The following is a 144,179-nucleotide window of genomic DNA, read 5'->3' as shown; positions in this document are numbered from 1 at the left end:
CACATATATACTTATCATAAATGTAGCTATTCTCAAAGCCAGTCTTATTGATAAGGATGATCTATTCTGAGAGACTTCTGCTTGGCTTTTGGGAAATGGAGGTAGAGTTGTAAATTATTGTATCGAATGCTTGGGTTTTAGGTCCATTTATTGAAAGTGTAGGGGTGGCTAAGGCAGTCATTTTAGCTTTAAAACCAGAATGACTTTAAATGAACAAGGGCTTTAAAACCAGAAATCAATCAAACCTTGAGCTGAACTAAACCTTTAAATTCACAATGCCTTTATTGAATGTTGGAAAAATTTTTAAACTTCCAGAGAAGAGTCAAACCCTAAATAAATCCAAAGCCTGAGCTACTTTGTCCAATTTGAGATAGCCAATTAATCATTGAATGGGGAACATTTTCAAGCTTGTGTACAAACTTCATGTAACCAGGACATTCCTAAGTTGCCTCTGGGGCAAGTCTTTCTTTATTTAGTGGTCTTCTACCGAGTGGACATTTTGTGACTAGGGAAAAAAATAGATCTAATCTACTTATCAAGAATGATCTTGTCTTTTTTATTGGCAACACTGGGTTGAACATTTAGCAATTTTTTTTCTGAGGCTACTTTGGAAAAGCAGACAGACTCATACTACCTTAGGAAAGAACCAGATCACTCCAAGTATTTATATCTTACAAGCATTTTTTTATTTGGTCATTATTTTATAAGTTTTTCTCTGCCTCCATTGAGCAAGTGTCTAGAATAGTGTAAAAGACTAAGACTAAGACTTAGCCGCCTTAAGACTAAGGTGGCTCTTTTCAACATCAAATAGACTGAAGATCAAAATAAGCAGCTGAAATGAGATGCTTTCAGTAAAATAGGTTTGAATAGATTTGAGAATTATTTGGCTCCCTGTTTTGGTCAGACAGACGAAGAGAAGAAGAGTGTATCTTGACTCCACTTGTCGCCATGTAGCTAGGGTTCAGTGACATTCATCCCTAAAAATTTTCCTAGGCTTTGACAAATTTAAGTATGCTATTTTTCTTAGGATGGATGTGACAACTGGTCACACTTTGAAGATCACATTAGGAAGACTAAAATTCCTGGCAAAAACCTATGAATTGCTAAGAGGCATCATAGCCACAGGCAAAAGTAAGTCATTATAAGTTTTCTGCAGATATTTCATTATTTGAAAATACGCACCCTATGGTTCTTAGGACAGACTCACAGTAAATTTCACTAAGTTTCTTAAAAGATATCATGTTGTATAAAGTTGATAAAATAATGACATTCTCAGTCTCATTATACTGAGATTCCATTTCATTTTCTTTTCTAATATGCCATGTCAAGAAGAGAGGGAATAAAATAATATCAAGCATCTCATCGGCTGGATAGTGAAATTAATCTTATAATGGTGCCTCACTCACAGCTATGTCATTAGGATTTTTTAATGGACTAATTTTAAGGAATCTCAAGGGAATATCAGTCTCACAATATTTTTACCCAGAGAAATAGATGGACTTAAGAAAAAAATCCTCACAACTGTATTTTATCAATTCTTGCACTTTTGGCACTGGGTAGACTTAGAATTTAATTTCTTGTTTAAAAAAGTCCTCCCTTGTGAAGCATGAGGACAAGGAGAATGCCAGTGGTCAAAGTCTGGCTGAAATTAATCTTAAAATCCTATAATTCTATATGAAGACTAATGTTATGTCTCTGAATTTATAACAACTTCCCTGGAGATAATGCTTAAGAGGCTAGAATTTTCTTAGATTAAGCAATCTTGTGAGAATTCTGAAATATTGGCGGCTGTGAGAAAGTCAAGTATCTGAATTACTCACCATTTCTCCTAAATACTGAAATCAAAACAGCCTTGGGCTTTAAGAAGATATTCAGAAACCGCATCCCATAGGATTAACAGAGGCTGGTGACTTGCAGAAATTCTTGAGCCTGTCTTACAGAACAACAGATAAAGGAATAGTTTGTTAAAACCCCTCTGCTTGTAAACTGCCTTCACTGATTAAGCTCTTTTTAGTTCTTTTTTTCTTTTCTTTCTTCCTCTCTTTAATTGCATACCCTCCAAGCTTCACGTAGCCTATGTAATATATCACAAGACTCCTTAACCACCCCTATGGATAATGCCTCTGGTGTATGGGTTGCTATAGTAACAAGGGATTATGTTGTTTTTTAGGAACCTGGAGTCAGCTCTTGTCCAGTTCAGGCTGGCTAAGACTGGTTGGGACCAGCAACCCTAAAACTAGGCCTGCATAGATGTTCAATAAATGACCTTTTGACATCAGAGGCCCCAAAACTCCACCTCGGATCATGTTGAGTGCCTTCATTTTTGAACATGCATCCCATGAAGAAGCATGTAACCCCGATACACCCAGGTAGAACACCGATGACCTCACCTCTCCCCACACCTAAGCCCACCCTGCGTCTTTATCGCATAAATATTTCACACACCTGACCTTCAGGGAGGCAGATCTGAGACTTATACTCCTACCTCCTCACTTGGTTGCCTTATGAATAAATTCTTTCTCTGCTGCAAACCTCAGTTTCCCAGCATCTGGCTTGCTGTGCATCAGGCAAATGAACCTGGTTCAGTAACAATTCTACATAATGCAGCATTTGGGGAAAAATACATCAGTGTATCTCTAAGCAGAGACATATGCAAAATGAATCTGCTCTGGGCACCATTCTATAGGGTATGAATTACATCCTTTGCCCAATCAGGACACTCTAATAGTGATCATGCAGGCCATCTGAGTCCTCCCTGTTCATTTACTGTTCCCCTAAAGTATCTTGAGTTGAATACTAAATAAGGAACCTCACTCCACTACTGACAAGTGCTTTATTCCATGGTGGTTTCTTGTGTTCTGGTACCATGTCCACTATGGCCATGGCAGTATTCCCTTTACTTTTAATTGTTTCTTAAATATGCTTATTTATCTTGATGGAGCATAATAATATTTAAAGTAGAAATCTCAGTAATGTCCTCTCCTGGGATAATTTACCCCCTAAAACCAGGGACATTTGTCAAGCTGAGGAAGGTACAAGCTAAAATGTCTCTGTAATTGTAGAAAAACATAATGGCCTCTCAAGCTACTTATGTAATTCCATGCTTTAAATCAGGTTGGAAAGGAGGGGGTTGGAATGAGGACTCTTGAAAATGGCATGGTGACCTCCACTGATTCTGGGATGTCTGGGCATACCCAAGGAAGCCACTGTTCCATATAGGACACAATACATGTGAAATTAGCCTAGACTGGCAACACGCAGTGCATTTTATTATATTTTTTGGCCCCAAATATCTGAATTCTCCTTCAGTTTTGCTGGCTGAAAAAGCAAAAAGAATATGGGGGGAAACCACTCTAGGCTCTTGGCTACAGAAGAGTGGATCAGGTGGTGTTAAATGTGTGTAATCAGATTTTTAATAACCATTTATTTACTTACAGTGATACAGTGATTAAGCACAAAGTAATTTTTTTTGTTTGTTTTAATGAAAGAACTGGGGGTATTTACTTTGAAAAGAAATGAAGACCTGAAGGATGGTGAGGAGGGTGTAGAAGGGACCAGATGGATGTGTTGGATAGGGAAGATCTGTCCCATGGCAAAAGGATTTGACTCACCTTCAAGGATAAAATTATGCTAAGGGCAGAGTGAGAACCAGTAAGTACACATCCTCATAGAGGAGAATATTTAACTCAAATTATGGACAAAATTTCTACTAAGTGAAATGATCTGAAACTGATTGAGCTGGATGTTTACTTTTCAAGGACTTTGTAAGGGGAATTTATGCATCAGGTGGAGATGGCCCTTAAGATTTCTTCCAACCATAATGTTGGGGGTCCTATTATTCTAAATCTAAATCTGAGCTGATTTATTTCAAAACCTGGGTCAGAGGTCAATGACATGGTTGTTAGAAGAGCGGCTTCCTAGATGACTTCCTGTTTCTTCAGCATACCTTAAAGCCTTGCGTGTGCTTGGAAGACTAGAGTCCTCTGGACTAAGTGTGACTTGGCCAGAAGTTTCTCTGAATGTCTCCAGGGACACAATATAGACCTTTGGCTCAGGAATGTCAATGAGATTCATTATATTAACATATTCAAAAGGGAAAGTTCAAGAAGAGGAAGAAATTTGTATGGACTCAAAAATCTTATATTGTTTCATCAATAGAACTCAGGCAAGGGGCAGATGGACACATAATGTAACAAGAACGAATGTCTAACAATCTGTAATGTTGTTGGAGTGTCTATTATTTCCAAGAATCATCTTATTTCATCTTCAAAAACCTTTTATGAAATAGGTACAGTTATTAGGCTCATTACTTAAGCGCAGAGGTGTGAATTCCTACCCAAGCAGTAAATGGCATTGCTGGGGTTCAAACTCAGATCTGTCTGTCTCTACTCCCAGAGTCTTAGCCACCATCTCAGAGGAGACTGTAGCCTCCCAAATATCTTGGATGCCTGCAGCCCAAGTATCCCTGAATTAGGTTCTCCGTAAAATCTTTAACCAAGAACTTGAAAACAAGCACCAATCTTGGATCTCACCAATCTCAGAACTAATTTGAACTTTGGAAACAATTGATATCACCTATGTATAAACAATAATGCATAGAGAGGACCTGAAGAAATTAGGAATCTGTGATTATTTGAATTGCATGAGAGGAATTTGAGGAAGGAGACCAATAGCACACATAGGCAATGATGTGCAATTCAACTGCATTCAGTAATATAATGTTCTTTTTTTTTTTTCTGAGGACAAAATAAGAGACACTTTTGTGGGAAATGGTCTAGGTCCAATGTGAGGAATAAATTCCTGGAAGTGAGAAGTATAAAACTCAAGAATAGAGTTACCAAAGAAAGTTGCAACTTAAAAAATTATTCACCTCTATGGACTAATTTGTGTTTTGATTACAGGAATGATACTCAAAAACATTCAGTAGGGGAAAAAGCCAGCTAAGTTGTTGTTTACTATCCTGTAGTCTTCAAAAGAAAAAAATATATAATTTTTTTCCTTTGAACTAAGTTATTGAAGAGAAAACTAGGACCTATCTCATTTTCTCCAAATGACTGGGCTGTGACACCAATGGCACATTGCAAAGCACCGTGTGTTCACATTTCAGGTCTTTGCACTTCTGTTGGCCAATTTCTCAGCTGGAAGACTAAGAGGTTATTTGGGTTGAGCTTCCTGCTGCTCTTGCTGCTTTTAGATTATGGATCCTGGTGCTCAGATAAAAGACACGACTCTCTCCAGTGCACGTGCTAAGCCTATGTGAGTAGGGACCAGCGTCGCACCTGGGTCTGCCAGCAACACAGATAAATCAACACTTAAACCTTCGGGAAGCCATTGAATACATACAGTTCCCTTGTTTATTCAATAATTTTTTTCATTCCAGAGTGGATAAAATACTAAGTAGTACTTTCCAACATGAAATCTGGATGTTACCCAACTGCTTGGAAAAGCTGACAAATTTTCCCCCCGGGATTTGGTAAAACTTTGTCAACACAAAGAAAGCGAGACCTACAGGGAACCTCCAGCTGGTGGTGGTGCGTCCAGAGGCTCCTCCTGATGTGCTGTCTGAGTTGAGTCTTTGTTTCTCTTCCTGTAAAATGGGGTCAATGAGACCACACCTACGAAAGCACTTGGTAACTGGCCAAGTCCAAGAGATGGGCTACGTCAGGTGTCGGCACAATGATTGGATTTCCCATTGATGGGGCATCATTTTATAATTCTGAGCAAACACATATTGTTGAAAAATTGCCTTCCAAATTAATAATAATGCCCAGTTTTAGAGCCTTTACCATATGTCAGGTCCTGGGCTAAGCTCATTAAAATACAGGATCTTGCTTAATACTTACCCCATAACTAAGGTAGTATTATTATCTTTAATAATACATTTACTTATATTTATTATTAATTTATAAATGAGAAAACTGAGGTTTAGAGAAAGTGAATAATTTTCTTCATGTTATAAAGCTTGAAAGAGTTAGTAGGCATCTGGCCCACATTTCTCTGATTCATTATGTGAGAATTCTCCCATTGATTTAACTTTATCTCCTCCACTTCTGAAAAGGAAGGACTTTCATTCTGGTGATGTGGGAATGGATTTTAGTAAATGTCCATAGTGGTTTCCTGTCATGTTCAGCCACTGCTCTGCCCAGCCAGGGTCCTGCCCTGTGCATCAGGTCATGGCCTGATACTTGCTTGGTACAATGGATACCATGGGTGTCCCATCCAAGCCCTCTTTATGAGCCAGTGCACCCATCGTGTAGCTGCTGCAACTCACAGATGCCCCCATTCTGGAGACTTCTCCACTCCCTCTGCCCCAGCCAACCTGGGGTCCTTGTGTTGCCTCCCTACCCACCCTAGTAGACCTTGGCAGCAGATGATGGGTGGGCACAGGTCAGCCCCCTCACCTAAAGGTGGGGCCTAGTTCAGGTGCCATTGGTGCTCCACGGTGTCCCAGGGGGCGTCATGTTGAAGCTGGTCTCCTGCTAAGGCTGGGTTCTTGCTTAGCTTTCTCTCTCCACCCCCAGACCCACTCTTTTCCCTTACTCCTCTGTCCTGAGAGCACAAGCCAAGACATCACCGGAGCAAGAATCTTCCTTTTAGGTTCTCCTTCTGGGAAACCTGAGCTAAGACAGTTGGGCATTGTTGGGGTTTTCTGTGTTATATTCCTTATCTCTTTATTCAAAGAATTCCATGCCTTCATTTAAATACATTTTCTCCCTGAGCATATTTAGGACATTTTTATTGTTGTTTGTGACTAATCCTGGATTTTTCCTTTCCATCTAGGGGGGAATGGACCACCTTACAGTGAAGGTGTGATACCATGAACACTGGCTGCAATCAAGGAGTCTCTGGGAATGAGTAGATTCTGCCCTCTAATTACTGACATAGGAAATGGCTTAATACAATCTATTTGGGTCCCTGGTTCTTGTCATACACTGACAAAATTGTTGAGGTCCCTTCTCAGCCAACCTATCATCTCGTTCCTACTTGGCGCACATGATCACTGTAGCACTAATTCCCTGGGGTTTCCAGGCATATAAAGGACAGTGGTCTTTTCCCCCTCTCACCGTGTCTGAAATGTTTCCCCCTCCCCCAGGGAAAGCACCCAATGGCTTTCTCTTTGCCTTCACCGAGTGCTGGTTCCTCAGTCAGGCTGTAAAGGAGATTGTGAAAACTGCTCTGAGGCACCATGACTAGGCTGTTATGTGTTACCCTGAAGCAACAGTCCAGCACTTCTTTGAGCTAAAGAAAGAAAGAAAGAAAGAAAAATGCACATTCCAAAGGGACTAATCTTACAGTCTGAAAGAAAAGCTTCTCCGATAAACAGGCACAATACTGGCTGTTGAGGGAGGACTATCTGTGGAAATTGCCAAAAAGATTAGACATTGAGCTTCTACCAGTTAATCATTTACAGTCAGAAGTCTAGGCCGATCAATAGATCCACCACAAAGAGATAAGAAAGTTGGGGAGCAACACAGGAACATTTACAAGCTCAACGTCTAGAGATTAGTCTCTGTGGCCAATGTGATCAATTTCACGGCTCTGCGGCCCTCGCCTCCCCGGCCGCCATGGTGGGCCATGGCTTGAAGGCAGTGTGAGGACAACAGGGAAGATGATTTCAGATTCCTCAGTGGATGGATGGCACCAAGTTCTTACTAAGATGCTGGGCCTTCTGACTCTCAATGTCAGAACTTTGTCTTCCACAACTTTCCCTGTTCATTTCTGCTCTGGTCATTACTCATAATCTTTGATCACTTAACTTTCTTTACCTTCGCGAGTCTTTCCATTGGTAAAAGCTTTATTTATTCCCCCAATTTTCATCACTTCCCCGTTATTTTCATCCTTCCCCACTGACCTTATTTCAGACCCTGACAACTTTTCCTCGTTCCAAACAGCCTTCCTCCAGGTGAGATGCTGTTAAACTATCCGGTACAACTGTTGTTTAGATTCCCATAGTTCAATAGAAAAATCCTGGGTACTCACTTGCACTTTTACAGATATTCCTAGTGAGCCATTCCAGTTTTTTTTGCCTCTTTCTTCCCAGACCATTTTCCTTCAAGACACTGCCTCTGTAGATTACCTAGCAAAAATCACAGAAGGAAATTAGCTTGAAGAAGGATTTCCTGTACCTGGAATAGCTATCCCTAAGCTTTGTTTCAAATAATAACATAACCTTGAAACACCCCCTCATTCAGGTAGTAATTTCCTGCTAACATCACTTTACCAAGTAATGTTCCCTTTCTTCCATGCTAAATATATTCACTCCATGGTGTAGAATGCAAATGTCTTTCTATACATACAACACACCCAATCATAGACACCTGCAAATGACCAAATGGATTCTATGAAGGACAGAAAGCCATTTAGAGCTTATTAAACATTATTTGGGCCATTCATAATCAATGTGAATTGAGCTGAGCAGAGAGTAAAAATAAAACTTTAGATGGTAACTAATTTTTCTTTTCTCTCTGCCTTGCAAAGCCATCAAAGCGAAGATCTCAAAGTTCATGTATTAATCTGTCTCTTACTGAAAGGGCTTGTTTTCATTAGCCAAGGTCTTCTATAATGTCATTCTTTTTTTTTTTTTTTTCCTGATTTTTGACCCTGGAGAACACTGATTGGCTAAGCCCAGGGCTGCCCCCCACCAGGGAGGCAGGTGAAATGAGTCCTTAGAATCCTACTGCTACCTATTTCTCAGTCTTACCTTCCAGTCCCCCAGCTCACTCCCTACCCCCTCACTGCACGCATGCCTGCTCCTGTGTTATCCCGTCAATCGTCCCTTGGTCTTCGTTAGCAGTTTAAATGTCCCTTTTTTTTTTTGGACTATTATAAAAAGTAAGCTATCACTTTTCTTGGAAATAATGGTATATAAAAATAAATTCTTTCTGATTATAAAATTAGTAAATATTCTTTTTAACAGGTTTTGTGGGGAAATATAAAAAATGAGACAAAATGTAAGTCCATCTGTAATTCTACCTTTCAGAGATATTGATCTCAGGATTTTGGTGTCCTTGCTTTTTTTTTTAATTAAAGAATTGAGATCATTTTTTATATCAGATCTCCAATGTGCTATTATTCACTCACCACTCTTCAGTGATCATTTCTCAGGTCATTAAAATGATCATTAAAGCATGATTTTAAAGTTGTCCTCATACTGCATCCTGTGGTTCCAGCATAATTTACCCTACTAGTCCCTCGGGATGGAACAGCCAGTCTCTTTCTGATTTTTCTATTGTAAATAGTATTTTTAACATACTTTCCCCTACATATCTGTGGTGTTTTGATAGAGGATTCCTGAAGACTCCAAGAAATGTGTCTTTAACACAAAATTGCAGAAATGGGTTACAGGAAGGAGTTACAGTTTTGAAGGGAGAAGGGATTCTTGCTTCATTTGTTTGCTAAAAAGGATAATTTCACGTGTGGCTGAAGTCGGGCAGATGAAGCATCTGCTGTTGACTTGTTACACATGCTTAACTGATCACTTAGGTGGAATGAGTGTGGGGTGAAAGTGTATCCATTTTCAACTAGTAAATAGAGATCACCAGCTTCCCAGCTTCTTGTCTCCATACATCATTCCAAAATGGAAGCCAGGCTGGCCCTTCTGTGCATGATGATGTTCAGTTCCCATTATCTACTTTAAAAATGCATCATACAGCCCCTCAATGACTTTGCTGAAGGAAGAGCTAAATCCAAGAATTAATCGTTCTTCAAAGAGAGGTGTGCCTGAGGCTGAAGTGACTCCTGCATCCTCTCCCAGCTTCCGTCGTTCTGTTTGTATTTCAGATGACTGCAGTTTGGAGAAGTGCTTTCCTGGAGAAACCCACGGAGGGACCACAACTCCCTCTAGTGGACAACAGCGCTAGGCAAACAGGCAGACTCTTCCCCTGCAAGGTTCAGAAGCCAAGAACTGGTGTCCTTAAATGCCCTCCTGAAATAATGGAAGTTGTGTTTCTGAAGGAGACTCTTCCCACTCCACAGAAGCTTTTGTCTTTAACAGGCCGTCTGTGTCTACTGCTGCCACAAGACAAGACATCAGGGGATGTTTTTTTCCTCCTTCAGGGCCACATCCCAGCCTCTTTTTTTCCTCTTAATTAATTCAGCAAGCTACTGGGTTATGGTGCTTCTTTTTCACCAGCGCTAGAAACTTATGTACAGATTCACTTATGCTGTGCCATGAGCTAGAGGCATTGCTAATATGAACAGAGCCCAGAATAAAGCAGCTGGGAACCGGAGAATATTCAGATAAACTACTGGAAAATGTCATAAAATCACTTTCTTTGGCTTTCCTGTAAATGTAAAATTTTAGGAACACTGAGAAAAACAGAAGAGAATATTACAAGAGTTACTGGCAAATCACTTATAAATAAGGTTATATCCAAAGCCTCTATGATTTTTTTTCCCCCAGAGTTCAGCCAGTTACCTCAGATAGCCACACTGCTATTTTAAGAATAAATTGAGAAGCTTTCATAAATGAATTGTCTAAATCCTTTATTGATCTCTTCATGAGCTTATAAAGAAATCTAGCTACAGCCAGATGAGGTGACCTGGTTCCTGGCAGAGAACCCACCTACATTAACTTCTTTCCTCCTTCCCTGCATCCTACCTACCTACCTACCTACCAACGGCAAACTGCTTGAAAGCTCTGGGTCTAGATTTTCTCACTTGAAAAATTAGAGGATTGAATTACCTGAGCTGTAAGCAGCTCTGCCAGTTATAATCGGCATGAAAAATAGCACTTAGCCTCTTCTTAGCGAGCAACCCCCCACCATTACTGTTGGCTTGTGATCTAAGGTGACTTCCAACAACAGAGCAGGAAACATTTCCTTTTTCTAATTCCAGGCTCACATGTCCCCTCGATATTCCTCTGCTGTTAGGACCAGGGCATCTGAGCATCTCAGTCTGTGCTTGCTGACAAACAGGCAGCCTTCCAGGACTCAGTGTGAAGTTGCAGCAGGTGAAGAAAAATGTCCACCATTTCAAGGGAATCTCAAGGCTGACACTGCTGTACTAGAATTCTTTGCCTTTTTATTTAAGCCGAGATCAGCGCGAACACTATAGCTTTGACCTGTGCAAATACTATAAGCACTTCAGCCCAGAAACAGTTTTACCTCTTTTATTAGATTGGGCTTTCGGTTTGTGTTTGAAGAGGAGCTATTTATGGGCTTGCAAATAAAGCACTGGAGGAAAGGAATTTAAAGGATGTCCTTGAGCGAATTTAGGGGGTTTTATTTCAGGAGGCTAAGCTGCATGTTAACCCTTCATCTCTTGGTGCGCACCACCTCCACCCCACTCCCAGGGGTGCCTGGGAGAGATGAGTGGTCAGGCGGCCTTGAGAAAGTCACTTCCTCGGTGGGCTGGCTCATGCCCTGGAAAAACAGAGGGCTGATGGTGACCTCCCGACCACCAGGAAGGAAAAGAAGTTCAAGATGCTAAAGTCTGCTGTTCGGGGAGGTGGGGCCCGCTGGCTATGACTTGGTTATTTGGCTCATTTGTTACTGGGTGTTTTCAGACCTTAGTCATGGCTATCCTGTCAAAAGAATGCATGAACTTGAAAACAAGAATAATAAAGTAGCCTATTACTCCTTTGGTGTGCCCACTGGAAAGTAAGACTATAGCTTAGAGTTTATAAAATCAGTTTGTTAAACAAAAGTGCAATTAGCCAGGGCGGAGTCATTGTGAACACCTGTAGGCCACCCTCTGCCTCTTTAGGGGTAAACAATGGCGTTGTGATTTCACCATGTCATTTTAGCTTCAGTCTTTTCTTCTGCTATCTACAGCTTAGTCATTTAACATTTCTTACCTCTGGGTTAGGGAAAGTAAGAAAAGAAATCTTTTACTTGATCACTTGGTTACCTTTTTAAAAGTGTGACAGGGGAGGCAGCTTAATCTCCTGTTTGAACAGGGCAGGACTGCAATTCCCAACATACTTGCCCGTGCGTGATGTTACTAGAGGCTACTCCCAAAAAAGGGTTTGTGCTCGAATGAATTTAGTTAGCATTTCTCAGAGTGAATAAAGTCATTCCTGTTCTCACCAGAACCTCGGCTGACCCTGCCGCTGTGTCATCCTGTGACTGGTGATAGAAGGAATGAGAGCATCCTCATGCCCCCTGGCACTTCGACTTGGTTGGAGAAAAGTGGCCAGCCAGTTGCTAGGGAGTATGTGTCTCCTGATCAAATGACTGGATTCCAGTATTGAAAAATGGCTGCATTGAGAGTTGCAAGCACCCCATTATGTGCTATCCCCTGCGCTCTCCCAGGCTGCCTGGTATATCCTCTGCTGCTGCCAAGTAGCACTAGACAAGTGAGCCCTGTCCTGGGCTCCGTGTTTAAGAAGACCCTGCTCTGGCTCTCCTCCAGAGGACTCTCCCCAGAGGGCAATGGAGCTCTGCCCGCCCAGAGCCCATGGCCCATCTTCTTTCTAGACCGATGGCTCTCAGAATGTGGTTTCCAAAAAAAGCATCACATCATCTAGGAATTTGTTAGAAATGCAGATTCTTGGGCCCCAGTCAGAACGACTCAATCAGAAACTCTGAAGGAATTCAGTGTTTTCACAGCCCTCTTGGTTGATCCTGCCTGCTCAAATTTGAGAATTGCTGTTCTGATCTAGACCAGGCTCTGGGGTCTGATGGGGTCTAATACCCCCTCTGATGGCTCTGGGCCCCCCTCCAGGGCTTACTCAGGCTTCTTTCCTGGGTTTGAGGACAGGTGTGCCTCCAGTGGCCAAAAGCAGACCTTGGAGGAAGGTTGGGAGGCAGAGCTTGAATTTGGTGTGCTGGGCTGTTCACAGTTGTACCTCAAGTATCTAAGCCATTGTGAAAGTACATTTTTCAAAATACTAGGATAAAACATACCTTATGTAACAGTCTGTTGGTTTGATTCATAACTTTTAAATATTTAGATGGATAGTAGACAGGCCTCCAGTTTTACTCTTATCCTGGACTCTGCAAATATTAGGGGTCGTCCTGCTGCTAAAAGTCCATTCTTTAATTTACCTGTTCATTCATTCATTCATTCATTCCTATATGAGCTTATTTAAAGTCTTACTCTTTATTGATATTCTCTCTTTGATGTGACATCTTCATACCTTTCTTCACTTTTTAAATTATAGTTTCCTTTTGTTCTTTGAACAGACTTGTAACAGCTACTTGGAAGTCTCTTTCTGTTAATTCTACCATCTGTTTGCTCTCACAGGCTCTTTCTGTTGCCTGCCCTGGATCTGGGTCATACTTTCCTGTTTCTTTGCATGTCTTAGAACTTTTTTGTTAGAAACTGGATATATTGTAGCAACTCTGGTACTTCCCTTCCTCCCCTGGCCCAGCGCTTGCTGTTATTTGCCTGTTTCATTTTTTAGTGATTGGCTGGATTGCTTTAGTGAAGTTTCTTGAACCCCCTCCTCCCCCGACCCCACTTTCCACACACAGTGTGGAGCCCCTGACGTTGCTCTGGAGGGAAGCGCAGCATCGGGGGTACCCAGTTGCCCTGAGATGACATGGGCCGGGCAGAGCTTTAGTCTTCTTTTTCCCTGACCATGTCCCCCCGTTAGGCGCCACTACTGTGGGCTGAGTAATCGCTCTATCATTTCCCATAATACCCTAGAGGCATAAATTGCTCTATAGACAAAGCCTATCAGATTCAGGTTCCCTTGAAGGAAAATTTCCTGAGGTCCCTGGTATTTGTTCTGACCCCAGGACAGGTCCACCTAGCCACCTCCATCCTCAACTCTTTTTGGAGAAATTAGCCAGCCTCCTCCCAATTACTCCGCCCTCACACACAGTGTCCACTGTCCTAGAAAGCTCTTAGGCTTGAATTTCTCTACACTTTGCTGCAAATGAAACCAATTCCTCTGGGAAGACATGAGGAGCTATCAGTTTTAGGATCTGTTTCTCCCTCCAGACAAAATTTCTGAGCCAGGGCTCTGGAGCTGGGAGCAGAGACAATGGCACCCTTTCCTCTGAGTGACACCCCCATTTTAGGAGTTGAGCACTTGGTGAAGAGGGGACAGTAGCCTGAGGTCTTCTCAGCTGACCACTCCTGGCTTTATAAGCCGGACCAAGAGTGATGGGGGCCCCAGTACGGCACCCGTGGTAAAGCTACCTTCTACCAGTGGGGGCTTAGGGAACCCCCACCACTCTACCACACTTGCTTACAACTTAGCCACCTCAACTGGGAGTTTTAGCCTGGATGAAAAATGCTGATGTACTGCTTCTGGGAAGAGAGCCCTCCAACTGGGAGCCTTCCCAGAGGAGCCCTGTGATCTTGGCTTCACTAGCCTGGAGGGGCATCTTTGTCTCACCAAACCCTGAGGGCCAGGAAGCAAATGGCTCAAATACCAGGGACTTCCTTTTCTTACTGAATTTTCATAGATTTTCTTGCTTACATGTTTTCCCCTTTACTATTTGCCCTTCAGACCAGTTCTAGGGGTTGTACATGGCTATTTTAGAGTTTCATGCTCTACCGACTGAGCTAGCCTGGCGCCGTACGTGGCTCTTTTAAAAAATAATTTCCACCGATTTCATTGGGAAATAAGTCTTCAGAGGTGCTCATGCTGTCTTGCTGGACAATGACCTTCACTTAAATTTATTTGGACACTTCATATTTAAAATCTTTTACAGCACCTTTTTGAGATTGTTTCTGAGTCAAATTTATGAGTGATAAAGTAATTAGCTCATGGTAACACTTCATATATAATGGAAATGGGCTTCAAATCACAACCATATTTTTAGAGTCAAACTAGCCCTCTGATTTATCAGTCTGGTAACTTTGTGCTGTGTATTAGTTTGAATGAAGAAAACTTTAAACACCAAAAGAGAAAAAAAAGGGGGGGGGGAATAATTCACTTCATATATTGAATTAAAGTTCCCATCAAATTCCAAAATAAACTTAACATTAAATTAAATTAAATTAAATTAAATTAAATTAAATTAAATTAAATGAAAAAGTTATTTGGACATTCTATTGAGCACCTATGTGCCAGGTGCTACACTACACGCTGGTAGTACAGCAGGGAACAAAAGGGACCACAGACTTTGAGTTTGTCATCTAAACTCAGGTGCGTGGCATATAGAGGAAACTCAATAAACATCTATCCAATAAATGAATGGCTGCCAAATAAGAGTGTTTTTTTTTTTCTTTGATTTTTGTCTTGTTTTGTTTTTTGTTCGTTTTTTACAGGAGGTCTGGGGCATTCCTGGAACATCTTGCTAGCTGAGTTGGTGGACATTCAGAGGCACTCGGATAGGCACGTTATGAGGACAGTAGCCTTGTTCTGTCACAGCATTTGCACAATATTTGTCTAACTTTATGAAAGGAGGACAGGTGGCAGTTGCCATCAAGATTCTCTGTTATTTTTTTTCCTCTGTCTTTGGGGACCTTCACAAAGGGTTAAATGTGGTAAACATGGTCACAGGCTCAGTAACCACGAGGGCATCTTCTTGGCATGGTCCTGGCAGGAAAACCCTACCTGGGGTTGTGCAGCCTCAGAAGTCTGTCCTCATTTCCTTGTCATCCTCTAATTCACATTTTCTTCCAGCCTCTGACTATGTCCTTTTCAATGACCCATGATGCCACTGCTTCCTAATTCTCATGGTTCTCTTAGGGAAACATGACAGAAATGCTGGAGCTGAACTGTGGTATGAAAAAAGTGAGGCGTTCAGTCCCAGAAGGACGTCACTGCCACAGCTCTGACCCTAGCACTTCATGAGTGGAGGGGACAGTCTGATCAGCTGTCCAGGTGGCTTGTGTTTAGCAGGGTGAGGCTGAGCACACATTAGAATTACAGGGAAGCTTTGTCAAAACACATGTTTTGTGTGGGTTGAAAAAGCTCTCCCCTGAAACACAGATTTAACTTCAGGAAACTAACTGATGTCCCTAGAAACAGATCAAGGCTATGATTTCAGTGAATTCCCAAACAAGCATGTCCTGTCTCCAGCTCACTGTGTCTCTGTTTCTGCTCTGAACTGAGGTGCAGCTAGACCCAGTGATAAGTAGGTTATTTCAGTGCCCATGAGAAGTGCTAAATAAGCAAACCTGGAGGATGACATCCTTCATGCACAAATTGGGGCGATGAGTCCCTTCCTGGGACTTGAGAAAGCCAGGCTAGGGGAGGCTGGATTGGCTCCTGAGCAAACTTTCCCCAGAAGGACCAGGGTGATCTCCTGTTCATATGACTTTGTTTTTACATAAAAACAGTTCTTCAAATGTATAGTGATATGTAATTTTATTTTTTGACTTTTCTAAGAATATAGACTTAAGTCAAAGAAGCTACTTTGTCATTCAGATACTCATTTAATTAATTCACTCAACAAGCACTCATTAAGGGCCAACTATAGGCCAGACACTGTACTAGGTACTAAATGAAGATGAGTAAGATACAGTCTTATCTCAGGCATTCCCATCTAATAAGGTTAATGGATCCATATGCACGTAATTACTATAGGAGAACATACAGGGAATGATAGAGGAGTCTTTGGGAATATACAAGAGATGAACTTAGTTCTGACTGGGTGAGGTGTTTCCAAGGAGGTTTCTTGGAGGAGGTGACACTTAAATTGAGTCTTTAAAGGTGAGAAGGAATCAATCAGAGAATAGAGGGTTGGGTAAGGAATTAGGGGCATAAGGTCAACCTATGCACAGACACAGAGGTGAGACGGATCATAGGGCGTTCAGAGAACTATAAGAGCTGGGTGAGTTAGATCATTAAGAGCAAGATGAGGGACAAGAAATAGACGGTGCTATCCTGGACAGCCTTTCCATGGCTCATTAAGGAGCTTGAACCTTTCTGTCTAGGCAAAGAGGAGCTCTTGGAGCATTTTATACAGTGAGGGGGCATGGTCTGATTGTTGGCTTTGGGAAGAATGGATGGGGGAATTGAGGACAATATTTAAGGCAGAGAAACGAGAAGGCTGTTAATTAATAAATGGATAGGAAGGGTTAGATTTGAGAAACAGTTTGGGGTTATAGTCTGTAAGAATTGGAGATTGATTGCATGTAGGAGTGTAGGGGAGGGAGTAATCATTGATGGTCAAACCAAGGGTCCCATTGTCTGCCTCACCTTAAGAGTGCTGTGATAAGGTACCTGTGCCCCTTCTTACTGCCCCAAATAGCATGGATTGCAAATCACAGTGCCTAGAAATGTATCTTTTTATGTCTTCATGTCTTAAAGATTCTTCCCCCCCCCCAAGAACCCCATAATAAAATGTAAAACTGAATAAGAGGCAAATATCTTTAAAACTTGCTAATGTGTTAGTTGATAAAAAATTGTTCAAATTGTTGAACTGAGATCTTTACAATTATGATTGGATTACATAAGGGTATAATTTGGGGACATTTTTCTTCCTCTGGGGACTTTTCACACCTGAACCTTGTAACAGATCTTTTTTGGTGCTTTTTTTGAGGGGATCAGATGAAGATGGAAAAGCAAAGGTATGTTGCCCTTAGCAATGTGACATGAGCTATCATAGCACCACTGGGCAAAAAGAGCAACTTAAAGGACACAGACCTGTAGCAGAAGGTCCACCCACTCTGGCTCCAACTAGCATGCAGTGGGTCAGCATTTCAAGACTGGAATAGAAATCTTCCTTAAGTGTAGGGTAAATTAATTAATCCAATAAATGTTCTCTAAGCACCTTCTATGTACAGTACAAAGACAAACTCGGTCTTTGTTCTCCAGAGACTGCATTCTAGTTGGAGGCCTCAGAGAGAGACAGAGAGAGAGAGACAGAAGGAGAAAGAGGAGGGAAGAATTTCAGGTAGTACAAAATGCTGTGAAGAATGTAAACCAAGATAAATGAGTAGAGGACTGGTGAGTGACTGCTGGGGCCGAGCTGGTCTGGAGAGGGTACACTGCTCACACAGTATGATTTTAGCACCCTAGGTTTCCAGGAGCATTGCTGACATCTGAAGTGGATCATATTTTAACAACCACCTCCTCTATATAACAAAACTGTTTTCAGTAATAATTGTAAAAGCAAAAGAAGAATGCCATCCAGAAAAGAAACATAGTAGAATTTCCCTCTTCTTGAAATTTGTTTATATCTTCAGACCAATAAAACAAAACAAAAAAGCCTAAAAAAAAGTATTACAGTACAAAAAAGGGGGGAAAAGCACAACTATTCAATAGATTTTATATCTACCTATCAGTTCAAAGTATAGTGCTTTGGCTACAGTCTGATATATATAGCAATATTTTATGTAAGTGATTTTCCAGTACGAAGTAAACAAATATTATATCATTTCACAATATATGCACATATTGAAACATTATGTTGTATACCTGAAACTAATGTTACAAGTCAACTATATCTCAAGAAAAAAAGTATTATTAAAATTAATTAAAATATTTCATGTATACAAATGTCCATCAACAGATGACTGGATAGAGAAGATGTGGTACATATAGACAATGGAATACTACTCAGCCATAAAAAAGAATAAAATAATGCCATTTGTAGCAACATAGATGGACCTGAATATCATCATTTCTAGTGAAGTGGGCTGGAAAGAGAAAGAAAAATGCCATATGATATCACTTGTATGTGGAATCTAATAATAATAATAATAATGACACAAATGAACTACTTATTATTTATAACTTAGATGATTGACTTCTTGAATACGGGTAAGAACATTTGACTGTCCTTTATGATTGGATTACCACATTCTGTTGATTCTTGTTTTGTAGTTGGCTTTATTCCTTTGATAACTGTAAGTTTAAAAAGCTAAAGCTCTAATCTGTTCTTAGAAACAATGATCAGTATGTACATGCAAACAAAAAAAATGTGCAGAATATTGTATATATGTATTTACATGCAATATAATGTATATGTGCAAACTGTAATAACTCTACCTAATAAAACTGAAAAAGGAAAAAAATATTTCATGTATAAATTAAAATTTACATCTTCCAAAAAAAGATCACTCATAGTTCTCACTGTGTTGCTGTTTTAAAATTTAAGTATTAAATTAAAAAAAAAAATCCCTTCAAGTGGTCCCACAGAGTGACAGGATTGAAATTCAAATCTGCCTTTACAATCATTGTGCTATCAGTGTTTATTTAGAACTCCCTGTTTAAATGCAAGAACATGTAAAACATTGGAGATTGCAGACAGGAGCTTCACCCAAAATAAACACTAGAGATTATGAACTGGGCAAAATGTACTCTCTGAAGGAACACGAGTCACAGAGAGGGCAGGTGCTGGGGGCTATATAATTGAGATTTCCACAAGTTAAATTCCAAATAGAATATAATGTGTATAAAAGAATAAGAAAATGTGATCATTTGACACTCATATATATTATTAATACTCAACAACAAACTGCAACAATTGCTTACAATTGAGACCGGATGAAGATTCTGGGGAGAAGGAAAGAGGTATTTTATCAATGACATTGTTTAAAATTGCTGGTGAAGGTGATAATAAAAGTAAACCCATTTTGGTCAGATTTCTTATTGCTTTTAAATTCTCTACAGACCTGGTGCCGCCTTATTGCCTGTACCCTGGGCTTGAGGGCTCCCATTGTTCTTCTGCCCTGATTGGCCACTGCATTGTCCCCACACCCTTCTCTCTCCCAATTACCTGGTGTTAAAGTTTTTCCAGGTCCTTTCACTAGGTTGGTGAAAGGCTTTTGGGATGCAAATATCCTGGAGTAGCATTGCTTGGTCCTCATGATCATTTTCACTTGAATCTGGGTTTATCAGAGCCTATCCTGGGAGTTCCATCATTCATTCTTCCCTTCATTTATTCAGCATGTTTAATCATCCCACAATACGGGCCAATGATTGGCTGGGCTGTGTCCTAAGGGAAGGTGCAGTCTGGTGAGAGAGAGGGACACTGACATTCAGCGCGATCAGATCGGGGCTCTGTGAGGGCTGATGGAGGGGGTGCTAATGGTGCAGAAACACCCCCAGGGAAGGCGGGAGCTGAGGCCACTGAGCGGCATCCTTAGAGTGTGTGTTTGCAGCCAGACACACGGTGACTGCTGGCTGTGCCTCACTGCAGAGGTGGCTTCTGCAGGAGCTGAATATGAAAAGACTCATTTCCGCTGCTGTGGGAGACAATGAAGAGGAAAGTGTCTCATCAGTGTGGGAAGGAGGGACCGAGAGATGGTATGATTCTCTGGAGGAAAGGCAGGACCACCTCTTCCTGGCCGAACACCCCCAGCCTGCCTAATACCGTGACTCTCTTCAGCCTCCTCTTTCCTGAGGGAGGCTTTGCTCAGAGACGTGGCACAAACCTTTCACACAAATTTCCCGTTAATTAACACACTGCTTCCTCTGCGTAGACAGCTGGCGAGAGTTTTCATGATCTGAGGTAACTGAGCTCCTGCCAAACTGCCTATCTTGTGCCTGTTTTGCATAATGTGCCTTGTCTGAGGTTGGACTTGGGTAGAGCGACTGGTTCTGGGATGCCCTCCCCCAGGAGCGGATTTTCTAAGCTGTGGTATGTGACTGGTTGCTTTCAGGGAGTCTGAACAAACTGGTTCCTGGCAAGGTTGGAGCTGGAGTGAGGCAAGCTTGCCTTGTTTTATGAATCCTGGAGCTGTTTTTTGGGGGGCGGTCAGGGGGAGATACAGAGGAAATGCGTTGAAATCAGAAAAGCCTTGAGATTCCTGTGACCAGTCATTTCAGGTCAGTGCTGGGCTGGACTCTGTGACCAGGAGCTTGGCCAAGAGAGAGTGAGCCAGGCTCATTAGCATCTGAAAGCAGGGGCAGGGGCTCAGCAGAAGCCTGGCTCCCCACCGCTTCAAGAGTTTGAGGAGAGAAGCAGAGAAACACTGTCAGACCTGCTCCCTCCTCCTCCTCAACATAAAAGCACAAGGGCGCCACCTACTTGATAAAGGCCGGTTGAAGGGGGTGATGTGGTTGAAGTGAAGAGGGGCACATTTTCTGGGCCTCAGTTTCCTCCTCTGAAATATGGGTTCGTCTTTTGGACCTGTAAGGTCTCTCTTTGTGTGCTGAGCCTGAAAGTTCAGTCCGGCCCTGGGGTGGCGGGTGGGAGGAGCTCGTGGGTGAAAGAATGGGCTCGAGTCCAGGGATGTCTCATCACCTCGTGTTCTGATGAGCAGAGGAGCTCTGAGGGGACATGATTGTCGTTTTGTTCGTGAAGGGCTTATTCTCACATTGAGGTGGTCACATATTAGGGCTTTAAAAAGAACAATGATCTCAAGGAGTTCTAACTGTGAAAACAAGACACGTACTGATGACAAATGGAAAACCATTCAAGACTGAAAAGCAGCTTCCATCTGAGCCCTCACAGGGAAGCTTCGGGTGAAGGAGTGTCAGCTGAGTGTGCAGAGGGGCAGGTGCTCGGAGTTCACAGGGGGACTGATGACAGCGTGCTGGCTCACGGCTCAGGAAGCAGCCACCAGGTGACACTTCCAGGGCTCTTTGGGGGAAAACAGAAGTGGCAGGTTGGGAAACTGGATGAATCAGGCCAAGGTCATGGGAGCCATGTCTTCTAACAAGGATTTAAAAAAGTGTTCCTCAGGAAACTCTTAATTCAAAAAGATATATTCACCCCAGTGTTCACAGCAGCACTGTTTACAGTAGCCAAGACATGGAAGCAGCCTAAATGACCATCAACAGACGACTGGATAAAGAAGATGTGGTATAAATATATACAATGGAATACTACCCAGCCATAAAAACAAATGAAATCATGCCATTTGCAGCCATATGGATAGACCTGGAGATGACCATCCTAAGTGAAGTAAGTCAGAAAGAGAAAGACAAATACTATATAATATCACTTATATGCAGAATCTCAAATATGACACAAGGGAACTTATTTACAAAACAGAAACAGACTCACAGACATAGAAAACAGACTTATGGCTACCAAAGGGGAAAGTGGATGGGGGAGGGATAAATTAGGAGTTTGGGATTAGCAGATAGAAACTGTTATATATAAAATAGATAGATATAGCACAGGGAAATATACGCAATATCCTGTAATAAACCATAATGGAAAAGAATATGAAAAAGAATATATATACGTATAACTGAATACTTTGCTGTACAGCAGAAATGAATACAATATTGTAAATCAACTATACTTCAATAATTTGAAAAAAAACAGAGCATTCCTCGGCCAAACACTGGGTCCTTTATCTCAGACAGCTAGGAGGGCCTTCGGGCCCAGGGCAGAGGTGAGAGAATGCAGAGAGTCTGTCAGGATTGGCTCTTGTGATGAATGGAATGAAACTGCAAGAATTGCCACATCTGTGCCAACCTCCCGGCCCTACACACCTGCTCACAGGCCAGTGCTCCCATCCCCCACAGCGCTGTCTGCACTGGCTCATTAAGGGGCCCCTGCTTCACTCAATCCAGCCCATGTCAAAGGATCCTGTTGTGGAAAGTGCATCTGGGTTCCTCTGGGGCTGAACAAGTCAGGACCTAAAATTGTTCCCTCATCTCTGCAGGGACACTAGAGTCATGTCTTATCTCTGCTTCCCTCTGGATATCTGACCCTTTCTGTCCTTCTTCCATAGCCAGACATTCTCTGTTTGTCAAGGTGCATCTGGTTGGAAACCAGCTCTCTTAGTCTCTCAACTGCACTGTCTGGGATGAGCCTCTCTGGGTTACGATTCTAATTCTCCAGGCAAAGCATCTCTTAGCTCATCCGGGGTCCCATATCTAGCTCCAGTCCCATGAGCTGTGGACAGAGGACACCCTGTCCCTTCCCCGGGGCCTGTGGGCAACAGCCAGTTTCCAGAGAAGGGAGTGTGGACAGAGCCTTTTCTCCAAGAAGCAAGATCAGAGCCGGTCTCATCTTCTTAATTAGCCACAGGCAGAACAGTCTCCTCTCTGATTAAACTGTCAGAGATGAATTTCCGAGGCCAAGAACCCTGTCCTATAGTCTTTTTTCTGCAGTCCCATGGCCTAAGACCAGACCTGAAACGTGAACTGTGGAACATCTTAGATATTCTATCAACTTTGTTAATAGAGGCAGGGAATGAACGGTCACTTGGGGTCGTCTGGCTAAGGAAGAGAGCAAGGAAGTCAGCAAAGAAGGTAACGCGTGTTTGGGCTTTATTCCTGATGCTGTGTTCCCAGCCCTGGAGGAGATCAAAATCCTCCGGCTTGAGAGCTGAGTGGCATTTGCTGTGATGTTCCTTTTCTTTACATACATTTCCTATTAATTAACACAATTCTTCCTCGGTGCATGAGCTGCCAGGGACCTGCAGAATCAGAGCACTTTGAATATTGCCATACTGTGCATCTCACGCTGACTTGGCGTGATGCTCCGCGTATCAATGCTGGCCATCCCCGAGGAAGTGACACCTGGCTTCTGCTTTGACAGGAATCTCTCCACTTTTGCTGCTCTTTCCACATCATGGAGTTTACAGTCAATCTTTCCCAAAGTTCAGGACCAATTTGCACTCCTGAATAAGCTTGTCACACAGGGAAGGAGTTATCCTTTGAAGAAGAGTCCTGTCATGTTCAGCCCTTGGATTGGGTGGGTGGGGGAAAGTGTTAACCGCTAAGCATTTAATAGAAACTCCATTTCTGTTGATTTCTGTTTCCAATAACCTCCCCCTGCCCAAATTTATCAGAGTCTCCATTTACAGAAAGCCATCTTGTCCTTGTAATCGAGTCAGCATTGGTGCTTGGCCTCAGTCTAGCCTGAGTACCCTGGGTCCTCCCTCTCACCCTTTTGGGGAGCAGTTCTCCCCAGCTTCACAGATCTGTTTTGCTCTGAGTGAAAATCCATAGTCTTAGGCATGACGCCTAAGATTTCACACTATTAAAGTCTGGATTGCATGGAGGGGGAGGTTAGTGACTGGGTAGATTGCAAATCCAGCATTCTGTTCCTTTTCTAAAAATCAAACAAGTCTAAACTTAAAGATGTTGTCCTCGTTCATAGTCCTTTCGAAATAAAGTATGTTGGGAAGGGTTCATACAGGACACTCAGTTCACCTTTCTGGAGAATGTCATGGTTTGGGGCATTTAAGGAAGGTGAGGTCATGGTCAGATGCTGAGATTTGCAGGGGCTGAGAGGGGAGGCACCCTGTGACTTTTGAGTGCATTTGGCTTCTATCGCAAACACATTTTTAAAATCTCCTTTTAAAAAACATAAATTTTCATATTTATAATCTATCATGAAATACAAGATAGTGCTTTTTTGGATGTGTTGCGGATGTTTTAAAGTTGTCAGAGTTCTCATAATTGTTGGCTGCACAAATCTGCCCGGACATGTATTTTTTATTAAGACATAATCTCACCCATCATCCATTCATGACACATTACTGACTCTGCTCCCTCTGTTAGCAGCTGGGAAAAGAGATGGAAAGTTGAATTGGAAACAAATTTATATGCTCATTTAGCTCAGTTAATTACCTGCTGAAATAATGCCCCCAATGCTTAATGGGTGCCCCTCTTGATAGATAAGGCAGATGCCCGAGAGGAGGTGGCGGCTCAAAAAGACACCTGGCTTATGATAATGTTTGTCAAAACACAGGAAAAAGCAGGTTGGGATATTCTATCTGCCAACAAACTAGATCCTGCCAAGCCTGGAGGCAGTTGACTGACAGCCTGTTAAAACTGAGGCTGGTTACATAATAATAGGACCATTTTGTATTCTTGATAATGCTAATGCATGCAAATTTACCGGTAATAGATTCTCTTAGAATGCCCTGGACACGAGGGCGGACTGTGAATACTAGTGAAGCTGGAGAACCTTGGAATGGAATCTGAAGCTCTTTGAGCGACTGTACAGGATGCATACATATGATTTTTTAAAAAAATTTTAAATTATCCATGCTGTGCTTTCAATTCTATTAATTGACAGTACCACTGTCAACTTTCTGAGGCCACCTCTCGTTTGCACTGTTTTATTTTGTTTTGTTTTCTAATGAAGAGTTCATGTAAATAATAGAGTATACACTTTTGGTCTTTTAAAAGTCTGCCTGAAGTTGATTCCGAGCATCTGCATTTTCTTTTCCTCAGTTTTTCCAAACTTCCTGAAGTTCATTCTACTAAGTCAAAAACATTTACCTTCCTAAGATTGCTGGGAAGTCTGCTGAAGTATTGTCCTTCCCAGTTTGGAGAGGGGATCTTGGGGTGCAGAGAAGTTGTGACTTCCACCCAGTTGGCATTGGAGCAACAGGTGGACTCTGCTGCTCTGATTTCTAGTGAATGCACTTTTTATATCCCCCTTGCTAGGTCACGCCTCAGTGATGCCTTAATTAGGCCAGAGGGACTTGGGGCATACAGATGGAGTCATGAGTTGGAGCAGGAGACGGGATCTAGGTGTCTGTTTCAGATGGTCAGGGAGGGGCTGAGCTCAGCTCCACTGCACCACGCAGAGCTGGCTGTTACCCTTTCTTCCGGTTCTTTCTTTTCCTCCATCACCAGACATTCAGAAATTCCTGATGAAAGAGAGTTCCATCTTTTCTGGCCAGTTGCTGCTCTTCGAATATGATAGGATGTTAGAATTGACGGTTACCTCAGAGGACAGCTAGCTCTAAACTTTTCAATTTGTGGAAATTTTATGAGTAATTAACCCCAGAGGGTTTAAGCAATTTGCCTGGAGAGGCTATGACTCTTATACCTAGTTAGTAGCAGTGCCTAGGCTGCTACACATGTCTTGATTTTTCATCTTTGTCTCCTAGTGATAGTTACTGTTACTGCTGGCTTCAGTTGAGCACCTACTATGTGTCAAGCACTACACATGCTTTTGGTCCCCACCACAATTCCCAAAATGGGTCACAATTATCCTCAGGGCCAGTGAATTAAAAACTACTCATCCACATCAGGATTTTTACAAATTATTGTAAAAGAGAGCAGACAAATAGTAATTTACACGCCTAGCACACAACAACAAGAACAACAATAATAATAGCTAACACATGGCACTTGTGAGTGTCAGGTTCTGGCCTAAGGGCTTTATACATGTTAACTCATTGAGTCCTCTGGGCAACCCTATTAGGTGGTTACTATTATCCTTGATTTACAGATTAGAAAACCAAAGCACAGAGAGATGAAGTAATTTGCCTGAGGTCACAGAGCTGATAACTGACAAAGATGAGATTTGATTCCGGGGCTGTCTGGCATCAGAGCCCATGCGTCTTAACAACCATACCCCCTCAAGGAATCATTATATGTTGATCATTATCAACTATAAATTACGAGTGACATCTGACTGACTCTCAGCCCAGAAACCAAGGGCCAATGTGTCAGTCCACAGGGAAGCCTGAGGGTCAGCCCTGGAGGTCTGAGCCAGCTCTGCAGCTTCACCTCCAGCCCCCTCACTAGCACATGGACCAGGACACGGGAAGGAAGCCCCAGTCCATCGTCAGAGAGGTTCCACTTTGTTCTCGGAGAAACCAGTGAGAAATCAAAAGCTCAGTGTCCACAGAGGTTGTGCCTATTACCCTGACCCAGAGACAACTTAAGGAGGTTTAATAAAGGGGTAGTAAGTTTCCTTGAAAGTTCAGTATGGCTTCTGCCTGAAAAGCATCTTATCCTTCCCCGCAGTGTCTGGCAGACGTGAAGCCACGTGGCCTCTGGTACAGCCAGTTCGGTAAGCCCATTTGCACCGGGGAGGGGAGAAGGCACATTTCTAACCAGTCTTCCCATCGCCTTTCAGGATCTTGCCTTCTAGGTGGTGCTGGCTCTCTGCAGCCACGGTACAAACCTTCACCACAAGGGGGCACCTAGACATCACAGACTGCTCCCTGGAATGGGGCCCTATGGGGACAAGAGCAGCGTTCTCTGACAGGTTGGATTCCTGGTTATAAGCTTGAGCTTATGGTTATAGCTCTGCTAAGCATAAAATTTGGGGGAAATGCTTCTATAAGATTAAATGAGGTCAGCTAAAGTTATTCCAAGAGGCTCAGCAACTCTGGTAGCCACCTCATTAACACTCCCTGCCGCCACCTAGCAGTCCCCTCCAAGCCCCAACCCCAGAATCCACTTATATGGGCAGCTCTCTAAGCAGAAGGTGGGGTGGGAGGAGTTGGGGGTCCTGACACACACACCCTCCCTGTGTTGACTGGATCACTGGTGGGGACAGCCATGTTGGCAGCGGGCATCATTCTTGGGATCACTCACTCCATGTGGCTTTACAGATGTTTGGTGAATAATCAGTTGGCTAGCTTTTCCTTTTTTTCTCTCATATATTTGTCCATGTCCTTTCCTGTTCCAGCAAAAACAATGACAGTAAACCCAAGGCACCAGCCCTAGGAGGAAACCAGCAGGAATGCTAAGCAGAGCTGGAACCAGGGCAAGGCAAGTGATGCATCCAGGCTGCCCTTTGCTTGCACAGCCTGAGAGCTAATGCCCCCTTTCATTTTGTGCCCCAGGCAGCTCTCTTGCCTCCCCTCAGTCCCAGCCCAGAACTGCCACTGCAGGAGGTAGCCAGCAGCCCTGCAAAACAGCCAGCTATTTATTTGCTGCTGGTCTTAAGCCCTAATCCCACTTTCTTCACCGCCACCCTCCTAAACCCGTATCTTTTCTTGCTCTTTCCTGTTAAGGATTACTGAGGACTTCCTAGTCGGGGGCCTCGACAATAAAAGTTACTAACATTTATTCAGTGCTTGCCACGTGCCAGAAATGCTTCTAAATGCTTTACAAGTGTTGGGTTGCTTAACTTTCTCAACAATATTGTGATGAAGGTATTTATTTTACAGATAAGGTAACTGAGGCGCAGAGAGGTGAAGGTGCTTACTGACGACCACGGTTAGTAGATGATGGAGCCATATTTTGAATCCAAGGAGTCTTTACTCCAGAGCCTGCTCTCTTAAGCATTACATCTGCTCGAGATACTGAAAGCCTTTCAGAGATGCTAAACACAGGATTTCAAGTTTCTAGGGGCAAAAAGAGGGGCAATTTGATGTTTTCAGTTGGGAACCCTCCAAATCACAAGTGATGGCTACTTGGCAGATTGGCCAGACCTTAGAGCTACTGCCGTTGGCTTACATTTGAACAGATTGCTGTTCTTCTGAACAAACGGTGTGGCATTGTTAATACTGATTTACTACAACTCTAAAAACTGGATTTACTTGTATCTTTCTTATTCCTGTTCTGATCTGGTTCTCAATAGATGGTTGTGAACTCGAGAAGGGAGGAGTCTCTTCTTATTCATCTTTGTGTTTCCAACAGTCTCCAGCTTTTTGGCTAAGTAAGTGCTCACTAAATGTTGATCCATTAAGATTAAACCCCTTTAGTTTGTATCAGCACATCTTTTTGCCACTTTTGGGGGGGAGGTAGTTAGGTTATTTATGTATTTATTTTAATGGAAGTCCTAAGGATTGAACCCAGGACCTCATGCATGCTAAGCCCACACTCTACCACTGAGCTAAACCCACACCCCATGTATCAGCCACCTAGAATTACAAGCCATGGCAAAGGAGCACTTCTGGGACTGGCAGATGACCCTATCCTGTCTGCCACTGACCTTGTTTTCTTTTTTCCCACCTGCACACAAAAACAACATTGTTTCTTTATTCAGATTTAATGGGGGGAGGGTTGGTTCTGTTTGGTAGCTGCAACCAAGAACATACGCATTTTTTACTACATCTTTTGAATGTATATGTGCAGAATGGACTAGAAAATCTACCTTCCATTTCTAATTGCTCACCCTCAATTTAAAGAATAAACTAAATCCTATTATTCTACCTCAATCTAGTGTATCTATCATTTCAGATGCCTCCCTCTGCCATATCTGTCCTTTTCCCCCTGTATCTTTTTATGAGCATTTCAGATCATTCATTTTGTTCTTCAGCTTCTCAGCCCCACCTTTTTACAAACTTAAAATCCACCCAAATATTAAAGATCAAGACACATTCACCAAAATCTCCAATCCCAGGCATCACCAGGAGGCTGCTGTCTCTCCCAAACAAGCTGATCTCTGAGAGGCCCTAGGTTCCTAGAACACGGCAGACTCTGGCTGCAGAAAGGAAATTCAGTCATGCTCAAGAGCAGTCTGGGACCGACCCCTAGTCTGACCCAGAGCAGCTCAATTCCAAGGTTGACTCTGAGCAGGGCTGCTCCTCTCTGGATCTGGGGAGCAGGTGGACTCACCTTCTGCTCATGGTCATTCCAACCCGTATGTTCTCTGGATGGCCTCACTGTCCTCATTCCTCTGCCAATATGTTTCCAACATGTTCAAAGTAAAATTCTTAAATCACTTCCTCCACATGGCCATATCTGAGCAACCCCAAGATCTCTGAGTCTTCCTTTATTCTTTATTATTCTTTATTCTGTATCCCATCATCTTCCAAATCCTAATGTATAAGTAAGAATTTTCCAGACTTCTTCCAAATACATGGAATATCTTTAGAATCTTTTCTGAAATAAGTGGATTTGTGAGGGTTTGCAAGTCATATGTAAGCTTTCCTACGGTTATAGGTTTTAAATGAAGTTTGGCTTCTATTTATCATATTGATACTTGTAAGTCTGTTGCTTAATAAAAGCTCCCCAGCCTCTCTGTGCATGATGTTTTTCTTTCCAAAGGCACAGACCTACGTTTGCTGGTGTGGTCCTGCTGCATATGGCTGTGCTCAGGTCAGCAGTGAACATCAGCAGCCTGTGCAGGCTGAGAGTCTCCCCAGAAGGGACCCCAGAAATTTATCTACTTTTTAAGAGGCTCCGTCAGCATTCAGAAACACTATCCTACCGCAAAGGGCACCAACTCTGCTGCTCCACAAAGGCACGTCCTCCAGGCCTCCTTTTTGGGGTTCTGGGCCCTGAAAGTCTTTCTGTGCCGCACTTATGTAACCTCCCATGTTGTGCACCTGCACTGCGACCTCTGTGACTTCCCTTTACCTGCAGTGGGATTCAGGATCTAGGAATTTCCCACTATGTCCTTTTCTATGGTTTTCCTCAGCAGGCCTGGCCTGGCCTGTCGTCCAGGCTGGCTCCTTTGGCCTATCCCTTCTCTGTTGCCTAAAGGCTTTGCCTGTGGAGCTCTGCAAACAGTTCCACTGATGAAATTGAATCTGCCCAGCATGAATACTGGAGGGATGATTAAATACATGGAAGCATTTCATAAATACTGCATTGGAAAGTGATAGTTTTTCTGATCATCTCACGACAATGATTAACTTCTTTCAACAGTTCTCTATGCCTGTGAATGGCTTATCAAAACAGATTGAGAATATTTTTTATCCAAGTTCTTATTAATATTGCAATATAGTTATTTTTAGTTTGGTATGGAAACAACCCCAACTGGGAAAGGTAGCTTTAAAAAAACCCGACTGACCAAAAGCATAATCAGTTGGAAAAGAACCTTGAATTCTTTTATTCTTCTGGTGAGAGGCATGGGAAATAATAGGAAAGGAAAAGTGGGGAGCGCTACTCATCAAAAAAATGTTTTTAAAAATGTGCTGGCTTCTATTTCAGGAAGGTTTACATTGATGATGCTAACACAGACAAATGAAGGAAAAGGAAGTGTGGCTCATTCATTGGTATTTTTCAAAAAGGCTGATTGATAATATTTTCTCATATTTGAGATAGTCAAGGACAGAAAGTAATGTCACAGGATGTGAGTTACTCCCCGTGACGGTGGGGAATGCAGTTGATATATGGGACCTATTTTCTGTCTGCTATATGGTATCTCTGTGAAGGCCACCCTACACCGAGTCCCTGGTCTTTCTTCCTCTGACCCTTTCATGTGACTTTGACTCCTCATTGGTAGGGCCTTTTCCTGATTCTTTGGTGATAATCCAGTCATGCTGTACTTACACAAAGTGCTGGAAATAGGCATGTTTGGGCATGACACAGCCTTCCTCCTCCTTTGAAGGGGTGATGACCTTCTTCAGGACAGCTTTTATTAGGTCTCAGTGTTTCCATACAGGTCACCAGAGGTCTTCCTTTTACAGATTCTAGAGGGTGAGTAGGCAAGTCATTGCATTTCACGCAATGCCGCCACTTCCAATCTGGAGGCTTCTTCCAAGCCGTGGTCAGCCTTGTTTTATGTGGTTGAGGTAAGGCAGGATGTTGGGCCATGAATTGCCATAGCCTGGCTGATTCATAATTTTGCCTTTTTTTTTTTTTCTGGCTGTAAAAGTAGTCATTCTGATTGTAGAAAATACAGATAAGACATAAAGAATAAAATTAAAATCCCGCAAAATATCACTGTTATTAAATTTTGGTGTCTTTCCTTCCATGTCTTATTTTCTAAAGATAAAAATATAAATACTTGATAAAGTTTCAGTATATGTATATGTATGATTTCTATTAGAAGATGGGACCCATGTTCTACCTACAAATTCGACACAGTTTTGCATCCTGCTTCTTTTCACTTAGCCTTTTCACTCAGCATAGCCTGCTGTCTTTAAGTATGCCTCAACAATGTACTTTTTAATAGATGTACAATACTCTGCCATATATGACTACACCAAGATTTATTTAACTGCCTTCCTGCTGTCAACATTTTACTTGTTTTTATAGTTTTTACTACAACAAAGCAATGAAAAATAGCTTTCAGGCAATTATATTCTGAACCTTATTCCTTAGGGTAGAGTTTTGGAAGGATAACCACTGGGCCAAGTGGTAGGAGCACTTCTGGATGTCTTGCCCAGTTTCCTTTGAGAACAGTGGTTGCAATTTGAAAATCCCACCTGCTGTGTAGGAGAGGTCCAGTATCGCTGCAACTTCATTAGCACTGTTTGTTTGTGTATGTATGTTTGTGTGCATGTAAACATATCTCTGTAAATAGATAAAATGATATAGATAAGAAAATATGGTGTGTGTTTTTTTTTTAATTAAAATTTTTTTACCTGGCTCTATTGAAATATAATTGACATATAACTGATGGTGTCTATTTTTAAACTTGCATATTTTATAACTGGTAAGGTTGAGTACTTTTACATAGATATTTGCATGGGTCAAATGATCAGCCATTGGCCTGGATTGTGTTCATTTTCCCACCAGACTTGTAAGAATGTTAAAACAAGATTTGTATATATATATACACAATGTTCTTCTTTATAGCAGCTGATATAAAACTCGCTTTGCACATTCAGTAGTGGGTACTCTATATGTATGTTGAGACAAAATGTAAATCACAGATTTATTGTGGTATTTAAGAACTAATCAGCTCATATAAGCAAAGCACACAGTGGCAGAGGGAGAAGTATTGAGGGGACGGCCTAAAGCTGGTAAGGAAATAATGGAATTGTTGGAGGACTCGAGACTAAATCACAAGTGTGACAAGGAAATTAATAATGATTTCTTCAATTTCATTTTTATTATTCTATCCCAACGAATCCAGGTACCATCATGAAGTAGGCAGCTCCATATCCAAAACCACCTAGACAGCTCAGAGCACAGTAGTTAAAAGCATCAGTTTTGCAACATGGTTGACGTTGAGCCAGGTCTTGTCTACTTATTTCCAGGTGACTTTGGGCAAAGATTACCTAACCTCTTTTAGCCTCAATTCCATCAATGGCACAATGGGCATAATAATCCTTACTTCACCGTGTTCCTGTGCAGATGAAACAAAAGAGTTTGTGTAAGCCCTTAGCCCAGTGTCTGATACAGAATAAGAACCTGATAAACAGCAGCTGTCCCTGTTCTCACCTATGACCATAAAACGTCACCTGCCACTGGCATCTTGTACTAAGGTCCCTGTGCTGTAAGTCTGTCATTCTTGGACAGTGAAATGATGGTGAAATAACTCTAATTTCTTCTTCTCATTAATGTGAGTTTAGCCATGTGACCTGTGAGCTGGTTTGATTTACCACCCATCCCCATCATGTTTTAGTGATGTTGTCTTTCTTCCTAAATCTGGAAGACAATGAAAAGGATCCAATGAGAGAAAATAAAATGAAAAAGATCAATCTCTCAACAAGATACCTACAAGATACACCTACAAGAGTGGCTAAAATTTAAAAAGACTGACCATACCAAGTGTTGGGAAGGGGACAGAAGAAATGGCACTCACATATACTCCTGATGGTATAATCATTGTGGGAAACAATTTAGCAATTCTTAAAAAGTTAAACATAGACCCACCGTATAACACAACCATTTTACTTTTAGGCTTTTACCCAAGAAAATAGGAAATATATGTTCACACAAAGACTTGTACACAAAAGTTCAGCCAGCTCTATGGGTAGTAGCCTAAAACTAGACACAACCCAAATGTCCATCAACAGATGAGCCAGTAAACAGATTTCAGCATGTCCATGCAATAGAATACACTCAACATTAAAAAGGAATGAAGTAGTGGTACACAAAACAACATGGATGAATGTCAAGATCATTATCCTGAACAAAAGAAATCAGACCAAAGAAAGTACATGCCATCTGATTCCATGTGTATAAAACTTTAGAAAACGCAAATGAGTCTATACTGACGGAAAGTAAATTAGGGGTTGCTTAGGTATGGGAGGGAGGCAGGAAAAGGATAGGAAGAAGAAATTACAAAGGGACATGAGGAAACTTGAATGTGATGAATATATTTACTTGATTGCACTAATGGTTTCAAGGGGGTATATGTAGGTCAGAATTTACCAGATGATATACTTTAAATGTGCTCCGTTTATTGTATATCAATTGTAAATACCTCAATAAAGCTGTCTACAAAAGACCAATCAATTATATATTAGTGTATTTATTCATCTTTCACTCATTAGTCTTCTGTCTTTTACTAGCAGATATAATAATAAACAGGGATACAGACCCTCAGGTCTCTGACTCCAAATGTGCTTTAATTGGGTCACATACTTCTTGTTCTGAACAGTGCTAAGACTCATGACCTCATATCTTTTGGCTCCTATTCATATTTCATTTCTTTCATAGTTTAGATGAAATATTAATCATATAACTCACACACACAAGTATAACTCGAATATTAATATCTGAACCTACCAGAACCTGTTTTCTCTTACAGCTGCTCCTGGCTCCCAAGAGGCAGAGCCCACCTGTTTGAATATTCGATTACAATTAGTTGAGGGATTAACCCAAGGGAACTCAAGAACTGAGACACAAATGAGGAAATTCAATTCAAATTGCAATTCAAAGCTTCCCGATGACAAAGCCGCTGCTGAGATGGACAGCAACCATCCACCTGTTTTCTTCAGCTGTTCCTTTTCAACTTCCTGCTTCATTAGTACTGTCATTTCATGGAAAAGAGCTAATACCCAGTTTGTCCTTACAGGTACCACAGGGAAGGGTTGGGTTCCCAGGGAGGCACCTGACCTAAGACAGATGCTCCCCACACATCCCATTGGGAGCCCAGAGCTGCACTGGCAGGAGCAGGCTCCCTCTGCAGCCCTTTAGCTCTGCTGCTCTCCCTCCTTCATGGTTTGGTGGGCAAGGAAATCGGTTGCCATGGCAACTTCCAGCATCCAATTCAGGCTAGAGGGAACATTCCCTAAGGCTCTTCTCCGTCTGTGTGTCCTTGGTGACTTCCTTGCCTTGGTGAAGTAGGTGGGGAATCACTTCCTCCAGGGATCTCCCCCAGCTCACGGATGGTATAAATGGGCAGGGGAACGGTGTTGACATGGCAGCAACTCCTCTACTTCTTCCATTCAAAGAAAGTCTGGCTCAAGGGATCCACCTGGTCCTCCCAAAGGCAAAGTCAGCAAGGAACTGCATTATCTTAATGATTTCCACACTGTCTTTCTAAGAGAGGGGCTAGCTTTGTGGGGTAGATACTAGGGGGTTGGCAGGGAGTTTGGCTGAAGAAGCCTATTCCCAGGGACCCCACTGCCATGGTGACATCCTTAAGTGGCAGGGACTGGGCAGGTCTCTCACCAGTTAAGCGCTGATGCCAACCTTTGAAATCTGTTCTTGTTCTTCTCACTTCCCTTTTTCTTTTTCACAACCCCCAGGGATTCTGCTAGCTTCTGCTCTCCTGATTCTGGAAATCACTGTGATTACACCTTCCTCCTGCACGAGACCAGTTTCAGGGTAGGGGGCAGTCTTTGTGTATGCTCACATTCTGTACACCAGGATTCCACCAAAAAAATTCCCTGTTGAAAAAAGGCAGATTTTGTACACAAGATAATGGGGTAGAGGGGAATCACAAGAAATAATAATCATGGGAAAGCTGAACCTTCTGTTAGTTCTAACTGCTCATCCATGGAGGGCAGCCTTCCCTTCAGTCCCCAGACTGTCTTTCTATCCCTGGACTTGGAACCCTTGGTGAGAACAAAAATGGCTTTGTTGTTTGAACATCTGGGTTTGAAGCTTGTTTCAAACAATTCCTACAAGCTGAGAAGTCACAGGCGAGTCACATTCCCTTTCTGGGTGTCCATTTTCTTATCCACAGAAGGAGAAAGCACCGTGTCTTCCTTCGAGAACTGTGAGAATCAAGAGACGTAATCTGTGTACATAAGAACTGTGTCCATAATCAGGCACTTTACAAATCTTCATAATTTTGGTAATTTTTGTTCTCATGGAGCATTTATTTAATTGATTGGTTCAATCAATTATTCATCCAGTGAATTGATTAGGGGGTGCACTCTAATAGTTCCTTTAAGGCTGGTGACGTAACCCTCAGGAGGGTCACTGTCCTCATCTGTACAATGGGATAAACACAGTCTTAAAGTATGATTTTGAAGATTAAATGAAGTACCGACTTATAAGTATGTACAACCGTGCTGGGCAGAGTACCTGCTCAGCGAATGATAATTACTCTGATCGATTGCCTCCTATGTATTCTTCTTGGTTTCTCCTTGGTCTTGAGTCGTGTTGCCATGGCTCAGGTCTGGTTGTTATGCTCCCTGGCACTTGGAAAGGCTGAGAATTAACAAAGAAGGGTAGGGCCATAAAGCTCCCCCTGCAGACAGTGACTGTGCCCAGGACCACGGTTATGAGAAATAATCAGAGGGATTGTAATGCTTCTCAACTCCCTTTATATTCAGTGGAGGGTTAATAAATCTGGCCCCGAATCGTGCAGCAGGCACAGATTGCTTGGGGAAACTTCTCTTTGGTTGCCTCTTTTCCCCATCTTTGAGGCTTTCTGTCCACATGGACCAAGGGTCAATAGCCTCTTGCTGACATCCCCGGACTCTCACCCAGCCCTGCCCTCCCTCAAGTGATGCCTCCAGTTCTCAAACCTTCTCTGGGTCCCCCCTCCCTCTGAGCTCACCTGACCCACTGTCAGCTATTCCTCTCAAGTACAACTCTGTGTTCGGTGGTCTAATACATAATTCATAGATAAGACATTAAAAAGCAATAAACATTAAAAACACTGCCCCTCCCAGAAAGTATTTTTGTTGAGTGACTGGGGGTTTCAAAAACTTTACTCCTAACCCCTTTGTTAAAGCTTTCAAAGTGACATCAGCCTGCGGTGACTTTGAGTCCTCCACTCCCTGAACTACCACTAAACTTAGAGTATTTTTTATTTTATTATGCTTTAATTATCTCAAGGGGTAGTCTGTTCTCCCCAATGAGACTGTAATTTCTTGAAGGCAGGGCATTTTTTTTAATACTTCTTGATCCACTGCACCCCACGGCCAGCAGTGTGAAGCATAAAGTAGACTCTAAGCAAAAAAATTTGCAATTGATTTGTAACGGTGAAGCAAAGAAAATGTCTTCTAATACATTAGTGTTACATTTGGTAAGTTGAATTCTCTTAAACTCTTTTTTTTTAACATTTTTTATTCATTTATAATCATTTTACAATGTTGTGTCAAATTCCATTGTAGAGCACAATTTTTCAGTTATACATGAACATATATATATTCATTGTCACATTTTTTTCTCTGTGAGCTACCATAAGATCTTGTGTATGTTTCTCTTAAACTCTTGATTGATTCTAAACAACAAATATTTTGTGGGTTCTGCCTCTATATCCTTTTCCCTGAACAACCGTGCTGGGATAATTCTATTTATGTGAGGACGTCATTTCAAGTGGAGTGGCTTTACCAGAGTTCTTTTGATGGCTTTGTATAAATTTATATCCAAAGAGGCAGTTGTGGACCTGTAAATATACTTTATTCAAACTGTCTAATTATTTCTGATAAACCACTGGATAGCTTAGTTCCAGGAAGTCCAGGTTTAAAATAGGCCCTATTAAAGGAAGTGATGCATAATGGAATTGCATCTTCATCGATTGGGGTTTTTTTTTTTTCAGGAACTGGTATTTATTATCAAAGTCATATTCGATGTCAACAAGATGACACAACTACAAAAAAAAATGGTGCACATTGCAGTCCCAATGCAGTCAAATGGAACCCCAGTCATTAAAAAAGTAATTCAAATTACCCCAAAAAGCAACTGAATTTTTAAAACATCTTTATACATCCAGCCAACAAATTTAAATGGTTAACAAGAAAAAATACAAATTCAGAGGTCTGGTATCGATGTTTAAAAAAGGCAACAGCTTAAGCATTTCTATCGATTCTGACATCAGTCTCTCAGCCACTCAGCTTCATCCCATTCATCATATGGCAGGCTCTCTCAGCCACCTCTGGCAACTCAAACTTAACCACACTGCACCCCCTGGACTTCCCATTCTCCATCTTGATGTCAGCATACAGCATGTAGCCACATTCGTTGAATCTGTCTTTTAGCATCTTCCATGTAAAATCAAATGGAAGATTTCTCAGAAGTATCTGGCAGGCCTTCCTGGCCACCCCAGGAGCGTGGCCTCCTGCTCCACCAAAGGAACCTGTGAAGCTTCCTCCAAAGTTGCCATCCTCCACCTTGATGGCATGGTCAAAGCTGGCACCTTCACCACCACCCATGGCCAGGCCCATGCGCTCAATGTCAGCGCTCAGGGCAGGGCCCATGGTGGGACCCATGCGCTCCAGTTTGTTGGCTCCCATGCATTCCAGGCTGGTGGCCATGCGATCCATCATGGAGCCCATGTGCTCCAGGCCTGCCCCCATACTTGTGGGCACCATGCGCTCCATGCTCAGGCCCATGCACTCGATGGCAGGGCCCATACGCTGCACACCAGAGTCCATGCACCTGATGGTCTGGCCCACTCAGTCAATGAGTGTGGCCATACACTCGAGGCCAAAGCCCATGCTGGCACCCATGCGCTCCACCACGGAGCCGAAGCGCTCCGTGGTCTGGCCCATGTGCTCAATGCTGGAGGCCATGTGGTAAAGGCCCAGTGGGCCCATACGCTCCATGCCAGAGTCCATGCGCTCGACTGAGCCCATGAGGTCCATGACCAGCCCATGCGCTCAATCTCGGAGCCCACACAATTCATTCTGTGGCCCAGGCCTGCACCCATGCACTCCATGCCGGCACCCCTGATGCGGTCAATGCTGGGGCCCATCCTCTGGATTCCAGAGACACTGCCCCCGGCGATTGGGTATTTTTAAGATGTTCCTTTTGCTCAAAACCAAAGGACAGAAATAAAAGGAAAAGCATACTCTAAAACAGTTAAGTCAGAGAAAAATAGTGGGTAAAGGAAAAATGAATGTTAAAATTAGCTAGGTTGTTTCGGTTTGTTAAGAAAGCTTTTTCTCACTCTAAGCAAAGGCAGGAGAGAGTTCCTCAGACACAGGGCCCCTCCAGAGAAAGGCTGCAGGCCTCTGGACCCCTAGGTATAAATTAAGGAAATGTTAATAATCTCACACAAGGGGACTTGCACAAGGATACAGAAGAGTAGAGCTGTTCTCAAAGGTAACATTCAACACATTGAATTCTTTTTTGGGGGGGGGTAATACATTAAAATGCCCTTTAAAAGGCAGTGCTCACTGCCCCGCCTCGCCCCGCCCCCGCCTACTTGCGCGTGCCCCCCCCTCCCCCAGCCTGAAAACCGGAAGTCGCGCACTGCCCCGCCCGCAAACCGGAAGTCGTGCTGCGCCCCACCCCGCGAACGAGCAGAGCCCGGAAATTCACTCCCGGTGAAGAAGCTAGTCGGCGGCTGGCTGTACAGTCGTCTCTGCGGCCTGGTGCCCGGGGCTAGGAGGTGGAGGAGGGAGAGGGCCCGCGGGCCTCGCCTCCACCCGCTGCGCCCTCCATGGAACACTCGGGCGGAGGCGGGCGACCCCGGCCCCGGCCCCCGCAGCGCTAGGCCCCGGCACCCGGACAGGCCGCCGCCCCTGCCGCCCCTCCCCCCCTCCCCCGCTGGGATTCGGGAAATTGGGGAGAAACTTCACCGCTTTTGGGGCCTGGCAAGCCAGGGGCCCGGCTCGCCCGACGGTCGTGTCTGATTTCTGATGCTACCTGCTGGCACCCTGCGTCAGTCTCCGCCCCGTGCAGTCCTTCCAGGTCCCGCCGAATGCCACCTAAGGTCCTCCTGCGCTGGGACACCCCCACCCGCGACTTTAAGGGTAATGGGACCACCCGGTGAGGGGGTGGTGAGATTCACTAGTGCTGATGGCAACCCTGGGCCTGGGTCACTGGCCCTGAAGAAACACACATAGACTGGGTCACTGACCCTGAAGACGCACTCATGGCCTGGGTCACTGGCCGTGAAGACGCACTCTTAGCCTGAGTCACTGGCCGTGAAGACGCACTCTTAGCCTGAGTCACTGGCCCTGATGCATACCCTGGGCCTGGGTCACTAACCGTGAAGACGCACTATTGGCCTTGGTCGTTGGCCCTAAAGACACGCACTTGGCTTTGGTCAGTGGCCCTAGAGATGCACTCTTGGCTCGGGTCACTGGCCCCAAAAACATAGCCTGGGCCTGGGTCGCTGGCACAGAAGCCATCCCCTGGGACTGGGTCACTGGCCTTGAGAAGATCCCCAGGGGCCTGGTTCACTGGCTGTGAAGAAGTACTCTTGGCTTTGGTCACTGGCCTTAAAGACACACACTTGTCTTGGGTCAGTGGACTTAGAGAGACACTCTTGGCTTGGGTCACTGGCTGCGAAAAAACTGCCTGGGCCTGGGTCACTGGTGACTAAGCCATTCCCTGGGCCTGGGTCACTGGCACTGATTGCAGCCCTGGGCCTGGGTCACTGGCTGTGAAGACGCACTCTTGGCCTGGGTGACTGGCCCTGATACACACCCTCGGCCTGGGTCACTAACAGTGAAGATGCACTGTTGGCCTTGGTCATTGGCCCTAAAGAGATACACTTGGCTTGGGTCAGTGGCCCTCAAAATGCACACTTGGCTTGGGTCACTGGCCTCGAAAACATATCCTGGGGCTGGATCACTTGCGCAGAAGCCATCTCCTGGGCCTTGCTCACTGGACTTGAGAAGACCCCGGGGGCCTAAGTCTCTGCCCCTGAAGGCACACCCTGGGATTGTGTAACTTTACATGAAAGCAGTCCCAGGTCCTCGGTCGCTTTTCTAGAAGGAACACCGAGGGACTGTGCCACTGGTGCTGCATGCATACCCTTGTCCTCAGACAATGACCTGAAGAAACGCACTTAGATCGGGTCACTGGCCCTGAAGTTGCACACTGGGCCTGTGTGCCTGGCCTGATGGTACAGCTGGCTTCGGTCACTGGGGCTGAGGGCATACCCCGGGTCTGGGTCACTGGCAGTGATTGCAAACATGGGCCTGGGTCACTGCTACTGAAGGCACACTCTGGGCCTTGTTCACTGGCCCTGAATGCACGCCGTTTGTCTGGCTCACTGGCCCTGAATACAAACTTGACCTGAGTCACTGGCCCTGAATTACCAGTCTGGGCCTCAGTCACTTTCATAGAAGGCACAAACTTGTCCTGTGTCACTGACCCTGAAGAAACATACTTAGCCTGGGTCACTGGCACTGAAGACATACTCTGGGCGTGGGTGTCTGGCCTGAAGGCACATCTGGGCTTTGGTCACTGGCTCGAAAGCACCCCCGGGGCCTAGGTGACTGGCGCTGAAGACCCACACATGGCCTGGGTCACTGGCCCTGATACACTCCCTGGCCCTGGGACATTGGCACTGAAGACACACCCTGGGACTGGGTCACTAGCCCTGAAGCCAAAACCTGGGTCTGGATCACTGGCACTGAAGATACATCCTTGAGCCTGGGTCACTGGTAATGAAGGCACTCTCTGGGCGTGGGTCACTGGTCCTGAAGGCACACCCTAGACCTGGGTCACTAGCACTGACCGCAAACTTGGGCCTGTGTCACTGGCCCTGAAGACATACAGTTAGTCTTGGTCACTGGCCTTAACACACACCCTTGGCCTGGGTCCCTGTCCTTGAAGACACACGCTGGACCTGGGTCACTGGTCCTGGAACACAGAGTTGGCCTGGGTCACTGTCTCTGAATTAATACCCTCATCTGGGTCACTGTCCCTGGTTTAAAACCCTGTGCCAGGGTCGCTGGCCCTGAAGTCACACCACTGGCCTGGGTCACTAGTCCTGAAGACACACCCTCTCCCCGGGTCAATGGCCATGAAGACACACCCTGGTCCTTGGTCACTGGCCCTAAAGGCAAACACATTGCCTGAGTCACCGGCTCTGAAGACACACACGCTCCCTGGTGATTTCTCTTTCTCTTAAGAGACTGAGATTTTAAAAAGGCAAATCTCAGTGTCACCCACTCGGCGGGCTCCAATTTATTCGTATCACCCATATTCTATGCAAGGAGCCCATGAAATCTCTGTTCCTTTCGTAAAATGCCAGTTAGAAATTGTTAATTCCAGCAACACCCACATTGTCCTGCAAACCAGAAGCCTTCTGCTTTTTTTTGGATTTTTTTGTCTTTTTAGGGATTTTGTCATCTGAGAGGAAGGGTACATATCAGAAATTCTGTGGTAAAAAGAGGACAATGGAGTATGTTCATGTCCTTAAATGTCTGAAGAAAGAGGGATGTGTGTATCTTGAATTTCTGGGGATGGGAAAAAATTTCTGAATTTTATTGCAAATCTAGGTTAAAAACTGAATTTCTAGAAAAATTAGTCTGAAGTATTTGAGAGCACTGTTCTTTTACAAATAAATGCATTCAAGCTGCAGCCTTTGGAAAGGGATAGTCTTGCCTGATCATGGCTTTTCCTTTGTTTTTTTTTTTTTTATGAGACGGCTTAGAACGGGGTTTTAATAAATTTAATGAAGGATTAAGTAACTCCAGAAGAATAAATTCCATTTCAGTGATGATGAGAACCAGGACCCTGCATGGGTTCCAGGCGGGGTGAAGGGGAAGGAACCTGGTGTGCGGTCAATCAGTCTTTTTCTGGCACCTTCTAGTTGTTAGGATGTGCGGGCCCTCAGTGACCTCACCTTCAAGACAGAGATGCTGATCCTGTCCTCAGGAATGGGGGCCTCTCCATGAGGTGAGGCCACGTGATCATCTATGAACGAATCTAGGAGCTCAAGCTCCCTTCCCGCCTTATAGTCCATGGAGCTCATGCAAATGTCCAGTCTCCCCTTTTCTGGGACACTGGAGCAGTGTTTGTGAAGGAACATCAGTGCTGCTAAAAAAATAAGACATTCCCCTCCCGCCCGTCCCCCCGTCCCGGTTTGACTGTCCCAGGGGCTTGGGGTTTTTAAGCAAGATCTCCAGGCAATTCTCAGACACATTCATAGAGAACCAATGTTTTCAGGTTCTGCATTTAATTCACCCCTACTCCCAAATTTGTCATAACAGTCATGGGATAAAGTGTGAAGAACATCAAGCTTTATCTTGTTCACCGAACAAGTTTATCTGAACTCTTCTCAGTTAAGACTTCTCTTTCTGTCACTGGAAGTGCCATTAAATCTAGTAACAGACCCGCAAGAAGCCATCAGCGGACATCCTTTCAGGTCTTCAGGAGGAGAAGGAAGAAACATCATTTTCCTCTTGTATTTTCCAGTCAATTGCTAACAACCCCCGACACCTTCCCAGAAGACCTTATAAAAATCTAAGAGCTTAAAAGAAGGCAAATTCTAAACATCTTTCGGTCTAAACTTCCTAAAGTTTATCCTGCAAGTTCTGACAACTGCCTTGTAAATGCAGAAGAAGGAAGATTTCATACAGCTTTTTGTTGCTGAGGCTGTCACCTGAAATGCCAAAGCAACAAACAAAGCTGAATGAAGCATCTGGGTAAAGGCAGTCCGATTTGGCTCCAGGGTCATAGAAAAATTACTACCACATATCTGAGTCGTCCATTTAGTTTAGTGTGGAAGGCTTCTAACATTTGGATGAGTCTTTTCCCAAAGTTCATTTCCTTACGAAGTTGAAAATCGAATTCCCAGAATCTGTGCTTTTTTTTTTTTTCCTCCCCTCTTAAAACTTATGCCTCCACCTGACAAGATTAAAGGGAAATAATGGATTATTTCTGAATGAGTCCACTCTTCTTTAACAAAGAATCACTTCAGTAGACTCAGAGCCTTGGACAGATCTTGATGCCTAGGGGCTGCCAATATTTGCAGAAATTTTACTAAACATCCTCTCCCAAACCACAACTGAGCCACTTCTGAAAATTTTTAACAATTAAAACAAATCTAGTGATGATGAAGTGAAAATTCCAGTCCCCCCACCAACCCCCACTGTGCTTTTTGTCATGTCCGTGCCCAGAACAGAATTCACATTTTCTTTTTAAAATATATTTATTTATTTGGGGGAAGATAATTAGGCTTATTTTTTTAATGTAGGTACTGGGGATTGAACCCAGGACCTTGTGCATGGTAGGGACGTACTCTACCACTGAGCTATACCCTCCCCCCATGTTTTCTTATGTTAGCCCTTCTGACTCTCTGTACAGCATTCTTTTCCTCAAGCCACCACTTTCTGTATTAAGGTAACTTGCCTAAGATTAGAGTGCAAGGTTTCCAGCCCATGGGCCTTTGATCCACAGTTTCATTTCAGCAAGTCTCAAAAACTTAAATCAAGGAGTAAGCAACCTCTGTTCATTTAAGATGGCCAAAATCTCTGGTCAGCCAAAATGAGATGTTTCTACAACTTATTTAAAACTTTCAGAGTCAGAAACCGATTTACCTTCCAGGTTGTGTACTTTATACACACCAATTCTAGAGTGAACCTCTGGGTGATCACAGATCTAACCCTGTTCTCTGCTGCCTCATGCCATGCCACCTCCCACCACTAAAAAGACCCACAGCCAAAGCAGAGAGGGGAGGAGCCATGGGGAGCTTGGATGGGTTGAAGAGTGGCCACATACATGACATCCTGGGCACATATATCATAGTCTGGTGGCCTCATGGAGGTCTTACACATTTGTTCCTACCTATCCAGCCCCATTAGACAACCTGAACAGTACCTGAAAGTCTATCAAGATGAGCTCATTCAACTTTCTGGTTGTACCATGTGCTCATGGGTTGATATTAGATCCTTACCAATCCCCTAGCCTCCTAATTGACCCAGTTTCTTCCTACCAGACAGGAGGGAGAAGAAATTACTGGGTGAGGAGTTGCATAGCAAGTTACATAGATGGTTCACAGCTTAGCTTCTCCATGGAACAAAATAAAGGATAAGAATATAAAATTTATCAGTGCTAGAGCGGAATTAAGACCATGCAACCACTGTCAGTTGTATGGCTTTAAATACATTCCTTATCCTCTCTTAAACTTGGTTTACACGCATACTATGGATATACCTTCCTCATACAAGGAAAAGACAGTTCATACTTGATTCTGTGCTGTATCTGCATACTGCTTATAAATGTATTTATTAATTCATTATGCACTCAATAATTGGGTCATTGGTATTCTGAATGCTTCATATTGTGCAGAAATATTTGGTAGATTATTACCTAGGTTGGACACATTTTGTTTTTCCATTTAAAATAATGCAATAAGGTTCCCCACCCCCATTGAAAAAAAAAGATCATCTGATTAGATTTCTACACTGAGGCATGCCTGAATATGGAAGGTACTTAGCACTGTCTTGGACACGTGACTTCCAATAAATGGTAGCTAATATGACCAATAGTTTTACTAATACTTTAGTTTCAGGAGGTTATTTGGTACAAAAAATGAGTTAGCTGATTCACCTCCCTGGGTCTTGGTGTCAGCCCTGTCAACAGCTACCAACCCATGGACTTTTCTCTAGGGCTAATTCGGGAACAGAAAAGGGCTTCTGTGGTTTTGGTGGTCAAGTTCAATATCAACATTCAGAGGTGGCCTTGTTAGGAAGACGGTGCCTCTGTTTGCTGAGTTCTTGTCCTGTCGCAGTTGATTTGGGGAGAGACTGGAATCTCTGTGGCTTGTGAAGAATGTGATTAATGCTTTGCTTTAGAGATGGATGACATGTTTCTTCCTGGCTCAGATGGTATTTTCCAGTTGTTGAGCCGCGGAACTCACAGTACATGTGGAATTAGAACCCCTGAAACTTCCACCTCAGAGAATAGATTAAAATATATTCTAGTAGATTGTCCCACAGTGGGGCCAATCCCCCTGAGGCTCAAGATAGGCATCTCTTGACACCTTCACTCTGAAGCTGGTGCCATGTAATAGGCTGCTTCTCAGATCCAAACTCATTTCCAGAAGCTCTCCAACGGTCGTGGAAGAAAGACACTCTTGTCTTGCTGGGAGAGCTTCTCTTCCACAACCTCCATGTCTATCTTTCTCTCACTGTCTCACGACATTGCCCCTCAAACCTTCCTCTGCCATGTAAACTTCCCAGATTAGACAAGCCAGGCATCTGTCCATGGGTTGTGAAACAAAGCATCATAGAAGCATCTTTTGTTCATTCTCGAACCACCAAACTCTCTGTGAACAGCAGGATGTGGCAATTGATTGCACCCCAGAAATGAACTGATATCCATTCTCTTCGGTAGGATAACGGAGAAGCAGATGGTACACATTCATTTCATTTTCACACCTCTTAAGTGCCAGGCCTGGTGCTAGATGCTGAGGATAGGTCTGTGCACACAGCAGACAAAATCAAGCCTTAGACCAGTTGTCTTCGAGGAAATAGAAAATAAGCAAGCAGACAAAGTAATATTAGAACACCGATGCTAAGAAGAGAGGAAACAATGGTGCATGCTAGAGCTAGCTCTCGCGTGTGGCTGTTGGGTACTGAGCACATGGCTTGTCCAAACTGAGATAGGCTGGTAAGTGTAAAATACACAGCAGATTTCAAAGACTTAGCACGACAAAAAGAACGTCAAATAGCTTAACAATACTTTGTTTACAATTTTGATTACATGTTGAAATGATCGTATCTTGGGTAGGTCTCAATAAAATGTCATTAACGTTAATTTCACCTGTTTCTTTTTGTTTTAAAGTGTGGCTCCTAGAACATTTGAAATGACGTGTGCCTCACATCTGTAGCTTGCATTCTATTTCTGTTGAATGGTGCTGTTCTGGAGAACATGGGCAGGGATGGGGGCTTTCTGTTTTGGACAGGGTGTCCAGGAAGGCATCCCTGAGGAAGTGGCACTTGAAGCTGAGACCTGAGAAATCATGGGAAGAAGACCTGAAAGGTGGTGGGGAAGAGCTTGGTGGATCTGACAGAAACTCACGGGGCAGAAATTAAGTGAGAGGAGGGAGAAGATAAGATAAGGTAGGAGAGGGAGAGTGGGCAGGAGCCAGACCAAGGAGGAGATTGTAAGGAGCTTGGATTTCATTCTGAATGCAATGAGGCATCACTTTAAAAGCAAAAGAGCCAGCTGGTTTCAATCAAGGCAGCAGACTGACAGCTTGTGGTATTACAGTTGGAGCTCGAGGGACTGCTTTTAGGGAGTGAGGACTTCCTGTGAGGGCATCATTGTTATATAAAAGTCCAACCATGGCTGTCTTATTTGAATCAGGCTATTGAGACTGCCCACTTTCCCCTCCTATTCATAAAATAATGAACAGTGGAAACTGTGGTCGTCAGTGTTCTAAGGCTATTTGTCAAGCTTTGTTTCTGTGTTTTACTTTTTAAATTATTTTTTTCGTTTTTATTTTGCACAGTGCTTCAAACCAGATGCCCTGTTACTAATAGCTGGGGGAGATTTTGAGGATCAGCTCAGAGAGGAAGTGGTCCAGAGAGTTTTTCTTCTCCTCTATTACATCATTCATCAGGAAGAGATCTGCTCTTCAAAGCTCAACATGAGTAATAAGGAGTATAAATTTTACCTACACAGCCTTCTGAGCCTCAGGCAGGATGAAGACTCCTATTTCCTTTCACAGAATGAGATGGAAGACATCCTGGCTTTTACCAGGCAGTACTTTGACACTTCCAGAAGCCAGGTAAGAAAGTCAAAATAGCTAACTGGCTCTGCTGCTAAGATACAGTCTCAGAGCATGAGTTTTTAGTCCCTTGTTTTTTACTAAGATACTCAGAAACTTCTAAGAGAGGTAACTATTTGTGATTTTTACTTATGGGATGTTAGGTGATGTAATTTAAAATTCTGAGTCTAAAGGGGGAAATGTAATGACTAACCAGTTGTCAGATGAGTTTTAGCCAGAAGCTGGGAGGGTGGGGGGGGGGTGGGTGGATGGGCAGGCAGGCCGGGTGACAGGATAGCTCTGTTCTGAGTCCCCTGGGCACTAAGGTGAGTGTGACTCATGGCTTTTCATCAGTCTCCAAGGACTGAACTGGCGTGGTGAGAGCAGCGTGCCTATTCGCCTTGCCTTTTGACCAGGGAGGGAGAAGGCAGTAAGAGTTTGAGAGAGATTAATTTATAATTAGTTACTTCCCTGAAGGTGCAGCTTGCAAATAGCATTATTCATGACATTCAGCACAGACGGTTTCCCTTTTGTGGCTTTTGATTGGTGCTGCATATGTATGTTCAGGGGTCTCAGGTGTGTTTCTTCTCTCACAGCTCCCACTATTAGGAACTGGGCACCTTGCTACCGTCATTACTATTCCAGCAAAAGCTGCCTTTCAATTACCTTTTTGCTTTCTGCTTTGTGGTGGGAAGTTTGAGCTGATAAAATTCTCTGAACAGAAGGAGTTTTTTTGAGCCCTATTTTCTTAAAGAATTAATTGAGGCACCACCAGCACATTTTGAAGTGTGTGAGGAAATGTGGTTTTTTTGTTTTCTCTCTCTCTGTCTCTCAAAGTATTCATTGACATGTGTCTTAGTCTGTTTGGGCTGCTGTAACATAAATGCCATAAACTGGGTGGCTTTTCAACAACAAGTTTATTTCTGACTGTTCTGGAGGCTGGGAAGTCCAAGATCAAGGCACTGGGCAGATTTGGTGTCTGGTGAGAGGTGAATTTTGGGTTCATGGAAGATCACCTTTTCATTGTGTCCTCATTTGGTAGAAGGGGCCAGAGAGCTCTTATTGAGGGTCTTTTATTGAAGGGCATTAATCGCTTTCAGGAGGGCTCCACCCTCATGACCTAATTACCTCCCAAAGTCCCCATCTCCCAATAGCATCACTTTGGGGGTTAGAATTTCAAAATGTGAATTTTAGATTGGGCACAAAAATTCATTCTATAGCAACATGTATTGATGAATTTGATTCTTGCCCTCAGTTCTGGCTTCTAGGAGTTCAGAGGTGTCTGTGCAGTCATGCTGCAGCTTAACGCCAGAAAACATATCCTCCAGTTTGCTGTACATAGGTTTAATTTCTCTTGTTATTGGCAGAACAAATGGAGTGACTACAAGGATGTTGTGGATGTCACCTTAGTAACTCTAATTTCATGAATCTCAAAATTTGGCCATATTTCTTTGTTTCTATTTCCAAATGAGAAAATGGAGTTCCTTTATAGAATTCAGTTTTCTATGTAGATAAGGAGGTGTGCCTACACAGAATTCCCTCAGTGCAACGTCTGTATGGTATGAGATCAGTTCAAATTAGCCACTAGGTTTTTAGTCATCCTTTGTGTTACTGTCTTTTGATAAAGATTAAATGCAAATGGAAAGCCAGTACTCCAAAGCAGATGGAGTGTATATATTCAATACAGATTTCTGGTTATCTAACGCATACTGCACATACCTAGGCTTCCCAGTGTGTGTGTGAGATTAAACATTCCTGGAACAGAAAAAAGTAATTCAGTATTGTATGCAGACCCTTTATTCATCAATTCAGTCAAGTTGAACTGAGCTACTGATAAGTCATAACCCTAAACTAGGCCTTAGGACAACTATCTCCTGGAGGACACTACTGTCCTCTCTAGTTCCTGGGAAGGGGCCTGTGGCCCATTCACTTGGGCTAGGATTTCTCTACCAAGACAGTCAGTCCAGACTTTGGCAGGAGGCCCGTTGGCACCTCACTGCAGGCTGCTGCTGTCTTTGACTAGAGAGTGTGAGGTCACACGAGGTGCTGGCAGACCAGCCCCGCATGACTCTTTCCAGGTCTTGGTTTGCATAGGACTCAACCTCCGTTGGTCAAGCCACTACCAGTAGCTCCAAGTGGGCTTTAACCAGATCCCCAAGAGAAACAACTTTATACCGTCATTCCCTAATCTAGCCACCCTCCCAAATAGTCGAGAATGCAAGCATCCCTCTCTTTCTTTATTCCCTTTTGTCCAAACTACTCTGTTTTGTCTTCTTGACTCCAGCTCTTAATGCACCCACATCCTCCATTCTGTCCACGCCTTTGCTATCTCCATGGTAAATGAATAGTGATCTGCACATGGTTCTCCACTAGTCCTGCCTCTTATACAGAGGATGTGTACTCATGACAAGGGCAAGAGTCTCCTTGAAGAAGAGACATCTTTAAGGGGATAATGGAAACAGTTAGAAATTGAAGACCAATGGGGAGTTTGAAAATTCAGTGTCATGTCAGATAAATGAATTTTTACCAAATAGAGTTCCATCTGAGACTGGGGAATGATGGTTGTTGTATTCCCACAGACAAGTCAATCCTCTTTTAGATGAAGAACTATTTCTTGTCTTTGGGGGAAATCCTAGAGATGTTTTAATCAGAGTAACTTCAGAGGTTAAAATTTTCTTTTTACTTTGTCTGTGATTTCAGTGTATGGAAACCAAAATGCTGCAGAAAAAATCTGGAATCCTAAGCAGCGATGGTGCTGATGAAAATACACTTCCTCAGTTGGCAGCGACAGTCATTGCTTTGTCTCTCCAAGGTGTTTGTCTAGGGCAAAGAAGCTTGCCTTCCTCAGGCTATTTATTTATTTTAATATATTTTCAGTTCCTTGAATAGCACAAATACTCTCCACTTATCAGGTAAGAATGCTTTTGGTGAATTCAACTTCCAAGTTACACCTACTAAATATAAACTGCACAAAAAAAAAACAAGGGCTGAAGTATGGCAATGACTGAATTTGTTCAGGCATGTTTTAAATAGCATTTTTTTCTCAGCATATAGTAAGACAGCCCAGGGGGCCTTTTCAAGGCAAACATGCTATGATATCTATGTGGTGATAAGGCAAAAATATTGCATTCAATTCATTTTAGCAGGGATGATGAAATTATAGATGGAGAGTCAAAGGGAGAGATTTTTACAATCTACCACTAGGACTAAATGAACATTTTCCTCTTTGGGACAAAGTGCTGGGCCAGGGGTGACAAAGTATTGCGTAGAAGGGAAAAATAGAGTATTCCAATTGGTGTAAGAGGCTTGATAGCAGTTTGTTTGTCGTCATAAAAGTAAGTCATCTCATTTTAAATAAAAGTACTGTGTAAAATATGCATTGTGGCTACATTCGTGACTGCCGCCTTTCAGGGATCTGAGATAAAATGAGACGTCAGGAATGGAATCAGAACGTCCATTTTCCACATTTCTTTGTACTCAACAAGCCTTGAAGAGTGAAATGACTTATTTTTTTTTAATCTGTATCAGCATGCCCTGCTTTGCACACCAAGGGGACCGGGTGTGTCACAATAGCTGGTACTGCCAAAACACTTCCTCCTGGGAAGTCACAGCATAGAGCAGAGATATAAAGTTTCAAAAGGACCAGCAGCAGACTCATGATCTAGTTACATCTTCCAGTTCTAAAAGGGATCAAGAGCTAGGCGTCACACAGTTCCATGCAGAACTTCCTCTGATTGGTTTGTCCAACACATGAAATGACAGATGTGTCTTCCTGCAATTCGTTTGTATTTTCTTTAAGAAATGAAAGAAAGAAACCTTCATTAAGATAAAAGTTGAAGTACAATTAAATCATGTTACCTAGGTGTCATAATTAGGAAATAGGCCAGGGAAAAGGATGCTATGCCGAGAATGATTTTGACGTGGGAAACGGGAATTGTGAAATTCAGATTTCGAGTGATTGAGTGTGAGCAGTCCAGTTTTTGTTTCAACTTCAGGAATGCAATGATTCCACTTTTCCAAGAATGTAAAAATGTGCGCCACTGGAAGGCTCAGTCACTCTAGAAATAGGACGAGTCATCAGACTGGAATACAGAACATAGTTAGAGGCCAGCTGTCCTGTAAGATCCAAGCAGATTGTCTAGATATTGATCATTGTGGACCCTGGTTTAAAAAAAATCACATAATTGTTCATCAGAGGTATTCAGTATCACCCATTTGGGCAAAACTCAGCCACTTTGCATTTGAGAACTCAGAAATCCGTATCAGAGCACCATTCCATCTCAGTACAATTAGATCCTCATTCCAGATAAAATTTACTGCCACTGATTGTGTTTTTGGATAGGAGAGGGGAAAGTATGCTAGTTTTAAGTGTGTTGTAAAATACGTTTTTATTATAGATATTCTCAAACGTAAACAAAAGGAGAAACACTAATATAGTGAAACCCCAGCTACACAGTCTCCTGCCTCAACAATTATCAGCAAGTGGATAATCTTGTTTTACATTTGCCTCCCTTCTCTCTCATTACTTATTTTGAAACAAATAATACATCTGTATATACTTCTGTGTGAATCTCTGAAAAGGATTTTTTTAAAAAAGCATCTATTACCAATATCACAGCTAAAAAATTAATGGTTCTTTAATATCATTTTTAAAAAACCCTTTCATGTTCACATTTTTCTGATTTAAAAATGTTTTAAAACATTTTTATTGAACCAGGATCCAATAAAGTCCATAAAATTGTCAGTATGACTCTGAAGTCTTTTTTATAGGTGTTAACGCCCTTCCCCTCCACCCTTATCTTCTTTATTTTGTTGCAAATTTTTTGTCAGAAGAAAAAAGGGATTGTTTTATCCCATCTGGCTTTTGTTGACTGCATTCCTATTCATTTAACATGTGTTTCTATGCACTATGTTTCATATATGTTGATTTTTTAATTTCATTTTTTTATTGAAGTGTAGTTGATTTACAATGTTAATTTTAGGTTGCATATTGATTTTTATATGTAGAGGCTTGGATACTTTTAGGTTATTTATTTATTTGGGGGTACCATCTTAGAGTTGGTATCTCCCATCAATGGCACAAAACATCTGCTTGTCTCTTTCCGAGAAGTTATAAGCTATGGATGTTCCTCACCTAGATGATGAATTGTTTGGGGCTTACCCAATGGTCATCTTCCAAATCTCTGTTTTTCATTAATCAGTATAATAAGTCTATGGTGGAAAACCTTCCCCTCACCACAATTTCATTTTACTGAGGTTCTTAAAGGAACGTGAGGATGCATTCTTGATTCTTTAGTTTACTACTTTTCAAAATAATAACATCTTTTCCTTGCATCCTTCAAAGAAGAATGATGAGCTTGTCTTTTTATATCACTATGATTTCTTATCTCTCAATCTATTGCCTTTACTGTCTTCCTGGTGTTCAGATTGTTCTGTCTTTGACCAATGGAATCTCATTCAAGGTGGCTCTAAGTCCTCTTCACAAAACCTTAAAACTTTTCGTATCCTAACCCTTGATCTCCAGTTTAAGATATTCCAGGTTCATCTTGTACATTTTCTGCCTACATCTGGGATAAGTTATTTCTCCAAATACTTTTGATTTTTATATAAATCAGTTAATCAAACTTTTCTCTAACTGCTTTTGGATTTTGAGTTACAGTTAAGAAATTTCCCATTTTCCTAGGTTGTAGAGGAAGTTAACTGAGTTTTCTTCTAGTGCTTCTATGTTTGCATTTCTGACCCCCTTAGGATTAATTCTGGTGCATGTTGTGAGGATTAGATCCAGTTAATTTTTTCTATATGACTATGCAGTTTTCTTTATACCTTTGATGTAAAATGCAATGGAAATTATTTCCTCCATTGATTTGAGATGCTGCTTTTGCATACTAAAAGGATAAATGTAATCAGGTCTATTTCTGTTTTCTATTGTGTTCTTTTGGCCCACTTGTCTATCCATGTACCAGTACTGTGCTGTTTTACTTTAAGGGCTTTATGGTATATTTTACTTTCTGAATAGAGCTAACCTTCTTCACTGCTCTTCTTTCCAGGGTTTTCTTGGTTTGTTCATTCTTCCTAACAAATATCATGTAACTATTAAGCTCTGAGGGGAAGACCCTATGATAATTTTATTATAATTACAAAAAAAGTTGTAAATAACTTATGAGAAATGACATTTATAAGATGTTGAATTTTTATATGCCCTAATATGTCTTTCCATTTGTTCATGTCAACATGTGTGTTTTTGTAGAGTGTCCCTCACATAAGTTTTAGAAAATTTTGGCTACATTTATGCCTAAGCATTTCACTTTCTTTTTGTCTCTCTTAACTGAGGTCCTCTGTTTCATTATAGCTTCTAACTGGTCTTTGCCTATATAAAGTTTAGTGGTTTTTTAGATTAATTTCATAAATTGAATAAAATATAATTATTTTATTCTTTCCATAATTTTTGTTTATTTGTTTGTTTTTAACTTTAGGGGGGAGGTAGTTAGGTTTATTTATTTATTTATTTATTTTTAATGGAGGTACTGGGGAGTGAACCCAGGACCTCATGCGTGCTAAGCATGCACTCTACCATGGAGCCATACCATCCACCCTTCTTGCCATAAGGGTTTTCAGATATATAATTATACCATCAACAAATAGGTATAGTTTTGCATCTTCTTTTTTAATTCATGTGTTCCTGTTTTCTCTGTCATCTAATTACATTGGTTAATAACCCCAATAAAATGGTAAATATTTTGAGGATGGTCTGCACCCTTACATGTTTTTGACTTTGAAAGAAAAGCTTGTAGTGTTTCTTCACTGAGTTTAGAGAACAAATGATAAATAAATTTGCGTTTTTTATATTAACTCACCTATTTACATTCCTAGTGCTCTTCATTTCTTCCTATGTAGTCAACTTACCATTCAGGTCATTTCATTTGATGTTTCTTGTCAGGCAGGTCCACTACTGGTAAATTTTCTCATTCATTGCTCATCTGAGGATAATTTTATTTCACCTTCATTTTTGAAACAGTGTTTTGTTGGATATTAAATTCTTCATTGACAGGTTTTGTTTTGTTTTGTTTTTTCTTTCAGGATTCTTATTCCATTACTTTCTGGCCTCCATTGTTTAGATGGGAGGTCACAATATTAATTGTATTAATATGTGATGAGTTATTCTTCTGTGACTACCTTCAAGATATACCAACAGTTTGACTATGTCTGGGTGTGGATCTTTTATATCTATCTTACTTGATGTCTGATGGACTTCTTCAACATGTAGATTAAGGTTTTTACATCAAATTTGGAAAGTTTTTAGCCATTATTTTCTCCATTTTTTAATTTTCTGCTTCTTCCTCTTTGTCCTCTCTCAGTGACTGCCATTAAATACAGGTCAGTATACTTGCTGCTTTCCGCAGGTCTCTGAGACTTGTTCTCTTTCCTCCTTCTGTTCTTCATATTGGATTACTTCTATTAATTTATCTTCATGTTTGATAATTCTTTCTTCTACCATCTCAATAAGCTGTTGTACTCTAGTAAATTTTTCATTTCACTTATTCTGTTCTTTAACTCTACAATTTCCATTTGGACTTTTATATAACTTTTATCTGATTGAAAATTCCTATTTGTTAATTTATTATTGTCATCCTTTAGTTTCTCAAGTGTTATTTTCTCTAGTTCCTTGAACATACTTGAACATAATGGCCGTTTTGAAGTCTGCTGAATCCAACATCTGGGAATACTCAGAGATATATTTCTTGACTGCTTTTTTTTATCCTGACTCTGGGGCACACTTTCCCATTTCTTTGTAGGTCTCATAACTTTTTGTTGAAACTGGTCATTTAAAATAAAATATTGTAGTAACTCTAGTTTGTAATTTTTCTATTACTGTGGTAACATTTAGGAAAATACCAGAGATACTTTTTTCACAAGTAAGAAGATAAATAAATCCAAAGAAATTCACCATTATATTCAGTTATTCTCTGTATCAATTAATTTTTAAAAGCCTACAGCTGTACCAAGGGAAACAAAACTGCGATCTATAAATTGACAACCATACCACAATAGCATTAGAAAACGAGGTTTAGTTTGTCCCCACAATCTCATTCCTTTTCAATTCCTTTCTCTTTTCTGTGTTAAACATTTAAGGGGAAAATAATTTGATTGGCTTTACATTAAAGTTATAGTTAACCTACTAAGGATGTATAGTGCCAAGGAAATAAATTTTCTAAGAATTAATTCAGTTTCATCTCTTGTTTACATTTTTATACACCTAGACAAAGAATTAGTTGACTTACCAGAAAGCACTCCTTTTATGGAATTACTCATTTCATCATGGTTCAGCCCTAAAGCTTAGCCAAGATCTTGTGAAGGAATCAATATTCATGTGAAGTATAAATGGTCTTTATTCTTGTTCAGAATAAAATCTTGACTTTTCATTAGAACTTAGAAAAATTTGCTTAGTAAAATGTCTATTCTGTGGCCATCTGAAATAGTGGCTATTCTGAAACTGGCCTGTCTTTATTCTGTGTGACACCAGATTTTGTATGAAATTTCTAGAACTAGACCAACTCCTCAACATTCTCTGGACTAAAAGTACCTGTATCAGAAAAGATAAAATCCATCAACTTCAAAGGGAACAAAACAACCCAACAGTCCATGATTGGGACTACCCTCATCTATCTGTATCCATGGACCAAGAGTCAGAAGATGCTCCAGCTTCCTGGGATCAGGTATTGTCATTATTCCTCTTGTACCATCATTTGCCACTGAGAAAAGAAGTAGCTGTGACAATTCTGTAAGAGTTGTAGAAAACTTAAGGGGTAATGTGTATTTCCTTAAATGTAAAAAATATTCTAGTTCCACAGTGTGGTCAGGTTTTTTTTTTTTTTTTTTCTTTTACAAGTGAAGCTTTGCAGACATAAACTTGAGGCCAAGCTATTTAGGAGAATGATATATATATACTGCTCTTTTGTCAATTGGGTCCATATTGAAGGCATGAATAATTAATTCAGCAAATATATTTGAGCATCTACTATGTGAATCACCATTGTGGGCACAAAGGGTAAAGTATTGAACAAAAACAGGAGCAATGGAGCCAACAGGGCAGTAGGAGGCTATGGACATAATATAAAAACTTCCAATGATGCATGAACACTTTGAAGTTAGGTTGGATTATGAAGAGATTACTTTGGGTTGTGAACAACAGAAGAATATTTGTATCTACTGAGAAGGTTTTGGAGGAAAGATAATATATGAGCCTATTTATCTCCTTATTTCCTGAAGTTGTGTTCCAAAGTACATTCACTGGTCTACCTATGTAATTCTTGGAAAGGGGTGTTCTGGTCCATTCTGTTTGGGAAAACTGGAGATGTATATTGCACTGTAGCATATTAAAGTGTCTGGGGAGGTCCTTTCATAAATACAATTTTTTAGTCTTATTGAATCAAGTATTTTTCAAACGCTGACTATAGAAACTTTCCCTGCCTGGATAATTTAAGATCTTGAAAAATTGATATTCCATGATAATGGCTTACATTGATTGAGTCCTTTCTATCTGTTGGACACTGCATAATTTCATCTGCAGTTCTTCATTTAATTATCACCAACAACTATATGAGATTAGGTTATATGCATCCTACAGATGAGAAAATTGAGGCATGGAGCTAAAAAGTGGTTCCTTAAGGTCACAGAAACTAAGGGTCTATACATAGGTTATCTGATAGCATATTCTGTGCTCTTAACAACTATGCTATTGTTTGAGAAGTGTTGATTTAAAGAAATTAAAACTATTTTTGTCATTTGTATTTTGGATGAGGTAATACTCTTATTAAGCATAATCTGTATTTTAAAAGAGCAAAATTTCTTACATATTCCTAACAATATTGAAGGTTGTTCCTGCAAGTTTTGAATACATGATTGGACAGTATCACATATTTTTCTTACTATATATTTTAAAAGAGTGAACTTCTGTTAATTATGCTGTATATAAAAGGCATCAATTAAAATTGATTCTTTCAAACTCACACTTAGTGTATTCAACTGAAGGTAACAAGAGTTGATGCCTATATGAATCCTTGTTTGTAAAGTCTCCTTTAATGTTCCTTCAGGGCCAGCTCTTAGGAAGGGAAGACATTTGTCTGATGGAGACCCTATTTGCATAAAGAGTATAAGGTTATTTCTTAAAATGTAGGGGTATTTAAGGCATACACCTTCTACTTAAGGCATACATCTTCTAAGAACAGTAATAATCATTTCCTGTGCTGACTATGAAAAAGAAACAGAGCAACCCCTTTCTCAGTCCTTCTCTGTTTCAACATGTCACTTTCTTTGTGGATCTTGAGGGGACCCTTAAGGTAGGATATTAAATCTGAAGATTCTGCATATATTATTTAGATCAGTGATTCTCAAAGTGTTGTCCGTGGACCAGCAGCTCAGCAGCACCCGGGATCTTGTTGCAAATGAAAATTCTTAGGGCCCCCTCCCAGAATCTACTGAATCATAAACTCTGATTGTGGAGTGAGGCACTCTGACTTTTAACAAGTCCTCTGAGTGATTATCAAAACTCAAGTTCAGGAAGCAACACTTCAGAATATGTGTGGAAAGTTTCCCCGGAAGTCTGATGACATCAACACAAGTGTGCAAGTATACTGAAGTTTTATGGAGATGAATAAAGATAATTTTAAAGATTATTGGCTGGAGATTCTAAATTTACATTCTGTTTCCTTTATTAAAAATATTTTGTGTACCAAAGTGTTATAGAATATGATTAATCACCTTTCAGGACATTTGTGTGAGTGATTTCAGAAGAAATTTAATACAATGACCTAAATGGCACAGGAGCAGCATGTAAGTATCAAGGACATAGACGCTTATGATAGAATAACCTTACTCTACGAGAAGGTATTCTCAGACTAGAAACTATTCAAATTCTTGACAATGAACAGGGAAAAGATGCATGGCATTACGTTCATGTTTATTTCTCCACTCTTTTATTTCCCGGGCATTTTTCAACATGAATATTTATTATGAAGGATTCTTCATCAAAATTTTGTTGTTAGTTTACCCTTATTGTTGTATTTTTAATGATGAGGTAATTATAGTCCACGAGTAATAAGTGGTGCAAAAGAGGATATTGTCTTGGGTGCAAATTTATTGATAAAAGGAAAAAAAAATCACAAATTTAGCTTTCTGTTATTGCTTCTTTTAGTGGAGAACTTTTGGAGTTCTTGCCCAATCCTTTACTGAGAAATGCCTTCCTGAGTCACAGGGCTGAGTCCAGCAGCCATATTTGAAGGGCATAATCCCCCCTCTTATCCTGGGGGCAAAACTGATGCGGCCCAATGAACATCTCATCCAAGAAAGCCCATCCATGGCTTGGCCAAACCAGGAATATTTATCAGGACTTGCAGACTCAATCCAATCTTAGGTTCTTGGACTGAAAGGTCACTTTAGAATTGGGGCTTATATGGCCATGTGTTTATTAAAAGAGAGAAGGCCAGACTGAAAGAAAATAGATTCCTGCAGTGGGAAACATAAAGGAGACAAGACTGAGCCCTGAAGAGATAAAGAAAAATATCTAATTCTAATTTTCCAGCTTCTGCTTGTGTTCCTCTTGAGATGTGCAATCCTTTTAATCTCAGACATCCCCTACAACCTTAATACATTCTCCTCTTGGTGTCTGCTGGTTTGAGTGGGTTGTGTTTTATGCAGCCAAACATTTCCTGACCAAGATTAAACCTTTTTACTCTTGGAGTCATCCCAAAGGAGTTCTTGATGGAAAAACCAGCACATGTGTCATCATTATTTTCTGATTAGTCATGTGCCTTTGTTAAAAGTTCCTACATTCTATAGCATGGCAACTCACAATCCTCATACGTCACTTTAAAAAAAATATTTTGTTGTAACTAAAAATCACAATGATTTGCACTGGGGCCGTCTTTCAGTAGAAGACAGCCATTCTGCTAGTAAAACTATACACCATTCTCATCCACATATTAAAACTATTCAGTGTAATTTTTGATACACAAAATGTCAGCGCATAACATGTCTAAGATGGACAAAGGCTTTGAGGTAGCTTTTAGGGACCTGTTTCATGTGTTGTTTGCTTATACTTATTCTCTCTCATAAATACACCTATTCAGTATGAAAAAATTGCAAAGATCTGAATCAAAATTAGTGAAATCAGTAGGCACTAATGATGATTCCAATTGCTCTTGTGGAGAAGGGATGTCAAGGGACAGAGGGAGCCATATCATTTAGTGTTTACACACTGGCTAACGACACAGCATTCACTTTTTAAAATATTACCTTTACTTTTATTGTTTTTGAAAATACATGTTGCCTACCCAGGCTTATTAAATCAGAGAGTATTAAAGACAATGATCTCCTTACCTTTAGAGTTCCTGTTTATCATATGAAATTTTAGCTTTGTTAACACAAAGACCCCCAACAAGAGCATCAGGGCTTCCTTAGGCTGCTGGTTAGAACATCATCCAACACATCATAAAACATAGTGCATCTTTTCAGAAAAGAAAAAAGTGTGCAAAACTTGTACTACATAGTACTCAAAATGACAGTGAGGTGCAGCTGACTTTGACCAGAGATTAAAAATAATCCTTGGGAATTATTCATGGACAAAAGGTTGCAGGGAAACACACATGGTAATGGCTCCATGTGTTGATGAGCCATTCCATTTAGTTCTGGCTCCTGCAGGACGGCAGTTGATGGGGAATTTGATTCACTGCTGAGGTTGGTAACCATGCATGTTCTTCCCTGGACAGACTTGCTTCTCTGCTGGGCAGTTGGTGGAGATATTTCTACAGAACAGGCTTTCCCCCATTTCTAAGGAGGACTTCAAGCAAATGAGTCCGGGAGTCATCCAGCAGTTGCTCAGCTGTTCTTGCCAGCGGCCCCAAGACCAACAAGCACAGCTGTCACCCACCACTGTGCAGAGTAAGTTCTGATTCTTCACTCAGAAAACGAATGCACAATATGTGTAATAATAATGGTAAAGGAAGGACACTTACCACACACCTGCTACTGTTCTAAGCATTTTACCTTTATCAACATATTTAGTCCTCACAACAATGCTACCAACTAGATATTATTACCCCCACTTTTGAGATGTGGAAACTGAGGCTTATAGTGTTTAAGTGACTAGTCCAGAGACACACAGCTGGTTAGTGATAGAGCGGGATTCAAACCCAGGCAAGCTGGCCCTGTGGTCTTTATTTTTAACCACCTATGCTATGCTACCTTTCAATTAATATTTTATATTTTGTGTATAACTTACATAAATTGATTTTGTCTCCTATATTTGACTCTGTCGTGGAAGTTGACATTGACCCCTATATTTGACTCAATTGTGGATCAGCTTAGCAGTCCATGGTTGAGAAGTGGCATGGTATAAAAGAAAGAACATCATTGTGGGGATCAGAAATGATGAGTCGAGTCATGCCTTCCATCTTCAGCCAACCCTGAGATCTTAAGCGTTCTCTATTTCCCAAGCCTGTTTCTTTCTCTGCACCATGGGGAAGCAGTGATCCTACAGGGCTTCCCATCCTTTCACACGGCAAGGCACATAGGAAAAAAATGCAGGCACATTGCGGTAAACCACAGAGGCTGCTCCAGGATGGAGGTGACCAGTGCATGGAGGTGCCAACCTCCCAAATGTGACTAAAAGCCCCAAGAAGTAAATGGATCAATATTCACACTCACCTGTAACCCACAGTATCATTGCAGTAGGTGAGCTGTACCATAAGACTTCACAGGGTACCAGTGAAGTTCCAATGGGATGATACGTACAGAAACATGTTCTGTGAATGTAAAGCACCTTTTATTTAAAAGACAAAAACAAAATGGTGGCCTAAGAACATCTATGATGGATAGTAAAAATATGACAGTTAACCATATTCTTTTTTTTCTTTTTTAACATTTTTTATTGATTTATAATCATTTTACAATGTTGTGTCAAATTCCAGTGTAGAGCACAATTTTCAGCTATACATGAACATATATATATTCATTGTCATATTTTTTCCTCTGTGAGCTACCATAAGATCTTGTATATATTTCCCTGTGCTATGCAGTATAATCTTGTTTATCTATTCTACAATTTTGAAATCCCATCTATCCCTTCCCACCCTCTGCCCCCTTGGCAACCACAAGTTTGTTTTCTATGTCTATGAGTCTATTTCTGTTTTGTATTTATGCTTTGTTTTGTTGTTGTTGTTGTTGTTTTTGTTTTAGATTCCACATATGAGCGATCTCATATGGTATTTTTCTTTCTCTTTCTGGCTTACTTCACTTAGAATGACATTCTCCAGGAGCATCCATGTTGCTGCAAATGGCGTTATGTTGTCAGTTTTGATGGCTGAGTAGTATTCCATTGTATAAATATACCACATCTTCTTTATCCAGTCATCCTTTGATGGACATTTAGGCTGTTTACATGTCTTGGCTATTGTAAATAGTGCTGCTATGAACATTGGGGTGCAGGCATCATCCTGAAGTGGGGTTCCTTCTGGATATAAGCCCAGGAGCGGGATTCCTAGGCCATATGGTAAGTCTATTCCTAGTCTTTTGAGGAATCTCCATACTGTTTTCCACAATTCCTGCACTGTACTATAGAGCTGCAGTCATCAAGACAGCATGGTATTGGTACAAAAACAGACATACAGACCAATGGAACAGAATAGAAAGCCCAGAAATGAACCCACAAACTTTTGGTCAGCTAATCTTCAACAAAGTAGGCAAGAATATACAATGGAATAAACAGTCTCTTCAGCAAATGGTGCTGGGAAAACTGGACAGCAGCATGTAAAACAATGAAGCTAGAACACTCCCTTACACCACACACAAAAATCAACTCAAAATGGATCAAAGACTTAAACATAAGACAAGATACAATAAACCTCCTGGAGGAAAATATAGGCAAAACATTATCTGACATACATCTCAAAAATTTTCTCCTAGAAGAAATAAAAGCAAGAATAAACAAATGGGACCTAATGAAACTTACAAGCTTCTGCACAGCAAAGTAAACCATAAGTAAAACAAAAAGACAACCGACTGAATGGGAAAAAATTTTTGCTAATGAAACCGACAAAGGCTTGATCTCCAGAATATATAAGCAGCTCATATGACTGAATAAGAAAAAAATAAACAACCCAATCTGAAAATGGGCAGAAAACCTAAACAAGCAATTCTCCAAGGAAGACATACATATTCTTTTATTTTTTATCCTTTTAATGTTTTTAATATATTTTTATTGAAGTATAGTCAGTTTATAATGTTGTGTCAATTTCTGGTGTACAGCACAATGCTTCAGTCTGTAGGAACATACATATATTTGTTTTCATATTCTTTTTCACCCTAAGTTACTAACGAGACATTGAATATAGTTCCCTGTGCTATACAATATACACTTGTTGATTAACCATATTTAAAATATTATACAAAGAGTTTAAAAAGGGAGAAATAAAAATTTTTGACAAATGTGAAAGATATCCACACCAAGAATCAAATAAATGAAAAAAATGTAAAACATCATAGAGAAGCTATCTTTCTTACACTGAACTACTAAAGATTAAAAGTAATAAAAACACACAAAATTGAAAACCAGGAGAGAGATGAGAAATAGGCTGTTGCTTATGCTGATGGAACTTGACTTTGTATAACTTTTTTGGAAAGTAATTTAACAGTCTATCCTGAAAGCCTAAAAGTGCTCCTAGTTTTTGAGCCAGCAGTTTTACCTACACTAATGAACTCATCTACAGAACAGAAATACACTTGAAGACATAGTAAACAATCTTACAGTTACCGAGGGAAAGGGGATGGGAAGGGATAACTTTGGGAGTTTGATATTTGTAAATGATAACCACTATATATAAAAATAGATTAAAAACAAGTTTGTTCTGTATAGCACATGGAACTATATTCAATATCTTGTAATAACCTTTAATGAAAAGGACTATGAAAATGAATATATGTGTGTATGCGTGTGCGCACACACTCACACACACAGACTGGAACATTATGCTGTACACCAGAAACTGACACATTGTAACTGACTATACTTCAGTTAAAAAAAATTTCTACCTCTAAAAAAAATAATAAAATATTACCATTGATCTGAGGGCCTTACATTTTTTTTTCAGAACTACTTTTCTTTCTCCTTGATGTATTCTGTGATGCCCATCACAGCAGAATTGTTCAGTTACTTATTTCTAACTTATAATGGATTCTGCAGCATCAGGTGTCTCATTAGAAGACTGTGAACTAAAACATGCCAGGTCTATGAGAGGGGAAAAGCTTCATTAAGAGTGAGCAGCTAAATAATTCAACAGCTTGTGGTCAGGGAGAGTGACTCAAAAATAGATGAGGGGGGCAGAACCGTGGCACCTGGGAGATTTTGTTTTTATGTTCCCTCTATCTGGCATGGTGTCTAGTAAGAGAGGCCATTCCAAAACAGGGTTTTGGACTGAAGATCCTTGAAAAAAGTTTTATTCCCCTTTTATCCTGTTTTTTTGTTTGTTTTTTTTTTTTTGTTTGGAGTGGGGAGGTAATTAGGTTTGTTTATTTATTTTTAATGGAGGTACTGGGGACTGAACCCAGGACCCCATGTATGCTAAGCATGCACTCCACCACTGAACTATACCCTCCCCCCAGTTTTCTGCTAACTTTTTGGGAGGTGGGGAGGTAATTAGGTTTGTTTATTTATTTTTAATGGAGGTACTGGGGATTGAACACAGGACCCCATGTATGCTAAGCATGCACTCCACCACTGAACTATACCCTCCCCCCAGTTTTCTGCTAACTTTTTGGGAGGTGGGGAGGTAATTAGGTTTGTTTATTTATTTTTAATGGAGGTACTGGGGATTGAACCCAGGACCCCATGTATGCTAAGCATGCACTCCACCACTGAACTATACCCTCCCCCCAGTTTTCTGCTAACTTTTTGGGAGGTGGGGAGGTAATTAGGTTTGTTTATTTATTTAATGGAGGTACTGGGGATTGAACCCAGGACCTCATACATGCTAAGCATGTGCTCTACCACTGAGCTATACCCTCTCCCCTTATTCCCCCTTTAATTAACTTCTAGGCCCTTCTAGGAAATAATCTTCTTGAGAAAAATCCAAACCAGCCATATTCAACTAAAGAACCTAGAAAAACATCACTGTCCTCAATAAAACATGTTGCATTCTATAACTAAAGAGAAAGGCTTGCATTGGCCTTTTGAAATTGTAGGAATGTAAGATGTCATAATTAAAAGAGAAAGCCACAAGAAGACATCATTAAAAAAAAACACTGTTCAGTCTGCTGAAACTCAACCCCTAAGTGTGACCTTCAGCTGAATCTCCAGGAAAGAATGTGATGGTTTCAGACCTATGCCAAGAAGCTGCTCAGAACTGCCTAAGATCTTAATTACAGGTCAAGTTCTGTTGTCATGTTGGGAAACATTTATATGGAACCTGACTCCAGTCAAGATGGCATGACGCTGTGTAGGGAACTGGGGTAAGTGAGCAGAGTCTGATGGCCACAAAAGTCAGTTTTCAGACTGTTCTTGCCACATAAGAGCAGGTAAAATCTGACTCACACATCAAAACCTAGAAAGATTTATGAGCTCTAAAGAAATGAACCATCCATTCTCTCTTTCAAAACCCCAGGACAAAGAGGAAAGTGAAAGAAATGAAGAACTTGAAACTTTGCCTTTTGTTTGGAAAATGTCAGCCGCTAATTTGTCCTTGTGAGTTCTCGACGCTTTATGATCTTTTGTAGCCACCATAAGAATGTGGCGACTTCGAACTTTATTAGACACCCAGGTGCTCATGTTTAAACCTCAAATGTCTTTAATTTATGTGTTAGTTGAGAAGAATGACATTCCTACTCAGAGTCTATTTGTGGAAGAGTGGGATATAAAACTTGGTTAAATATCTCCAGGGGTGTTTTTATAGCATAGGTATTTTTACTAAATTAGAGCACAATAAAACTTCAAGGCAGGTGTAGGATTATTCCAAAGTATTTTTTTATTTTTTTTAGCATGGGTAAAAATTAAAACCTTAAAACCTTCTATCCAATGTAGCACTCACACGCAGCAGCATGGATGGACCTAGAGATGATCATAAGTGAAGTAAGTCAGGCAGAGAAAGACAAATATCATATAATACCACTTATATGTGGAATCTAAAGAAATGATACAAATTTTATTTATAAACCAAAATAGACTTACAAACTAGAGAAAACAGACTATGATTACCAAAGGGAAAAAGGCTGGGAAGTTTAAAATAGGAGTTTGGGATTAATAGATACACAGTACTATATATAAAATAGACAGTAACAAAGTCCTACTGTACAGCACAGGGAACTATATTCAATACTTTGTAATAGCCTATAATGGAAATGAATATGAAAAGGAATTCATATATATGTATAAATGAATCATTATGCTGAATGCCAGAAATTGACACAAACTTGTAAATCGACTATACTTCAATTAAAAAAAAAGTTCTGTGTCTGCTAATCCCCAACCCCTAATTTATCCCTCCCCACCCTTTCCCCTTTGGTAACCGTAGTTTGTTTCCTTTGTCTGTGAGTTTGTTTTTGGTTTATAAATAAAATTTGTGCCTTTTTTTAGATTCCACATATAAGTGATATCATATGATATTTGACTTTGTCTGACTGACTTCACCCAATATGATCCTTTTAGCAGACACACATTGCTATGTGTGGAATGGATAAACAACAGGGGCCTGCTGTCTAGCACAGGGAACTATATTCAATGTCTTGTAATAACATAAAATGGAAAAGATGTATAATATTTTATTAATACACCATTTATTAATCATTAATAACATGTAATCTGAAAAAAAATGTATGAATGTATATGTATAACTGAATCACTTTGCTGAGCACCTGAAACTAACATAGAGAATCAGTGACCCTTTAATAACACAGCAGTCACAAACAATTTCACATGCCTCCCCATCGTATTACAAGACGGAGTCTTCTTGGCATGTTCGCTAGCAGAGGCGCCCACAGAGGGCTCTGGCCGTCTTTGCAATCTCCTTCTGACCTAGAATATGGCTACAGCACAGTGGCCGTGATGCTGCTGATGCTGGGCTCCAAGCTAGGGACAAGTCTGATCCTTTTCCACAGCTGAGGAGAGCTATGGGCTCATTTTACAGCTGTTTGTGGGCCTGGCTGTGGGGACACTTTCTGGGGATGTTCTGTTCCACCTCATCCCTCAGATAAGCTGCTCTTGTTCGCTTCGATGACATGTTTCTAATTTCTCATTACCTTTAGCCACTGGAGGTGTGTATGCACCATTTCACAGTGACTTGGATGCCTAGAGACAATGGCCTGTGTTCTCCTCAGAAATCAGTGTTATTTCCCCAAAGTCCTTGCAGGAGCAAAGAGATGATCAATCATAAAATTCACCATATTGCTCTTATTTTTGAAATTAAAAAAATAGGTGGTCAGATATAGATTCCTATTAAGAAAGCTTCAGGAAGTATACAGTCCGTATCTACAAGTAAAAATGAATCAACTGTAAGATGCACTTGTCTTTCTCCTGTTGCCTCAAGCCTCAAAAATTCCACTCTCTGCCCTTCTCTGCTGTCTTTTCTGCCCCAGAAGTTTGTATCTCCTCCTGTATCAGCTCCCTTGCAGGCTGGATTGTTGTTTGAGGTCCCTTATTAGGGACACAACAGAAAAGCCAGGGTGGGAGGAGAGAGTGGCAGGGTTATTTCTTCCCCACTCCCCTCCCTCTGGTACTTATTCTCGAAGCAGCTGATTACCTGCAATATTACTGCTCCCCAGCTCCACTTCTCACTGAGCTTCAGTAACATTGTTTCCAACCTCTGCCCTTTGCCCTTTCAGACCCAAGAGAGGTGATGATTTCCTGGGATTGCTCATTTCTGAGTGTCTCATTATTCCTCGTTTATACCCTTGACCCTGCCCACACCTCTGGTCATAGCACCAGCACTAACCTCTCTTCATCTGAACCATCAAAATGAATTTCTCTTTCTTGCCCAGCTATTAGCAGCTAGATTTCCTTTAAGAAACATGCAAACTCCAGGAAGCTGGCTCTCTGCTGGAGTCTTCTGAGGCTCTCTATTGATCAGAAATAAAAGGACTAGGACCTGAGATGCAAAAGAGTTCAGGGAGAAGGGTCTTCAGATGAGGTTACCTATTCCTTCTCAGATCGCTTATGATGGATAATGATGAGCAAATGATTTCCCCTCTCCTGCAAAGCCTGAGATGTTAAAATTTTCCACAAGCCCCTGGCAATTTCCTCCAGGGTCACTCTTGTTGCTTAGAGGCTCCATAGTTATTAGATTTTCTGAAAATTGCAAAGTGAGCATTGGAGAAATGAAACAAACCACTATTAGTCTTAATTTCCCTTGTAATCTAATTTTCTGGAAATATTTCAGGGCTTATTGGCTGGAGGCAGTGGCCCAAGCCTGTTTCTAGGTCACTGCAGTGGGTGCAGAGCTGATCACTGCCCAGGAACCTGGGATACAGCAACTGGATGGATCTTAAAGCTGCCTGGGTCTCCCCCCAGCAGGGGGAGCACACAGCTCAAGGCAGCAGGGGAAGACGTGGGTGAGTGGGACTGTCAGCTGGCCGTATAGAGACATATTACAGAAGGGAACTGAGCTGGGTTTCATTTAGAAGGCAGTCACTTTGAGGAAAGAAACGAGGACAAAAGTTTTTGGGAAGAGGAAGAAAAATGCAATACAATGTGGTGGACAGCTAGAAAAATCAGTGGTTCCTGAATATGGTCCAAGGCAAGTTTAAAGGACTACCCAGAAATGAGAAAATACTGCTGTCATGATTTCCTCTTTTAACTAGCTAAATTTACTCAGTTTTAAGATCGAGATTTTATCCTGTGGGGTTTTCTTCTGTTTTGTGACATTCCAGTGCCCTCTGTTTTGTGAAATGATGGTAATTACAAATATTAGGTGGGTGTCCTTCCATTTCTTTACCAAAAGAAAACGTTGACTAACATGGACTTGTTTTCAGTTATGTCCATAAACTCAATGTGTGTATGTAGATCTATATGGATACTCACACATGTACACGTATGTACGTATATGTATACATACTTGTGAATCTACATACATATTCATATGAACATATACACATAGTTCTTTTCCTTTTTAAAATGTAGTGCTCAGTAACATCCTAAATGTGGAAACCACTGTGCTATTCCCCAAAGTGTCTTCTCCTGGGGAGGCAATGTGATACACAGTGATTTCCTAGCTCACAAGAAATCATGAGGTCAACCAATGGAATGAGTCAACCAAGGGGATGAGTCAACTAGAGGAAAAGTCCTGAAGCTTTTCTAGTATCCTTTTGTGTCCCAGAGAGCTGACACTATAGCTAGGTATACAGGATGGAAAAGTCTTTCAGGCAGATTTCTTACTGATCTGAACGTTTATTTATTAATGTATTTATGTATTTATTTAATTGGAGTATTTTCCTTTTTTAAAATATATTTTTGTTTTTATTTATTTGTTTTGTTTTGGGGGCAGGTAATTAGGTTTATTTATTTATTTATTTATTTATTTTTGATGGAGGTGCTGGGAATTGAGCCCAGGACCTTGTGCATGCTAAACACACACTCTACCACTGAGTTATACCCTCCCTTCCTGAACATTTATTAAACCTTGTATTTAACTGCCAGGGGGGCTGGGGAGAGAGAATAAACCCCAGATGAAATGTATCTTTATATTGTTCTGAATGTAAAAGGCACTGGTTTGTTACAAAGCATTGCTGTGCAAATAGACACGGATTGAATTCCTGAGAAAAAAATTCAGCTAAAGGGCAAAGAATGTATGAAAATTTAGGCTACTTGCTGAAAAAAGCTTAGGCTATATTCTCCTTGTTAGTAGAAGCTATTCAAAGCTCTCCTCTCTTTTCTCACATCTTATTTGACCCCAGTTACATCACATACTAGATGTACTCATGGATGGGCTTTGAATGATTTCAGGTGTCATCATGGGGTTTCCTAGAATGGAAGTTGAATGTATTCCATGGTAGACCTACTAATTAATATTTAGGTCGTCAAAAGTTATGTCTTTCTGTCTCTCTCTTTTCTTTTTAGATTCTTGGTTTACGTAAGCAGGAAGCCTCAGAGCTGGGACAGTTCTATGAAAGCAAGGACCATATTTGGAAACTCTTGGGATTAATTGGAGGCATCCATGGATTTTTCTTGATAGAAAAATGTTTTATCTTTCTGGTATCACCAAGTGCTGAGGTATATTTAAAATCTTACTTATCTTTTGCTTGAGGGCATCATGATGTTGATCTTTTATTTCAGAACTACTTGTTCAAAAGGAATTGACATTGTGAGGTTGTCTATAAGGGATGGGGCTCTGATTTCTAGAACACACAGATGATTCTGACAGCTATAAGCCTGAGTGTTAATTTTTTAAACATCTGTTGCTGGCCCATTCATACACTTGTTACAACCTCCCTGGCTAGTTTAGACACAGGAGACCATTTCATGTCTGGGAATGAAGGGGTTTCAAGAGCTAGCTACCAATCTGTGTTTTGGATGTCTTTCCTAACCCAAAACACAGAAACAAGCAAGCAAAAACGTTGGGAAAAAATCCACAAAATTATGCATCGTTTTCTATCTTCAGGACATTTAAAATTATGAACACAAGAGGCTCAGGAATGGGAATTATGGCCCATCTTTTTATCAGTTTAAATAATTGCTTTCATTGTGCCTGTATTTGATCAATTTCTGCATATAAAATGAAACGTAAAATGCAATGTGGCTTATTTATAGATTTTTTGTTTCTTTTTGCTCTTATGCATTATCCTATCAGAAAATAGATTAACTGGTTGGGAGAGTGAAAAAGGTAAGCACTTGTGAAAAACTCTAGGAGACTAAAATAAACTTCTCTTACAAATCCTGGGGCTCAGCAGTCCTCATGGTTTTCCACGTATTCCCTGACTTTCTACTTGTTCACATACTATAAAATGTTTGGGCACAGGGCACACACATCAGTAGTCTTTTAAAATATCTGCATTTGTTGTTTACTATCTGCCCTAGGTTTTTCCAAAATTCTATTTTACGTGTCAAAAATGAGGTGGTTTTCTGGATGGATGGAGGGATGGTAGATGGATTGATGGGTGATAAAATACGAAATGTCCATGGTAGGAAATGGGGAGAGGATACCTGAGTGTTGACATCACAATTCTTTCAGCTCTTCTGTATAGTTGAAACTTTTCATTAAAAATAGATTTTAAACAAAATCCTGTAACTTTTTTCTGTTTTAATGAATCAGAGTTGTTCTTTGGCCTGGGACCCATGCTAGAATTCTGTAGTCATTCAGAAATTCGGAATGCCAGCTTCAATCCCAGTACATAGTCTAAAAGTTTAGGAACTTAACCTCCACAAAAGGAGTTCTAACCTAAATAAGTATAAAAAAATAAGATTCCCCATATACACAATAGACTAGTATACCCAGACTGGGAAAACTAAATTACACAGCCAACATATCAACCTGTGCATAATAATTAGAAATGTAACCAGATGGAAATGAGTGAAATAAATTCTGAGCATCTCCAAGTTAGAATTTTTTTCAGATTGTCCTTAGACTTGTCAGAAAACCTAAAATTAGTTTTAAGAACCTAATTTTAAGATGTATGATACTGGGTAAAATAAAAGGAATGGGAATATTTTAGAAGTTACAAGTACTTTAGTGGGTGGTTATCTTTCTCGAGATATAAATTTAGTAATTATGAGGTAAAATACAGTTTCAGTTATCATCCTTTTGGTATCTCCACCAGAAAGAATTCACAATTTTATTTTACAGTAAGTAAAAAAGACAGTAGAATAAAAAAAGACTGACTACCACTGTTTGAGCCTTTGTGAATCATGACTAGAATTTCTGAAGTTGTGTTCTTAAAGTATTCAGAATATGCGTGATTTTGGGGGCAGTCCTGTGCTTCTCCATTTTAGCAAGTGTTTATCCTGATGAAATTCTTCCCAGTCCTCATTTTGTGTCACCCATCACTTTGGCCAATAAGCAAAATGTTAAATAGAACCATGGAATTGATAAAGGCTGCACCTGTGTTCTTCTGGCTTCAGCAACTAATTTTAAACCATCCACATTCAGCAGGGTGTGTCATTGGTTATTGGGCATGTGGGACATTCCCACCACCTTGCATCCAAGCCTGAATTAAGTGACCAGTCAGGCAGAGGCAAATCTGCTTCCACTATCCAGTTGGTAGGTTATCGATCTGAAGTGTTCTACTGATTTGATTACCTTCTTTCCTTTATTCCTTGATAAATAGATGAAAATCAGTAGGCTAGGTGAATAGAATCCACTCCTGATTTGCCTATTCTTGACCGTGATAAATCCTGTTTGGAAAACTTTGCCAAGCACCTGCAAGCTGTTTCAAAGAGTGAAATGCATTTTCCACAGATTCAAGTTGCTGCTCTCTGCACCACTTTGAAACGTGTATAGATCAGATAGACATAATACACATATCCTTAATCACTGTGTTTGCACGCTTTCATAAACCAGCCAACCTTGAGCTCTTCCATTCTAAATAATCCTCAGTCATGACTAGGTGAGGCCAAATAAATGCTGAGCAAGGAATTAGTGCATCCAGGAGTGGGGTGTTCATTTCATAACATGGGAGAGAACTTATTCTGCCCAATGAGATGTCTCATTGTAAGTGCCTCCTATTACATTGAATTTTCCATGACAAAATCTTCTATATGAATTCTCAAAACACAACTGCCAATCAGATTCTAAAGAATATTCCCATTCTAATTCTTAAAGTAACAAGTAAGGGGACAGGAAAATGATGAAAGTACTATATTATAGTTAAAAAACTTGCCTCTTGTACCCATGGCCTTGGGGTAGGGGGTTACAGTTCAAGAACAGATTCCTGAGTAGGGATTAGTAAACTGTTCTTGAGACATAAACCTGGCCAAATAGAAGTCTGGCAGTAGGTTGCAGATCTAGAGCTGACTCAGAGACAGGGACAAAACTTTTTTCTTTAAAGATAATGATTTGAACAAAAGCCCTATTATTGTTGAGATACATCATGTGTGGTTTGAAAGAACATAACTTCAAGCTGAAATTAATTTTTAATTCACTTTAATGCTGACTTCATTCCTTCTGTGGGAATGAAGGGTCCAGAACCCCCAAGATGCAAATAAACAAAACTCTGATGCTAACTTAACAAATTTAGAACAACTTGACTCCTCGAACTCGCTAATAATGTATTCACCATTTCTTTTGTTATTTGAGCTGCCAGATCCACATAAAGAGAAACAAATAATACGAACTTTTAGAATTGTTTGACGGGTTCAATTTCCTGTTTTGTTTTTTAAGGAAGGAGGGAACTCACAAATCTTCCCAATCATCAAAGGAGTCTCGGATGCTTGCCTCTAAATTCCTTTACCTAGTGTGACAATAAATAGCTTTTTGGGAAAAAAAAATCCTAGAATAAATATTTGAACTCCTGTCTTTTTAAAGTAGAACTATAGAGCCTTTTGATTATAATCAGCCTTTTGATATAATGTAATTTTAAAAACTACATTTTGTTTGTTTGTTTGTTTCTAGATCCACAGATCTCAGGCAAGAGGGCTGTCTGCCTCCTCTAACATTGCATCTTTCAGCTCCTACCTTCTCAGCCATCCTGCTCCAAAAATAGCCTATTATTACATCTTTTGAGTAGCTGCTTTATTCTAACATGTGAATGTTAAGTTTACTTTTTCTGTTTTACATTTGAAAAATAAAAAGATGCTTATGTCTCACACTAAATTTGTCTCAATGTTTCCACAATTTTGGGTGATATGAATGTGCTTGTTCTAGGTTATCTTCCATACATGAATAAAAAGTATTCTTTTCACATAATAGAATCAGAATCTGAGGCCTAGGAAAGGAAAGTGACTTTCCTGAAACTGAACCATGAGTCAGTCTCTGAAATAAAATCATATCATCTCGGAGGGGGAGAGTATAACTCCGTGGTAGAGCGCGTGCTTAGCATGTACAAGGTCCTGAGTTCAATCGCTAGTACCTCCATTAAAAAATTATTTAATACATAAATAAACCTTAAAAATCATATCATCTTAACTCATAGAAGTAAATTTCAAAATTTCACTTCTCTGTCATAAGAAAGGATGAAAAATCTTTTAAATGTATTGTGTTCATCTTTCGTAAGGTTATCTACTTTCTCAATCAGCAAGAGTCTTTGACTGACTGGAAAGGCAACAAAAACAGCCTATTCTGCTGTGATGAATGAAATGAGATGTTGGGTTTACATAGGTTTCTCCTCCATGATCTACTTAAAGATTAGAAGGTGAACCCTAGAGCCACAATCTACCATATAGGAGAAGTGCCAACTTAGGTCAAGAATCAAAAATTTTTTCCCTACAGCTTTTGGGTTTCATAAAGGCTTACATGCTGGAAGAGTCTGAATTACAGACTATCTCAGTTGCCCCTAGCTCTCTATGGACAACTCTGAACTACGTAACAGTGCTGGTTTCATCTAAGTGTAGACAGTGGAGAGAACATGCTTGCAGACTTTCAGCTCTACCTTCTCTGTTTGTCTTTGAAACTTAGAAGTTCTAACATACTCCAAGGAATTAAAATGTCTTTTAATAATCAACAGAACGCTTCACATGTTTCATTTCATAAAATGATGACTATTGCTTATCTTTCATCTTTTCTTTTTCAATTTAAAATAGAGAGGCCCAGAAGATTCACAGGCAGCTGAAATTCCTATAGGCAGTATGACTGCCCCCAACAGAAAATGCATCAATTAAAGAAAGTAAAATATTAAATATAGAAAGTGTCATGTAAAAAAGTTATACCTGCTTTAATGTAAATACGTCAAAATCATCTAAATTTCATTTTGAGTATGTATTTCATTATTAAAACCTTGGCAATAATTTTTTTTAAATTGAGGTATAGTCAGTTTACAGTGTTGTGTCATTTTCTGTATACAGCATAGTCCTTCAAAAAAATTTTAATAATGACCCAATCCTATGAGTCTTTTAAACATATTACACATTAATATCAACTTTATTCTTTAAAAATGTTTTCCTCAGTTGCTTAGAACTGATCCTCTGGAAACTTCAATTAGCATGCATACCTATGTGGTTATCAAGGCTCCTTTAAAATCCTGCTTATTTGAGCCTTTCCCTTCCTACGAAGTCTGGAGACATAATTGGGTTTTTTGTTTTATATCACATCTACTGATAATTCATCACAAATGTCTGTCTCATTTGAGATACTGTCATTAAGATGGTAGAGTTCAAAACAGTGATTTCTCATTACTTACATCTTATTCTGTAACTCATTTGTTTGTATAATTTGCATCCAACCATTTTCTTTCTACCATTTCCACTATTTTTGAATTTAATCTACCAATTGTGGATAGAACTTTATTCCCTTTTACTTATGTTTCTGAATAACTCTTAGAATTTTTTTTAAAGGTCTGTTTTGATTTTTATCAGTTGCTCCTGAATCTTTGCTCCATTTTTCTCACCAGTATTAACCTTTTGTGAACACCCTCTCAATGTTTTGATATTAAGCAGTCATGATTAGTTATCCCCATTCTACCATAAGTTAGTTACCTCATAAGAAAAATAGCTATTTATTGAGTACTTATTATATGCCACGTACAATGCTAAACACATGAAATGGATTATCTCATTTAATCCTCTTGCAACTTAATGAAGTAAGAATAATTAATAACTAAATTATACAAATGAAGAGACTGATCCTTAGGGAGGGTAGGTCACTGCTCTGGATTACATAGCTAGTAAGTTCTAGCATTGAGGATCTGAGGAATGCTACTGTGCCAACCGTTTCCTTGTGATCTCCATTCATGCATGCATCCATATGTTTTTTCACATTGTTTCATTCATTCAAGAAATGTCTGAAGATGTTTCAGGCACTGTGTATGCACTGGGGGATAAAAATAGGAATGATCCTTATGCCTAGTTTGCAATGTGGTTGAGGATGTAAATGCTAGTAAGCACAAACACAATTGTAACAATCACGATTCTGAATGTGTTCGATGTATTAGCTCCTGTAATTTATTTATTTGATTCAAAATATGTAATTACAGAGTCCATCCAACTCTGCTCTCAGAGCGTTGTTAGTAATATCTTTCCTTATAAATCTTTAGTTCCAGGAGACATTTTAGAATGTCTGGCACCTAAAAGGTATATAATAGACACCTCTTTGTTTTGGGAAGAAAGGAAGAGGAGAGAAGGCTATGCCTAGTCAAATTAGGAGCAGACAGCAGTTGCTCCATCAGGGAGTAAGGATGGTCTGACTCAAATATTTTGTGGACCTCATATCTTTCCACTTCACATATCAAGCTCGCCATAGAGAATGAACAGTGAACACATCCAAATTTGATTACTCAACTGCCCTTTTGCTGGGGACATATTGAATTAGCTTCAAATACTTGATTACTCGTTTCATATTACCTCATTGATGGAACTCAGCTTGTGTTTCAAAGACAGGATGTGAAAATTCTATCCACAGTCTGATTTAAATAAACAAAAAGCAACATGATACAGGTCCAGTGTACATATCACCATGGAAAACCTCTAATAGGTCAGAAATGTGGAACTCAATATGACTGCCAGGTACCGAAGGAAAGGTAAAATATAATCAGTAATTCAGTAATGAATACATTGATTTGCCAGTGAATGCTTATCTTATTTTCCACTGAAAAATGTTGAAATTATCTTAAACAATGTGCACAATGTGTTCCCAGTAGCTTATATGCAAATATGTATATTTGCTTTGTGGCTTGGTACATGTCCATGACGTGACATTTAGAAACCCACAATCAGAGATAATAAAATAACAGACAACCAAAGTAGGCCATGCTGGGTTTTGGCAGAGTATAAACTGGGTAAAGATTTTCCCATTTGAATATATGCTATTCATATCAAAGCTGTACGTAAGCATGTGGATAGCACAATTTATTTGTATGCTGAAATGCTGTCAAATGAATTACTTTAAATTATTTTACTTTGTTTTATTTTCACAAAGAAGAATTTTACTTCTGAAAGTCAGCAGGAATAGCCATGTGACCCGTTTGCGTTATTAGGCTCTGAGAGCTTCCAGGCAATGCCAATAAGCACTCCCTGAATTCAATCATTTGATATTTGTTCTGTATTTTTATGACTGTTGCCTAACATCGCATTTTTAATAAAGGACAAAATGGACCAGGAAACCACAAGAAGGATAGAAGTAGGTCTCACAGTGATGGTTGTAAAGAAAGCAAGATTTTTAGAAGTAAAATGCCTGGAGTATCTTTGCAACACCATCAGTAGAGTTATTTCCTGGCTGGTAGTCTGGGTTATATCTGCTGTTTACTGAAGTGACTTATTTCACTGTGGGATATGCAATAAGTCAAATCATATTCCCCCAATAAAATAAGAACCCGATTATAATGCAGTCCCTCTGCAATCAGGCCATGGAACAGAAACCAGAAGGTAACCTCTTCTTATTTTTATTGAAAGTAGAGTTATTAGAATATTGTGTGCCATTCTAACAGTAACAAGAGTGACCCCTCATACCTCTCACACAGTATACATATCAGTATACATCAACTGAGTGATTAATGAAGTTTTTAGACTATGGCAATTGATTTTAATGGCAATTCTTATCAAATAGTATACCTTGGTAGTTCAGTCAGAATGAGTGTTACCCTTGAAATACTTTTTGTATTTGTTAGAGATTCTGCTCCATAATTGGGTTATACTAATATACAACTTTAGTTTTTTGAAAACAGAAATTCTGTCCATTAAAAACTTAAACTCAATTACGATCTAATTATTTTACTAATGAAACCCATTATGGTCCTAATTTCTTTGGCTCTCTACTAATCAGATAATGTATATGATGTAATAGAATCACATGAAAACAGCTTATCTTTATTTTATTCAACTGCTAGTCAGTCTAGTACTGAAAATTATTTTTCAGAAATAATTTAGTCATTGTTCTAAAGCTAACTTCGGAATCAGAAGGGTTGGTAATGATTCTATCCTGGTCACATTTGGGGAGTGAACGAGGCACTGCGGGAAGGTCACTAGCACCAACTAGAAAAGGGAACCATCACAAAATGACAGGAGGTTGACATTTGACTCCAGCAGATTGACACGAGGGATATTCTGACTCCGAGGGGAAAGTTTTGGAAAGCAGACTCCATTTTAATGACATTCTGCAGGGAGGCTCTTAAATTATTTAAAAATTCTTTACCAAAGACGCATATGAAAAGGTCATTGGTGGTATTTTGGAAGGTCATAACAGTGTTATTTTTATTTCCTTCTTTTTGCACAACCGAACAAGTCGATAGAAAAGCAAATGCCCTAACTTATCTCATGATCAGTCAGGCCAGATAGAAAAACAGCAACCAAACATCCAAGTGTTCCATATTGGTTACCATATTTGCCTCTCTAGTCCTGACTTCTTTTGAAAGCTGAAACAAAGTGGTTACTTAATCTGATACAATTTTAGGATGTCGCAGATGGATGTGTTGAAGGATTCCATGAAGTATGCAGCACTCTGTTAATGCTTCTCACACTTTTATTTGGTTCTTTAGGCAAAACCATTAGCTTGTTAGCAGTAATGATCCTAGTTGGGGACAGCCTGCATAATTTTGCAGATGGCCTAGTAATAGGAGCGGCCTTCTCATCTTCATTGGAGTCGGGAGTGACCACAACAATTGCTATCTTGTGTCATGAAATTCCCCATGAAATGGGTAAGTCTGCCAGTAGGATCACTGTTTCCTGCTTGTTGAGAAAACTCATACTCTATTTCTAGCTATGGTTTACTAGGCTCCTTTTTCTACCACACAATTGAAAGATGAATACTTTCCGTTCATAATTTATTTAAACCATAAAAATCTGAGAGCTAGAAAAAAGAATTCCTGTACCTCAAGATAAAATTCAATGAAATTTTTTAAATGTTATTTCCTGGAACCAGAAGTGACTCTTTTTGAATTCTGGAGAATTCTATATGGGACAGAGTCATTTGGGGAAACCTCCTTTTAAAGAACTTCGGCAAAAACTTTAAAATCTGCATATTAAACTTGGGGGAAACATTCAAGAGGGAGTTTTATCCATTATGTCAGCAAACAGGCCAATGAGGTAAAATAACATTTAAATGAAAGCCAAACCATGGTTTCATCAACCTGATTTATACAGAATGTCTAAAGCGAAGCATGACATTGAAATGACAGGCGTGTGGTAGCAGATGGGTGTAAGACTCTTTTTCTGGATAATCTTAATAACCCATGTAATTCAGATCCTGCCTCCCAGGAACCAAGATGAGACAGGGTAGACATTTATGAACCAGGTCCAGAAAGAATAGAGGCTGGTCCCAGGCACATGTATGCCCTAGAAAGAGGGTTCTTGGTGGTCCATCTTTCTGCTCCCACTTTCATTAGCGGCTGGGACCACCCCTGACCTCTCATGTTCTGGGACTATTGTTCAGAGTCCTGTCACTGATCATCACTGACCCATTCCTCTCTGAGGAGTTTTTCCAGGGTTCTTCCTGAATCTGTTAAATATGACTTCCTCCTAGTCTGGGAGTCCTAGCATATGGTCCTATTTTTAGCTAGTATAATAAAAACCAGCTGGGGTGGGTGACACTCCATGGCAGGCCAGCAGAAATGTCTTAAGTCCTGTTCAAAGGATTAATTATGCAGTGGAACTAGGAAACTGAGTCCCCAGGCTGTCCCTTTGTTGAATTCCAGCCTCTTCTCAAATCCCAAAACTAAGAAAGGCTCTCAGATTAAAAGATCATGCTTCTTTGGGAGGAAAACTGTGGCGAGAATAAGGTCATTTTCCTATAACCATCGAGGCAGCAAAACATTTTCTAAAGGATAAATTTGTTTTCCTCACCAGCTTTTGCAGTGATTTAAGAATCTTATATTTAGTTGTTTTCTCTTTCCCTATAGCAGTTCCCACCTAAGCGAAAAAGAAAAGCCCATATAATGTTTACTACCTTGGGATTTTGCCTGGCAAGTTTGCAGGTAAAAAGATTTAGAAACCCCAGGGCAGCAAGGGCTTTATTTTGCATTTGTCTAAGTTAAAGATGTCACAGGACATTAGGAAGGAAAATATGTCACAGTTCTCTCTGTATATACTACCTTCAGGAGCAGTAAAAGGAATAAAACCCTTGAAATATCACTTCCAAAAGTATAATGAGATGGGCTATAAATCCTTGAGAAATATAGGAAAGTGTTTTATTAACTGATCGTTCAATTTTACTGAAATTTGAAACTAATAGCAAATGACTCTAGCAAAGGCATGATTAGTTAAATTAGAATTAAATTTTTCTTTTCCCTTAAATTTCAGGAGACTTTGCTGTGCTGTTAAGCTCTGGACTTCCTATTATTATCTCCATCTTGATAAATTTGTAAGTGCTCTAGCTGCCTTCATAGGACTGTACATTGGGCTCTCAGTCTCAATGGATCCATGTGTTCAAAACTGGATCTTAACAGTCACTGCTGGGATGTTCTTATACTTATCCTTGGTGGAAATGGTAAGCTTTGTGGCTTTTCTATTTTGTTTTTCCAAATGCAAAAAAAAAAAAAAAAAAAAGTGAAACAATGAAAAAGCCACAAAATGGAAGGATTGATGGGGAGAAGTAAAGAATATAGATAAGAACATAGAAAAGATTGAGTTAATATTCTGTGCAATCCAAGAAAGTAAGTGGTAGGCAGAAGGAACATAATTTGAGATACAGAAAATATTGACATTCTTTAAGTGAATTTAAGGGGAATGAACAAAACCTCTTATCAAAAAGTGACCATTAGTTCATTCTGCTCCAGCTTCGTATCTATATAAGATGACTATACTTCCCGCTGAAAAATGAAAAGTTCTGTTAAACAGCTAGCTATTTTGTTTATACTTTGGGAAACAGTTCAACTTGATGTGTCATTAAATAACTGGCTTAATTTATCAACCCTACTTTTTAAAATAATGATTTCATCTTTATTTAAGTTTTAATTGCCAAAGTGCTATTATACTGGCAAAATGAGAAAGATGATTATAGTACTGAGTCTCTAAAATTACAACATATCTTTCCTAAATAGGTCCTTGCTGATACCAATGGTTAACTCAATCATCATTTTTCATCCTTTATAATCTTATGAAGGAACCGAACCTGGGAAATTTCACTTTTTTATTCCCCCTCTTAAATTCTGGTCTCTGCAGGATAAACTAGTTTTTTAAAATCACTTTTTAGTAGACTTGTTGACAACTTACATGCTTTAAGGTGAATGTCATAATGATCTTCTTGTCTCATAGGCAGGAATAAGGCAAATAAAAATGGCAGAAGTTTACAGAAGAAATATTTAAGGCTTAAAATTGATAGAAAGTCAATCTGAACAGAAATAAAACATGTGATTATGTGTATCCTGGAGCAGAAAAGTCAAATAAATAATCTTGGAGGTCATATGTGGAGCTGGACCCTTGGGATGGACTAGTGATGTCACAGAATCCAGCTATTGTCCTAGAAAGAAGTAAAGAGAATATTTCATAAGGAAAAAAAAAATCTGGAAGCCAAGAACCCATGTGAATACAACCAGAACAGCACATCCCATAGGTAGAATTCAAGAAGGGGGCTCTTCAAGTAAACACCATCATTTTAAACCCTACTGTAAATGCTTCAGACTTTTCAGTTGTTTTTCTTAATTCTCATGAGATTCAAATATATGAGGTAAACACCAAAAGGGACTTCCATGTTTGAAAATGTTCTTATCTATTATTTATGATATTTGGGAAATTTCCTTACTTTGATAGTAAAGATAGTTTAAAAGTGAGGCAGATTCTGCCCATCTTTTCTGAACCCCAGTCCCCAATCTGTGATCAGTGTTACAGAATCTGGCTAGCCTTCTAGTTTGAGAAACCTGGATTTCTAGCCTTGGGTGACTTAAAAGTCACACTGTGACTCATCACTGAATGTTATAAGCTACCCTTTGTTTGAAAAGTCTGTATATCAGTCCTCAGGTTCACTCTTGAGCCTCCTGATTTTCAGCTTTCTATTTCTAATTTCTTTTCTCTTATGAGTCCATTGGGGGACAGTTGCTATATTCTTTTGAAGTTTAGTTTGTTTGTTTTTTTAACACAGTCTAGATTTTTCTTTAACTATGATGGGTGTGTATGAATATAGTCAATCCTTTCTCTTTGTTACAATGTCTACTCTCCTGAAATTGACCTGAGAAGATGATCAAGAACCATTTGTCTGGTAGAACCCTAAGCTAAACACATCGTTTTCCCCTCAGTGATCCTCCTCCTGATCTTGTAAGTAGAAAGAATTGCAAGAAAACAATGTGGCTGATATCCTATGAGTTTCCAACTAGAATAAATCCTGACCCTATTGCAAATTACTACTGGCCAGAGAAAAACCAGCATCCTGGCAAAAAGACAGGAAAGAAAGTACTCTGAGTTTCCTGGGGCGACTTCCTATAATCCAGGTCGCCTGCTCTCACGGCCTTTTGAGTAACTTCTAAACAAACACAGCTCTTACACACAGCAGCAAGTTTACCTGTTGTTGTGCTCTGGGGCTGTGCCAAAGAAAATACTTTTTTGTCATTTCAAGGGAGGAAAACAAGGTTTCAAGGCTCTGTACAACAGCAAAGAAAATAAATGACAGCAACTCAAGGGTAAGCAGGAACACTTCCATACACGAGCTGTTTACCCAACCCTGGAAATTTACCAGGCACCTTCTGAGTAAGGTTAATGTGAAAAGATTAGCTAGATTTTTGCCTTGCTTATTTGTTTCAAAGAAATTGGGTGTCCTGTTTGAACCTCTTAAAAGGAAAAGAACTAGGGACAAAAATGGGGCTATTAGCAATGATGCCAATGAAGCAGAAAGTCTTCACTAGGGAAGTTTTTCAGCCTAAATTCTCCAAAGCAGTATTGCCTTATCCAAGCACACCAACTCTCAAGTCTCACTGAATGGTTTCTAAAGAAGGTTAAGAGTGAATGCAGCTCTGGGTGGCCAGAGGAAATTCATTCTCTATTATAAACAGCGTATCCTAGACTGGGTTTCCCCCAAGCAGAGGCTAAGACAAAGGCGTGTGTGAAGTCAGTTCACTTGGGAGGTGAGCCCAGAGAGCAGGAGGGAAGGGCAGGTGGATTCAAATAGAGAAGAATAAAAAGTCAATAAAACAATGGCTTTTTATTAAGATGAACACTACTATGGGGCATCCACCATGTAGGTCCTTCTGAGGGGGCTTCTGTCCCCATTGTTCAAAGTTGGTCCCATAAGCATCACCTCCACACTTCAGGTTATGCATGCTTCAGGGCCAAGGGAGTGGCATGGCAGTCCCTTGCAATCACATGGAAAATTGCCCAGGACAAGAGAAAGAGGAATGTCATATGGGCCTGAAGCAAGGCTCTGTGCAAAACTAGTTAATGCTCTCTTGAAACTGGTCTCTGCAGCAGTAGCTTGTGTGAGACATGGGCTGAAAGAATATGAAATAGTACCCAGGTACTGTGCATTCACAGTTGACGCCACCCACCACTCAGATATGCTCATGGTCTCCTTTACATGTATGTTCCATCTATACCAAATTCCCTTCATGGTAGTAGCCAGCCAAACACGCCACAAAGACTTAATACAAAATACAAAGACTCTAAACCCTACTGGCCTTGAGGCAATATTTATTCATTATCTCTATCCTCCAACTCAATCTTGATTCACCTTACCTACCTTCGGCTGACCTAGATTTCTTTCCTAGTAGGGAGACTCAGGTCTTCACTGAGGTGTCTTCTTTGTCCTTGTCAGGCCATGTTTCCTGTGGTTGCCTGGTCACCATGGAAGCACCAAGACAGTCTCCAAGGAATTCTCAGGTTTCTAGATATGGTTCTTGCTTACTCTGTTGGCTACCAATCACCCTAACTCCTCTTGGTAACCAGTGACAATTACTCCCACCAGTATTTTGATTTTATTCTCTATTGGTTGATCCATTGGCATGGGGCACGCAAACGACCAGGTGGTAGTCATAACTTCAAGTTCAGTGGAAATACTCCCTGGTGTGTTCTCCTTAAGAACAGGATCTGTGATCTGATAGTGCTGAAGTTTGCAGGAATAGGAAGCACAAATTCCATAAATAGAAAAACTGGCCATGGTTGTACACTTCTTTTTTAAACAATTTTGTATTGATTTATGATCATTTTACAATGTTGTGTCAAATTCCAGTTTTCAGCACAATTTTTCAGTCATACATGGACATATACATACTCATTGTCACATTTTTTCCTCTGTGAGCTACCATAAGATTTTGTGTATATTTTGCTTCATGATTTCCTCTATTGTTTCTGCTCTTATTTCAATTATTTCCTTCCTTCTATTCACTTTGTTTTTAATTTTCCATTCATTTTCTGGTTTTATGAGGTAGAATGATGAATCGCTGATTTTAAATCTTTTCTTCTTTTCTAATATAAGCACTTAAAGCTGTAAATGTCACTCTAAGCACTGCTTTGCTGGATTTCATGTATTTTAATCTGTTCTGTTTTCCATATTCATCATTTTGAGATGTTTTGAAATTTCTCATGTAATCTTTTCTTATTTAACCCATGTCTTATATGGAAGTATGTTGTCTAACTTCTCAATATTGGTAACTTTAAAAAATATCTTTTAATGATTGATTTTAACTTAATTTTTGCATAGTCAAAGAATGTACTTTGTATTATTTTAGCCCTCTGAGCTATTTTGAGACTTGTTTTATGGCCTAGAATATGGTCTATCCTGGCAAATGGCCCCAGGTCTACTTGAAAAGTACATGAGTGCAGCAACTGTTGAGTGTGAGGTTCTGTGAAAGTCAATTAAGTCAGGTTGGTTGATAGTGTTATTTGTATTTTCAAATTCTGTACTGATTTTTTTCTCCACTAGTTCTGTTAATTATTGAGGGAGTGATTAAGGGAGTTAAAATACAGACCTATATTTACAGGTGTGCCTGTTTCTTTCTTAGTCCTATCAATTTTGCTTTCATGCATTTGAAGCTCTGTTGTTAGATGCATGCATACTTAGGGTTGTTATGTCTGCTTAATTGAGTTGATGCTTTTATTATGCTGAACAAGTCCTCTTTATCTCTGGTAAAACTCCTTGTCTTGAAGTCTCCTTTGCCTGATGTTAGTATGGTCACATCTTCTTTCCTGCTTACTGTTTGCACAGAGTATGGAAAGTAAGTCGTAGGGCTTTGTTAGAGTATTTGAAGTGTCACGTAACAGGAGAAGTGTCTGATATAATCAGCAATGTCTGTGATTAATATGTCAGTATCATTTATCTTTTTATCTATTTTCAGTAAATCTTATTTATAACAAAATCCTTTGGTTTACCATCTTTTTCATATTCCCATGAACAAAGATTTCATACTCCCTACAAAGATTTCATGGGATTTTTTTTCCCTATAGATATAATGGCCCTGCAAAAATATACATGTTCTAATATTGGGAACTAGTGAATATGTTATCTTACATGTCAAAAGAGACTATGCAGATGTGATTAAGGTTTAGGATCTGGAGATGGGCAGAATATCCTGGATTATCTGTGTAGCCCCAATCTAATCATCAGTTCTTAAAAATGGAAAGCCTTCCCCAGCTGTGGTCAGACAAAGATACGTGATGACAAGGGCAAGAGAGATTTGACATTGTTGAATTAGAAGTCAGAGGAAGGGGGCCAGGAGCCAAGGAATGCAAGCAGCCTCTAGAGGCTGGAAAAGACAAGGAAACAGATTCTCTCCTAAAGAATCCACAATGGAAAAACAACACATTGATTTTAGCCCAGTGAGACCCAGTTCCCACAGAACTGTAAGACAACAAATTTGTGTTGTTTTAAACCACCAGGTTAGTGGTGATTTTCTGAAAGTGGCCATGGAAAGCTGACCTAGCTCTGTGCTGCTAATGTTGGTTTAGGCAAGCTTCGGAGTGGAAGCAGCTGTGTAGAAGCATCTCACTCTGAGAATGGAAAATTTCCAGAACTGAGAAATCTAAAGGGTATCTCATATCCACCATCTCTCAAGTTCACAGAATCTCTCAAATAGGAAAAGACAAACCCTGGAAGTATTGTTTTTTTCAGCAGCTTGGATAAGAGAGACTTTATTTTTAATGATATGACTTACTATTTAAAGAATAAATTAATTCATTTTGAAGAGCATTAAGTAGGTTGCTCCAAGGAAAGGTTTATTTTAGATCTGAAACAAGTTTCAAACCTTTAGGCATTTTTCCTAAGGTTTTAAATCCTGCAAGACTGTTTCCATAGCAACAAGCCCATAGAAATCTCAAGGGGCCATTACTATGGCTATAACTGGAGATGTCCCTAGAATTGGAATAACTGGACCACTGCCCAGGATCCAATATGTTAATTGCACCCAATCTGATAGTGGAGGAATTGTAACTCAGAGAGGTAGTTGCAGGAGAAGGAACTGCCTACCAGTTCATTCCAAAACAAAATAAAACAAATTTCCAGGGCCCCCTCCATGTACATCAAGGCAAATTAGTTGAGAATATACCTTAATTTCCAGCCTCATTTCTCCACCAATCTTTTTTACTACATAGATCTCTGGGTTGCTTCCTCTTCACTCTGCACTTGTTTTATTTTGGGGGGGAAGATGATCTTATAAAACTTCTTTTCACTTGTGTAATAATGGGAGTGGAGACAGCAAGACTGAAGAGCAGTCACTCAGAGGAATTTGCTTACCTACCCGCTTCTGGGAAGCATCTTCTCCAGGCAGTACCACAGCCAGCCTTTCACCTGGAGCATTTTCCAATTTCCAACTAATCTTCTGTGTATGAAAGGCAGGGTAAAGAGTTTTTTGAATTTGAACTTAAGATCCGCTGCTTTGAAAATATACTCAAACACATAAAAATGAGGTCCACCTATTAAACCCACTCAATAAGTAGGATCATTATTATCCAGATGAAGGGCATCCATTGACTTCCCTAGAATTATTTTAGTTCAGTAAATAAGACAGCTTCAGGAAAGTGAATTGGGTAAAAAGAATATAAATTGTCAAGGGCCACCTTCCTAGCTAGTTTTCTCATCTTTTGAAAAATCTATAATATTAAGCTAAAATTGAATCCTACACATTTAAGATATTGATTCTACCCTCTGCTCCCCATAATTGTTTCTTTATCTTCCAACTTAGAGCATTGGATTGAGTCTTTCTTTCTTAGAGAAATCTAGATAAATCCAATGCAGTTCAGTCAATAATCTGTAATCACCAAGTTAACTCTGGTAAGTGAGTTCTTTATCCAAAACACTAGTGAGCTCTCCTTTCTTTGAAGTTTGGCAATAGCTAGGAGTAGTGCCCTTTAAACCATATCCATCCATAGAAAGGGGATAGTTTGTTTGAAAAGACATATAAAATAATCTTGATATGCATACTTGCTTTCAACAAATACTGTACTTGAAATCAATGAGTGTAACTGACATCATTTAAACAGTCTTTTGCTGTGAACAAAATGACAAGCATTTAAAAACTATTTCAGGCAGAAAAATGAATATAATTTAATATTCACAATTATTTCTTCACAAAAGCAAGAAGGGTGAATCATTCTTACCAACAATTTTGAAAGATTTCTATTCTCTTTCTGTGAAAATCAGTCAAACCCCACACTTTGATATTTTCTACTAAGAAAAATGATTAATAGGCCCAACTTTTTTTCATTTTTTATTGAAATATAATTAATTTTCAATGTTTCAGGCGTACAGTAAAGTGATTCAGTTATATATATATATATATATATATATATATATATATATATATATATATATATATATAATCTATTCTTTTTCAGATTTTTTCCATTATAAGTTATTACAAGATATTGAACATAGTTCCCTGTGCTATATAGTAGGACCTTGTTGGTTATCTATTTTATATATGTTAATCCCAAGCTCCCAATTTATCCCTCCCCTCACTTTCCCCTTTGGTAACCATAAATTTGTTTCCTATGTCTGTGAATATCTTTCTGTTTTGTAAAAAAGTTCATTGGTATCATCTTTCCAGATTCCATGTATAAGTGATATCATATGATATTTATCTTTTTCTATCTGACTTCACTTAGTATGAGAATCTCTAGGTCCATCCATGTTACTGCAAATGGCATTATTTCATTCCTTTTTATAACTGAGTAATACTCCATTGTATACATATACCACATCTTCTTTAACTATTCATCTGTCAATGGGCATTTAGGGTGTTTCCATGTCTTGGCTATTGTAAATAGTGCTGCTATGAACATTGGGGTGCACATATCTTTCCCAATTAGGATTTCTCAATGTCTGCCCAGGAGTGGGATTGCTTGATCATATGGTAACTCTATTTTTAGTTTTTTGAGAATCTCCATACTGTTTTTTATCACGGCTGCTCCAATTTACATTCCCACCAGTGAAGAAGGGTTCCCTTTTCTCTTCATTGTCTCCAGCATTTATTATATGTAGACTTTGATGATGGCTTTTCTGATTGGTGTGAGGTGATGTCTTATTGTAGTTTTGATTTGCATTTCTCTAAAAATAAGTGATTTTGAGCATCTTTTTCTGTGCCTGTTGGCCATCTGTATGTCTTCTTTGGAAATAGGCTAATATGCCCAACTTTGATGAATGCTGAGCCCTGTAATTTTAAAAAATTGACCACCAGAAATGTTTGTATCTTCTGCTGCTCATGTTTCTTTACTTCTAGCTAGTCTCTCAAACAATGTATGCACATGCATGCACACATACACGTGCACAAACACACATCTTCCAAAGTAATCCATTTCTTAGGAAATTACTATTGCTGGCTGATTATTCTCTTTGCTGAGCTATACAATTAAAAATTTGTCTAACTGAATCACTTCCCCTAAGGAAAATGGAGAAGTGAACTTTTAAAAAAAGTTAAAAGCAGGTTAACATCTTTGTCTCTCTGAATTGTGTGCAACAGTGATGTGGTCTTTGTCTTATAACTCAGTTTTCAAAAGAGAAATTTTCATCTATCTTCTGTTGCAAACTGTTTAGTGAATTCCCTTGGGATATCCTTGAGAAGGTAGAATCCTATAATATCCTGTATTGGAATATTTAACAAATGAAAATGGCTAATGCCATTTTTTTTTTAATAACCTTGAGATAAGCCTCCTGTTTTGTGATCTCAGATCCACTGAGAGCTTTGGTTCTTGCTTTCTTGCTTGATAAGGAAAGTTAAAACTGCTGTATTAAGTTATTTTATCAACATAGCCACTAATTTAAAAAGACCCAAATTCAAAACAGGGCTTATGTCAATGGGAACAAATCTCCGAGTTTCAGGATATTGTTGGGTCAACATAGTAATTTGTGTTGAGGGCACTGATTTACTTCATGAGGGCTCTGGCCTCATGAACTCATCTAATCCTAATTACATCCCAAAAGCCCTACCTCCTAATACCATCACATGTAGGGGTAGGGTTTCAACATATGGATTTTCAGGGCACAAAATCATTCACATTTATGCTCTGATACTTTGAGTCTTAAACATAACCCAGAACTTCGTGTTTCTCAGTACAAAGTGAGTGTAATGAATCCTTATTAAATGACATCTCTTCCTACTCTCTATTTTCTTAGATGTAATCTGAATGCTAAATATTGTAATACAATAAGCCAAACAGCTAAAGAATTAAGCAAAGCAAAGCTTTTGAAACCTTAGAGAGAGTGAGTGTGTGTGTGTGTGTGTTTATTGTGGTAAAGTATTCATAACATAAAATTTGCCATTTTAACTATTTTTAGGTGTACAGTTCAATGGCACAAATTACATTCACACTGTTGTGCACTCAACATCACCATCCATCTCCAGAACTTTTTTTTATCTTTTCAAACTGAAACTCCATGCTTATTAAATAATCACACCCCATTTTCCTCCTCCTCCAGCCCCTCTAACTACCGTTCTGCTTTCTGTCTCCACGACTCTGACTTCTGTAGGTACTCCACATTAGTGGGATCATGCAATATTTGTCTTTTTGTGACTGGCTTATTTCACTTCACACAATATCTTCAAGGCTCATCCATGTCATAGCATGTGTCAGGACTTCGTTTTTAGTGCTGAATAATATTCCATTGTGTATCACATTCTGTTTATCTACCAGTGGACACTTGGATTGCTTTCACCTTTTTGTCTATTGTGAATAATGCTGCTATGAACACGGGTGTATAAATATCTGCTGGAGTCTTTGCTTCAATTCTTCTGTGTATATATCCAGAAATGGAGTTGCTAATCATATAATAATTCTATTTTCAATTATTTGAGAAACTACTGTACCATTTTCCATAGTATCTGCACCATTTTACATCTCCACCAACAGTGCTGCAGAGTTTGTTTCTCCACATCCTCACTGACACTTGCTATTTTCTGTTATTTTGATAGTAGCAATCCTAACGGATGTGAAGTGATATCTCATCATGGTTTTCATTTGCATTATGAGGATTAGTGATGTTAAGCATCTTTTCCTGCACTTATTGGCCATTTGTATATCTTCTTTAGAAAAATAAACATGTCTGTTTAAGCCCTTTGCTCATTTTTTTTTTTATTGTGAGTTGTAGGAGTTCTTTATATGTTCTGGATATTAAGCCCTTGTCAGATATATGACTTGCAAATATTTTCTCCCATTCCATGGGTTGACTTTTCACTCTGTTCATAAAGTCCTTTGTTGCAGAAAAGTTTTAAAGTTTGATCAAGTCAAGTTTATGTATGTTTTCCCTTTGTCACCTGAGCTTTTTGTGACATACCCAAGAGATCACTACCAAATTCAATGTCATGAAGATTTCCCCTATGTTTCCTTCTAATTGTTTTATACTTTTAGTTCTTACATTTGTGTGATTCATTTAGAGTTAATTTTTGTATATGGTGTAACGTAACAGTCCAACTTAATTCTTTTGCTTGTGGATATCCAGTTTTCTCCATTTACTGAAAGGACTATTCTTGCCCTATTGAATTGTCTTGGCACTCTTGTTAAAAGTCAATTGCATGTGTATGTAAGAATTTATTTCTGGCCTCTATTGTATGCCACTGGTCTAAATGTCTGTCATTATAACAAGACCATATTCTTTTGATTATCATAGCTTTGTAGTAAATTTTGAAATCAGGGAGTGTGAGCCCTCCAGATTTGTTCTTTTTCAAGACTGTTTTTACTGTTTGGAGTCCCTTGAGATTTATATGAATTTTAGGATAGATTTTTCTATTTCTGCAAAAAAAAAAGTCATTAGGATTTTGATGAGGATTGCATCAAATCTGTAGATTACTTTACCTAGTAGTGATACTTTAATAATATTGTCTTCCTATCCATGAACATGGGATATCGGTCCCTTTATTTGTGCCTTTTTGGTTAAGATTATTCCTAAGTATTTTTTTTTTTGATACTATTGCAGATGGAGATATTTTCTTTTTTTATTTTTATTTTTCAATGGAAATATTTTCTTAACACTTCCTTTTCAGAGTGTTCATTGTTCGGATATAGAAACACAATTTTTTTTGTATCTTGATTTTGTATTTCATAACTTTGCTGAATTTTTCAATTGTATTTTAACATCCTCAGAGTTAAAAAAAAAATTAGTACTGGGTAACAAATTTTTGTCCATAAGGACATGTATTATAAGCAGTAATTTTTTTTAACATTTTTTATTGATTTATAATCATTTTACAATGTTGTGTCAAATTCCAGTGTTCAGCACAATTTTTCAGTTATTCATGGACATATACACACTCATTGTCACATTTTTTTCTCTGTGAGTTATCATAACATTTTGTGTATATTTCCCTGTGCTATACAGTGTAGTCTATTCTACAATTTTGAAATCCCAGTCTATCCCTTCCCACCCTCCACCCCCCTGGTAACCACAAGTCTGTATTCTCTGTCTGTGAGTCTATTTCTGTCCTTTATTTATGTTTTGTTTTTATTTGTTTGTTTGTTTCTTTTTGTTTTTGTTTTTTAGATTCCACATATGAGCGATCTCATATGGTATTTTTCTTTCTCTTTCTGGCTTACTTCACTTAGAATGACATTCTCCAGGAGCATCCATGTTGCTGCAAATGGCATTATGTTATCGGTTTTTATGGCTGAGTAGTATTCCATTGTATAAATATACTACATCTTCTTTATCCAGTCATCTGTTGATGGACATTTAGGCTGTTTCCATGTCTTGGCTATTGTAAATAGTGCTGCTATGAACACTGGGGTGCAGGTGTCTTTTTGCAGTAGGGTTCCTTCTGGATATATGCCCAGGAGCAGGATTCCTGGGTCATATGGTAAGTCTATTCCTAGTCTTTTGAGGAATCTCCACACTGTTTTCCATAGTGGCTGCACCAAACTGCATTCCCACCAGCAGTGTAGGAGGGTTCCCCTTTCTCCACAGCCTCTCCAGCATTTGTCATTTGTGGATTTTTGAATGACGGCCATTCTGACTGGTGTGAGGTGATACCTCATTGTAGTTTTGATTTGCATTTCTCTGATAGTTGGTGATATTGAGCATTTTTTCATGTGCCTATTGATCATTTCTTCCTTGGAGAATTGCTTGTTTAGGTCTTTTGCCCATTTTTGGATTGGGTTGTTTGTTTTTTTCTTATTAAGTCATATGGGCTGCTTATATATTCTGGAGATCAAGCCTTTGTCGGTTTCACTTGCAAAAATTTTCTCCCATTCCGTAGGTTTTCTTCTTGTTTTACTTCTGGTTTCCTTTGCTGTGCAGAAGCTTGTAAGTTTCATTAGGTCCCATTTGTTTATTCTTGCTTTTATTTCTTCTAGGAGAAAATTTTTGAGATGTATATCAGATAATGTTTTGCCTATGTTTTCCTCTAGGAGGTTTATTGTATCTTGTCTTATGTTTAAGTCTTTAATCCATTTTGAGTTGATTTTTGTATATGGTGTAAGGGAGTGTTCTAGCTTCATTGTTTTACATGCTGCTGTCCAGTTTTCCCAACACCATTTGCTGAAGAGACTGTCTTTATTCCAATGTATATTCTTGCCTCCTTTGTCAAAGATGAGTTGACCAAAAGTTTGTGGGTTCATTTCTGGGCTCTCTATTCTGTTCCATTGGTCTATATGTCTGTTTTGGTACCAATACCATGCTGTCTTGATGACTGTAGCTCTATAGTATTGTTTGAAGTCTGGGAGAGTTATTCCTCCAGCCTCTTTCTTTCTCTTCAGTAATGCTTTGGCAATTCTAGGTCTTTGAAGGTTCCATATGAATTTTATTATGATTTTTTCTAGTTCTGTGAAATATGTCCTGGGTAATTGGATAGGGATTGCATTAAATCTGTAGATTGCCTTGGGCAGTGTGACCATTTTGACAATATTGATTCTTCCAATCCAAAAGCATGGAATATCTTTCCATTTTTTAAAGTCTTCTTTAATTTCCTTCATCAATGGTTTATAGTTTTCTGTGTATAATTCTTTCACCTCCTTGGTTAGATTTATTCCCAGATATTTTATTACTTTGGGTGCTATTTTAAAGGGGATTGTTTCTTTACTTTCTTCTTCTGTTGATTTATCGTTAGTGTAAAGAAATGCAACTGATTTTTGAACGTTAATTTTGTAACCTGCTACCTTGCTGAATTCTTCAATCAGCTCTAGTAGCTTTTGTGTGGACCTTTTAGGGTTTTCTATATATAGTAACATGTCATCAGCATATAATGACACTTTTACCTCTACTTTTCCAATTTGGATCCCTTTTATTTCTTTCTCTTGCCTGATTGCTGTGGCTAGGACTTCCAGGACTATGTTGAATAGGAGTGGTGATAGTGGGCATCCTTGTCTTGTCCCAGATTTTAGTGGGAAGCTTTTGAGTTTTTCACCGTTGAGTACTATGCTGGCTGTAGGTTTGTCGTATATAGCTTTTATTATGTTGAGATATGTTCCCTCTATGCCCACTTTGGCGAGAGTTTTTATCATAAATGGGTGTTGAATTTTATCAAATGCTTTTTCTGCATTGATTGAGGTGATCATGTGGTTTTTGTCCTTTCTCTTGTTGATGTGATGTATTACACTGATTGATTTGTGTATGTTGAACCAGCCTTGTGTCCCTGGGATGAACCCCACTTGGTCATGATGTATAATCTTTTTTATGTGTTGTTGGATTCTATTTGCTAAAATTTTGGTGAGGATTTTGGCGTCTATGTTCATCAGTGATATTGGCCTATAATTCTCTTTTTTTGTAGTGTCTTTGCCTGGTTTTGTTATCAGGGTGATGGTGGCTTCATAGAATGAGTTTGGGAGTAATCCCTCCTTTTCAATCGTCTGGAAGAGTTTGAGAAGGACTGGTATGAGTTCTTCTTTGTATGTTTGGTCGAATTCCCCGGTGAAGCCGTCCGGTCCTGGACTTTTATTTGTAGGGAGGTTTTTAATTGCTATTTCTATTTCCTTTCTAGTGATCGGATTGTTCAAGTGTTCAGATTCTTCTTGATTCAGTTTTGGTGGACAGTATGTTTCCAGAAACTTGTCCATCTCCTCTAGGTTATCCAGTTTGGTTCCATATAGTTTTTCATAATATTCTTGTATGATATTCTGTATTTCTATTTTGTTTGTTGTAATTTCTTCATTTTCCTTTCTTATTTTGCTAATTTGTACTCTCTCTTTTTTCTTCTTTGTGAGTTTGGCCAGAGGTTTGTCGATTTTATTTACTTTTTCAAAAAACCAGCTTTTGGTTTGGTTGATTTTTTCTATGGTCTTGTTAATCTCTATTGTATTTAATTCCTCTCTGATCTTTATTATTTCCTTCCTTCTGCTGCTTTTTGGGGCTTTTTGTTCTTCTTTTTCTAATTCACTCAGGTGGTGGGTTAAATTGTTTATTTGAGATTGTTCTTCTTTTTTGAGGAAGGCCTCTATCGCTATAAACTTCCCTCTTAGCACTGCCTTTGCTGTGTCCCATAGGTTTTGAGTGGTTGTGCTTTCATTATCACTTGTCTCAAGGTATTTTTTAATTTCAGCTTTGATTTCCTCATTGATCCATTGTTTTTTCAATAACATATTGTTTAATCTCCATGCTTTCCTTTTTTTCTCCTTTGTTTCTCTGTTGTTGATTTCCAGTTTCATGGCATTGTGGTCAGTAAAGATGCTTGAGATAATTTCTATCTTCTTAAAATTGTTGAGGTTTCTTTTGTGCCCAAGTACATGATCGATCCTGGAAAATGTTCCATGTGCACTTGAAAAGAATGTATATCCTATTTTTGGGGGGTGTAATGCTCTGAAAATATCCACCAAATCTAGTTTTTCTATTGTAGTATTTAATTTCTCTGTTGCCTTGTTTATTTTCTGTCTGGAAGATCTGTCTAGTGATGTTAATGCAGTGTTAAAATCTCCAACTATGATTGTATTCCCATCAATATCCCCCTTTATCTCTGTTAGTAATTCTTGTATGTACTTAGGTGCTCCTATATTGGGTGCATATATATTAACGAGTGTAATATCCTCATCATGTATCACTCCTTTAATCATTATAAAATGTCCTTCTTTATCTTTCTTTATGGCCTTTGTTTTAAAGTCTACTTTGTCTGAAATCAGTACTGCAACACCTGCTTTTTTGGCTTTTCCATTTGCATGGAATATCCTTTTCCATCCTTTCACTCTCAATCTATATGTGTCCTTCTCCCTAAAGTGGGTCTCTTGTATGCAGCATATTGAAGGTTCTTGCTTTATTATCCAGTCTGCCACTCTGTGTCTTTTGACTGGAGCATTTAGTCCATTAACATTTACAGTAATTAATGATAGATGTGTGTTTATTGCCATTTTGAACTTATTTTTGCAGTTGAATTGGTATATCCTCTTTGTTCCTTTCTTCTTCCTTTTGTGGTTTGGTAATTTTCCTTTGTATTATCATGGATTTTATTTAATTTTTGTGACTCCTTTGTAAATTTTTGGCTTGTGGTTACCCTTTTTTGTAAATCTATCAACCCATTACTATAACTGTTTTTATTAAACTGATAGTAACATGATCTCAAGCCCATCCTACTGTTAAAAAAAATTAAAAAAGAAAGAAAAAATATTCTGTATTTCCCTGCCTCCCTCTCCCACTCTCAGTGATTTGTATGTCTTCTTTTATAATTTCATGTTTACTTTATTTGTAATTCATGAGTTATCACCTTTCCAGTTGTGTGTTTCTCATTTCTGTAGCATCCTGCTGCTTTTCTATTTAGAATAGCCCTTTCAATATTTCTTTTAGCATGGGTTTAGTGTTGCTAAACTCCTGCAGCTTTTTTTTTTGTCTGTGAAACTCTTTATTTCTCCTTCTATCCTCAAGGATAGCCTTGCTGGATAAAGGATCCTAGGCTGCATCTTTTTTTCATTCAGGGCTTTGAATATATCTTGCCACTCCCTTCTGGCCTGTAGTGTTTGTGTAGAGAAATCAGCTGAGAGCCTTATGGGGGTTCCCTTGTAACTTGCTCTTTGCTTTTCTCTTGCTGCCTTTAGAATCATTTCTTTATCCTTGACTCTGGCCATCTTGATTATGATATGTCTTGGTGTGGGTCTATTTGGGTTCTTCCTGTTTGGGACCCTCTGAGCTTCCTGTACTTGGATATCTGATTCCTTCTTTAAGTTTGGGAAGTTTTCAGTCATGATTTCTTCAAAAACCTTTTCAATCCCCTTTGATCTTTCTTCTCCTTCTGGGACCCCTATTATGCGAAGATTGGGACGCTTTATATTATCCCATAGGTCCCTTATGCTATTTTCATTATTTTTTATTTGCTTCTCTTGTAGTTCTTCTGAATGGGTGCTTTCTATTGCCCTGTCTTCTAGATCACTAATTCGTTCCTCTGCATTATCTAGTCGGCTTTGCACAGCTATTAGATCATTCCTCATCTCTGTCAATGAGTTTACCCATTCTACTTGGCTCTTCTTTATAGCTTCAATTTCATTTTTGACATATTTTATATCTCTAAGCACTATCTCTTTTAATTCCTTCAGCAATTCGATCACTCCTTTTTTGAGATCTTGATCTAGTAGGCTATCGATGTCTATTTCGTTGATCTTTCTTTCAGGGGATTTCTCTTGTTCTTTTAATTGGGAAAGGTTTTTCTGCTTCTTCATCTTGCTGATACCTCTTTGGCACTGTGGTTTATGGAGTATCAGTTGTTTATTTTGGTCCTTAAGGATTTTATCTATCTGATGCCTATTTAGGAATAGAACTTAGGAAAAAAAGAAAAAAAAATAAGAGAGAGAGAGAAAGAATTTTAAAAGAAGGGACAAAGAGGGTTTGAAAACAGTGTATAATGAATAATAGAAGAGTGAGTTGAAGCAGAGTATTAATCGGGTTGAGATGTCCTTTTGAAACCTTTACCAAAAAAGGGGGGGGAGATGAATAGATGTATTTGAAACCTGTGTCTAATCAATAGCAGGACATCAAAACCCAAGAGGAATAGAAATGAATTAAGAAGTAAAGATTAAGAGAGTAATAGAAAATAGAACAGGTAAAAACAGATTTAAAAAAAAAAGGGGGGGGGGTTGTCAGTGTTCTCCTGGAGTCTGTGTGCTTTTAATGTGAAGTCTTTCTGTCTTCGTCCTGTTTTGGAAGCTCAGCTTGCCGTTTTCAGAGGCCCTCCGTTGGCGCCCTCTTCTGTGCTGCTCCCAGCACCTGTCAGCAAGCAGATCGCGCCTCCTCCTAACACTGGGTCAGGTACAGCTCTCTGCTGTGGGTGGGCGGGTCGCTGCCCCTCCGGATGCCGCAGTCAGATGTTGCAGACTGGCCGGGTAGGAGGGCGGGTCGTGCCCCCTCCCAGCACCTCGGTCAGGGGCTGTGTTCCTGCCCGAAAGGCGGGGGGGGGGGGGGGGGGGGGGGGCGCTCTCCCTCTACCTGCTCCGCCGGTAGTTCCGCTCTCTGTGCGGCTGCGTGCTCCGCCCTGGTCGGCGCTCCGCGGGTGGGCTCGGGAAGACCGAGGGACAGCCCTGTCCCTGCTCCGAGCCAGAACCCAGCTCCTTGTTTGTCTTTGTGGAGCAAGTTCTCTGAGGGACCAGGATGGAAGGATCCTATCTGCCCCGGGCTGCAGGTCAGTCTCAGTCTGGCCTTTGAGGCTGCTAAGCCCTTCGGTGCGGATGCAGGTTTCGCCCCCGCCCCCGCCTGAGTGCTCAGCGCGGAGGATATGGCGGCTGTGCCTGAGCACCGCCTCTCTTCCCCCAAAAACTTTCCGCGGGTTTTCAGAGATGGGGGTGTGCACCCTTCCCCCGAGAGCACATCAACCTTGCTGTTTTATGGAGGGCCCAGGTTGTTCTGCCCTGTGCACCCACAGCCACGGCGCACAGCCCCTTGCGTTCCCCCGGGGCTGCCTCTGTGCAGCCGCTTCCGTCCTCCGCCCGGCTTGTGCAGCCTGGCCCTGCCACTCGCTGCCGGCCCGTGTCTCAGGCTGGGTGTCGGGGGGGATGCTCTGTGCCCGTTTAACTTAGTTCTGTTAGTCAAGGGCTGCTCTGTACAGATCCGAGCCTCGGAGGCTCCCCCTCCGTCCCGCTGGCCTCTCAGTTGGAGAGGGGAGACCCAGCGAGCGAGCGCCAGTCCTCCTTTGCCGCTCCCTCCCCATGGGACCCGTCCTGCGCTGCTTTGCCTTTTGTTCTTTCTTTTTTCCTTTTCTCCTACCAGATTTTTGGCGTCTTTATCTTTTGAAGAGGGCGATGTTCTGTCGGAGTTCCACAGGTACTCTGGTTGGCTGAGTGGGTCTGTAGATGTGGGTCTTGGTGTATTTGTGGGAGAGGGTGACCTGCGAGCGTCCTTCTACTCCGCCATCTTCTCCTGGAACTATAAGCAGTAATTTTTAATGTAATACTATAGTGAATAAAATTGTGTAAGTTAAAAACATTTACAAGACAAAAGGATTCCATCATTAATCACATAAACCCATTTCTCTTCTTTTGTTTTTAAATGCATTGGAAACAGAAATGTGTTGCAGTTCTATCCACTATTTTTTCTTCTTCCTCAATTTTAAATTGTATGAATAGATAAACCTATTGATGAAAATAAGTAAATAAATCTCTATTATTTTTCAAAGTCGGAAGGGATGATATTTTCTTAAATTCTTAATGAAGACTGAATGACAAATTTGATTCTCGTGTGATTTTTCATTCACTATAGCAACTTCCAAGGTGTTTTCGTAAAGTCTGTGACAGTGAATGCCAAATACAACCTTGTTTGCCCATCAGGACTAACATAGGTTGTTTACAATGTATCTAAAGTTTATTGAATGCATGAGATGATCCCTGCTATGAAAAGCCTGCCCACTTATGTTAACAATCTGGAAGAAAAGCAAAAAGGCATTGCGACTGGATCTGTGGTGGAATATTCACTAAAATGAGTAAGTTGGTCAGACAACACATGGCAGAAGAAAGACAAACAAAATCAGCCCATCTATTTCTTGGATTCATAAAGGCCAAATAGTCTTTCTACTCTACCAGTTTTTCAGCAAGTTGTGATCTCATGGATGACATCTTTTGAAAATTTTCTTGGAGACAGTGCATAGATAAAAAGTTGTACAGACCGAGCGTTAAGTTTTGCAAGCACTGGATAGACTTTTGGGTCATTCACAACTGTAATAAATCTACCTACCTATCTATTTAACAGAAGAACTCCTACATGTCTCTTTGTAGTAATTTCTTAGATAACACGTTATAATTGAATAATCATCAAATGACCCTTCAAAAGTCGAAAAAACTGAAAAATTAACATTGTTGTAAATATGTGGATGAGTGAATATTCAAAAGTTAAATTTTTTTCATATGTTTAACAATATTGAGATGTTCCAGTGGCTCTTCATAGCTGTGATAACCATTTTTAAAAACTCCAGTTGTATTAGATAATAAGACTATGGAAAATACTTGGAAAAAGTCTTCCCGTCCTGAGTATAAATAAAAGGCTTTGAAACGGCTGTGTCTACTTTGGCTGTAGCCACCAAACAGTCCAGTAACTCAAAATATCCTTTAGCTTTCCTTACTTCTCCTTTTTTCCCACCTATTTTCACATTTAGAGTTATAGGAATGTGTAGGTGGAACAGAAGACATATCATTAGATTTGTAATCAATACCAGAAGATCCATAACCATTAAATTTTTTCTTTCTTTCAGTAAGCCTGTGGTTTGTGCTGAGTACTTCTTTAATTTTCATTGGCCTTACATAATAAAAAATTTTTTTGTCTGCACCATCTACAATGGTGGCCACATCCATATGACTGTCCTGTCAAATGCCTGAAATGGGCTTAGTGTAACTGGGAAATGGGTTTTTTTAAATTAGTAATCTTTATTTTTTAGCGCAGTTTTAGGTTCATGGTAAAATTGAGTGCAAAGTACAGAGAATTCCCATATAACATCTGACCCACACATGTACATCTTCCCCCACTATGTAATCCTGCACCACAATAATATGTTTGTTACAACTGATGAAACTACACTGACACATCATTATCACCCAAAGTCCATGGTTTATGTTAGTGTTCATGCTCGGTGGTGTACATTCTGTGGGTTCTGACAAAAGACATGTGTTCCACCATTGCAGTATCATACAGAATAGTTTTCCTGCCCTAAAAATCCTCTGTGATCTGCCTTTTTGTCACTCCCTTTCAATTAACTCCTGGCAACCACTAAGCTTTTTATTGTTTCCATAGTTTTGCCTTTTCCAGAATGTCATAGAGTTGGAATCATAAAGTATGGTACCTTTTCAGATTGGTTTCTTTCACTTAGTATTATGCACATCCTGATAGTTCATTTCTTTTTAATATTGAATAATATTCCATTTTCTGGAAGTGCTACCTGTCTATCCACTTATTGAAGGATATCTTGGTTATTTCCAAGTTTTGGAAATTATGAATAAAGCAGCTATAAACATCTGTGTGCAAGCTTTTCTGTTAACGTAAGTTTCCAATATATTTGGGTAAATAACAAGGGGTGTGATTTCTGGCTCTTATGATAAGAGTATGTTTAGTTTTGCAAAACAAACAAACAAAAACTGCCAAATGTCTTCCAAAGTCGCTGAACCATTTTGCATTCCCATCAGCAATGAATGAGAGTTCCTATTGCTCCAGATTCTTGCCAGTTTTTGGTATTGTCAGTGTTTTGGATTTTGGCCATTCTAATAGGTGTGTAGAGGTATCTCATTGCTGTTTTAATCTGAAATTCTCTACAGACATATGATGTTGAACATCCTTTTATATGCTTATTTGCCATCTTTATACCTTCTACCTTTTTAGGGGGAAGTGTCTGTTTAAATCTTTTGCCAATTTTAAAAATTGGGTTGTTTGTTTTCTTATTGTTGAGTTTTAATTTGAACAGTCTTTAATCAAATATGTCTTTTGCAAATATTTTCTCCCAGTCTCTGGCTTATCTTTTCATTCTCTCGATATTATACTTTGCAGCGCAGGAAATTTTAATTTTAATGAAGTTCTGCTTATCAGTGATTTCTTTCATGGATCATGTCTCTGATGTTTTACCTAAAAAGGCATCACCATATTCAAGGTCATCTAGGTTTTAACCTGTGTTACCTTCTTGTAGTTTTATAATTTTGTGTTTTCCATTTAAATCTGTAATCCATCTTGACTTCATTTTTGTGAAAGTTATATGCTCTGTGTATAGATTTTTTTTTTGTGAGTCATGTCCAATGGTTCCAACACCATTTGTTGAAAAGACTGTCTTTGTTCTATTTTATTACTCTTGTTCCTCTGTCAAAGATCAATTGATTGTATTTATTTGGATCTATTTCTGGATACTCCACACTGCCCCACTGATCTATTTGACTGTTCTTTTGCCAATACCACACTGTCTTAATTATTGTAGCTTTATAGTAAGTCTTGAAGTTGGGTAGTATCAAATTCTCCAACTTTATTCTTCTCCTTCAATATTGTGTTGGCTATTCTGTGTCTTTTGCCTCTCCATATAAACTTTAAAATCAATTTAGCAATATCCAAAAAATAACTTGCTGGGGTTTTTTAAATTGGGATTGTGCATTGAATTTATAGATCAAGTTGTGAAGAACAGACATCTTGACAGTATCAAGTCTTTCTATCCATAAAGATGGAATATCTGTCCATTTATTCAGTTTTTCCTTGGCACCTTTTATTTGAGTTTCATAGTTTTCCTCATATAGATCTTGCACATATTTTGTTAGATTTTTACCTAAGTATTTCATTTTTAGGTGCTAATATAAGTGGTAATGTGTTTTTAATTCAAATTCCACTTGTTCATTCCTGGTAAATAGAAAAACAATTGAATTTTATATATTGACCTTGTATCCTGCAACCTTGATGTAAGTATTTATTGGTTCCAGGAGATTTGTTGTTGATTCTTCTGGATCTTCTACCTAGATCATCACGTCAACCACAAATAAAAACAGTTTTATTTCTTCTTTCCCCATCTGTATACCTTTTATTTCCTTTTCTTCTCTTATTGCATCCACTAGGACTTCCAATACAATGTTGAAAAGCAGTTGTGGGAGGAAACACTATTGCTTTGTGCCTGATCTTAGCAGGAAAGCTTTAAGTTTCTCACCTTTGAGCAGGATGTTAGCTGTTGACTTTTTATAGATACTCATTATGAATTTGAAGACGTTTTCCTCTATTCCTAGTTTACTGGGAGTTTTTTTTTTTTTTTTTTTATGACTGAGTGTTGAATTTGGTCAATGTTTTTATGCATCTGTAGATGTGATCATGTGATTTTTCTTTAGCCAGTTGATGTTGTAATGTAGATTACATTCATTGATTTTTGAATGTTGAACCAGCCTTGTATGCCTCAAATAAATCCTACTTTGTCGTGGTATATAATTCTTACACAGTGTTGGATTTGATTTGCTAATATTTTGTTGAGGATTTTTCACCTCTATTCATGAGAAATATTGGTCCGTAGTTTTCTTTTCTTGTAATGTCTCTGTCTTGTTTGGTATTAAGAATGCTGGCCCCTTAGAATGAATTAGAAAATACTTCCTCTGCTTCTTTCTTCTGGAAGAGATTATAGAGAACTGACTTAATTTCTTCATTAAATATTTGATAGAATTCACCACTGAACACATCTGGACCTGGTGCTTTGTAAGGTTATTAGTTACTGATTCAATTTCTTTAATAGAAATAGGCCTATTCAGATGGTCTGTTTCATATGTTAGTTTTGGCAGATTGTGTCTTTCAAGGAATTTGTATATTTTGTCTAGGTTATCAAATTTGTGGGCATAGAATTATTCATAATATTCCTTTATTACCCTTTTATTGTCCATGGATTTTTCGTGATGTCCCCTCTTTAATTTCTGATATTAATAATGTGTGTCTTCTGTCTATATATCTTAGTTAGCCTTATAGAGATTTATCTGTTTTATTGCTTTTTTCATGGAATCAACCTTTATTTTTCTCTATTGATTTCCTATTTTCAATTTCATTGATTTCTGTTCTAATTTTTATTATTTCTTTTCTCCTTACTTTGGATTTAATTTTCTGTTCTTCTAGTTTCCTAAGTTGGAAGCTTATATTATTGATTTTAGATCTTTCTTTTTGTTTTCCTAATATATGCATTCAATTCTCTAAGTTTCCCTGTACTCACAGAATCCCACTAATTTTGATAGATTGTATTTTCATTTTCATCTAGTTCAAAATATTAATTTCTCTTGATATTTCTTCTTTGACTCACGTTATTTAGAACTGTGCTGTTTAGTCTTCAGTATTTTGGGATCTTCCAGCTATTTTTTCTGTTATTAATTTCTAGTTTAATTCCATTGTGATCTGAGATCAGACATTGTATGATTCCTATTAAGCTTTATGTTCCAGAACTTGGTCTATCTTGGTGAATGTAACATGTGAGCTTAAGAACAATGTGTGTTCTGCTGTTTTTGGATGAAGTCGTCTATAGATGTTAATTTTATCCAGTTGATGGATGGTGCTGTTCAGTGCCACTGTGATCTTATTACTGTTCTGCCTCCTGGATCTGTCCATTTCTGATAGACGGGTGTTAAAGTCTCCAAATGTAATAGTGGCTCCATCTAGTTCTTCTTTTGGTTTTATCAGTTTTTGCCTCACACATTTTGATATCCTGTTGTTAGGCATATACACATTAAAGATTGTTATGTCTTCTTGGAATATTGACTTTTTTTTTCTTTATTTATGTAATGCCCATCTTTATCCTTGATAACTTTCCTTGCTCTGAAGTCTCTCTGTTTGAAATTAATATAGCTACTCTTGCTTTCTTTTGATTAGTAGTAACATGATGTATCTCCCCCCATCCCTTTACTTTTAATCTGTATGTGTCTTTGTATTTAGAGTGAGTTTCTTGTAGACAGTATGCAGTTGAGCCTTGGTTTTTGATCCAGTCTGAAAATCTCTGTCTTTTAATGGGTAAATTTTACCATTGACATTTAGAATGATTGTTGATAAGGCTGCATTAATATCTCTATATTTGTTACTGTTTTCTAATTGTTACCCTTGTTCTTTGTTGTCATTTTTGTTTTCTATACTTTTCTGCCTTTTGTGGGTTTAATTCAGCATTTTATATGATTCCACTTTCACTCATGTCTTAGTACATTAATTATACTTCTTTTTTTCAGTTTTTTAAGTAGTTGCCCTAAAATTTTCAGTATACATTTACAACTAATCCAAATCCACTTTTAGATAACACTGTACTGCTTCATGGGTAACATTAAGTACCTTATAATAAGAAAATATTTCTAAACCATCTGTCCCACCCCTTGTGTCACTACTGTTATTCCTTTCACTATTATATGAGCATACATATGTGCACACACATGCACACAAACATGCATTTTATATATATATAAAATATATATATTTTAGTTCCTGGTCTATTAATTCCAAATTTCCTGCTGTACTGACTCTAGGTCTGATGCTTGTTTGGCCTCTTGAAACTATGTTTTGCCTTTTAGCATTCCTTGATATTTTTGTTGAAAAGATGACATGGTATACTGGGGAAAAGGAACTGTGGTAAATAGGCCTTTAGTAATGTAGTATGAGGCATGGAGGGGAGGAAAAGTGCTCTCTAGCCCTGTGATTAGGTCTCTGTCTTTTTTTTTTTTTTAAGTATAATCAGTTTACAATGTTGTGTCAATTTCTGGTGTACAGCATAATGTTTCAGTCATACATACACACACATAGATTCCTTTCATATTCTTTTTCATTATAAGTTACTGTAAGATATTGAATCTAGTTCCCTGTGCTATACAGTATAAACTTGGTGTTTATCTATTTTATATATAGCAGTTAGTATCATTAAATCTCTAGGTCTTTTGGCGAGCCTGTGCACCTGGGCCATGGATTTCTTGTCCCCTCCCTGCTTAGGTAGGATGGAATGGCGAGAAGGGGGCTAAGGTTGGGTATTTTCCTTCCTCAGGTAGATCAGGCTCTCCCCAAACCCCAGCGGGTTAGGCTCTGATAAGAGAGTTTCTCCTGAGGCCAGGCTTTTTTAAGGACAACAAAATGCTCTGGCATATTTCAAAATGGCTCCTTTTATCCTCCTCCTGCTGGAAGCATGAGGGGGAGGTGGTTTTTCTGATATTCTCTATGAGAATCTGGTGGGGCTCCAGGCAGAAAACTTCACAAAAGCATCGGGAAACCCCCAAGACTGGGTCTCCCTGAAGTTTTATGGCTTAGGCTAGTCTGCACTGAGCCTCTAATGATTCATCAGTTATAGTTCAGGTGTCCCCACCCTGGCATTTATTCCCACAAACATTTCTGCTTGTGGTTTCTCCTCCAGTAAATTGTGGTTCTCTGTATCTTCTTGTCTTTCTCTCCAGTGTTTACACCAGCACTTTCTTGCCCTGTGACCTCACTTCTTTGACATTTCTAAGAAGAGTGGTTGATTTTTGAGCTTTTCACTTGTAGTTGGGACAAATTGGTGACTTCCAATTATCTTATGTGCCATACCAGAAACCAGAGGTCTTTGATATTCAACCTTTTAAGTATATAGTTGCACATGCAAACAGATCATTGCAGATTTGCAAGCCAAATGGTGACTTCCATTTACAAGTTTCCATTTTGTTTTTAGATGTGAGTCTTCTGCAAGGATAAAATTAAACCATTTGCAAATGTGACAGGTAGACCAGTCCATGGAATATGTAAATCCCCTAAAGGGATTAAGCATCATTAGGACATCCTGCAAAAGAAGTTTCGGAGGTTTCTTTTCCTCATCATTTTTCTTGAGAACAAGCATGGGTCTTCTTGTCAAATGCAGATATTTAATATACCTGACTCATTGTGTGTAATGGGTTTTAGAGTCCCTCTGAAACCAGTTGTTAATTGTGCTTTGTGAATGGATAAACAAATCACTTCTCTTGAAAGTTGATGATGGCAAAAGATATGCATTCCTGAGAGGAAAAATACTTGAATTGCAATTTGCCTTCATAAGAGACATCACCAAGTGTCTTCAATAAATGAACATTTAATTTCTGTATTTGAATTGTGGATTGTTAACAATGAAAGGACTTTGAAATTTTTAGCATTTTGTAGAAACATTGGATCTTCAGCTTTTTCAGGATGTACATTTATGAACCATATTGCAGGTAAACATTGAAATATCCAGTAGTATATCTTTAATGTCATCAAGAAACCATTTTCAGAATACAGATGGAAATGGGCAGAGAAGTCTTTGTATGGAACAAGAGTGTGAAGTATAGGAGAGAAAAAAATCTTAGTCTCCAAGGATGGTTTATAGACCCTTTGTGATAAGTCCTTATCGTATATAATTACTATATGGTACATGATGTTAGTATTTATCCACTTTCCTCCCTGATGTGTTCTAACATTCTCTGTGAACATCCATTTTAAAGCTTCACCTTGACTAGGAATACAATTATGGGGATGGACTCAAGTTTAAAATATTTATTTACTATCACTTTCTAAAATGTTCAGAAATCCTAATTAGCAATTGACCGTCATAACTACCTCTCAGTTCATTAATAGAACTTGCAGGGATCATTATCTGTAGACAAGTCACAATCAATATGTAGACTTCATGCATCTCAGGGAATTTCTTTCTTGTACCTTATTGAATTTTTTTTTTTAAATTAATAATAGTATGTTATAGAGTTGCCTCTTAGTTAAAGATTATTTTCCAGAAAATTACAGCTCCTTGACTGTCATGTCTAGGCAGTCTCTGATCTGAGTTGAGGGACTTGCTAAGCATGGAGGTAAAAAAGGAAATTACTTTCTACTTCAAGGTTTCCAAATATCTGGGAAGACTCTTAGCAACATTTCTCCTAATACTACCTCTGGGCAAGGCTGTTTTGCTAACATTTCTTCTCTTGTTTTTTCCTATCTTTTACTTCAATGTTAACACACTTAATCTATCATTTCACCCGCTCTACTCTCAGGGTATAAATCAAGATCTGTAAAATTGTTCAGTAACAGAATTTAATTGCCCTGGAGGAAAAGGGGACTTTTCTCTCTTGAAAGCCAGAGGGAAATGGTGGCATTTAAACTCTTGTTGGGAATTTTAAAAAGAGAAAAAGCAAAATATATGCTCTTAAACATTAATTCATATGGACCTTTATTTTCCTTCAAAACTTGCTGACTGAAAAGATTTTTTTAAAACGTGGATGGATTCAGAGCAAGTGAAATGCTGTAATCAGATGTAGTTTGAGCTTTGGCATTTTATATTTGTACCTTTTGGAAAGACTTTCTGTAGAACTCTCTGGTATTTTAGTATGTATCCAAGAGAGATTATGGTTCGCATGTCATCCATAGTCATCCAAAAGAGTGCCAAGTAGTCTCAAAAGCAAGCTTAGCTGGGTATTCTTACCAAATGAGGCAGACAAGGAAAGTTCAGACAGTTCAGCCAAATTAAGATCAAAGCTTCCAGACCAGATGAGAATCTCCTTAAACTTTTTTGAAATATTGATTTTCATTGTTTGTCTCCATAGGTATAAAAAATTAGTCTGTTGTTATAGCTTTTGTCAAGTACATATTTTCTGCCTTAAAAACAGATTGGGGGGTGGAGATGAAAATAGATCAGTGGTGGAGCACATGCTTAGCGCGCAGGAGATCCTGGGTTCAATCCCCAGCACCTTCATTAAAAAAAACCAAACATAGAATCAGTCACGTGATATCTTCTATGACAAAGGGAGCATGATATCCACATATTCTATTGTATGTTTTCATCACATGCAGTGACTAGTTTATGCCTAATTGGACATTTTTAGTGTTGGCATTTTCCATTTTTTTCTAATTCATTAGAAATGTACTGGCCATAATAGACAGAAGTGAATTTTAGAAAATTAGATTAGATATAAAGGTGGTCTTTGTGGATGTTTGTATATCCTCTACAATAATGAGATGACCTTGCTTCTTGTCCCAGTTCTGACATCACATCTATGTGGCTTTGGATAAGTTATCATCCTCCCTGGGCCAACGTTCCCTCATAACTAAAAGGAGTTAATGATTTTATCTCTTGCAGTGTTAGGAGGAGTAAATAGGAGAGGGGGAAGACATGAGAAAGGGTAGGATACAATGGATGTCAATGAAAGTAAACGCTGCATTGGACTTTCAGCCGGAGCATCCTGAGAGACACAGGATCAGGGACTGACTTCTAGCAGCACATCTTTCCCTCAAGGGAAAGTTATCACAGAGCCAGTTATTTTGATCTTAAAAAAAAAAAAAAAAAAAAAAAAAAAAAAAAAGCAAGGAAGCTATTACAAAACTCCAAAGAAAACATTGTATTTCATGTGAATGGTGGCTCCTGGAGCTGTGTAATACTCATGATGTTTTCCTGGGGGTGACGCTCTCTACTTAATCAAAATAAAGGATGCTTGGTTTCCTCACTGGGAGTGGGGCCATTGCCAGAGGCTAGAAGCTCTTATAAACATACATATTCAATTCTAACATGTGTTAGACACGATAAGCAGATGGAGGGTCTATAAGCTTAGGCTAGTGAGAAAAATAATTGATCAAACAATTGTTTTTAAAAATTGTGGCATTTTTGGATTTAGTCAGGGCAGGAATTCTCAAGACACAAATTCTATCTCAGTGTTTTTTGTATATAAAATTTTTTTTGCTATTAAATCTACTCTAATCAAACCTACTTCTTCCCATCCAAAGATTCTGTGGAAGTTTGAGGCAAAGATGGGAATTAGAAAACAAGCCAACTCAAATGTAGGTTCGTTAAGACACTGATGGTGTGAAAGTGTATCCCAAGATCTATCCGTTGAAGTGGAACTGTTTTCACCACTGTGTTTGTATCTTATCTGAAATATTTTGCCTCCACAACAATTAGCTCCAAGTAAGCATGATGGTTCAGTAGATGACCCGTAGTTTATGAGCATTTGTCAAGAGAATCATTCCAGAAACTACTTCTACTGCTTTATCAAAGATGAACAACAGCCAGGTGGCCCTAGAGACAGTAGAGGTGAGTAGAGGTGTGGCTTTTAATTCAGCCACATCTTGTAAATGATTATTAATGATCTCATGTGAAGAACAAAGAGGAGAGGGAAAAACACCGTGTCTTATTTCAGTATTTGAAAATAAGGTTAATCAACGTTTGAGTCTTTACAATGATGACCAGAGATGGCTTAACTGTGTCTCAGAAATACAGTCTGAGATACAGATTACTAAGAAGAAAGGAAACCCATTGTCCCTGTTGCCCAGTCTTGGAGTAAACTATTGAAAATTGCTTATAAACTATTGAGAAGTAAAGGTAATGGGGAACTCCAGTGCACAGAGCTTGTTAATCCCTCAAAAATATTCTCAATTGCAAGCTCTTCGAGAACACATACTGCATTCTATGGATGTTCAAAATATCATTTTAAATTTATAATGAACCATGAAGGATTTCTTTAAAGTAGCACGGTTAATTAACCTTATGTTTAAACACAGCAGAAAAATACCCAAATGGCACATAACTTACAGCTATCCATCTGGGAGGGCATTTTTGGGTCCTACTTTGGTTTCTTTTTTCCCCACTGCTCCATGCTAAGGTGTGAGGTGGTAGGTTGCAATAATCTTAATCCTTCTCCCATCTATTTTGCTAATTAAAATGGAGGACTATCCATCTCAAGCACACCCACACAGAACATTCAGGATGCTTCCATACAGGCATTAAAAATACATAAGGTTGTTTTCCATTGCCAAATTTCTAAAAGCCCTTGCATGTTTTATGTTTGACCTTTTTCCTCAGTAGGTAAAAGAATCCAGTAGTTCTCAACCAGAGGTGAATTTTACCCCCCAGGGTGTATTTGACAACGTCAGGAGACGTTCTTGGTTGTGGCAGAGGCACAACTAACATCTAATGGATAGAAACCAGCAGTGCTGCCCAACCCTCTATGATACACAGCAGAACCCTCACGGCCAAGAACGATCCAGCCCAATATGTCAATAATGCCAACATTCGGTCTCCAATCCATGTTGACCTGAGCCTGTGCTCCAATGGAAATGACTGTCCTGAAAGAGAGTCACTCTGACCTTCACAGGTTGAGGGATTCAAAAAAAAAAAAATGTGAGACAGAAACACGCTGAGGCACTTCACACAGATGCTTGAGTGCGCATTTCCCTCTAAATGGCGTTACGGCATTTGACAAACATAAAACAGCTGCCATTTCTCTCTCTGGGAATAAAACATAGTCTTAGGAGATGATGTCTTTATTCTTCTAAAGGTCAGGAAGACCTCGGTCATCATTTTGAAAAGAAGCAAACGCTATGTAACACTCAGTGCATTTGGCAGCTTCATTTACTGCACAGTCAAAAAACACTACCTTTCATCCATTATCTGTTTCCCACTTAAGCATTTTCTGAAAATAAAGGTAAGAAGAGTTGGGTTTGCTTTCAGCTGATAACTACGTCATTATAAGACTCCTGGCATCACTAGCATCCTTCTAATCACATTCAAATGGCATGATTTATCTTACGTTTTAAAATTTTGGTAAGAGTACATATTAAACATTTTGTAACTGTTTGGGGAATTTGAAAGGTTATTGAGTTCTGAATAACAGAGTCTCTCATGTTTTCCCACCAAACTTTTCCCAGCAGTGAATATATCTGGATCTTATTCTGGTTTTTTGTTCTTTTTTTAGCTTCCTGAAATGACTCATGTTCAAACACGGCGACCCTGGTTGATGTTTCTCCTGCAGAACTTTGGACTGACCCTAGGTTGGCTTTCCCTCTTACTCTTGGCTATATATGAACAAAATATTAAGATTTAAGAGTCTCAAAATCCTTCAGAAATCAATTTCTATGGCTTCATTTTATTTCTTTTGTTCTACTCTATAGTGACATGTAAATTAAATATTTTTATCTTAGGTGAAGTCTGTGTCTTTTAGTTTGTTAACTTATTACTTGTATAATGCAATTTTACTCCTGTAGTGTATAAATGTCAGGTTGTCCTTAATTGAAATTGTGTTTTTAGTTTCCAACACCGTGATAGAACTCACACCTTTTTAGTAATTAGTAAACTCTAAATTAATTCTAGTAAAACTTTCAAAAAATACTGTTTCCCTAATAAAAGATGTTTGTTGTATTTGAAGTGGACAGATGTCTATTGGAATAAAATCTGCTGCAAATTCTTTGATGTCAAAAATATATTGTGTGTGTGTGATTATAAACCATAAGCGAACTAAATTACAAACAAATATAATAAAATCTAGTTTCAATGTGATGGTTTGTATTACCTTCTATTACTGAATGTCAGATTCTGAATCAACTCTAACAAAACCAGTATAATATAGATCACCTGGAAGCAAGACCCACTAGCTCAGAAATGCTCATAAATAAGCAAACTTGGGAAGTTTAAAGGCCAATATGTCAGCACTTTTCTCTATAATCACCAAAGGAAATCTTCTCTAGGCAAAGAAAATGTGAAACAGAAGATGACATTTAAAAATTTTTTTAACATAACAAAGCTTGAGTCGGGGGCAGTAGATTAACATGTAAACTCGCTTAGATTTAACAGGGTATGTTTATGAGAATAATCTTACTGGCAAGTGAAATATATTTTATATTCTTTCTAAGGCAACATAGAACCCTAAGCATTATTTCAGTAGGTAAGCTCATGAAATGTACAAGGAACATTACTGATAACCTAGCAAAATTGTTAAAATAGAAAGTAACTCTGGCTTTAGTCATTTTTCTTGGAAAACAGATGCCTAATACTTTTCTTATTTTTTAATGACATATCTTGACAAGGGGGAAAAAAAGTCCATTTTACTGCCAAAATGACTCATAGCACTCAATCAAATATATCTCTCCTCTCACCAGTACATAATCTTTCTCACGTCTACCCAAACAAAATCTTTTTCTGCTACTTTTCTTTGATTTCAAAACGAGGTTTCTTCTAGTTTCCTTTAGAGCTTCATTCAAGGGGGCATTTTGATACAGTGCATTAATTCTCAGACACAGGCTTTTGTTTTTGTTTTTGTTTTTTAAAGGGACGACATTTATTCCTTTTCCAAATGTTACAGTAAAACCAGGTGGAAGAGAATGGTTTTAGCAGTTAGGAAAAAAAAAGTACAAATCTGGGGTTTGGCCATTAAAAGTTATTTACAACAATGGGAGGGGGGAAAAAAAAGACAAGAAGTTTTTTCACATTACAGACCTCCCCCCAACCCCAAAGCTTAGTACTTGCTTACCAAGTCAAAAAAGAGACACAGTTGATTCACAAGCTAGAGGTTTGAACTTGAGTAAGACATTTATAAAAACCTAGACAGGGGCAGTGTCCACCCCAGCCCAGGTGCCACTAGGCACAGCCCAAAGAGACTAAAATCTCAACAGGGAAAGGCTGGACACTCAGGGTTTGGGAGTGTAGGCACCCCAACATGTGGCTCAGGGATTTGGAGAGTAAACAAAGCCTACTTGGAAAAGAATTGGGGAAGAAAACCAACAATTGCCTCTTGAGAGGTAGGGCCAGGGCAGGAGCATGTCACATCACTAACCTAACTTGGGAAGCTGCAAGGGACCATCTTCAACTGGCCTTAAGAGGAAGACCAGATGGATGATGGGAGAACCCACAGGAGGGAGAGGAGGAGAAGGAACGTGGCTAGGGGCCAACAGCCCCTTCCTTTCTGGGCACAGGAAGGCAGCCAGGGCACCAGGTCCAGGCAGTGACCTCACAAGGACAGCACAGTTTTTGCAGCTTAGAGATCACCCACCTGCCCCCACCCAGCTACTCATTCTGCTCGCTTGTTTGTGTAGGGCCACTCTCCAGCCCCGAGGGAGTGGACGGCTCTGCGGCCTGGGGCCCTGCCTCTTCTTCTGTGTCTCCTCCCTTGGAGGCAGCGCTTGCCTCTGTCCCTTTAGCCTGGGGCTCCTGGCTCTCAGGGGTGGCAACAGCTTTCCCTTCCTGGGTAGTGCCTTCCTCGCTGCAGGCACCGACTTCCCCTTGCTCCTGCTCTTCCTCTGTGGGTGAGGAGGCAGACCAATCGCCCCCACCCTGCTTCCGATTTCTCTTGAAGGACAGGCCACTCAATTTGAAAGGCTTCTTGAGAGAGAATTTCTTCTTCTTGGGGGTCTCCTTGTTGGGGGGATCCCCCTTGGCTTCAGCGCCCTGGCTAGGGGGTGCTGGCTAGATGGCATCGCCAGCGGCCCCGGCTGCCTCCGCTGTTCCGTTCACTGGGGGCGGCTCCCGTTCACCTTTGGGGGACAAGTCTCCATTGCTTTTCACGTGCCTGTTCTCCTGTCCGTTGGCCTTGGGGGGGGGGGGGAGCGCCTGCTGCCACCTCGGCGGGCACGTCGCCCCGGGGAGCCTTGGCGCTCTGGCTGCCCATGGTGGGGGGGGGGGGGTCTGCTGGGGGCGCCCGGAGCCGCCCTGGGCTCGCGCCGCAGGGGACAGTTCGGTCGGGTGGGCCTGGCCGGCGGAGGGGTGTCGGGGGGAAACCGAGCTGCGCGCCCCCCACCGCTCCGCGCCAGAATCAGACATAGGCTTATGTTAGGGCCAGCGGACGATTTGCTACTTGTGGACGGCTGGGCTGCATCTGTCGAGTTTCTAATGCTGTAAGCCCGCGGTGGGGCTTGATTCTGAACAACTTGCAGGTGATACTGCTGGTTGCCCACCCCTCCCCCCGCCTTTGAGCGCCACAGGCTTGTTGGAGAGCAGACGCACCTGTCGCGAGAAAGAGCAGGCGCGTGACCCTGTTGCCCAAGAGCTGTGTGCTTTTGATTACATTGATTAATTCCCTCCAAACCTCACACCACGCCTGAGTTCCTGCTCTTCCGCCCTGGCTTGTGAGCATCGGATCGGTTGCAGGAGTCACTGGATAAGGAGTCCACAGAAAGCACATTTATTCGTACTTGCCTTGAAACGTAAGCAGACCCATCTTGTGGAGTTTTGCCATTCTTTGGTTGGAGAGTAATATGCAGCTGAACAAAACCCCTTTGTGCTGGTCACCATGATGTGGAGATTGCCCACAAGAAGCGCCTGGTACCAGCTGTGTTTGGGTTTCTATGAGCAGGTTCTGATGTGGGCATGAAGCCTTAATTTAAGCCAATTTCATTAGAAAGGCACTGATGGATGACTTTGTTCCAAGTTCAAGTTTTGAGTAGTTTGGGGCTGGCTAAATTAAAAATCTTGGTGTGAGCTACTCACTCCATAACCTTCAAGATGGAGTGGGTTTAACTTGACCATTGGGTGAGGGGGTGCCTCGGGCGTGGAGAAGCTAACAGGAGTCAGCTGTTGGAAGAATTTGGAGGGACGTCCTCAGTGAGCATTTTGCAACCCTGTCACCAGTGTGCACTATTGTAAGCAGAGACCTGGTGTCAGAGATCATCTTCAGGGGTCATCCGAAGAATAGGATGCCGTAGCTCTCAAGGGCATCTTTCTAGGCTCATCACCCTCCCACCCATCGTGCTACCTTATAGCTGGCTCTTTGGTAATCCACATCAGCAGCCCAGTAGCTTGAGAGGAACCTCCAGCCTCCAGCAATCAAAATTTCTAGAAATTCTCTTTTCCTTAAAACTGAGTGGTAATGATAAAAAGATTATGACAACCATTTACCTTCTAAATATGGACAGAGTCTAAATTTGGGGTGGCTGAACACGGTCATCCCTTGAAGTCATCTCAGTTCTGTGTTACTCACTGAGCTTTGGGGTAAATGATGTTTTCCTTGAAATCAGATTTCTCAATTATGTTAAGAGTATTTCTGTTTACGAGACCTAAATTTAGGATTCTACTTGGTGATTGATTTGTTTTTTAGTCACTGAACTAGAAAGGCGCCTGGAGGCAAAAAAACAAAACAAAACAGAGCAAGTCACACAGAATTCTTATTTGCCCATCCATCACCCACTGACTGAGCCCTCTTTAGGGAAAGGGGAATTGGCACCATGTCACTGTGAGGCTGAATTCAGGGCCTGGGAATGTGGTTCCACTGATGTGTGCTGACCGGAACCAGAGTGTTCAATAAACATATCCATAATGTACAGCCAACTACCGCCCCTCCATCACTCCTTCCAGAACCCAGACTTTGGAGGTGAGACTGCCTCTCTCTGTATGACCCACCTCTCAGAATACTGCCCTTTTACAAGTTCCTTTCCTCTTCCAAGCTGGAGGGGAGGATGCTGATCACTAGGGAGGGTAGGACTGGACTAATCAGCTTGGGCCTCTTGTGTGATCATTGAGAATTCAGGCTGTAAACTGGAAACTGGTTCAAATCCCAGCAATGCCACTTAATAACCTTATATATTCTTTGGACAATTTTATTTTTGTAAAATAGGGATAAGAATAGACCCTATCTCATTAGGTTGTGGTGAGATCAATATGGGGTACTTACTGTTCAGGAAGCACTGTGCCTGGGGAATACCAATGGCTCAGTAAATATTAAGTCATCCTCATCATCATGTCCCCTTCCTTCATCACATTTTCACAGTTTACCTCTCAGGGCTGCACACTGGGCTATGAAATGTCTTTTCTTGGTAGAGAATGGAGATCAAACCTTTTTATGTCGTTATAATCTTTTACTGAAGCCTCCAAACTAGCCTCACCAGTCACTCAAATCTGTCCTTAATGTTTTGTTTTTTTTTTCACCTTGACTCACTTCCAGAGATAGAGAGATGGGGAAGGGGGAGCTCTGGTTGACCCCACTCTGCCCATCTCCCCCGGGACACCTTCCTCCATGTGACATAATGCTTACACCCAGCATGAGCCCCTCTCTTATTGTTTATCCCTTTAATAAGTGAAACCTATCGTGTTCAACTCTGATCACACATGTAAGGATATGGAATACAGAGTGAATAATGGAACCTGATAGAGAAGAACCTTTCTGAGGTCATGGTTGTCATCACAACTTGATTTCAATTCAGAATCCAAAGGACTTCAACTGGTTAACCCTGTTGCCAGTGCACCTGCTGAGGGAGTGCCACCAGCTCTGAGAAGAGTCCACAGTCAATGAGACATTTCCCTCTGGAGTCCTGGCTGGTTCAGACAGGGAAGATGCCCCTCAGATGGAGGCACACACAGGTCACCCTGGACAGGGAGGGCACCATGGACAGCAGTGCCACCTCATCCAGTGGATGTTCATAGGGCACTAGCACCCCTTTGTGTGGGAGGAATGAACCCCACATGGTCAAGCTTTTAACTTTCATAGGCACCTCAACAGGTGACTGGGTAAAGAAGTTGTGATATACTGAAAAGAATGGAATACTATTCAGTCATTAAAAAATGAATAAAAGAATGCCATTTGCAACAACATGGATGGACCTAGAAATCGTCATTTTAAGTGAAGTAAACCAGAAAGAGGAAGAAAAATACCATATGATATCACTTCTTTGTGGAATCTAAAAAGAAAGAAGAAAAAGGACACTATGACACTCATCTACAAAACAGAAACAGCCTCGCAGACATAGTAAACAATCTTACAGTTACTGGGGAAAGACGATGGGAAGGGATAAATTTGACAGTTTGAGATTTATGAATGTTAGCCACTATATATAAAAATAAGTTTTAAAAAAGTTTCTGCTGTATAGCACAGGGAACTATATTCAATAGCCTGTAATAACCTGTAATGAAAAAGAATATGAAAACAAATATATGTATGTATATGCATGACTGGGACACTGTGCTGTACACCAGAAACTGACACATTGTAACTGATGGTGCTTCAATTAAAAAAAAAAGGAAATTGTAGAAAGTTTGTGAGGCCAAAGAGACCTTCCCAAATCCAAAGTGATTGAGCCCATATGTCATTGCTTCTTTGAAGGGCCCACGAAATGTGTTTGCACATCTGCCCTCTCTCCTACCACAATGTTCACGTCTCAGAGATAGATTCTGTCATAAGGACTTGGCCCTCAATCACCCAGCCCACCCTCCATGACACCGCGTAACCCACTTTGCAAAGCCTCCTGTTCCTCAGAAGCTTTCTCTCCTTGTAAGATAAGTCATATTGAACAATATAAAAAAATCTTCCTCTTCTCCTGCCCACAGAGACAGGTGTTGCCAGCTGTGACCCACATGGGTTCTCACCAATTCCCATCTGTACCCTTGACTTCACACAGAATTTTGGATAGTATCCAGGATTTCTGATTTATGGATTAGTTTTGTTTCATGATCTCAGCATTTCCCTTAAATAGCTATGCAGAGTGCCCAAAGACTCAGCCCATAGCATCCTATAATGCTGGTGCTAAAACCAGCTGCAGAGATTCAATTCAATTCTTTGATTTCATAATGGTGATGCAATAGCAAATATTTGTTATAGCACTTGCTGAGTGCCAGACACTATTAGAAGTGCTTTATAAGACTTGTTTAATTTTCTTTAGAACCCTGAAAGTATAGGTGAAAACATTCTTTTCATCCCACTTTTACAGATGAAGAAACTGAGGCCCGGAGGAGTCAGTTAATTGGCCAAGTCTACAAAGCTAAGGCAGGCTGGCTCCAGAAGGTGTGATCTTAATCCCTACATCACACAGCCTCTACAGAGAAGAAACTGAGGTTTGGAGAGTCGACTCATAGTCCAAGGTCTTCTATTTGTAAAGGAGTTGACTCAGGGCTCAACTCCAGATCTGTGACTTCTGGTCCAGCAGTCTTAATAATCTCTATTACCCTATCTGGTCCCAGTCAACCCTCCTAATCTATATGGCTTCAGTCCTTTAAGGTTGCTTTCATTATTCTTGTTCATGTTCATTTCTTCCCATGATGATCTACAGTATATGCAGCAATTTTTTGATTTTAATGCAAATATGATTTTAATACAACTTAATACTTAATATCATTTAACAAATACATCTTTTTAAAGTTCTAAAATTCCAAAAGGTTTCTAGACTTAAGGATTTTTTTTAAAATTAAGATATAATTGGCATATAGCATTATTAGTTTCAGGTATACAATATAATGATTCAATGTCTGTACATATTGCTAAATAATCACCCCAGAAGTCTAGGTAACATCCACCACCATACATAGTTAAAACTTTTTTTTTTTTGTCTTGTGATGAGAATATTGAAGATCTACTCTCTTAGCAACTTTCAATCATGCGATACAATATTATTAACTATAGTCACCATGCTGTATTACATTCCATGACTTATTTTATAACTAAAAGTTTATACCTTTTACCCCCTTTTGCTCACCACCTACCCCCTACCTCTGATCACCACTGACCTATTCTAGGTACCTATGAGCTCATTTTTTTGTTTTGTTTTTTAGTCCACATATAAATGAAATCATATAGTACTTATATTTCTCTGTCTGACCAATTTCACTTAGTGTAATGCCCTCAAGGTCCATCCATGTTATTGCAAATGGCAATATTTTATTCTTTTTATGGCTATATTCAATGGACACTCAGTTTGCCTCCACATCTTGGTTATTGTAAATAATACAGCAGTGAACGTGGGTGTATAGATATGTTTTCAAGTTAGTGTTTTTGTTGTCTTCTGTTCACGCAGATGTGAAATTGCTAGATAATATGGTAGTTATATTTTTAATTATTTGAGGAATCTCCATACCATTTTCCACAGTGGCTCTACCAATTTACCTTCCTACTAGCAGTGCACAAAGGTTCCCTTTTCTCCCTATCCTCACCAGTACTTGTCATTTTTAAAAAAAATTATAGTCATTCTAACAGATGTAAAGTGATATCTCATTATGGTTTTGATTTGCATTTCCCTGATAAGTAGTGATGTTGAGCACCTTTTTGTGTACTTATTGGGCATCTGTATGTCTTCCTTTATTAGATACATGACTTGCAAATATCTTCTCCTACTTGGTAGGTTCACTCTCCTTTTGTTGATGGTTTCCTTTGCCGTGTAGGTTTTTAGTTTGATGTAGTTCCACCTGTTTATTTTTGCTTTTGTTGCCTTTGCTTTGGTGTCAAATCCAAAAAAATCATCATCAAGATTGATGTCTAAAAGCTTATTGCTTATATTTTTTTCTAGGTGTTATATGATTTCAGGTCTTATATCCAAGTCTTTAATCCATTCTGGGTTAATTTTTGTGTATGCTGTAAGACAGTGGTCCAGTTTCATTCTTTTGCGTGTGGTGGTCCAGTTTTCCCAGCATCACTTATTAAAGATACTGTCTTTTCCCCATTTGTATATTTTAGCTTCTTTGTCATAAATTAATTGACCCTATGTGTGTGGGTTTATTTCTGGGCTCTCTAGTTTGTTCCTTTGATCTATGTGTCTGTTTTTATGCCAATACCATACTGTTTTGATTACTATAGCTTTGTAAAGTCATTTGAAGCCATCAAGTAGGATGCTGCCGGCTTTGTTCCTACTCATGATGGCTTTAGATTTTCAGGGTCTTTTATGGATCCATACAAATTTTAGGACTGTTTGTTCTATTTCTGGGGGAAAATGTCATTGGAATTTTGATAGAGATTGCATTGAATCTGTAGATTGCTTTGGATAGTATAGACATTGTAACAATATTAATTCTTCCAGTCCATGACCATGGAGTATCTTTCCATTACTTATGTCTTCAATTTCTTTCATCAATGTTTTGTAGTTTTCAGGGCACAAATTTTTCACCTCCTTGGGTTAAATTTATTCCTACACCAGATGAATGTAGAAGCTCCTTTATGGGAAATACTAGCAGGCTGCAGTGAGGCAGAGAGAGAGCACAAAGCTGGTGTCCCCCAGCCTCTGTCCCTGGAAAGCACCTCCATAGGCTCCTATAAGTGTGCCAAACCCGAGGTCTGCCCCCTAGACCAAAGCTCCAAGACAAGCAAATAGGCCACGTTCACAGAAAGACTGGGTGTGTTTCAGGCAGCTGTCTGCACTGGGGTGGGATCTGGCCAAGAGCTGTCTTTCCATCTGTTCTAGTACCATGAATGCGTGCCCTGCTGATCACCAGAGCCAGGTAATCTAAGGGTGTTCCCTGGGCAGCAGCCACAAAAACGGGCACAGATGTGTGTACAGGCTCCCTTCTGGAGCAGGGCAGAGGGAAATTACAAAGATAGAATCCACCCTCCAAGGTCTCTGGAGAGGGGCCTGAAGTCCACCCTTGGACCTGTGTTTATTAGAAGCCTGCCCTTCAGGCTGCAGCTCTGAAGATAAGCTAATAAGCCCCTTTCACACAGAGACTGGGTGCCTTAGTCGGTTGCCTTTCTGCTGTGCCCCAGGAGTGTCAGCTGGTTAAGAAGTCTTTCTCTGCTTGTTGTAATCCTGTAGGACCCACCAGCACAGTACCACTGGCCACAGGAGCCAGGAGATGTAGAAGAGTCTCCTGGGTGACAGCTGCAAAACTCAGGGTGCCAGATAAGTTAGGAGCTCCTTTCTGGGAGACACCAGCCACTTGGAATGAGGAAGAGGAGGAGCACAAAGATGGCAGCCCTTGGCCTCCATCTTTGCAGAGTATTTCAGTCGGAGTCTGGATGTGTGTTCAATTGAATGCCTGCCCCTCGGTACAATGTTTTAAGATAAGCAAATAAGCCACTTTCACAGACAGTCTGGGCACCTCTGAGTTGCCTGCCTCTGCCTGGTCCCTGGGGTGAGTGGGTCCAAGCACCTGAGCCCTTTAAGAGTTGTGTCCCAGTTTGAAGTAGTTTTAAGGGTCTCATGGAACAAGCCCTCTTGGCTTCCTAAGCTAGACGTTTGGGGGGCTCATCTCTCGGGTGCAGGTCTTAAGAGTTGGGGTGCTGATGGGTGGTTTAAACCTTTGCTCCTCAGGGAGAAGCTCAAGGTGTTGAGTTCCCTCCTGACTGTGGGTCACCACTGTGTGGGTGGTGGGGTTTATGGTGAGACTATGTCTCAACCCCTCCTACCCGCTTCAGTGTGGGTTTTTTCTCATTTGCCTGATGTATAGGAATCACTCAGTTAGTTTGGTGGAGTTTTTCAGGGGAAACTGTTCCTTTCCTGTATATGTGGTATGTCTGTGGGACGAGGTGAGTTCAGGATCTTCCTAAATCACCATCTTGATCCAGAACCATTTATTCATCTTGAGCTTTGGACCAGTACAGGAAGCAATTGTGAAATGCTAGGTATGCAAGGGTACCTAATGTGATTATTGTGGGTAAGAAACTGGTCTCATCTGGAGTTTTAAGTGCATTATTCTTATAAGAAAAAAAAAGTGCACAGGGAACTACCTGGCTATCAGGTCAACCTGGAAGAGACGGAGTTCTTGTAACTACAAAGTCACCCAGCCCAGCTCTCCACAATAAGAGAATAGCTGGAAACAGAGGTCAGAAATTGCCTAAATATGTTTTCTGCTCAAGAGAGATAGTATTCTGTGACAGTGTTACCTGTGATGAACCCAGGTAATGAGTTCAATACTGGGACCAACACTTGGAGAAAGTTCATAAAAGGAAGTTTCACTTTTTTTTTAAGAAGCAAGGGCAGAGGTATATCCAGAAATTATGGGTTAATAGTCATAGTAACTGCTATTATTTATTGAATTCCATGATGCCAGGTACTTGCTTATTGCTTTCTCTGTATTTCTCTTCTCATGTTAAGTCCCATATTAAACCAATTGAGAGATGAGCACATTGAGTCAAAGTTTAAGTGCCTCACCCAAGACCACACAGCTAGTAAACGGCAGAGCCACAGTGATTCTCTCATCCTGGTTCTATCCCATTATGCACACTGCCATGGATGAGGGTTAAAGGAACTGGAGAGCCATTACCAGAAGAGGCCACTCTGAAGTACTATGCAGGAATCACCTTCCCAGTATATCTACTTCCAACAGTGGAACAAGCTGACTTGGAAAGAGGTGATCCTCCCAGTGGGAAAGACTGTTATTAAAGAAATACGGAACTAGATGAAGTCTAAGGCCCCCACCAAGCCTGGGAGCTGATGCCGACACAGAGGCATTTTGTTGGAAGGAATAAAGAATGACGATGCGCTTGTGTTGCAAAGACTCAAATCAGTACATACAAGTCAGGAAAGAGAAGCATTTTCCCATCTATTTTTGGAGCTGCCTGGGGTTTGCCATCTATATCTGGGTATTCTTTTTGCAAATATCTAGGTCCTCGTCATAGTACACAGCAAAAGTTTTGAAGTCTTTCCTTGTCTATGTCTTCCTCTAGACTCTAGTTCTTTCAGGGTGAAATGCCAGCTCTTACTCATTTTTGTACTCTTCTAACTTAGCATACTACCCAGAAGGTGCTAAATAAAAGTTTGTTAAAATGAACTGTCTTAAAAACAAATCCGATCATGTCTTTCCCTGATTCAAAATATTTTGTTTCTCTCTAATGCCTCTAGGAAAATGTCCAAGTTACTCAACATGGAGTAAAGACTCTCCGTGATGTGTCCTCTTTCTGCTTGTCCTGTTGCATGTTCATCTCTAGGTCCATCCATGTTGCTGCAAATGGCATTATTTCAGTCTTTTTTATGGCTGAGTTATACTCCATTGTATTTCTATACCGCATCTTCTTTATCCATTCATCTGCCGATGGACATTTAGGTTGCTTCCATGTCTTGGCTGTTGTAAATAGTGCTGCTGTGAACATTGGGGTGCCTGTGTCTTTTCATGAGTGGGATTAGTGTTCTAATAAAAGAGACCCCAGATAGCTCCCTTGTCCCTTCCACCATATGAGGACACAGTAAGAGGGCAATCGTTTGTAAACCAGGAAGTGGTCCCTCACCAGACGCCAAATTTTCTGGCACCTTGATCTTGGACTTCCCAACCTCCAGAACTGTAAGAAATAAATTTCTGTTGTTTGTAAGCCACCCAGTTTGTGGTATTTGGCTATAACAGTGCAAAGAGACTAAGATACCTTCCTTTTCAGGAAAAGCTGTGATAATGAGCCAATGACTGATTCTTTAGTCCAACTCACAGACCACTGCTAGCTCCAGAACTCAGCTGTTGACTTATCACTGTTATGGAGTTTCCTTTATGACTAACATCAAAAAAATAGGTAAAAAAATGACAAGATCTCTCTGTTCAGTTATTTTTGTTAGAAGATAGTTATTTTACATTAGAAGTGAAGTTTGGAGTAGCATTCCACACCTACATCATATGACATAATAAGACTATAACTACACCCCGTACCACTGCTGGCACCATGACTACGTCTTCATTTATTAAGCACCAGTTGTGTACTGGGCACTATTCCTGGTGCTAAAAGTATCTCTTCTTTAACCCTCAATGCAACCTTAAGGTAGTTATTCTTACATAAGTACACTGATGTTTGTAAGATATTGATTGGTGAAGGGTTGATAGCATCCATCTTTTAGATTTAGTGTAAGGAGTATGAGAAAATACATTTGAGAGTGTTTTCAAACAGTAAACCTCTACACAAATAGATGATTTTATTCCCAACAACTTATTTAAAGAGGAGACACACTAAAATTTGAGTATATGTAATATTTGTCTGATTGTCCAGTTATGTCCTATATCAAGACTATTGTTGATCTGGTAATTCATAACTCAGAGCCTTAAATGTCAAACGGAATTCTTCTCAGACATAGACATTAGATGTGAGTGAGATATCTTCACGTACAGAATCACAGAATGCAAGGTCTGATAGGAACCTTTGATAGCTCCCAGTTCAATGTCTTTATTTTTACAAAGATGGGACTTGAAATACCAGGAGGCTGGCTTAATGTAGTGTCATCAGAAGTCTGTTCTGGCAAGTCCTGGATGACAAAGGGTTGGCAACAACCCAAACATGGAAATGGGTTTGGAGAAACTGAGTTTGCTTTGGGGAAAAGGAGTCAGGGGAAGGGGAACAAATCATCCAGACACAATATCAGAAATGGTGCCACAGCCTCAATCCTCATTCCAGAAGCCTTCCCTCTGTGTGGCATCAAAGAATCCAGACAGCAGAGTCAGGTGGGCTGGGGTTCCAGACTCTGACTGGGAGGATGGCTGGGTCACTGCATCTCAGGCTTAGGCCAGTGTGTCTGAATTTCAACACTACACCCAAGTCAGACTCTACTGCTAACTTCACCAAAGGATTTGGGAGCTGGGGAATTGGAAGTTGGGGAGGCAGGATGGTCCTGGCCAAAGAGCTGTAGTTAGTGAATGGCAGAGCTGAGCCCAGAATCCAGCTCTCCTGATCCCTCCTCCATCCTCCACTCTGCCTGTCGGTTTTGAGTCTACCTTTTGCTATGGTCTTCTTTCTGGAACCTCAACTGTCTCTTTAGCAAAAGCTTTTCTTGCAAAAGAATTAACAATATTATTTATGCAACTCTGTAATTGGGAGAAGGAGAGGTTTGAGGAGTGTTACATCAGATCACATAATGGGAATGGGGATCCCTCCACCCCCCTGTCAGCACTGTGAACACCACCTACACGTGTCAAGCACCGACTGTATGTCAGGCACTACATCAGGCACTATGAGGGGATCTATTACGTGGTGGTGGTTATTCTTACATAGTGCGCTGGTGTGTACAGACCATACGTAACCACATACAGGGACCAAATGAATCTACTTCTTTCTGCAGTCTGTTCACTGATAATGAAATGTGTTTATTCTGCCTTTTATAGCCTGGAGCATTGAAAGAACTCAGGCTTTGAAGCCTGCTTCTGACACCTACTTGCTGTGTTAACTTGAAAAATTCCTTAACTTCTCCGAACCTCGGTTCTCATCACAGATGTAACACTTTCTGCTTTTCAAGGTCATTATGGTATGTGTAATTAACCTAACCTAGCTCCTGGCATGTAGTGAGCAGTCTGTAAGTGATAGCTATTATTGTATTGTTACTTCTGTTAATTATACTTTTTTATCAGACCAGTCAAAAGAAAATGAATAAAGCTTAAATTGAGTCCACTCAAAAGCAATAATGATAATAATAATTATAACATTAGCAACTATTGCCAATCACTTTCTACATTTTGGGTGCTGTTTAATAAATAATTATCTGTATTATCTCATTTAATCCTCACAACACCTTTGCTATCTGCTTAAAGTTCACTGTAAGAATCAGTGAGTAAATACTTGTGAGTACTGGGAATTGTTTGTGGCATATAGTATGTGCTAGATGTGTTTATTAAAATTAAAAAACATAATACTGTAATTTGCCCCATTTATCAGATAGGGAAACGTTGTTCCTAGGCCTTAATGGTGGCAAAGGCAAGTACCCCTGGAAAGGAATCCTTTGAGGCATGAGACTTTAAAAATTCAACAGCTTTCACATCCTTTCTTTAGACAATGATTTCTTCCAACCCCCTCAAGTCTAGTTCTCTCTCTGTGCATCTGCTTGGGTGGTCCTTTGGCTCCACAGAGAGCACCTGGACTCCACAAGTCTCTTGCTGATCCCATAGGGACCTTTAAAAGTCAGCATTTTCTCTTAAGAGCCTTATAGTTTAAAACAGCCCCATGTCCGTCCACACAGTATGTAGCAGGTCAATGCAGATCAGAAATCTACCTGCCTGTTTTCCCCTCTCTGTGCGTTTTCCTGGACTGTAGAGACTGTTCCTAATCCCTGCTCTGCACACATCTGTAGAGTATTCACCCAGAGTCTCAAGAAACACATTCCTGGAACTGTGCATTCGTGTTACACGATTATACAGAAGCAGTGTGGGGACAGACGAGCCCTTATAGCTGCTTGCGTCCGGACAGCCAGGGATGTGACCGGACGCACAGTTCTCAGCACCATCAGTCAGTCACCTTTTCCTCTGAGTGACCTCTACTGTGTGTGTCTGCACCGAAAGCCTCGCTTGTCTTCGGAGGCAGTGATTCTGATCTATTCGATAAGAAAACCACCATCGTTTGCATCCGTGGTTCGCGAATCCTGCTTTGCCTTTCAAGTCTGCTAAGTTCTCAAACACAGGCGAGATGAAAAACATATTGTGCATCCCCCGGGGACTATTTAAAATGTACAAGATAAATATTTCTCCTTTGAATGTACTTAACTTAGCAAGCCCGTGTCTGGTTTGTGTCCATTCAGTCACCACGCCGACATGGTGTTTGCCAGCCCTTCATTTAGCGAGTTGAAATGAGCTGGGAAAGCACACGTCAGCACCCGGGTCCTTTCTGCACAGCAGGGCTCACAAGGGCTGCCAAGTCTCCCTCCATCACACGATGCCTTTCAGATAAGGTTAACTCCGCAGCTAGCCCAGCCTCGTGTTAGTGTTTTATGGTGACAGATCTGCTGGCTCCGGGTCTCCCGTGGCAATAAATCCCTTGGGAGGAAAATCTACCCAGAAAGTCCACCAGCAAGCGGGTAGGGGTGGGATGCTGGGCCTGGGCCTGACAGCTTTTGTCTTGTCAGGGCCAGCTCCAAACCACCTCCTTCCTTTCCACCCTTCCCCCCTACCCGGGGATCCTGAAGAATTTCTGAATGTAGAGGGAAAAACCAAGAGAGCAGCAACACCTTCCTTCTGGCATCCTCTGACTTCACCCAGCTTAACTGCTGTAATTTTAAGACTGAGAATGACCTTGTCTCACACCGTTTCCAGAAAGCTAGCCTGTCCCCTCCTCCTGCCCTAATTTGGGACCCAGGGTGTGTAGCGGACCAGGGAACAGGCAGGGTGGGGCTCTCAGATTCCCTTCTGTGGTCGGAGTGTTTGATCACCATGCTTGTGGGGCTCAGTGTCTGATATTATCTTTGTGTTCTATTTGAAGGTCTTCTTTGGTTATGAGAAAAATTCAACAATAAAAGAAACCTCATTGGGTGCAGGAAAAATATGCCTTTGTTAAGACAGGGGATACTTAGCACTCCAGGGACAGTGCTCAGTAAGAGAATGGCTTCTGGGTCTCCCTGCCTTGGATCCCTATCTTCAAGGGAAATCTCATGAGGAAGCCCCACCTTTGAAGGAATTTTTCCTGTGAAAGGAGGGTGTTGAATGGAACATCAACCAATGACATCTCTGGAAGGCACCCAAGGCTTTAAGGAGCAGAGCTAGGGAAATATCTGGATGTAAAGGGATCACGCAGCCTGGGTTCTGGCTTTAGGTCTGCTGTGGCCTCCTTGGATGGGATCCAGCAAGCGATTCCATACTTTAGGGCTTGTTTTCATCTCTGTAAATGAGTGAGTGTTCAGATGAGAACAGTGGGTGGTATTCAGTTCACTAGGCACAGCGCCTCCTGCTTGACCAGGTTTGCAGAGGAGTGTTGAGGGTTGGTGCAGAGGACTCGAAGCCAGAATTCCCTCTGTTGTCTTTTTTCCTCCCCTTCCAGCTCCCACATCACTTTGGATCAGCGAGAGATGACATTCTACCTGGAGTCTCCTGGCATCCCCAGTATCTTGGTGCAAAGTTCCATGGACTGGATAGCTTACAACCAACGGAAATTTATTCCTTATGGTTTGGGAGGCTGGAGGTCCAAGCTCAGGACACCAGTATGGTTAGGTTCTGGTGAGGACCCTCTTCCTGGCTGCAGACAACACACAGCCTTCTGGCTGTGTCCTCACACAGCAGGAGGGGTGATGGATCTCTCCAGGGTCCCTTTAGTAAGGGCACTAATGTCATTCATGGGGGCTCCACCCTCATGACCCACTTACCTCCCCAAAAGCTCCATATCCTAATTCCATCACTTTAGAGGTTAGGGTTTCAACTTACAAATTTGGGGGGTACTCAAACATTCAGTCCATAACACCCAACCACCCCATATATTGTAGATCAGGCAACCTTAGGCATGTCCTGTCTTCTTCCCACTTTGGGGTTTCCTGTGGCTTATTTTGGGATGTATCTGTGGCTATACATCCTTCATTTTCCTTTTTACCTTTTCATTAAAAAAACCATGCAGTTTTGTGTTCTAGGGAACATGAGGTCTCAGTGATTTGCAAGAGCTGGGAGAGGGAGCTGGAGTCTAAGGCTGTGGACACAGATAAGGTGGGGGTGTCACAAGTCCCCAGCTTTTGCACAAGGCTAAAAGATGTTGATGTTTCTGGAATATCAAAAGCCATTATCCTTGACCTCAGGCCATCATTTCCGCTAGGCTCCTGCCTCACTGGGGGTCTCTGGTTCTCAGAATCTGCATTGATAAGATAAGTAAGCTGAGTTTGCTGATTGCCAAGACGCCTTCTAATTCTAACCTCCTTTTGTGATGCTGTTCCATATACCTCTTTAAAAAAATTATTAAAATGTAGTTGATTTCTAATGTTAGCTTCAGGTGTACAGCAAAGTGATTCAGTTTTACATACACATACATATTTTTTTTTCTTTTCAGATTCTTTTCCATTGTATGTTATTACAAGAAGTTGAATATAGTTCCCTGTGCTATACTGTAGGTCCTGGTTATCTATTTTATATACAGTAACATGTGTCTGTTAATCCCTAGCCCCTAATTTATCCCTCCCCTCTTCCTGTCCTTTCTCCTTTGGTAACCATAGTTTATTATCTATGCCGTGAGTCTGTTTTTGGTTTATAAATCGAATTTGCATCATACCTCTTTAAATGGGCATGAACTGGAGCTGATCAGAGCACCAGAAAAACAAAGCAGAACTTTGAGGAATGACGTTCAAAGGTCCTGCACTCTGATGTCCTTGGTGCTGCTTGGTTCATAAAAGAAAACATCACAGCATGAGTAAGATATTTTACTATCAATGAGGAAGATTACCCTTGGACTCTTTTGCATTAAATTGTACCAGAAATTCAACACAACTACAGATTTCTTGAAAATTTTATTTTACAAAAGCCACCTACAATCACATGACCCTGACATTACAGCCATTATTTTTAGTTTTTCTGTTTCAGAGTTATCTCAGCTACCAGATTATCACAAAGATGGAAGACTTTTTTTTTTATGCCTTTTTTCATTACATTGTATCATGAACATGTTTCTGAGTTTCCATTCTCTATCACCATCATTTTAATGGTGGCTAACGAATCAGGGTGTGGCTATATTTTAATATTTGCAAAATATTCCATTAACTATCGTAAGGGCATCAGATTTCCTTTAAGTTTTTGCTGCTGTAAATAGTGCTACAGAAAACATCTTCATATGAATAAATATGGCTGTTGAAATTCCTAACTCTTGAGGTACTGCTGATCTTTGCTCCTAAGTGTAGCACACGGCTGGCTGGCAAATCCCCAGTGTTTATTTTCCAGGTAACTTTGGCTCTAACAAGATTAGAGGCTTTGGGATCAGATAGCCACTTCCTACCTGTAGAAGTCTGGTAGTGTCTAGACCATAAGTTTCCCCATCTGTAAAATAGTGAAACCAATAGGAGTAAATAAAATAATATATGTAAACACAGGTAATGCAAAATTTGATAGAACTTAAAATATCACTGATGCTTAAAATATTAGCTCTGCCCTGCCTGCCTCCTGAGTACCCCAGACAGCTGTTTTTGATGGCATTTCCTATGTCACTAATTGAAATTTGGGAAGAGATAATAAATCTAAATTCTGTGTTTTGTTTTGCCAAAATTACGGTGGTGTGTAATGTTAATCCAATCCAACATATATCTATTGAACTCCCATTTTGAAAGAAACTGTACCTTTTCCTGTGTAATGTAGAAAAAGCATGATCCTAGTTCTCAAGGAACTTAGCATCTCTGAGGGGAGATAAAACAAATGGGCAAATAGCTATCACCATGACGCCAGCAAGGTGTGTTGAGAGACAGAGGAGGGGCGTGGATTGCAATGGGCTCCAAAGTAGGAAGAGGGAACTTCTGACCAGAGACTCAGTTCTATCTCCTCCCCTTTAAATGAACCTGCTCACCGGCAGGAGCCCCCATTCTTTCGGCTCCTGTTCCTTGCTTACAAGAGCCTCTGGTTTCTTCACCTTGTTTAATGCTGTGCTTTCCCGTCTCTCCATTTAAACTTCTTGGCCATGTTTCTTTAAATCATTTTTCTCACGTCTGTGCCTGTGACATCGTGCCCCCTGACCACGTACACTGTGTATTCAGTAGGGTTCATCCTACATTACTCTGTCCGGAGCTCTACGAAACCCACCTGATCCGTTAGCCATGCCCCCAATTCATTAACCACTTTCGGATTCATCCCTGTCCTCATGCTCAGGAAGGATGTTTTGGAAATGTAGAGATTTGATCTATTCATTTAAGAATGGATGGTTTTTCAAACTGTAGAAGGGATTTCTAAGTGGTGGGAATGGAGCAAGCAAAGGTGCAAAGGCAGAAAAATTTCCCACGTTTGGGGAATACTGAGTAGCAGGGCTGGAACACGGGAGTACATAGAGGTGAGGCATCCGAAGAATTGTGGACAGATAAATTGAGGTGAAACTAAGGAGGCTTCAGAAATCTCAGTTAATAGTTTGAAACTTCATTTGACAGAGAGTGTGAAGCTACTGGAGATTTATAAATGAAATATGTTCCAACTTTCCTGACAAGGCTTTGCGGCATGGGAAGGATTATAATCTCACGTCTGTGGGCCCCATGCCTCTCTTGGGCCCTTCCATGGCCCACTGCTACCCCAGACATCATCACCTGAGGGCACCTGCTTCAGCCTCTGCTCTCATTTTCCCCTTCTGGCCAGGATGGGGTGGAAGACCCCTAGCAGATACTCCATTCTGCCAGCCCAGAGTTACAACCTGTCCCCTGTGGGGAAAGCAGTGGGTGATAAATGCTGTTCTCTGGGACACAAGCCTAGGTGTCCAGCACAAGACTGAGCCCAGGATGTACTATGGAAGTACTGCCCTTACTTTCTGTTTTGATTTCTGCATTATCCCCCTTCCTGCTTCCTGGGATCCCTTCCCCAAAAAAACACCTTTGAGAAATGCCTTGTCTCAATGTCTGTTTTTCCTCGGAAAGCTGGGCAAAGACCCATGGGACTTATGTCTCTACCCTAGAGCCAGGATGCAAAAAAGATTTCCAAGTACATTTCGAACTCAATAGCCTGTTAAACGATGTAGGGTATTTGGTTTTATGTTTTTGTTTTTGTTTTCCCAAATTCTTTTGTTGTTGTTGTTGTTGTAAAATGTGTTTGACGTAATTCTAAGTGTCATTTTAACTATTTCTAAGTGTCCAATTCAGTGGCATTAGTTACACTCACAGTATGGTGCTAGCATCATCACTCACACTTCAAACTTCTTTTATCACCCTGGTGGGAACTCTGTAATCATCAAGCAGTAACTCCCTATGCTCCCCAGCCTGGGTAACTTCTGATTTCCTTTCTGTCTCTGAATTCATCTATTCTAGAGATTTCGCATAAGTATAATTATATGATATGTATCCTTTTATGTCTGGCTTATTTCACTCAGCGTAACATTTTCAATATTCATCAGAACTTCACCCCTTTTATGACTGAATAATATTCCATTGTTTGGATAGACCATATTTTACTTTTCCATTCCTCCATTGATGGACACTTAGTTTACTTCCACATTTTTGCTACTGTGAATAATCCTGCAATAAATATTGTACAAATCCCTACATTCAGATGTTTTGGGTATATATCCAAAAGGGGAATTGCTAAGTCATGTGGTGACACTATGGTTAACTTTCTGAGGAATCAGTAAACTGTTTCCCATAATAGTTGCACCATGTTAGATTCCCATCAGCAATGTAGGAGTGTTCCAATTTCTCTATATCCTTTCCAACATATTATTCTCCATTTATCATCATCATCATCATCATTATTATTTTCATCCTAGTGGGTGTAAAATGATACCTCATTGTGGTTTTGATTTGCATCATCTAATGATTAAGGACGCCAAGCATCCTTTCATGTGCTTTTTGGTCATTTGTTTATCTTCTTTGTAGAAATATCTAGTCAAGTCCTTTGCTTTTTAAAAATTGCATTGTTTGTGTTTTTGTTGTTGAGATTTAGGATGTCTTTGTACATTCTGTAAATACAATCAGGTATACATCAGATACACAATTTGCAAATATTTTCTCCCATTCTGTCAGTGGTTTTTTCACTTTCTTGAGAATGTCCTTTGATGCACAAAAGGTTTTAAGTTTGCTGAAGTTCAGTTTATCTATTTTATCTTTAGTTGCTTGTATTTTTGGTGTTATATCTAAGAATCCATTGCCAAATCCAAGATTATGACAATTTACCCCTATGTGTTCTTGAACTTGTGTTTTGAAGACTTATGTCTCAGATTCTTCCCATACATATACAGTCTTATTTAATCCTTGCAGGCAGCAAACCCATGTGGTATTATTGTCCCCTTTTGACTGATGAAGACATTTAAGCTCAAAATAGTAATTTGCCCAAGATTCTGCAATTCGTAAAATGATAGAGCAGGGATTTGAACCAGTGCTTCCAAGTTCCTGATAGATGCAAATTTGGTGAGAAGGGTTCAGGAATGAGAGATCATAATTTACAAGATTTTTCAAGAATTTCCCCAAATTGTAAGTTATTTTAAACTACTTCCAACATTTTTTATATACTTTACTCATTAGTATGACTACCTAAACCTTTTTGTTTAACAAATATGAAATTAAATTTAGTGGTATTTATAAAGTATAGTGAATGTTCAAACATTGGGAAATGCCAGCAAACAGTATTGTCCTGTGTTCAAATAAAGTAATATTTGGATTTCCTAGCAAGACTAACAGAAGGGCAAAGAATCTTGTGTAGAAACTGCCAATTTAAGGATTTATTTGCCTCTAAAACTTGTTATTTCTTAAATCATTATTCATAGGATTTAAGTAAAACATGCAATGTGTATAAACTTATTAATATTTATTTTATGTGCCAGAATGACTCATTGTTAGGAGTGGAGAGGGCCAGTAGCGCACACTCATAACATGCCAACAACTATAAACAACACTGATTAGATGATAAATTCTCCTCTCTAATGTTGATGGTTAAGCTTTAATTCTCACTAGAGAATTATAGTACTTTCCCCTTTTCCCCAATTTCTCAACTGATTTTTCTCAGGATGTAAAAAAACATAAATTTTCTGAGGAATGCTAAGAATTCTTGCATGGAAACACTCATTAGAATCAGATCTGGGTTTTTCCCCTTAAAACCCACATTCTTCCCACTGCTATATCTGACACCCTTCCAAGAGAGGTTAAGAAGGAAGAGGAAAAGGAAAAGGCCATTGGGCTTTATCATTAGGAGTTCTTTGGTATAACATTTTGAGAATGATTTTTGGTGAATTAGTTACCTATTGCTGCTATAACAAATTACCACAAATGCTTTGGCTTACATTAACACAAATTTATTATCTTACTGTTCTGGAGGTCAGAACTCCAAAATCAGTGCCACTGGGCCAAAATCAAGGCACCGGCAGGGCTGGTTCCTTCTGGAGACCCTGATTTTTTTGTGTGTTTTTCAGTGATTGCCTGTTACTCCTTGGCTTGTGGCCCCTTCCTGATCTTCAAAGAGCGTCACTTCAATCTCTGCTTCCATCATCACATCCCTTTCTCCTCTGACTCCAACTTCTCCTACATCCCTCTGTTAAGGACCTTTGTGATTACATTGGGCCCAGTGGATAATCTTCATCTAAAAATCTTTAGGTTGCTCACATTTGCAAAGTTCCTTTTGGCCCATAAGGTAACATTCATAGGTCCCAAAGATTAGGATGAGGACCTAATTCAGGAATCATTAGTTCATTTTCTGCTTTGGGCATTGTGGTCTGCTCTTCAAGTAAGAGTAAAAGGCAGATAGAGGTGGCCAGGACCTGACAATAGGTGAGCCATCTGAAACAGGGTCCTAAAGAATGTGCCCAGTTACCAGTTAGCTTCATCTCAGTAGGCAAAAGTCAAGGTCAAGGAACTCAGCAGGCTCCTACCCAGATCAAAGTCAGGAGCTGGTGAGAGGGAGAGGCAATTACAAGGAGCTCAACTTGGAAGAGAAGGAAGTGCGGATCCAGATGGCTGATGCTCTGAAGTTTACAGAGACAGCCATCATGGGGAGTTTGCAACAGCACAAGAGCTCCTGCCTAGGCTCTGATTTTAAAGGAGGTCTGGTGTCTTAGAAGGAAAACAAGTGAGAATCAAGTGAGGCTTCATGGCTCTCAGGATAATCAGAGGAACCAGCCTGTTCTGCCATTAGAACTTCAGAATGTGGAAAAATGCAGAAACATAGCTTTCATGATTTGTGTGCTTTAGGAGACTAAGTTTTAGAAACCATGTTACCTGAACCTGGCGTGATCAGTGCCATGCAGGGTTCAGGTGAGCTGTGACTCAGAAAGAATATGAGGTTCTCTATGATTAGAATTAGGAATGAGCTCAGGCAAGTCAGAATTACAGAAGTTTTAGTTATTCTTAAAGCTACTGAGCACGTACACCTTGTATGTATCACATGTGTGCACATGGGTGCACGTACATTTTAGAAAGAGTCCATTTTACTTATCCACTGTCCCAGTCAGATACAGCAAGATTGCCTATCGCTTCCTGATACTAAAACCAACATTGCAATAATTATGCTCCAAATACTTTTCCTTATGGACCCATGTGAGGATTTCTTTGAATATCTATCGGAATGGAATTCCTAGGTCAGGGTGTATAAGTGCCCAGCCACTCACCCGAGTGATGACATCAGTCTGTTTTTTTTTTTTCCAGCAGTCCATGAGGATTCAGGCATCCCTGTTAACACTGGTCATTTTCTAACTTTCTAACTTTAGCCAATCAATTTATTAGGCAATGTCTATTTGTCATTTTAATTTGTACTTTTCTGACTGCTGTTGAGTTTCAACATTGTTTCACCTGCTTATAGTCACGTGACTTTCCTCTGAAATAAATTGCCTCTTTGTATCCTTTGTTGACTTTTAGAGCTGTTATCTTTTCCTTGGTTCATATGAAAGTACCTCTTGTATTCTCGAATATTAATCCTTTGTTGGTGTGAGGCATTATAGATAACTTTTCCATTCTGTCAGCTATGAATTTTGTCTGTGACATTCTTTGCCGAACAGAAATCCTTACTTCTGATGTAATCAGACTGGTCATGTTCTAGCTTTATTGTTCTGAGGTTTTGTTTAAGAATTTTTCTCCCTTGCAAGTCACAAAAATATTCCTCTACATTTTCTAATAATTTTAGGTCTTTAATCCATGTGGAGTCCACCTATCTAGAGCTAGACAGTCATTCAGGTTTATTTTTCTTCCTAATAGTAGCTACAAGATAATGTATTCATTCCCTGTTGATTAGTGACGCCCTTTCACTTCATGCTGAGTTCCCCTCTGTGCATGAATCCACCTCCAACCTCTTCTTTCTGTTCTGTTGGTCTACTTTGTTGCCATACTGTTTTTATTACTGTGACTAATAGTAAGTCTTAATAATTGATACCTGTCCCCCTTACAGATTTTCTTTAAAAAAGAACTTAGCTCTTGAGAAGCATTCTTATTTCTTTTTAAAATTAAGATATAGTTCACATACCATTAAACAAACTCTTTTAAAGTGTATAATTCAGTAATTTTTAGTATATTTGAAATCATCACCACTCTCTCATCAGAAACTTTTCATCACCCCAAAAGAGACTTTGCACCAATTAGCAGTGACTCCCCATTCCCCGCCCTCCCCCAAACCCCTGGTAACTGCCAATCTACATTCTGCCTCTGTGGGTTTACCTATTCTGAACATTTCACTTGAATAGAACCGCACAATGTGTGATCTTTTGTGGCTGGTGTCTCTCACTTAGCATAACGTTCTCAGGGCTCATCCACGTTGTAGTAGGTATTGTAGTACAAAATATTTTTATTGCCAAATAATATTCCACTTGTGTGGATGTACTACAGTTTGTTTATCATTCATCAGTTGATGGATATTTGAGTTGTTTTCACTTTTTACTGGCTTTGAGTGATGCTGCTATGAACATTCTTGTACATGTTTTTATGTGAACATAGTTTTCAAAGCTCTTGGGTATATACCTGAGTCAGATTGCTGGGTGATACGGTAACTCTGTCCTTAACTGTTTGAGAAACTCCCGAGTTGTTTTCCAAAATAGCTGCACAATTTTATATTCCCACCAGCAATGTATGATGGTTCCAATTTCTCCTCCTCCTTGCTTATTATCAGTCTTTCTGATTATGGCCATTCTAGTGATAAGAGAGCTTACCTCACTGTGGTTTTGAATTCTATTTCCCTAATGACTAATAATGCGGAGCATCTCTCCAGGTGCTTCTTGGTCATTTGTCTATCTTCTCTGCAAACAGGTGGTCCACTTTTCAATTTTGTTACTTGTTTCTTTTTTGCTGCTGTTGTTGGTTTTAAGTGTTCTTTACATATTCTGAGTACTAGATCCTTACCAGATATATGGTTTGTGAATATTTTCTCCCATTCTAACCCATTTTTGATGGGTATTTTGAAGTGTTTCTTATGTCAATTAGTGGCTACTCTATTCTTCCATCATTCAGTCCAAAAAGGTTGGAGTCATTCTTGCCTTCTCTTTCTTAATCTACATCTCTTTGTCTCTTACATACATTTTTTTTTAACTTGGACTGGTTTTGCATCTTTATTGGCACTGTTTGTATTTGTACTTAATTTGTACACTTGAGGAGTCCAGCAAGCGACATAAACAATCTCTTTGTGTGTCTCCTTGATGCCGGGGCAAAGGTTCGGGAAAGCAATGGTGAACCAAATATGGTTCAGCCCGAACTGTAAAGTCTAGGTTTCTGTGTGGTGGCTCCTGCCGCTTCCGCACTTCAGTGTTTAAAGCTTTCTCTCGCACACAGTGTAAATAAACTCCTCCTGGCTTCGCCTTCAGAGTGTAGACAAGCTCTGACTCCTTTGCACCTCATCTGCTGTTTCCTCTGTTACCACCGTCACTGTGTGGATGTATCATGGTTTGTTTCTAATTCATCAGTTGATGGATGTTTGAGTTACTTTTTACTGTCCTGAATGATGCTGCTGTGAACATTCATGTAGGTGTTTTTATGTGAACATATTTTGCAGTTGTTTGGGGTATATACCTAAGAGTCAAATTGTTGGGTCATACAGTAACTCTCTACTTAACTTTTGAAGAAACTCCCAAGCTGTGTTCCAAAGTGGCTGCACAAGTTTGCATTCCCACCAAGAGCACTATGATCTTGTACCTGGATTATTGCAGGCTCCTAGCTCTTTTCCCTGCTTCTACACCTGTCCTCAAATTGTCTCTTCTCAATACAATACCAGAAAGAGTCATCGGTTTTTGATTTCTGTTTCCCTGATGGCTAACGATGTTGAGCATCTTTCTATGTGTTTGTGGACCATCAGTATATCTTCTTAAGAGAAATGTCTATTCAAATCCTTTGTCCATTTTTTCTTTATTACGTTGCTGTTACTGAGTTACAGCAGATTATATCACTCCTCTGATGAATTCCTCTCCTAATCACTCAGAGTAAAGCCAAACTCCTCACAGTGGCTTAGAAAACAAGACTGCTCACTCTGTGAACACTTTCCTTCCACTCACCCCTCACTCAACCCTGCTCTAGCTACTGGATCCTTCTGGACTCCTACCTCTGGGCCTTTGCACCTGCTGTTCCCCCTGCCTTGATGCATTTCCACAGATGATCATGAGACTCTTAATTTTTCAGGTGTTTGTTTAGATATTATCTTTCCACAAAGACTTGCCTGTTCACCTTATTTAAAAAGTCACACCTCACTTCTATTACCACCACCACAGCCCTCCCTTTCCTGGTTCCTTGGTTTATTTTTCTCCATGACCCTTGTCACCGTCTAAGTGCTATATGTCATGATCAATTTTGTTTTTGTCAGTCTCTCTCCACTGTCACTTTAGAAAGTAAGTTCCATGGGGGTAGGGATTTCAAAAGACATTAAAATGCCCAAGAACTTCCAGGACCCTTGGCACTTTTCTGTATGGAAATCAGTACGGCAGCAAGTCATAGATTTGTCTTTACTGCTTCACACAAATTTCAGTGCAGTCTTTCCTCCTCCTTCATGCAGGGCCCCTTCTCTCCCAGTCTATGGTTTCCACAAGGGCAAGTGGTGAGTTCATTGTTTTTGTTTTGTTGGCTTTTTAAACTCACAAAGAGAATATGTATTTAAATAAGAAAAGGCATCACTGGATTTTTAAAGATCAATTCCTTATCTCTTTCTTTAAAGAAATTTCTGGCTGCAATCTGGCTTCCTCTTCCCACCTAGAACATTCAGCTGTTCCTAGCAACTGCTGACACTCATTGGAACCCAGAGGGGTGAGGGACCCAGGAGCACTGGCTTCGTTAATTTTGGGTTAAATAGGACTCTGCTGCTCAGCCATCCTGCTCCCTTTACTGAGAACACTCCCATGTTCTCATTCTTGGTCATTAGTGCATTTTTTATTTATTAGCATAACACACACAGGAAGCACACAAATCCTAAGTGTACAGCTCAATGAATGTTCACAAGGTCAACATACCTGCCCAGCCAGCTTTTGCATCAAAAATCCAAATGCTACCCAGAAGATCCCAGCTGGATTGGTTGCCCTTTTAGTTCACAGAGGAGGTCAAGGCAAAAGAACAAACAAATGGGCCATAGCATGATACATTTTCACCTTAATAACAGGACTGGACCTTTTCAAAAAAGGAGCATCCGCTGAAAAATGTGCCTGATATTCTTTAATTTTCATAATGAACACATCTCATCTGATCTCTGTGCATATATCTGATGTGAAGTTCATAGTAGCATTTTAGCTTTTCTCTCTTCCTTAAATATAAACTTAACTTTTTTTTTTTTTTTTTTTTGAGTGGGAGCTAATTTTGAATATGTGTAGCCAGTTTGTCTTTTGATACTGTAAGTGGATGGCTCCCAGGAGGAGAAGGGCAGCAAGGCGCCATCTGAACTTACTCTAAGATAACGATGCTCTCAAAATCTTGTCACCCTTTCTTCTCAAACAGCCTTTGTCTGGAATCCAGGCTCTCCCTTCAGGAAACAAAGCAGACAATAATCTATGCCCCAGAAGTGCTGAGAAAGCCCCACGCTCAAAATATCCCTTCTGAGTTTGCTAGTTGCTCTGCCAGTTTCTCAAGCTGACCTTTGTTCTTGGTGGCAAAGGCAAGTACCTCTAGAAAAGGTATCATTCGAGGCATGAGACTTTAAAAGTTCAACAACCTTCACATCCCTTCCTGGTGTAATGCTTTTGGGGGGTGAGGTAGAGAGAATAAAACTCAGAGGGAGAAAAGGAGTAATCAGGGAAAGTGACCTTTGTGAGCAAGGGTACGATTTCATGGTGAAGAGATCAGGCATGGGTGGCAGACAAGGGTTCAAACCCTAGCCCTTCCCCTTTATAACTCATGTGAGCTACGCGTTACTGCATTCAACTTCCCTAAGCATTGGGTTCATCATCTACACCATAGAAGAATGACGGTACTAGTGTAAGGAGACTCTGTCAAATGGGAATAATCCTAGTCATAGTGTGGTGAGGATCAAATGAAATAATACATTTGTGTTAGGCAGAAAAATATCCCCCCAAAGATCCCCACATCCTAATCCCAGAAATGTGTGAATGCGTCACTTTATGTGTCGAAAGGGACCTTGCGGTTTATTAGGGTTAAGGACCTTGAGATGGAGAGAGGCAAAGGGAATCAAGGTGGCAGATGGCATTGAGGTTGCCAATCAGATGACCTCAAATAAAGATTATCCTGGATTATCTGTGTAGGTTCAATATAACCAGAAGGGTCCTTAAAAGTTGAAGAGGGAGGCAGAAGAAAAGGTCAGAGTGATGTGAGGTGTTGGGGAAATCTTGACCTACCACTCCTCTCTTTTAAATGAAGGAAGGGGCAATGAGCCAAGGAAAACTGGCCACCTGGAGAAGCTGGAAAAGGCAAGGAAATGGGTTCACCCCTAGAACTTCCAGAAAGGGGACACAGCCCTGCTGGCAGGGACATAGAACATTTCCATCATCACAGAAAGTTCTATTGGTCATTGCTGACCTAGAACACAGTAAATGGTCTATAAATAATGAAGGGAGAGAGGAAGGGAAGGAAGATAAATAAAATTCCAAAGGATGCCAGGAGAAATTGTCCAAGACTTGGAAATGGGGCAAAATGATTACTGAGTGTCCTTTCAACAAAGGGCTGGAACCCCCTTTGGAGATTACCTAAACCCATAGAGCTGTGCACCCCTGATTGTCATTTTATCAACTAGGTAATTTTACATCTCTATAAGGGAAGAAGTTAACTTCAGAAAACTGATCGCAAATGCAAATGATTCTTGCCCACAACAATGCAAATAAATTTTGTTCCACTAGGGAAGCAATTCATTTCTGTAATAAAGATATCAAAGATAACCTCAAACATTACATTTAATTGCCCTGTAGGATATTAAGCCATTTTTGCATCTGTTAACAAATTTTAGCATGGTTAACTGACATCTATCTATCTATCTATCTATCTATCTATCTATCCATTCTTCAAACTGACTTTTGAACTAGCCAATGTCTTACTGGTTCCTTCGCTAATCACTGAGTTGGTTAAAATCTTGGACACGTGCTGATTTTTGATTTATGCATGAGCTGTATGTTACATGTTTAACATTTTAAAAACTATGCTTTAAACATTATGATGTACACCAGAAACTGATACCTTATAACTGATCATACTTCAATTTAAAAAATAAAAAATAAAAAAACTATCCTGGAGGAATTTTGGAGGCTGCAGTACCCATCACGTGGACTGCCCTGAAGCCTGGTAAAATTTACTGCTTGACAAGTGAACCTCAGAGGCTACAGAAGGCCAGGTTTGTCTTCTCTTGGCTCCCAGAGTGAATAACAAAAAGCAGTAGAACTTTAAGTTTGCTGACTCTCTGTTGCCACAAGTTCTTTTATCCTCCCCACTGTTCTTATTTTTTTGAGTGTGTATATGTTTGGTTTGGGTCCTAGTTCATGCAAGGCCACAAAGTCATTTCCACTCGGCTGCAGTGGTGATTAGAGGATATGGTTTTATGGTCTTTCTGGTGATTCTAACCAGATGGATGATGGAGAGGAATGGGAGTCATGGTTTTAGCTTTTTGAAAATTACACTCAGGCAGAGCAAGGAGAGCGATGAATAGGAGGCTCCTTTGCAAGAGGTCCTTGTTGAGATGCTGGTACCTGTACACCTTGATAAAGAAAATCAGAATTTGACAATAAAGTGGTAAAAACAGATTTTATTCGGCGGCTATTGCAGTGAAGTGAGAGACCTCCACATAGAAATGGGCCAGTTCTGAAGACACCAAGGATGAGTGGTGGCTTATAGCCAAGGAGCAGGGTTGGGTGCTGTGGATGGAACATGACTAAGAGGAAATATCAGGAACAAAGGGATTCTGGCTAAACTGACCTGACTTTCTTGCTGAAGGCAGGCCAGGGTCAGATCTTACCTGGGGAATGGTGGGGGCTGAGGAATTTGATCAGGTATAAAGTGATCAGATATTGATGGTGGGAGAATTCTCTTATCTGGCCTAGCAGGATTTTTGGTCAAACTGGCCAATACTGAGATAGACACAGAAGTCCAAAGGTTGAGGTCTGGTTCAGAGCAGCCTGACCAAAGTTTGGTCAAGGAGGAGAGTCTTGTTAACCTGAGCGAAGATGAGAGTTTGGGATAGCCTTTGGAAAGAAGAAATTTGCTTTGTCATATCTGTAATCAAAGATTCTCTAAAACAGTGAAAATTGGCAGAATGAGAGATAAAAGTAACATAAGGATGAAAATGTGCTTACAGTTCCTAAGTGGAAAAAAAAGGAGTCATTAATAATGGTAAGGGCTTAAAAGTGAAAGCCTTTTGAACTTATTTTTGAGTTTGAGACATTAACAGGAAGGAAAAGTCTTTTAAAAATATCCCAATGTGGTCAAGGTAGAAGTTCATTGCTTTTATATTGTACTTTGAAACATTAACAGAGGAGAGAAAGGATAAGAAATAAAGTGAATACAGCCAGGACAAAGACTTCTTTGATAGATACAAAGAGAAATATGAATAAATATAATAATGTCAGGAAAAGCTTTACCACTACCCTCTTACAGTGAGTACCTGGGGCCCTGCAAATTAAACTCACAAAAGACAGATTAGCAGGACAGAAGGCACAGAATTGTTATTAATATTTATATGTACAAGAGTTTATAGAAAAGAAGTGAAATTCAAAGTGGTTAGACTCTGGGGCTTACATACCCTTTTACCAAAAGGGGAACTGGGGTTGAACGGATGATAAATCATGGGGAAGTAATTGGAAATATCTGGGAGAACGAATGGAAGACAAGGTGATTTTAGGGGGATGTTGACTCCTCCATCTCCAGTGATATGAGTGACTCTTCTCTTCCTGTTACAGACTAAGGTAGGGAGAGAGAGGGGGACACCTTCACAAGGGGAAATTAATGCCCTCCTTTTAGGCAGAGATGGGAGGGTCAAGGAATTCTTGCAACCAGTAATTCTGAATTGTCTTCAGCTCAAAATAATCTTTATGCCAAAGTGGCATATTTGGGGAGGGCATGTTCTGATTCCCTGCAATAGCTTTCTAAAAGTGCATTAGGATTTGTTTTGTTTTTAATAATATTTGTCTATTTATTTAATATTATATCTATTTTATTTTATAATTTTATTTTATTTTGGTGGGGGGAGGTAATTAGGTTTATTTCTTTTTAGAGGAGATATTGGGGATGGAACCCAGGACCGCAAACATGCTAAACATGCACTTTACCACTTGAGTGGTATCTTCCCCCTAAAAGTGTATTAGGTTTTGATATGTTAAGATAAGCAAAAATTGAAAAAAGTTCTTATTCACTCATTTATTCATTCATTTGATGAATTTTTATTGAGGGCTCCTGGCATGCTGGGCACGTGTCCAGAAGCTAAAAATAGAGGGATGAGGCATGTTTTTTGTCCCTGAAGCCTTTCAAGCAAGTGGAAGACAGATATGGAAGAAAATTCACTGAAATACAAGGCCACAGGGGCTACAATTTAAGTACATGGTACAAAAGGAACCCAATAGGATAAATTATCTATCTTGTGTGAGCAAAACATATACTGAAAACTATGAATGTCACAATTATTTTCCATGGTTTCTGACAAGCTCTGAGCACAATCTGAAATCGGAGTCACTCTATGACTCAGTAATGACTACCTTCAAACAGCAGGCTTAGCTGGCCAACGAGAATTCAGTATGTTCAATAAACAATTCATTTGGGGATGTTACTTTGGTTGAGAATGCCTGTCTTTGGAAGTTTTACCAGTTGCTTATTTTCTTCCAAAGGGAAGAAAACCAACAAAATAAAAGTGATGATACACGTATCTGGTAATATCCCACTGTAAAAAAAAAAAATGGGGGGATTTGGGAGATTGAGTGGAATTTCCAAAGTCTCCTTCAACTGTCTTTTACACTGATGGTTATGTATTCCAGACACCTGTGTCTGACTGACTTCTTAATCCAAGGAGCCTTTTGATGGAATATTTTGGATTGAATTTTATGTAGTGACATCTTCTCCGTGTGTGAAAACACGTTAGCCAGATTTGTTTAGTTATTTCTATGCCTCTGGTTAATATTTTTCTTAGAAGTTATCCAATAGCTTGCAGGCAAATTCTCGCAAGAACTCAGACTTATGTAATAGATTTTTCACAACTCACTAAACATATCTAAAATCTGCTCTTGTTTTCCTAACAGCTTGATAGCTTTCTACATACATCTTATAAACCAATCTCAAATCTATTACAAATAACCTTTGCTTTTCTTAAGCTATCAATCACAGGCAGGCTCCCTTTGAATTAAATTGGTTGCCCTGAGCAACAATGAAGGACTCTATATTTCGAGGAAATCAACACGGCTCGTTGAAGTAAACAGGGGTAATTTTCCATTCTTTTTTAGAATACTTCGTGCCAGTAGAAAACTCAAAGCTCAGTGTGACAATAAGATAAATGAGTTAATCTTCAGTAACAGTTTAGTTCAACTGCCACTAATGCAGGAGAAAGATTCTTTGGTATGAAAATTCTTTCTGTGTCTTTGCACAGACTGGAGTGTGTGTGGGCAACCAGGCTGGCTGTGCAGGTGGTCCTGCTAGGTGGTGACAGCTGGAAATGGCCATGTCTTCCAGAAGCCACGCTGCTTGCTCCTGTGTGCAGAGAACATAGCAATTATTTGAAATTACTTTCCAGAACCTAATCTCTGGCTTCATCTTTTTTTTCTCTCTGAAAGGCTAAGTTCACTTTCACTCAGACCAATTTACAAAAGGTAAATTTCCAGAATTAATTTTTGTCTTCTACCATTTTTTTTTTTCTGGGTCTTTCTATCAGGTTGCTCTGTGACTTTCTTTTGAGCATGTTGTCCACTCTCCCAACCCTCTGCCATTTTACAGACCAGGCTACAGATGCCTGAGTGGTAACAGCCCCCAATTTCCACAGTTAGCAGAGTTGAGAAGAGGGCCTGATTACAGATCCCACTTGACATGGTAAGAAATATTTCTTCTAGAGAGTTTTGTTGAATCAGTCATGCACAGAAGCTTGTCACCACATGACATGGTCCTGATTAGGATCCTTGAAGCCTAAATGTGTGTGTGTTATGTGGCTGACACTGAAAAACACTGTTTACTTCTCTCTCCATTTTCTACCTCTAATGAGCCAAGAGGAGCCATTAAGCCTTCCTTCCCTCTTTCCCTCAAGAGTTCTCCCTTTCTTTCCTTCTCTTTCCTTCCCTTCAGGTCTTTTTTTGTTTGTTTTATTCTAATGGAGGTACTGGGGATTGAACCCAGGACCTTGTGCATGCTAGACATGCTTTCTACCACTGAGCTATCCCCTCCCCACCTTCTGGTCTTTTAGCCCTTTCCTCTTCTGCCTCAACCACTTCAATGGCTACTGAAAAGTAGCTCTCTCCAGTCTCCCTCTCACCCAGCCAGTTCATCCTATGTAGAACCAGTAAGAAATGGTCAAGTCACATTGACTCTCAGCCTCAAAAATGATAAATAACTCCCCGTCCCTAAAACTGGGGCCCACAGATCTGAAGGGGTTTTGTGACACCTTCTCAACGTTCTATTAACCTCTCTATAAACATTTCAACAAAATTTGTGTCTTCATTTTGATGATAGGATGCACAATTAAAATCAGAATTGAATCATCCAAGTGCTTATAACCTCATGTTGACTGCTGTTTTCAGCGTCCACATTGGTTTCTGTGTTTACTTGGCCCCTGCAGAACCACTTTAAAAAATTAATGTAGTTTTTCTTAAACTTGTGGTTAGAGTTATAAGGGACCTTAGACTGAGTGAAACAGTGGAGCAAAATTTTTTAACGAGGCCAGGTAGGCACAAAGTGGTGATTTTTCAAACTGGAGTCACATTTTACAGATTATTTGAGGATTGAATATAATCACGCCCAGGGAAGATGA

The 144,179-nt window shown here is 40.0% G+C and overlaps 1 protein-coding gene and 2 pseudogenes across 1 annotated transcript; 1 reads left to right on the top strand and 2 right to left on the bottom strand.

Moving 5' to 3' along the window:
- Positions 1-37,135: 37,135 nt before the first annotated feature.
- LOC105079264 (heterogeneous nuclear ribonucleoprotein M pseudogene) lies at positions 37,136-38,225 on the bottom strand (annotated as a pseudogene).
- An 8,412-nt stretch (positions 38,226-46,637) lies between these two features.
- On the top strand, positions 46,638-110,423 carry SLC39A12 (solute carrier family 39 member 12). Its single transcript, XM_010967955.3, is given in 14 exon segments — positions 46,638-46,910; positions 49,590-49,754; positions 49,756-49,801; positions 55,431-55,603; positions 59,654-59,825; positions 65,951-66,029; positions 66,031-66,119; positions 68,981-69,135; positions 71,012-71,119; positions 73,597-73,663; positions 77,481-77,639; positions 79,240-79,293; positions 79,296-79,426; positions 109,843-110,423. Coding segments are annotated over 14 exon segments (1,668 nt in total). The 5' UTR covers positions 46,638-46,769; the 3' UTR covers positions 109,972-110,423.
- A 1,503-nt stretch (positions 110,424-111,926) lies between these two features.
- Positions 111,927-112,527, bottom strand: LOC141576060 (MARCKS-related protein-like; annotated as a pseudogene).
- Positions 112,528-144,179: the final 31,652 nt, after the last annotated feature.

This window comes from Camelus bactrianus, chromosome 35, assembly GCF_048773025.1.
Source record: "Camelus bactrianus isolate YW-2024 breed Bactrian camel chromosome 35, ASM4877302v1, whole genome shotgun sequence".
Lineage (NCBI taxonomy): Eukaryota > Metazoa > Chordata > Mammalia > Artiodactyla > Camelidae > Camelus > Camelus bactrianus.
This window is presented reverse-complemented; position numbering and strand designations above follow the sequence as displayed.